At 42.7% G+C, this 144,179-nt stretch overlaps 6 protein-coding genes across 8 annotated transcripts; 2 read left to right on the top strand and 4 right to left on the bottom strand.

The window, feature by feature from the left end:
- Positions 1-2,706: 2,706 nt before the first annotated feature.
- Positions 2,707-3,066, top strand: rprml (reprimo-like; the record flags this gene model as incomplete). The annotated part of the gene is made up of 1 exon (XM_083977067.1): positions 2,707-3,066. The coding sequence occupies one exon, from the start codon at positions 2,707-2,709 to the stop codon at positions 3,064-3,066; it is 360 nt and encodes a 119-aa protein (XP_083833193.1).
- A 33,206-nt stretch (positions 3,067-36,272) lies between these two features.
- Positions 36,273-37,909, bottom strand: tcap (titin-cap (telethonin)). Its single transcript, XM_083977536.1, has 2 exons — positions 37,619-37,909; positions 36,273-37,090 (listed from the first exon to the last, which is right to left on the bottom strand). Exons 1-2 carry the CDS (start codon positions 37,765-37,767, stop codon positions 36,700-36,702), a joined length of 540 nt encoding a protein of 179 aa, XP_083833662.1. The 5' UTR covers positions 37,768-37,909; the 3' UTR covers positions 36,273-36,699.
- A 7,237-nt stretch (positions 37,910-45,146) lies between these two features.
- On the bottom strand, positions 45,147-50,991 carry LOC310990086 (melanoregulin). The gene is made up of 6 exons (XM_083977322.1): positions 50,807-50,991; positions 50,380-50,707; positions 49,452-49,614; positions 48,829-48,919; positions 47,822-47,985; positions 45,147-45,774 (listed from the first exon to the last, which is right to left on the bottom strand). The coding sequence occupies exons 2-6, from the start codon at positions 50,463-50,465 to the stop codon at positions 45,553-45,555; spliced, it is 726 nt and encodes a 241-aa protein (XP_083833448.1). The 5' UTR covers positions 50,466-50,707; positions 50,807-50,991; the 3' UTR covers positions 45,147-45,552.
- Positions 50,992-53,471: 2,480 nt separating this feature from the next.
- stard3 (StAR related lipid transfer domain containing 3) lies at positions 53,472-69,100 on the bottom strand. 3 transcript variants are annotated; one of them, XM_083977600.1, is made up of 16 exons: positions 69,002-69,018; positions 68,818-68,918; positions 66,669-66,912; positions 66,508-66,585; positions 65,337-65,414; positions 65,156-65,209; positions 64,749-64,866; positions 64,552-64,653; positions 63,611-63,666; positions 62,800-62,892; positions 61,425-61,487; positions 56,287-56,382; positions 55,429-55,508; positions 55,177-55,281; positions 54,961-55,054; positions 53,472-53,607 (listed from the first exon to the last, which is right to left on the bottom strand). In XM_083977600.1, the coding sequence occupies exons 3-16, from the start codon at positions 66,879-66,881 to the stop codon at positions 53,482-53,484; spliced, it is 1,356 nt and encodes a 451-aa protein (XP_083833726.1). In that variant the 5' UTR covers positions 66,882-66,912; positions 68,818-68,918; positions 69,002-69,018; the 3' UTR covers positions 53,472-53,481. The 3 variants fall into 3 exon arrangements, with proteins under 3 accessions (XP_083833726.1, XP_083833724.1, XP_083833725.1); XM_083977598.1 differs by lacking the exon at positions 68,818-68,918 and having other exon boundaries at positions 69,002-69,100; XM_083977599.1 differs by lacking the exon at positions 68,818-68,918 and having other exon boundaries at positions 66,669-66,966; positions 69,002-69,084.
- A 4,886-nt stretch (positions 69,101-73,986) lies between these two features.
- Positions 73,987-101,952, bottom strand: ppp1r1b (protein phosphatase 1, regulatory (inhibitor) subunit 1B). Its single transcript, XM_083977535.1, has 5 exons — positions 101,438-101,952; positions 81,479-81,562; positions 80,158-80,233; positions 77,675-77,806; positions 73,987-74,593 (listed from the first exon to the last, which is right to left on the bottom strand). Exons 1-5 carry the CDS (start codon positions 101,558-101,560, stop codon positions 74,397-74,399), a joined length of 612 nt encoding a protein of 203 aa, XP_083833661.1. The 5' UTR covers positions 101,561-101,952; the 3' UTR covers positions 73,987-74,396.
- A 21,513-nt stretch (positions 101,953-123,465) lies between these two features.
- LOC310989978 (neurogenic differentiation factor 2-like) lies at positions 123,466-124,629 on the top strand (the record flags this gene model as incomplete). Its single annotated transcript, XM_083977182.1, has 1 exon — positions 123,466-124,629. The coding sequence occupies one exon, from the start codon at positions 123,466-123,468 to the stop codon at positions 124,627-124,629; it is 1,164 nt and encodes a 387-aa protein (XP_083833308.1).
- Between the last annotated feature and the right edge of the window lie 19,550 nt (positions 124,630-144,179).

Below are 144,179 nucleotides of genomic sequence, written 5' to 3'. Positions count from 1 at the left end.
TGTGAAATAGATCCAACTTTAGAAAATAACTTCATCTGAGTGCTGTTTTTTTTTGTTGTCTTTTTACATGGGCGGAAGTCAACTTGATATTTAGAAATAATTGCGTGATAAAATGACTGCAGTTATTTCCAGTAACAAGCGGTGGAGCAGGAGTTAATTATGACTGGTTCCTGCAGCCTGTCAGTGAAACACAGACGTCACGTCACAGTCTGAACACGGAGGTGTTGTTATTGAATGACTAAAATCTGAAACTTTCTCCACTGTTTTTTCTTTTAAACTGTGAAGTTTATTGTCAGAGGTAGAAGAGACGTTTCAGATTTGATCTTTGAACTCTGGGACAGGACAGAGCCTTAGTTATGTTAGATGCATTCACACTTCTCCGTTCTGAAAATACATCTTTTAAAGATTATAAAATAGATTATTCATATTTACATTATGATTTAAATTGGATGGATTGGTGGATTATAATTTATTTATGATCTGCTGATATTAAATAAATATGTTTAATACTGTGTTAAAGCATTGTTGCGTGATAAAACAACCCATATCAACCCGTAAAGCAGCTGTTTTACATGCAGTAATAAAATAAAATATCCCCAGGGAAAAGTTCATTTCGAATAGAAGAACCTTTTTTCTGTCTACAGCAGATCTTTTCAATTATTCATTTTACCAAGTTTTATGTATCATGAACACATGATATCACTTGTAAATCAGTTGAATATGGTGCTGATCGTTACCAGGGGACAGGATGGCGGCTTCGTTGAGGCATCGCTCCAATGAACAATGTGTCAAGGCAGCCTCAACGTTGTGTATATATATGAAGCTATAGTGATAGAAATGTGTGTTAGAGGCTGTAGTAGCAAAAAATAATCTCTATTTGAACCAAAAACACAGTTATTTCAAAGATAAACATGATTATAATGAAGAAATGGCGGAAAATCCACTGCTGAGGTCAATGACATCTAAAGGTCACAGAGGTCAGATACCAAATGTTTCCATATCTATAATAAAAAACCTTCATGTTTGTCGAATGTATGTTGAAACTTTCATGTTGTACTCATAAAAAGCTCTGTTTATTTGCACCTTTCTGCTTCACAGCCTCATTTATAGAGCAGAGAAAAAATAAACGTGTTGGACGCTGTGAAACTTGAGTTTCCAGCTCATTCATCAAATGTTGATATTTGCACTTTGATATTTGCAGAATGTTGTTTTATTTTTTTTTTATAGTTACAGTTCAGGTTGAGGTTTCATCTGCGCCTCGGTGAGCTGCAGTCCCACAACATTTACACACAGCAACAGCTGAAAGGCAAACTGATATAAATTGAATAACACACAGTCCAATAAAAGCAGGGGCTGTCTGCTGGTGATGCTCGGGTGAGGAGGCGGAGAGGGGGGAGAGGGGGAGAGGAGGGGGTGGGGGGGACGGGGGGGTTCATTTCAGCTGCTGCCTATATAGGGGAAGGAAACAGCAGGTGCAGCGAAGGCAGCGCAGCCAATACTTCTGATAAATATTTGCCGAGGTTCAATCACAGTTTTATTAATTCATGTCTCCGGCTCTAAGTTATAGCATCTCTCCAGGCTCCGGAGTCACGGTGACAGTTTCCGCAGCAACCGTCTCCAAACTCTATAAATAAGAACCTCTCAAAGTTTTTTCTTTTTTCTTTTTCTAATTGTTTCTCTGTGCAGTTATAACAATCTGCTCCTGCATATTATCGACTCTCAGTGGAGCTGATGTTTTTTTTTTTTCCAGCTTTTAAATGATTCTCGACACTTTCATGAGAAGCCTTTAAAGTTAATGTAAGTCCTGATCAATAGTGGAGGTAGTGGGGGGGTTATTGATGGGAATAAATGAGAGCTAAGTCGGTTTTTAGAGGAGCACACACTCAAAATATCCATGTTTATGAGTCATTTAGCCTCAGTCCTTAATAATAATCCTGAATAAACAGAGAGGCAGCAGGAGGGGAAGCATGCAGCACTTGTTGGAAACGCTCTCACTTGTTGAAGCGTTTTCAGGAAACATCTTGTTTCCCGGTGGAAAAGAAACAATAGGGAGGGAGGAAATAGTTTCACTTACACAAAGAAATGAAAACAGGAGGTAAAATGTGAATAATAAAGCTCTGATTTATTCTCTCCATTCATGTCCCTCCCTCTCTTTCTCCCTCTCCCTATCTCTTCCTCCCCCTCTCTCTCTTTTTGTACATCTGAGGAGCAGCACTTTATCTATTCTGTGGCCACCTGACTGGCTCCCCTGGTGATGAGTGGTGGTGTGGTCCACGGGGAGCTCATCATCACTTTAAAACGCACCAGAGACTTGGCACAAAAGAAGCGCTCGCAGGCTGAAGCGGGGAGGACTGTCTCTTATTACACCGGAGGGAAACACGTTTTGCACCTTGCGCGCAGCAGCAGCAGCAGCCGGAGCGCGGACTCAGCGAGTGTCAGACAGACAGAGAGAGAGTCGGGATTTTTTATTTGTTTTATTTTGTGAAACTTTAACTTTTGCAGCCTGAACCTCCGAGCCCAGTGATGTGGACGCCGCCGTTACGCACCGGAGCTGCGCTGAACCCGCTGACAGCAGCTGGACTCTAACAGCCTCTTCATATTATTCCTTTTTTCTATTGATGAACTGTCACATGACGCAAAGTTTCACAGGGAGTCAGTGGTGAGACTTGCACCGATCAACCCTATAACCAACCACCAGGAAACATTATGAACGTCTCCTTCCTCGAGGGCGCGCTCTTCAACGGGAGCCAGACCCTCGCCGGGACCCTGGCCGCCTACACCACCACCACCGGCGGCAACGGCACCACCGACGGCAGCGTGGTGACCGGTGACGGCGGCGGCGGCGGCGACGGGGGGTCCCTGGTGCTGCTGCAAGACGAGCGCAAACTGTTCGTGATGCGCGTGGTGCAAATCGCGGTGCTGTGCGTGCTCTCGCTCACCGTGGTGTTCGGCATCTTTTTCCTCGGCTGCAACCTGATGATCAAGTCGGAGAGCATGATCAACTTCCTGGTGAAGGACCGCAGACCCTCCAAAGACGTGGAGACGGTCATGATCGGACTCAGCTAGAACAAGTGGGTATATATGTTGGGGAAGGGGAAGCAGGGACAGTGGAGAACTGGAGCGATGATCGAGGACCTGGTGCGCGTCTCCAAACCTGAATCTGCATGTGCTTCAAGAAGAGACGCAGTGAGGAGAGATACTGTATGCAAAAACTTCTCATTTCCTTCCCACAACGAGGAAACAGGAAACTGAAACTGAACCGGCGACCAAATGTTTGTGCGTAAAAGTGTGTGCGTAAAAGCAGCAGTTGTTTACACGTGGGCCGATCTGTTGAGTCCATATGAGTGAAGTCAGTATTGCCAACTTGAACAAATTAAGTGACGGAAATGTTTACAAGTTGTTACCTCATTTTGTGTAGTTTTTTGTTTCTTTCTTTCTTCTCTTTCTCTCTTTTTGTAAATTTGATTGAAAATGATGATTGTTTGGATGTTTTGAACCTGTCTAAATAAGCGCATGATGCCAGTGTAGCTGCTCTGTGGACTTGATGGATATGTGGATATTCTCTATTCAGAAAAAAAAAGTATTTTTCTCGGTATCGTTTGGTATAAACACTCTGAATCTACTGAAAATTTGCACGTCACAGCTTTATGGGGTGGTCCTGGTCCTGGTCCAGGTCCTGGTCCTAATCCTGGTCCTGGTCCTATAGTTTGGCATGCTCGCTAAATATATATAGTATAAATTGATCTGTAAAGTGAATTTTTGGAGCCGTTTTTTGCACTTTTGAACCCACTTGATGCTGCATGAATTATTTTGTACCGAGAAAAACTTTGAAGCTGAAACTTGCAGCATGCAATTAAAACTCTGAAACGAAGTCATTTCTCTCTGTCATCTGTTAATTAAGATTTTAATTATCATTTCAACACAAAATCCTTTTTTTTCCTGACAAATTGTGTTTGAGGAAAATCGTGTGCAAAGATATTTTTCTTCTTTATTGTGCTTAAGTCATTCATTTCACAACTTCATTATTATCTTAAACTACTCCAATGTTTCTCTGTTTGTGATGAAAGAAATAAGCTATAAGTGAATCCATTAATTCACTTATAGAAATGAGAAATAAAAGCAGAGAGCTCATATCAGTTTAGTTGGTAAAAGCCGCCTGCATGGCGTTTATTGCAGCTTTATATAGAGAGGCGACGATGAGGCTTCAGGCTCAGTTATCCATCTTGAGGACAACAGGCCGAGCTCATATTGGCTCACAGCATTTAATCTGATCTCTCTGAGGAGTGGCCGGCCGCAATCAAGACGCATTCAAGCTCACCCCCTCCCCTCCCTACATCCCCCCTCCCATGCAGCACCAGCTCAGACTGCAGCTGATGAGTTTAAAGAGCAGAGAGAAGAATCCAGAGAAGTCCATGTTCTTCTTCTCTTTGTTCCACTGGGACGTGTGTGTGTGTGTGAGAAGCCGGTGAAGGATCTCACACAAAGACGACATACAGAGGAACTCACTGTGCCTTATGTCATTACTCTTCCTCTCTGCAGATGATGACACACCTATTTTCCCTTCTCCAGAATAATAACTTTGATAATTCTATTTGAGACAGACACAAAAAAAACCCCTCAGAGTTTCATTTGAGGTGTCAGATTTTAGCTCTCCATCTCTACAGTGCGTCTCTCTTCACATTTCTTCTTATACTTCTATCTGCCCCCCCCCACCCCACCCCACCCCCATCAGCCCTCGTCCTCTTCCTCCATCTCACTTATGGGCCCCACTCAGAAGCAACCGATGTTCTCATTATTATTTCAGTACTTGTTAGGAGAGATGGGTGGTTAGCAGTGGCGTGCACAGACGTTTTGAAGGGCAGGGGCGAAAAGGAAAAAAAGGGGCACCTAATAGCGCGTCCTCGCCACTGAAGAGGGCACTTTAGCACGCGTTTTGGCTTCCCTGAAGGCACTTTAACACGTGTTTTAGCTCCCAAGAGGCCACTTTAGCACATGTTTTGGCTCCTAGATGTGGCTCCTAGAGGGCACTTTCAGGGCTGCCAAGGTTCAGAAAATGACAAGAGTGAGACCGTAGCGACATGGTGCGTTTGGCCGGCGACCACAGGTCGGCGCCGAAATTTTTTTGGCCTTTTTTAACATCGATTTGGCCTGTTTTAACACGTGTTTTGGCCCCGAAGAGGGCACTTTAGCACACGTTTTGGCTCCTAGAGAGCACTTTAACACGTGTTTTGGCCCCCAAGAGGGCACTTTAGCACACGTTTGGGCTCCTAGAGAGCACTTTAACACGTGTTTTGGCTCCCAAGAGGGCACTTTAGCACACGTTTTGGTTCCTAGATGTGGCTCCTAGAGGGCACTTTCAGGGCTGCCAAGTTTCAGAAAATGACAAGAGTGAGACTGTAGCGACATGGTGCGTTTGAAAAAAATTTGGCCTTTTAAACGTTGATTTGGCCTGTTTTATAATATCAATACCTTAAGACTAAAAAACATCGATGTGGCCTGTTTTAACACGTGTTTTGGCTCCCAAGAGGGCACTTTAGCACACTTTTTGGCTTCCAAGGGCACTTTAACATGTGTTTTGGCTTCCAAGAGGGCACTTTAACATGTGTTTTGGCTCCTAGAGGGCACTTTAACATGTGTTTTGGCTCCTAGAGGGCACTTTAGCACACATTTTGGCTACCATGAGGGCACTTTAGCACACGTTTTGGCTCCTAGAGGGCACTTAAGCACGCGTTTTAAATCCCAAGAGGGCACTTAAGCACGCGTTTCAGCTCCTAGAGGGCACTTTAGCACGCATTGTGGTTCCTAGAGGGCTCTTTAGCACACGTTTTGGCTCCTAGAGGGCACTTTAGCACACGTTTTGGATCCTAGAGGGCACTTTAGCACACGTTTTGGCTTCTAGAGGGCTCTTTAGCACACGTTTTGGATCCTAGAGGGCACTTTAGCACACGTTTTGGATCCAAGAGGGCACTTAAGCACGCGTTTTGGCTCCCAAGAGGGCACTTAAGCACGCGTTTCAGCTCCTAGAGGGCACTTTAGCACGCATTGTGGCTCCTAGAGGGCTCTTTAGCACACGTTTTGGCTCCTAGAGGGCACTTTAGCACACGTTTTGGATCCTAGAGGGCACTTTAGCACACGTTTTGGCTTCTAGAGGGCTCTTTAGCACACGTTTTGGATCCTAGAGGGCACTTTAACGCGCGTTTTGGCTCCCAGGGGGCACTTTAGCACGCGTTTTTCAACAATTGGGACACGAGGGGGGGCGACCGCCCCCCCTGCCCCCCCCCTGTGCACGCCACTGGTGGTTAGATGAATCCTTACAAACACAGCCATGCATTCACACATGTGGCCATTCACCCTGCACACATAGGACACCAGGATGATCAACAACAAGACCAGCGAAGTCTGACATCAACCAAAAGCATCTCAGAAAAACACCATGAATTAATAAAGCTCGTTGGATAAATAGACTTTAACAGCTCAAAACTACTCCACAGTAGAACACACACAAACCACTGTAGATTTAAAACATAAAGGTGTTTGCATTAAAGCCCAAAGGTAGATGTTTGTGTTAAAGCTCCATACAGTATAAAGGTAGATGTTTGTGTTAAAGCTCCATACAGTATAAAGGTAGATGTTTGTGTTAAAGCTCCATACAGTATAAAGGTAGATGTTTGTGTTAAAGCTCCATACAGTATAAAGGTAGATGTCCATGTGTAGTGTGATTATAAAGCAGCTCTAGGTTCTATATTAATACTGTGAAAGTATCAAAGCCTCAGTCCACAGAGAAATGCACACAGCCTGTATTCAGAAACTGAGCCTTAAAACCAGCCGTCAGGACTTCCTGTCACTTTGTGATGTCACAACAACAAAGCCCCGCCCCCTCACCACCTGGACAACACCATCCAACAAATTGCAGGATTTGGTTTCTCTGAGTGTTTTATTCTGAAATCGGCTCTATATATTATATATATTTTTTTTAGCAGATAATTCAGAAAAACAGTCAGCCAATCAGAAGAGAGACTCAGAGCCTCCTCTCGTCTGATTGGCTGAGAGATGGAAAACTGGGCTGGTTCTCAAAATCACAGATATATCCTTCTGTGGAAAGTTGTAAAATGTGGGACTTTTAAACACCTTGTCATGGTAACCCCAATAAAACACATCACTACTAATTACTAACTATAATAAATAACACAAACGTGTAAATGATAATTCCTCACAGAGGTCAGTATTAAAAGCTATTTTTGAAGAGAGAAAAATGTGGTGAGGTGTTTAAATAAATAGTCGATCTATGACGTTTCACTGTCATATAAACAGTAGCTGACGTACAGACAGAGGAGGTCTAATGAACACAATTATTCTGGTGGAAATTGTTCTTTCCGCTATTAAAAATAATTCATTATTCTTTGTTAAAAAAAAAAAAAGTCTTTCTTTTTTTCCAAAGCCTGTGATGTCGTCCTTTGGGAAACAAACAAATGAACCAAATGGTTCTGGTGTTGTCTCCAGGCACCAGTGAACGCCTAATATGAAAGCTATTGTTAGAGAGATGCTATAGTCAAATGTTCGCCTCTTAAAACTTGTTGCACCGATTTAAAATGTCAGCTTAAAAAGACAAAGTGCGAAGCAGGTCATGCAAGGTGGGGGGAGGTTGAACGGTTTGAAGGGTCTGAGACTGTGGGAAAAACATTTCTTTATTAAAACCGTGCAGATCTTTTGTCTGATTCCTGTCCAGATTTATGCACTAGAGATCTGCGTTGTTTTGCTGTTATTATGTTCTGACGTTAGACTGGTTCCAAACATAGCCACACACATTTTTCTTTTTTTTTTTTTTTTACATTTCATTTCATTTTTTTTCTTCCCTGGTGGATGTTTTTCTAATTAGAGCTTTGAAGGCAGCGATGTCAGAATATAAGAATGGAAATGTCATCTTAGTGAGCCAGAGCGAGAAAGATAGCAACACACACACACACACACACACACACACACACACACACACACACACACACACACAAAAAATAACAACAAAATGTGGGAAAAGAAACTGAATCACAGAAACAGAAATCTACTACAACAGGATCTGAAGTCGCCCAGTTTGATCCCAGTGATGGATTTTAAACTTATCATAAATTGGACAATGAAATTTAATAATCTTTGGATTTGGTTTTAGAGAAGAACTATGCAGGATTTTTACCTGAACTATGCTACATTTTTACCTTAATTAAACAGCTCCAGAGTCCTAGTTCTGGTTAATCAATGACTTGTAACTAATTCAAGGGAGAATGGAGGCTCTCTGCCTTCCACCTAGCGTCTCTTGGCTGAAAACCAACCTTGTAAGATCAGAGCCTCCGACCCGGTGTCCCAGCTCTTGTAAAATATACATTATATATATTGAAAAATATGTCTATGACAAATAAAACTACATAAATATACACATTGTATGATAAATAACGTTATCCACCGCTCCATGGATTGATTTCTCACCGGCTTTGTTAACAAATGCACATTGCCGAGAGGAGGGTTAGCAGAACAGTGGAAAAGCAACCTCTCTGTCTCCACCTGTCTGAACTCACAACACGACAGGGATACAAAAAAAGTGATGGACCTGGCTAAAGCCTAATGCTAAGCTAACAGTACATATTTATATCAATATCATGTGATATTGACATCATAATAAACCAAACAAACTCACCTCATTTTTAATTTCTTAAAAAAAAAAGTACCTCACAATTCACTGAACTATAGGCTAAGCGCTCCATCCTGGTTCGTCAGTTTGTGTCCCCCGAAATACTAACCCGAGCTCTACAACTCTGTAAAATGAGATTACCTGTATAAAAAATAATTACAAACCCAAAAATGTCTACGATTAACAACCACTAAAAAGAGATGGGATGTGTCACTCACTTGTAGATAGCATTGATCAGATAGCATGGATCAGCTGTCAGGGACCAGTCACATTTATCTGAAGTAACTAGCTGAGCTATAGTCACTGTTGCATCAGTGTTTGTGCTGCATCCAAGGTGCAAACTGTTTATACACTATGTTTGGCCATTGGACGAGTGATATATGAGCATGAAGCTAAGCTATGTGTAATCAGTCTTTATGCCTGTGCCCAGCTTCCTTCTTCTTCCCATCACCGTCAGCACCAGAGTCTTGTCTCCACAGGGTTTCCTCTACATTTTCACATATAATGTCACTCATCACCATGAAGTCTAATCATTAAAGACTCTTATCTCTCTATTCCTCTCTTGATTTGCACATAAATGTATTAATTAATCAAGAATAAAGTGAATTTTCTATTCAGTATATGCACAACCAGTAAGTCACATGTATGGAAACTAGGTGTATAATCAGAAATTAGAGAAACTATTTTACGTGAACTGAATTTAGGACAGAAACTGAAGGCTGCATGGAGTGAAACACTGAAATGCAAAAACCATCACACATCTAATTTACTTCATACTGCACTAAACAACTATTATTAGCACTGGCACTGACTGTTACAGCTGAACATTGAGCGCTTGTGCAAACTCACAGCACATGAAGTCCCTGTTTCTGTAGCTACGAGACGACTCAAACCAAAAAAAAAAACACACACACACGACTACAGTAGCTGTCCTCCTGACTCGTGGCTCGGTGCCACTTATTATTAAACCACTCATCATCTTTCCTGGAGTCATAAGCTTATAAAGTTGTCGTTATATATTTCTCACTTTGCACGCTTACAAGTCGCCCACGCCTGCTGAGCATATGCCAAGCAGTCACAACGCGGAGCATCGTCCATGTGTCCACAATCTGCTGTGGATGCGACGCCGCTGACTGAATGATCCGCAGCGACCACGTGTTTCTCGGGAGACGGAGGATGCGAGCCACGATGAGTTCAAGTGCTTGACAGGGAGAGACGTTTGTGTGATGAGAGAGAGAGAGACTGAAGTGTGGTTAATTATAATAATAAGTGCATGAAGAGGATATTAATAGACGACACCACGTTAACATGTTAACCCTTCACCCCAATCAGCGTGTGTGTGTGTGTTACCGTATACGTCTGAGTGTCACGAGGCGTCACCGCTGACCTTTTTACAACGGAGACCTCGCAGAAAATAATGAACACACAGCGCTGCCCCTGAAATCATGACAGAAATAATGGTGATTAAACCAACAGGGGTGTTCAGGGAAGTCAGTGACGCGATCGAGGCTTCGAGCGACAAACACCTGATGGCCTACGTCACTGTTTTCACCGGGGAAACTTTGACACCAAACGGGGTTGTGTCTGTTTGTCTGCGTGAAGCATTTGTTGTTTCTCTCAGTGTTTTATTATTTTTTTTGAATAGAGGGCAACACACACAGACAGATCTGTTTCGTGGCCTTTACTCTGTCCCATTCAATCTGCTTCTAATGGGGTGTGTTGTATTCAAAGGAGGCGGCAATAACAATGTGAGCAGTGGAGCTGAAGAATGGAGCCGCTATCGCACATCTCACATCTCACACAGGTGAGTGGATGTAGGCCTTAGAAAGTGACACCAGAGACAGTATACTGTAGAAACAAGACAGCTCATTTTGGTCTGTTTCCTGTATCTGTGTGACATGGTCTGTGTCACCAAATTCTTTCACTCTGTAGTCACCAAAATAAATATTGGAGCCATTTGTCACAGATTTTCTGAACAGTCTGAGATTAAAATGACATCAGGCCTCACATTAGAAAATGAACTTTATTCGTGAGCTGCAAAAACTCTCATGATGTCCAGACCAACTAGATCAGTTACTACTCGGCACCTAAGCACTTCCGCACTATAATCTGGCATATTTACATGTTCTCATGTCCATTAATGTGCACTGTCCCATTCAAAAAAACATATAAATAAAAATTGGTCTATAACTGGACGACTAAAGTAGCCTACATGTGAACGGACTTCTCCAGATGCGACTAAAACAGCCAGATAATGAGATTTGAAACCGATTTTCTTCTGCATGTTTATGCCTTAATCTGACTGAAACTGGACAATGTGCGCATGCTTCACAACAGTAGAAATGGCACAAAATGCAGCGTAGAGGCCGGCCTGAACCTGGCCAAGAGATGTACCTGGCCTGATGCATCAGCGCCTATTCAGTGCATTTTACAATAAACAACACACAGTACAACCAGCAAGAAGATGTGTTTTATAAAAATAAAAGGAAGTCTGAGTCATTTGTATATATTTTCAGCCTGAACCCGTCTCCGACCAGCGCGTCAGGTTGGGTTGGTTGGTGAGAACTCTAATCCAGTTGTTTACTAGGTGACGGAATAGGTCAACCAGAAAGGAGGCAATATTAACCCACTGAAACGATGCATATCGCCACCTAGTGTTGAGGAGGCGGACATGTTTCCATCAACTATTCGGTTTTCCGCATTGCGTATAAATTGGGACAAGGACTGAATTCAGATGAGACGCCTCAAATTTGAGCTCTGAGCACATCATCGACTTAGCCGTGCGTAACACATTTAAGTGTGATATCCTGTAATGTTTACCTGCAGTATCACACCTCACCACCAGAGGTGTAGCCGACAGAGTGTTGTGTGTATGTTTAGGCTCAGAAGAAGAAGAAGAGGTCTGTAAGATGAATTAATGACACATTAAAGAGTTAATAAGACTCACAGCAGTAGGTTTTCATCTATTTTTGTGGAACTGAAGACACGACAGAAAATCTAGCCTGACTTATTCTATCCAGACCCGTTAACTGTATTACTGGGCCAGAGCCTGATTAACACTTATTCATAGATGTCTGTTATTATTAAAGTCGTCTGAATGGCAGAAATCTGTTCAGATGAGATCATAATGTATCAGCCTGTGGAATAAATTTATGAAATTTCATCAGACTAAAGGCTCAGACGGCTCTCCGTTGGTTTGGGTTTCACTGCTGCAGAAGTTATAAACCATGATTTTAAAATTTAAACTGAAAGTGAATCTTGTATTTCTTTGCTATATAACAGTTACTGTTGTTTTCATTCATATATATTAAGTTAACTGTATGGAAGCGAACATGACCATGCCCCCACTTAGCAGACATGAAGTGTAAACTATTTCATACCAGTGACGCACTGCCTTAAGTGCACTATCATCTGTATAGAGGATCTTCGGTGGCATGAGTTGGAAAATATTTAAAAATGACACATTTCTTCACATTTAGCTTTAATTGCACTTGACCTCAGCCTCTTTAAGTTGTTTCACTTCTGTTTCTCATACATCGCACAGCTCTTGTCCTAAAGCTGTTCTGTAACTGTTTCTAGAATTGTTTTAAGATGGCCCAGGCCCATTAAAACAAAACAAAAAGATACATGCACAAATGCACAAACACACACACACACACACACACACACACACACACACACACACACTGAGACTCAGACAGAGAAGCACACACACCTTTTCTCCCCATCATCACCGCAGGCAAATTGTGCCACATCCAATTCAGCGGGGAGCCAATAGTCTCTGCATTGAAACTCATGAAATTTTAAATAAATCTATTATGTGCAGGGAAATGAACAACAAACGACAAAATTGCCTCGTTCCTTCCATTTACCCACAGAGACACAGAGAAGATGAAAAGCCGGCGATTACGCACGTACATACAATCACACACACAGACACACACACACACACACACATATAAACAGAGACACTTAACTCAATTAACACGTTTTCGAAGCATCCACAAAATGATACACCTACATCATTTCACACTCACAAATGTGTCTCTATGCTGCACATATTCTCAGCGTGAACACGAGCGGCCGGGTGCCAATTGGGACCGCTGGTGGTTTCATAACAATCGCTGTGGCGCCGTGGGCCACAACCCCGCGGCGTTCTGCTGCTTTTTGGGTGATGTGATGATGTGTCACTGTGCTTTTTTTTTTTTTTCTTCTTCTTTTTTACCTTCCTGCTGCTGCCTGGTCCTGCAGCTCACCTGTCTGTCAGTGTGTCAGCGTGTCCTGAGCTCACCTGCTGCTTTTTGTCTGTCTGAACTCAACTCACACAGACACGCGTATTTTCCAAACCAACAATGGATGAAATTAAAGTCGGAGCCGAGCGGAAGATGTGGGATTTAAAGAGGAGAAAAGAACTGGGCATTGAAAACAGGAAACGACAAAAGAATTTAATTACCCTCCTTTCAATCAGCTTCTTAGCAAATGTGGACACTTTTATTTGTGTGTTTTTGAAAAAACACAATAATCTGGGGGGTTGGAGGATGAATCCAGACCGCAGTGCATTTTTTTGGACAGACACATTTCAATGGATAGGGAGTAACATTATACCATGTTGAAAATAGGTAAAAAAAACATTAAAATTCATTAAGCAGCTTCACATTAGATTAAAGCACAGATCCTCCTGTGACCAGACCAACCAGAGAAAAGCAGCATCTATACAAACCTAACAATATAATAATACAGTCCAAGTCGGTCATATAGGCTACACATAGAAAACCCTCCTTTCAATCCGCTTCTTAGCAAATGTGGACACTTTTATTTGTGTAATAAATAGAAAGAAAACCACAAAATGTGGCAAAATACAGCACACTAAGATCTATACAAACCCAACAATATAATATAATACAGTCCAAGTCAGTCATATACACATAGAAAATACCATCAGTCATGACATCAAAAGTACAGGGAATCAATTCAGGTTACAACAATGAGGATGACATCTCAAGCAGAGAGAGATTTTTATTTGTGTGTTTTTGAAAAGGATGGAGGATGAATCCAGACCCCAGTGCTTTTTTTTCTGAGTTATTTCAAACCATATGCAAATGAGAGCTGAGTATCACATGTTGAGCTCTCACGTGTTGCTATGACGGTGTCTCTGTAGTAGTAGTGTGATGTTTAGCAGCACAGGTGCCTGCCCCCCCCGCCACTTAAAAAAAAAAAAAAGCCGTGTTCACACCGTGCGTCACCGTTTACCCAGAGTGACATGCTCTTTCCCTCTCGTTGAGGAAATCATAAACTATCCCCCAAATGAAATTACCTCCCAAAGAGCCTCCAAACCTGAAGGAAAAGTTTTCAGATGCAGCACGATAATGTTGAGGCTCATTGTCTGGCTGCGCGGGGCCTTCGGCAGCGAGCGCGGAATCTAATTCTGCTGAGGGATGGAGAGTCATATGTCGCATTAAACCATCATTCATCTCCTTCTGCTGTATCTAACGCGAGGATCACGTCTGGGTCAGCTCTGCGCCGGGCCACGAGCTGCTCGCCTCGCCTCGGCTCAGCTTGGCTCGGCTCGGTTTGGCCTGACTCTGGGGGATCGGATCAAAACCAGGCTGATTAAGTCGGCACTCAGAGAGACACAGAGAGAGACAGAGAGAGAGACGGAGGGGGAGCTGAGACACGGTGACACCGGCCTGGCTGCTTCAGATGGAGCCGGTCGCCGTGGGACTAATCAAGCCCACGATTAAAAAAACAAAGAAGGAAAACGTCCATCGGAGTGGGAGTTGGTTTTTCTTTCAGAGGAAAATGGCATTAATATGCTTTTCTCTAATGGCCGTGTCCTCTCTCTGGGGGTATTAGGGGGTATAAAGAGGTGGGGGGGGGTGTCTCAGCCCATTGATTTCCACTGAAAATCCCTCGTATTGACTGTAAACTGGTGCACGGTTCTGCAGCATCATTACACACCCACCTCCCAACACCCTCCACCTCCACTTACATTTAAATGGCAAATGCGAGATAATTGGTGTCTGTGGCCAACTAGTCTATTATGTATTAATAAACTCAGAGCACGCGTAGAGACGTGTTAATTGGTGCGAGATGGTTGGAAGCACTTTTCAAAGCCTGCCCACAGCCGGGGGAGGAGGAGGTGGTAGCGGCGGTGGCGGTGGCGGGGAGTTTCTGTCAGTCAGTCAGCCCTCGATCCTCAGGGAGGAAAGAGAGACGAGAGGGAAAGAGATTCAAAACCTCATCTCACATTGATTGTCTGGCTGACTATCGGCTTCTCCCCTACACACAAAAAGAGAGACTCACTCGATCGTGTCGTCTTTCAGAAATCGTCTTTACGCTGCCGATGCCGATCATGACGAAGTTGCGAAACTTCCCTGAAGGCATCAAGGTGCCACAGGCGGAGATGAAACCGTCCTGTAGAGAGACGAGCTCACGAGTCATTTGCGCAGCAGCTGATTATGACTCATAATAACATTTTGTTGCCAGGCGACATCTAGTGGTTGTAGTGATTATGACAGGAGCAGAGAGAAAAGTAAAGACCAATTGTGACGGTTCATTCCTACTTCCTTTTTCTTCCACATGTCCTTTGCATCGGGATGGACGTTAAACAATGTGTCCACTAGAGGGCGCCACTCTGGATCAGCTTGTCTCACACGGACTTTCACAAAAATACAGTTCCCGTCCAGTTGTTCTGTACCAGTTGTCCATCCCTGTGAGACAAGGTAACATCAGACATGTGTTTATAACTTCTGACCAACTCGTACAATATTTACTCAGGAAGTTTTGAGCCACCCGCATTCTTCTTCGTCGTGTTTTGCAGTTTTTCACGCTACAACGTTTTTTCTGCTACGTTTGGTTCGTATCCGTAATCCAACATGGTAGAAAAAGAAAAAAAAAGTCCATGTAATGGAGGTGGTTGTGGTGGATCATGGACGGTTCAGTCGGACACAGTGGGATTTGATTCCCACGTTAAAGGGATGCTTCACCCAAAATTGATAATTCACCAATCATCTGCTCACCGTCATGCCAAGGAAGGGTTTGGAGAACTTTCAGAGTCATCAAAACGCTTTAGGAGTTCCAGGGGGGGTCCGGCTGGCAACAGGTTTTCATATAATGGCGGCAGATAGAGTTGTTGAATCATCCAAAACACACACTATGAAACATCCAGATACCTCCATACTGCTCGTCTGTACTGACCCAAGTGTCCTGAAGCCGCCACATGGAAAAGTTGTTCAGAAAAAACTTTTTTGATCTCTGTTTTTATCCTTGTTGTAGTAGTAGCTCCTAGTGGCTCTGCTGTTTGTGTGCATGCACGAGATGTTCTTCCGTGTTTACATCATACATCCAATGGTTTACCACAACGAACGAACAGGCGATTCAAAAGTGAACTCTATCCACCGCCATTATATGAAAATCCGTTTCCAGCCGGACCCCCCTTGGAACTCCAAAAGTGTTTTGATGACTCAGAAAGTTCTCCAAACCCTTCCTTGGCATGACGGTGAGTAGACGATTGGTGAATTTTCGATTTTGGGTGAAGTATCCCTTTAAACTGGCCTTGTGTAAACTAAAATCAAGATCTTTGTCCAACCCTGACCAAGTAGTTTTCTACTAAAACCCAATGAAGAGCTTTTATAGTATCTAAACCGAATTAGATTTAAGCATCTAAACCTAATCAAGTAGTTTTACTGCCTAAACCCAATGAAGCCATGATTATTACGATCGGTAGCTACACCACCGGTACAATCACTGTGTCTATAAAGGTAATTGAGATGATGAGGCCCATTTGTGGTCATGTATTTCATGTAAGAGGGATGTTTGGGTTGGATGACTTGTTGTAACCATGACAACTGAGGTCCGGTGTAAAGATACTCGTTCCTATCTTTTTTTCTTTTTTTTTTTACTAATCACCTGCTGCTGAGGATCAATCACAGACAGAAACTGTGAGATGTTGTCGCTTGTTTCCCAAAAACTTTGAGTCTGTGTTGTTGTTGTTGTTGACCGGCATCTTCACATCGTCATGGCGACAGAGAGACGACAACAAACAAACAAACAAAAAAACCCACCAGATCTCTCTCTTTCTTGACCTTATCTACACAAACCTCAGTTCGCCATGCACATGCACATGCACATGCACATGCACACATATCTGCACATGGCTGTGAACACACACACACACACACACACAGACTGGTACCACCACATAAGGGCTGCAGGGCGGTGTTGCCATAGGAACGGGGAAAAGGTAATGGCCATGTTCTTGAGCTCATGCTGCAGGGGAGGCGGGGTGAGGGGGCAAGAGAGGGGTGTGTGTGATGTGATGTGATGGGGAGGAGGGGGAAGGAGGGGAGGGGGGCGTGAAAGTGAGTCAGACTTATGAACTAATGACAAGAGCTTTAACTTCAAATTCACCGTCTTACCGATGGCGGCAACCGTTCCTCCTCCTCCGAGCAGCAGCAGCAGCAGCAGCAGTGGTAGCGGTGGTAACGGTGGCAGCAGCAGCAGTGTGTTAATAGGATCAGATTTACAGAAATGCAAAGAGTTCTCTCTGTAACGGTGATGTCATGCTGTTTGCTTTTAATGCATCCTGGCTAACGTGGTTAACGCTCTGAGCTCGGGCGCTGAGAGAAGCGGCGGGCGTCTCCATGCATGCACAGCGTCCCATCAGCACCCCTGGGGTATGAATAAATGATCCCTAATGCAATGAGCTAACCCTTTAACCAGCACTGATCACCACCACCACTCCTCTCTCTGTGTGTGTGTGTGTGTGTGTGTGTGTGTGATTAAATATTACTGAGAAGTGCAGATAATTTAATCATACCTCAGCAGCTCGGTCCCTATAGAGAGCTATTTAAGTGTCAGGAAGCTCCAGGGTCACATTCATATTTGACATACTACGTATATATATCACTTGTGCATATGTGCATCCTGAAAATGTTCTAATAATAACATCCTGTATAACTGACAGGAAGTTCCTATCACAACCTCTGGTGACCTTGCTGCACTTCATGTATGAAATTTGATGATTCAATATATCATTATTACAAGAACATAAATAAATACCAAACTGGTAAGGGTAACGTTTGTAAAAAAAAAAAAAAATCAAACTGTTCTGTGAAAGTTTTCTTGACTTGTCATCCTAACTTTTGACAGGACGGCACGGTGGCGAAGTGGTCCGCTAATAGGTCCTAGATTCGATCCCCGGGGGAAAGCTGCTGTCAATTTCCCCATTAAAGGTCCAGTGTGTAAAATTTGTCACAGTTTGACCTGATAAAAACCAATTGACTTGGACTCATGGATGAACTCTTGAGGTCAAAGGTCAAAAGGTCAGTGTGGCCTCTTTTTTTTTAATGTGACGCCTTCAGGGACTTGTTTTTAAACTCCTGCAAAAAACATTCACTCTGACTCAAAGACGAACCAATTTGGATTTTGGTGGCAAAAGGTCAAAAGTCAACGATCAGAGTGACTTCATGTTCTTGTGAACGTAATTTGGTGCTCAGAGGTCAAAGGTCAAGCCAACAGCGACTTCATAAAACACATTTGACACAACTCATACACTAAGACAAATGAAGATATGGCAACCCTTTAATTTAAAGGACACTAATTACGTAGTAATGTCAAGAAATAGCCTAGAAATAACAGTCAATGTCACAGTAATGTCATGTTTTTCATAAAGGGAAAAGATTACACATGCTTTTCATGCTTTGAAAAGATTTTGGTCCACCAAGTCCTTGCAATTGTCACTTACAATCAATTATTTCTGGGCTATTTCTACGCAATCAAGTTATTTCTCTACTATTTTTCTCGACATTACTATGAAATCAGCCGTTATTTCTAGGCTATTTCTAGACATTATGACACAATTACTTGTTATTTCTTGGCTATTTCTTTACATTATCATGTAATTAACAGCCTGAGCCTGAAGGGTTACCAAAGATACATATCACACAAATGTCCAATAACAGAATGAAATGATGAAGCTATGGCATCTTCTGTACGAAAGGTTGAAGGTCAACTTTTGCAGCTACATCCATACACCAAAACACTCAAACCGATCTGCACAACCAATCAGATCAATAAGATAAATCAATAGCTCATCAAATATCAACAACTAAAACTCATATTTGGACCAAAAACATCTCATTAAATCATTCAAACTTTATTTATAAAGCTCCTTTCTCACAAGTTAAAATGGTTCCTTTTCTAGGTTTTCAAGACTAATGCGAAGCAAATGCAATAAAATATGAATAGTTGAAATAATAAAAAGTTATCAATAAGTAAAAGGATTGATAATAAAAAAAAACACTAAAATAAAGATGATGATGATGATAAAAGATCAAAAGTTAAAGAGAAATAAAAAACATTAAGAGAATCATAAAAATGTGAGAAACAGCAATAAAAAGATAAAAGATAAAAGGATGGATATAGAAAAAGACATAAAAGTCAGATTTCATACTTCAACATTTCCACCTCCTCTCATCTGAAACTCACTCTGAGTCACGATTCAATGATTCAATCAAACCTGAAGAATCTTTTTCTGTCTCATCTTTATCTAAAGAAGCTTCGTTATGACTCTGACGGATTCAGGCATGATTGGCATGTTATCGACATGTAATTTTCAAAATACGAGAACATTCATGCCACTTACTAACAGCTCTGTTTCAAAGTAAAGTCCCTCATAGAGATGTATAGTGCAGTCAAAGAGTTAAATATTTCTCTTTTAAATGTGGTGCAGTAAAAAAGAAGAAAAGAAAACTCAAGTTTCACAATAGTACTTCCTGTTTGTCCATCGTTCCCTGCAGAGAGAGGGTGCAAGCAGCAGAACTAGAACACAATGTGTTTTATTTTTATCATTAATAATATTAATACATTATAGTCTGTGAAGTGCAGCTGGTGGAGGCTGAACTACAGCCTGCAGTTTCTTTTTGTTTCTGTTAAAAGTAGCTACATATGTACTGTATTTGTGTGTGTGTGTATGTGTGTGTGTGTGTGTGTGTGTGTGTGTTTGTAGAGGAGCTGATGTGAGGTGCGTGGGCGGCGCTGGACGACACAATGAGAATTATCTTCTCACCACTTTGCCAATTAAACATAGTTTATTAGTTTCTTTATCTCGCACAGAGCTGGTCATCATCACCTGCTGCTGCGGTTGCCCCCCCCCCCCCCCCCTCCCCCCTCTACCTACTTCTTCTCGTCCTCCTCCTCCTCCTTCTCCTTTTCTTCTTCTTCGTCTTCTTCTTTCACCACTTGATGCTTTCCTTTGTGTCACGTTGCCCACACAACGACAGAGGGGGGCTTTTAAAAATAGAGGCGATCCACCCAGATTACAGCGTTTTAATTACAGAGCTAGAGATGCAGTGGGGGTGTAGAGGCCCCTTCCACTGACAGGGAGAGAGAGGGAGGGGGAGAGGGAGAGGGGGGGGCAGAGTGGTACAGTGAATGTAAACTGTGTGTGCTAATTAGTGTCATCTGCCATAGTGAAGCTCTCAGGCTGCAGCCGTCTATTATACAGTATGAGCATCCGGAGCACACACACACACACACACACACATACACATGCACACACACAGACACACCTGTGGCCGCATCACACACACTCATGTAATATTAATGCTCACAAATCACCTGTGGGGAGACTGGAGGCTGTTTAAAACGACGACACTGTATCACAAAACTGCAGCGATGACACTTGTGTTTTCTGTTTTTTAACCTAAATCAACCATTTTTTTTACAGTCTATGAAATCAACATGTTTCTATTATTTAACGCAGATTTTGAGGTGTGAAGCAACATTTTTTATAACTTTTATAATACGGACATTATAAAACAGTATATAAAATGTACATTTTTAAAGTGATAGCTCAACATTTTGGCAAATTGGCCCATTGCCATAATCCCTATAGTTTTAGCAGTAGGTTCGTTACCTTTAATTGTCGGTGCAAGCTATTTTTAGAACGGCGGAGCAGAGCGGCAAGCTGCTCAGAGCTACACTACGGAGGCTCATGGGATTTCTTGGTTTCCCTCATCAAACTCATCAAATACACAATCCAACAACTCCAAAAACGCTCTGGTGGACAAGTTGTGACCTGCACATTCACCACGCTATGAGATAATAACACTATGTTACCAGACAGAGTTGTTTTAGAGGTAAATTCATGCAAAACCACTGATGCGTGTTGCGGGGTCAGGGGTCTCTGTATTTACCTCTAAAACAACTCTGTCTGGTAACGTTCTGTTATTATCTCATAGTGTGGTGAATGTGCAGGTCACAACTTGTCCATCAGAGCGTTTTGGAGTTGTTGGATTGTGTATTTGATGAGTTTGATGAGGAAAACCAAGAAATCTCATGAGCCTCCGTAGCGTAGCTCTGAGCAGCTCATGGCTCTGCTCCACCTAAAAACAGCTTGCACCGACAATTAAAGGTAACAAACCTACTGCTATGACTATAGGGATTATGGCAATGGGCCAATTTGCCAGAATGTTGAACTATCCCTTTAACAGTGCAAGATGTTCTACGTAACATAACTGTTCACATTTTACTTTAGGACAAATTCACAGTGTTTTATTGTGATTATATGAATGAATGAATGACACATTTACTGACAAACTAGACAGTCCTTCCTGTTGGTATTACCTGCCACACACGTGTGGCACATAAATAAACAATTTAAGATTACTTTCAGTACTCATCTGTATATCCAGACTGTCCTCCTTCACCAAACGACCACAGTTGTCGTGTGGCATGCACACGAATTACGACTCATTGTTACGTTTATCCGACAGCCAGCGACCTCTAGTGGCAACGGCAGCCCACAATCCACGCCTTCGGTCTAGGTTGATTCCACGTTTCGTTTTACGGCCGTTAATATGTCACTTTATCAAGTTTTGAAAACATTTCATGCGCAAAAGTAACAACGTAGATCCCATATATGTGGTCAATTTGTCCAAATATAGCCTATTTAAAAATTTGTTTCCGACGTTGCTATACAATTTGCAAGCTAGCGATGGTCCGAAGTAAAGTAATTTCCGGTTTTTTACAAAATAAAAGCTCAGCGACAGTGACAATGTGACAATGCTTTTGTTTTGAAGACAGGATATGAAAACCTCTACTTCTAGCTAACTTTACCATCATTTAACCTTTGACCTTAATGACCAATGAAATTACGATGCACGGGCGAGTTCTTGGCATATCGCTGAACGTCGTGGCTCTGGTAGGTCACTCACTCTGTGTATGATTTTATTTGTTTATTATCTTCCTTTTTAACAAATAGCCACGTTTATCGGCAATTAATATGTACCCTACTTAATTCAGTTTACACTTAGGTACGCTTTAGTTAGTCACCCATGCTTCTGAAAGTATGCGATTTTACCTGAAAGGTGCGGCTGTTTACAAACAGTTCAGCTACAGTAAGTTAGCTTATTAGCTCTAGGACAACATGGCACTCTGCATCTGAAACCTAATTCTATTCTTATACTGCAGAGACTTTCATAATTGGTTATGCTAGTTTCAGAAGCAGGCTAACAAATAACGACACACAAATGATCAGGGACCATACTGTAAACACTAGCCTAGTGATATACATTCTTGGTAGTTTTGATTAGTGTAGCCTATTGTCAGAGATATAATAAGAAGACACAGCTAATTCCTTTTGAACTTTATCATAACTTACTTGTTATGTAAATACATATTTATTTTAGTTGTAACAAGAAAATGATTTAATCCCAGGTCCTTTTGGTCTGTTTGTTTGCTTGCAGGTCTTTGAACGTCATTCCAACATCACCATCATTGCTTGCAGCGTTTTTAAAACCAACTGTTCTTTTAAGAACTAATATCTCATTCCTTTACCTTTCTACCACTTATTTCTTCTTACTTTTTCCTTTGTCTATCGTTGTTTCACTTTATCCCTCTCTGTCTTTACTTTGACTTCCTTCCTTCCTTCCTTCCTTCCTTCCGTACTCCCTCCCTCCCTCTCTCTCCCACCCTCTCTCCCTCCCTCCCTCTCTCTCTCCCTCCCTCTCTCTCTCCCACCCTCCCTCTCTCTCCCCCACCTTCACTTGTCATGGAGGCATTGAAAGAGGCATTGGAGGAGGGGAAAGCCTTGGCGGACGAGTTAGAAGCAATTGCCCCAACAGTAAAGTTTTCCTACATTGTTTCTCTTTTATTATAAGAGTCACATGTGTGTTGCTGTGTTTCAATTCAAATACTTCCTTAATCAAAGTAAGTTTTTTTTTTTTTCTTTTTTTGAGTCTGCAGTGCATCTCAATTTTCAAGTAGGTCAAAATGCTGTGTACTTTAAGAACCCAGATGATGTACTCAAAATGTATTTGATTTGAGACACAGCATGTGTGTGTGCGCATGTAGGTTAGGGCTGAACATGTGAGAGTGCATGGGGGTGTGTGCCACAATAAAGGCAAATTTATTAACACAGTTTTTTAAACTTTTAGCCCCCAAAGAAAAGGAGGCGTAAGAAGGGTGAAGGCTCCAATTTTACTTGGAGGAGGTGGGACCAAGATGGTAAAATAATACCACAACGTGTGAGGCAGAATCGATCTCGATCGGGTGAGTAAAGTAACATAGTAATGCTATTATGCACAGTTTTTAATGCTCTTACATTGCACATTACATTTTGTGTTTACAGTTCAACCTTCCAGCTCTCGGGAGGTCCCAAGAGTTGAGGAACTTGAAATTCCTCAAGAGGTCCCAAATCTTGGTATGCATATTGAATTATGACATCTTACAACATTACTCTTTTAGTTTTAAAAATGTAAAATGTAGTCATCGGAATATTGTATTACTACTGTACTGTAGTGCCCATACGTCTGATGGGGCGTATGAGTTGGAGGACTTGTTGGTATATCACTTTTCGTCTCATTGCCCCGGCCTTTTCAAGAAATAAAGAAAATGCAAATATATTCAACTGAAAAAGATGTTTTTGCTTCTCAGCATCGTCCAACCACACAAAGTCGTTATGTGGATCTACCTTACTAAACAGTTTTTGTCTTATAACGTCATAGAAAGGACATTTCTATATTTATTTTACGTGTGCTCATGACTCATAGTCATCTTTAAAGTGATTACAAGTGTAGCCTATTTAAAGGTAGTGAAGACCAACCACAGCAGCGTAACCATGTGGAACCACTGTGACATCAGCGCTCATCAAGAGATTATACACTAATTATAATTGCTGCTTCGTTACTCATAAACATATACAAGACACAACAACAAAATTAAATCTATTTATGTACATATATGCTGTAAACACAGTGTTTATAATAGATAATAAAAGACATGGTGGTAATCTAAAATCTATTTATATGTTTTATTCCTGGGCTGTTGATGAATGCGCTCACCTGCAGCATATGAACATATTGATCATAGATAGATAGAGTAGATAGATAGATAGATAGATAGATAGATAGATAGATAGATAGATAGATAGATAGATAGATAGATAGATTGATTCTGCTGAATGAAAAAAAAAACACTTAATCTCAGCTGCACAATACGCTAAGAGATGCCACAGTGAGTTTACAGACTCATCAATAATACTCTGTCAGCTGATTGGACTACACATTTAAAATACATTTAGATAAATAGTTCGATTGGCCTCTGCTCCATTTTCTACCATTCTTTAAAAAACAAAACAAAAAAACCCTACTTTTGCATCACTGAACAACACTCCAAGAGTCTGTTCCAATATTTATTGTTTGGAGAGGACAATACAATAGACAATGGTTTGTAAGAATGCTTCATGAGGTATTTTTACTCAGAGGTGTAGAGGCTTTTCACCTCTTTCTACTTATTTTTATTTATTTTATTCACATTTTCTAAGGGGTTAGTACTGCACTGAGGACATTTGGAAAGTTATAATAGTTGTTTATTGTTAAACTGTAAAATGTTAAACATCCAATAGGCTTTTATTAATCCCTAATATCGGCATTGACCCAGAAATCCTAAAGTTTCCTAAAGCCTAAATGGCTAAAGTTAGGTTTAAGATTTGGGTCTAAATGTTTACCTTTGTCATGGTTACAATAACAACAGTGTAGTTTGACTTTGATTGGTCTTATGTATAAACAACAAGCAACATCATGGGAATCAAACCTGCGATCGGCCTGTTATCACCGTATTGACCCGCCCATCCACCACAACCTCTGTGTCACTTTGAAACTCCTCTTACACTATTACATCACCACTAGACGACCACTAGATGTCGCCTAGCAACAAAACCAAAAACAACCACATGTGCCGGACGCTTCGTTTGTTCTCAATGAAACCTGCTGCGCGTTAATCTGTAGAAACGTCTCATCACCACAACAACCGTACTTTTTAATTAGCTGTTGACTCATATGTGTGTGAATAAATAAAGTCTTACCTCACCTCGGACTATTAATAAAACAAAAGAAACACCGACTCCAGTTCTCCGGTGGTTTTAAATAAAATGAAACTGCACACATGCCTTTTTACTGTGACATTTAAGAATTCCTTTTTTTCCCCCGTTTTTTTTTTTTTTGTTTGATCTGTGTCATAAAAAACTAATTAGATCCAGTGTGTGAGTCACCGTAGGAACAGAGAAGCATAAAAAAAAAGATCTTAAAGTAGGTGGATACTTTTTATAGGCAAAGAGTTATAAGTTTGAGTTCTTTGAGTTAGAAAAATGAGCTTAAATGCAGCAGCAGCTCGTGTGTGTGTGTGTGTGTTTTGGCACCTTGGCAACTTGTTATACTGAGCCTCTGCACTTCAGCCAACAGGTTACAGTCACACACACACTCAGGATCTTGTAAATAACATCAGCCTGGAGCTCCCAGATGTTTATCAGCACTTTGAGCCGAGTGTTTTCCAGACAGTTCCTGCGTGTGACGTACAGTATGTTGGCGTTTTATCTCAGCAACAATTAACCTGCTGCTCTTCTGTGTGGCCGAGCTTAAAATCATAACAGGATCATTCCCAGTATTAGCATTAGAGTGATGGTTTTAATATCACTGCTGCTCCTCCTCCTCCTCCTCCTCCTCCTTCCTGTGGAGACGATCATCTTCTTCACCTTATGCATTTTATTCTCAGCTCCTTTTGCGCCTCCAGGCACGGAGCCTCATTACAGCCCACATCTCCTCTCCCCCGGCTCCTCAGCAGCTCCTCTCCTCCACCGTCCAGCAGCAGCAGCAGCAGCTCCAGCTCCCTGCAGCTCCCATCATGCCTCCCGGCTCGGCTCCCTCCATTAGGCCGGCGGGCGGTCACGTCAAGGAGGATGTGGCAGGCAGAACTGTCACCGCGCGCAAACTAAAGCCTCAACACTGCTGCTCCTGCCTTGCCTGTCTGTCACATTACCACTCACATATATTATTTATGGTCCTCAGCCCTGGACGAGTGCATAAAATGTTTGTGTGTGTGTTGTGTGTGAGAGAGTTTGTGTTCAATTCTGCTGTGACAGGGTTTTTTTAGTCAGACTGTGTTTGTGTTTACTGCCTCTGAAGGTGTCACTCAATTACTGAGTGTCAGCGACGGTGAGTTCAGACGTTAAACTGATTTGAAAGAAGAGCTTCTTTTTGACTATTTACTGCAAAATGTTCCTGTGCAAATGGATTTTGAAGGAAATAGATGTGATGTTTGTTCAAGTTCAGCAACTGCACCATGACTCCTTTGGCTTCTTTGGTTTTGCATGTAAAATAAGTTGAATGAAGTGACTACATTTTTAGGATAGGGATAGCTCAACATTGTGGCATTTTTGCAAGCTATTTTTAGAACGGCGTAGCGTAGCTCTGAGCAGCTTGTGGCTCTGCTCCGCCGTTCTAAAAACAGCTTGCACCGACAATTAAAGGTAACGAACCTACTGCTATGACTATAGGGATTATGGCAATGGGCCAATTTGCCAAAAATGTTGAACTATCCCTTTAAATATAAATATACTAAGTTCGACGGCATCTCAGTTTTGGTCATGTGTTTGGTTTTATTGTAAAACATTTTTATACCCTGGTTCATTCTAGTTCAAAATTAGCTGAAATAGCTTATTAAGAAAAAAGTGAGTTGTGATTTCTTAAAATCAGATTATTTTTCTAAAGTAAAACATGTTTGACAAGAGTTATTTTCTTTTTAAGAGTTATGCCCTTGATACAAGGCTTTTCTTTTTCTTTTTTCTTTTTTCTTTTTTTTTTTTACAGTGTAGCTGGGGTGCCACATCTGGCTCAGTACATGTCAAGTTTCTACAGTTCTATGATTGTCAGATGCTGAATCCACATCTGGACAGATGCTGGAGCCATTATCTGGCCCAGATGTGGAGCTACAGTACAGTAGATGGGCTTGGACACAGGAATATGTTTGACCAGAAGATTCATTTTGTTAGTTAGGAATACTTTTTTTTGATGATCTCACACCCGACTGGTTTTAAATCCCATCAGATCTGCGACCACAGAAGATTTAAATCAGTCCTGGTTCACTCACATTTCTCTTGGGTGTTAAAAAAATACACAGATCCGTGGAGTCTCGGTTAGCGGAGATGGGACACACTGTTACAAAAATGTCCTGACAGCTGCTCAACCTTTAACATTAATTGACTGTCAATATAACCAGTGGGTGACACCAGCTGCCACCCGGACACACACACACACACACATACACACGCATGTGAATTTGTTTGTCTCATTTTCTTTAATTTGTGTTGTTCAGGTTCAGGGTTTATTGATGTGGAGCTGTCCTTCTGAACCTGTGCTGAGGATAATTTAAGATTTTTTGCCTTTAAAATGTGGATAGAAGAATAAAAAGTTGACAATCCTGACAGGTCGACTTCACCAGGGATGATGGGTAAAATAAATGAATGTCATATTTTAAGACATGTCGTCCCATCAGGTCCGAGCTAATCCAACCCAACCAGAACGAGTCGCATGTTCTTTACATGAATAGTTCACGGCCTCCAAGACTAATTGACATCATCAATATAATATTTATGAGCTCCTTTTCAAGACGGTGAAATAGCACAAAGTTTTGTCAAGTTGCTGAGTGTTGCATCACTGAGCCGCCAACTTAACTACTTCCCGCGGAGATATCATCAGTCATATTTGTCAGGGAAATGTTTAATAATTCATGCACCTACATGAAGGAAGCTTGTAAATGACAGATGAATTAGAGACGTTTGAATAAACTTTCTCAAGCCTTTGTCAGAAAACATATTAAAAACTGCTCAGTGAGTTGTTGCACAGATCAAGACAACAAACTGAAATGATGGACTGCTCACCTCCAGATGCCCAGAGGGAAGAGGACGGAGCAGCGGCCGCCTCCTGCTGTTGCTGCTGCTGCTGCTGCTGCTCACACAGATAAGACAGCGAATGAAGTGTGTGTGTTTGATATTCTCACCCAGACCTCTTAGCTCGGATACGCCCGGGGCCTCCGCTGGGTGGGAAGGTCAGAGGTCAGTTCTGTTAACCTTCGTCCTGTGTCATCTTTCTGCTGCCATCTATGGTGTTAGGGTCAGTTTTGACCCGTGTTTTAAATCAGCTGTAAAATACACTAAAACATTTTTATTTAATCCAATTTGTTTCTCTTCTCTTGGTTAGGCTTCCTTATCCATGAAAATATTAGTTTTAATATTTTTGGGTGTCGGCCCCTGGGCCTTTTTTGTCAGTATACACCTAGGCTTCAATTGAACCTTCCTCTTGCTTTCTGCTACCATCTCTTGTGTTTTGACCCAAGCCTTAAATCAACTGTAAAACACACTAAAAACTATTATTTATCATCATATTTGTTTCTCATCTCTTGGTTACGTTGTTAGGCTTCCTTATCCATGAAAAGGTTGGTTGTTCTTATCGTTATAACCGGGTCAAAATTGACCCTAACACCACAAATGTCATAATTTTAAACCAGAGCATTTTAGAAATTTGTGGAATTTTTTTTTTTTTTGTTTAAATAGAGGTTCCTGACAAAGCCAATAAGCCTTGATGTCTCCTCCTTGAACCGCCACCTTACCGTGGTGGAGGGGTTTGAGCACCCGAATGATCCTAGGAGCTATGTTGTCCGGGGCTTAATGCCCCTGGTAGGGTCTCCCAAGGCAAACAGGTCCTAGGTGACGAGTCAGACTAAGAGCGGTTCCAAGCCCCTATGAAAAAGAAAACATCAAGGAAGTGTACGTCGCCCGGACTGGCGTTACCGGGGCCCCACCCTGGAGCCAGGCCTGGGGTCGGGGCTCGCAGGCGAGCGTCTGGTGGCCGGGTCTTGGCCCACGGGACCCGGCCGGGCGCAGCCCGAAGGAGCGACGTGGGCCCGCCTTTCCGTAGGCTCACCACCCGCGGGAGGGTTCAGAAGGGGACGGTGCCGTGTGATTTGGGTGGCAGCCGTGGGCGGGGGCCCCGGCGACCCAATCCCCGGACAACGACTCTGGCTTTAGGGACATGGAATGTCACCTCGCTGGGGGGGAAAGAGCCTGAGCTCGTGCGGGAGGCTGAGAGGTATCGGCTAGAGATAGTCGGGCTCACCTCCACGCACAGCCTGGGCTCTGGAACCCAACTCCTTGAGAGAGGTTGGACTCTCTTCCACTCTGGAGTTGCCCATGGTGAGAGGCGGCGAGCTGGTGTGGGCTTGCTCATAGCTCCCCAGCTCAGCCGCCATGTGTTGGAGTTCTCCCCACTTAACGAGAGGGTCGCTTCCCTGCGCCTTCGGGTCGGGGATAGGTCTCTCACTGTCGTTTCGGCCTACGGGCCGAACGGCAGTGCAGAGTACCCGGCCTTCCTGGAGGCCCTGGGAGGGGTGCTGGAAAGTGCCCCAACTGGGGACTCCATCGTTCTGTTGGGGGACTTCAACGCTCACGTGGGCAGCGACAGTGTTACCTGGAGAGGTGTGATTGGGAGGAACGGCCTCCCTGATCTGAACCCGAGTGGTGTTTTGTTATTGGACTTCTGTGCTAGCCACAGTCTGTCCATAACGAACACCATGTTCGAGCATAAGGGTGTCCATCAGTGCACGTGGCACCAGGACACCCTAGGACGGAGGTCAATGATCGACTTTGTAGTCGTGTCATCTGACCTCCGGCCGTATGTCTTGGACACTCGGGTGAAGAGAGGGGCTGAGCTGTCAACTGATCACCACCTGGTGGTGAGTTGGATCCGCTGGCAGGGGAGGAAGCTGGTCAGACCTGGAAGACCCAAGCGTATCGTGAGGGTCTGCTGGGAACGTCTGGCAGAATCCCCTGTCAGGGAGGTCTTCAACTCCCACCTCCGGGAGAGCTTTGACCGGATTCCGAGGGAGGCCGGAGACATTGAGTCTGAATGGACCATGTTCTCCACTTCCATTGTTGACGCGGCCGTCCGGAGCTGTGGCCGTAAGGTCTCCGGTGCCTGTCGCGGTGGCAATCCCCGAACCCGGTGGTGGAGCCCGGAAGTACGGGATGCCGTCAAGCTGAAGAAGGAGTCCTACCGAGCCTGGCTAGCTCGGGGGACCCCCGAGGCAGCTGACGGGTACCGGCAGGCCAAGCGGACAGCAGCTCGGGCGGTCACGGAAGCAAAAACTCGGGTCTGGGAAAAGTTCGGGGAGGCCATGGAGGAGGACTACCGGTCAGCCTCGAGGAAATTCTGGCAAACCATCCGGCGCCTCAGGAGGGGGAAGCAGTGCTCCGCCAACACTGTTTACAGTGGAGGAGGGGAGCTGTTGACCTCGACTGGGGATATCGTCGGGCGGTGGAAGGAATACTTCGAGGATCTCCTCAATCCCACTGACACGCCTTCCGTCGAGGAAACAGAGTCTGAGGACTCAGAGGTTGATTCATTCATCACCCAAGCTGAAGTCACTGAGGTAGTCCGGAAGCTCCTCAGTGGCAAGTCACCGGGGGTGGATGAAATCCGCCCTGAGTACCTCAAGTCTCTGGATGTTGCGGGGCTGTCGTGGCTGACACGCCTCTGCAGCATCGCGTGGCAGTCGGGGACAGTGCCTCTGGACTGGCAGACCGGGGTGGTGGTCCCTCTCTTCAAAAAGGGGGACCGGAGGGTGTGTCCCAACTACCGGGGGATCACACTCCTCAGCCTCCCGGGGAAAGTCTATTCCAGGGCGCTGGAGAGGAGAATTCGGCCGATAGTCGAACCTCGGATCCAAGAGGAACAATGCGGTTTTCGTCCTGGCCGTGGAACGCTGGACCAGCTCTACACCCTCCGCAGGGTGCTCGAGGGCGCATGGGAGTTTGCCCAACCAGTCCACATGTGTTTTGTGGACTTGGAGAAGGCTTTCGACCGTGTCCCACGTGGCATCCTGTGGGAGGTGCTCCGAGAGTATGGGGTCGGAGGCCCTCTGCTGAGGGCTGTACAGTCCCTGTATGACCGGAGCAGGAGCTTGGTTCGCATTGCCGGCAGTAAGTCAGACCTGTTCCCGGTGCGTGTTGGACTCCGGCAGGGCTGCCCTTTGTCACCGGTTCTGTTCATTATTTTTATGGACAGAATTTCTAGGTGCAGCCAAGGGCCGGAGGGGGTACGGTTCGGGAGCCACTTGATTTCATCCCTGCTTTTTGCAGATGATGTGGTCTTGTTGGCTCCCTCGAGCCAGGACCTTCAGCATGCACTGGGGCGGTTTGCAGCCGAGTGTGAAGCAGCTGGGATGAGAATCAGCACCTCTAAGTCCGAGGCCATGGTTCTCGACCAGAAAAAGGTGGCTTGCACCCTCCAGGCCGGGGGAGAGTTCCTGCCTCAGGTGGAGGAGTTTAAGTATCTTGGGGTCTTGTTCACGAGTGATGGGAGAATGGAGCGCGAGATCGACAGGCGGATCGGTGCGGCGGCCGCAGTAATGCGGTCTTTGTATCGGTCCGTCGTGGTGAAGAAGGAGCTGAGCCGAAAGGCAAAGCTCTCAATTTACCGGTCGATCTACGTTCCCACCCTCACCTATGGTCATGAACTCTGGGTCATGACCGAAAGAACGGGGTCCCGGATACAAGCGGCCGAAATGAGTTTCCTCCGCAGGGTGGCGGGGCGCTCCCTTAGAGATAGGGTGAGGAGCTCTGTCACCCGGGAGGAGCTCGGAGTAGAGCCGCTGCTCCTCCACATCGAGAGGAGTCAGCTGAGGTGGCTCGGGCACCTGTATAGGATGCCCCCTGGACGCCTCCCTCGTGAGGTGTTCCGGGCATGTCCCACCGGGAGGAGGCCCCGAGGAAGACCCAGGACACGCTGGAGTGACTACGTCACTCGGCTGGCCTGGGAACGCCTTGGGGTCCCCCCGGAAGAGCTGGAGGAAGTGTCCGGGGAGAGGGAAGTCTGGGCATCCCTGCTCCGACTGCTGCCCCCGCGACCCGATTCCGGATAAGCGGCGGACAATGGATGGATGGATGGATGGCTATAAACAAATTTATGTGCTACTTTTATGCATTTAAAACCTGAAACCGGGTCTGTGGTGACCCGAACACAAGAGGAAGGTTAATGCAATCAAGTCAACTTTGATTAAAATGAGTTTGGATGTTTGAATAGAAGACGAGTTATTATTAGATATAAGAAAAGATCATTTAATTGAGTCAATGTTACACGGAACATTTCATTCTTTTACTGCCAGATTTTATTAGAGGGGCTCAAATCTCAGCTGGTGGGAACATTTTTTAATAATTTCACAGACCGACCGAGAATCCTCTGAGTGTTAAAAGACTAAAACTTCACAGGTGAAACCTTTCATCTTGATCTTGGAGCTGAACTGTGTCAGGCTGTCAGAGATCTGGTTATAATTCAGGACAATGAGTCCGATGCCACCACCACTATTACCAGTCTGCTCCGTACCTGGCCTGTCCTTCATGCCCCCCCCCCTGCTGCTGCTGCTGCTTCTCCACCTTCACTCAGAAACAGGTGATCAGAGCTCCAGCGTCTCTGTTACATCAGACATGAGGACTCATTACAGCTGCTGCAGAGAGAGACTCAACTGTCAGAGAGGAGATAGAAAGTCAAAAGGTTTATTCAGGAGGCCGTTTGTTTGTTATTGAATCATCACCTGGTGGTGGCAGGTGGAGACAGACAGTGCAGTTTATAAATGTAGCCCTGCCCACTTCAGGCCTTTCTGGTTTTATCAGCTTCTGCTAAATGCTAACAGCTAACAATTCGTCTATCAAAGACCTGTTATGTCAAGTGGAAGGTGAAGCACAATGACGTGCAGGTATATGAGGTGAGCCAGCTTCTGACTTTCACAGTCTTGAGTGTCATTACGCCACATTCAAATGCTCCACGTTAGTTAAACATTTTGAACTGCTCAGTGAACACAATGGAGGTGAATGGTACAGGTCCCCTGTCCCTCATCAAACTCATCAAATACACAATCCGACAACTGGCAAACCATGTAACATTACCAGACCAGACCATTACCTTGTTTCAGAGGCAAATGCAGCCAGAAGTAGACACGGCTGCTGGGCGGAATGATTTCAAAAACGTAAGTAGTTCAGAGTATTTGTTTCGTGTGTCGTAATGTTACATAATTATACATGATTATTTCATAGCGTGGTGAATGTGCAGGTCACAACTTGTCCACCAGAGCGTTTTGGAGTTGTTGGATTGTGTATTTGATGAGTTTGATGAGGGAAACCAAGAAATCCCATTAGCCTCCGTAGCGTAGCTCTGAGCAGCTCACGGCTCTGCTCCGCCATTCTAAAAATAGCTTGCAAAAACTATATAAACAGACAAATATAGAAACTTCCAATCACCTCTAAAACAGCTCGAGCAGATACATGTTTTTTTTTCTCCTCTCAATCATTATATTTTGCTGCTTTCATCTATAAAAATGAAGTAGGCTTATTTTTTGTGCATTAACCATGCTGTTTCTTAATATACTGCATGTAAAACACAAAGTTATCAAATAATTAATTAATCTTAGTTAAAGGGATGTTTCATGTTTCTAGTCTCCTCTGCATCAGTTTATGAGTTTACATTTGGTGATTTTACAGTCTTTATATTAAATATTTTACATTTCCTCTGCACAAAAGAGAAGAGCTCTTCAAAACCTATAAGACTCAGACGTATTGCCTATGGATCTGCAACCATTTACTGTATATACTGTAGATGACACACAAGACAATAAATTGTGTTTTAGAAGTTAAGTTAAAAAAAAAAATTGCTCATTCATACCTGGAAGAATACAAAGCATCCAGACACTGATGAATATTTTTGGATGCTCTGCTCTGTGCCCCCTCTCCTCCCTCCTCCCTCCTCCCCCTCCGTCCAGCCCCGCTGTGACTGTGGGAGTCGACGTCACTCCTGCAGGTGAAGCCAACCGCACGTCAGCGCTCAGCCAACAGCCAATTAACACGGAGCAGACCCTGTGATGTCAAAGGGGGTCTCTGAAGTGGGGTGACAGGATAGAAGGTGACGATGGGACGCATCAGACCGATCATTATGGAAAGGGTACTGCTAATCATTATGGTGCTGTTAATTGTGAAAGGCTGCAGAGATAAGTTCATCCTGATGATGAGAGACAGAGACAGAAGCAGAAACGTGTCTCTAATGGGCTCCAACAGGCAGGAAATCAAACTCTTTATTTATTAATTTATTAATCTGACCTTAAATGTCATTATTTCACACATCTAAATCTATCATTTTCTTGCTTGTTACAGTTAAATGTTTTTTAAGTACGTTTTTAACAGACAGAGGCCTTCACATACCTTCACTCTGCTCCACATACATTACCCAAATGATCCAGTAGGGAGCAGCAACAGATGTTAATTGTTACAGTAAATGCACCACAGGGCTGTATTGATTGACGAGCTGTATTGACAGGGACTCTGCATGCTATAGTGCTGACGTATAGGCAACAAGTGGGACGCCACGTAAGATCTATTTTAGTGTCACTCTGTTTGACCTTGTCTTTAAATACACTGTGATGAAGAGCACTTCTCTGCAAGTGATGACAATCAAAAGCATGAAAATGTTGAAAAGTGCATGAAAATATGGGATTAAATTGAATTTTTTTTTAAATATCTGACTTGGGGGAAATATTTCAGGCCTTTGAGTGTTTTTCCTGATTGGTTCAAACTCAACTAAAGGTGAAGGCGTTGAGTTAATGTACAGTTTGTGACCCAGTTCCTGAGCTTTGTGCATGAACTTGTGCACCGTAGCACATGGGTAGACAAATGTGAAAACAACAGTGTTGCAGCTGACGCAGCTGAGGCTTAGGAAAGAATTTCAATGTCAATTTATTAGATCTCAATTCCTGCATTCCCCTGGCGTCCACTGAAAATAGTTTTCGGGGGGGTTTTGGAGGTTCAACTGGAGTTTTAAAGCCGTGATTGGTGACGGCGACAGAGCAGGAGGGGGTCGGGGGCGGTGGTGGTGGTGTGTGAGGGAGGGAGGGAGGGAGGGTAATTTTAAAGATAGGCAGTGGAGGCAGCACACCCATATCTCTGATAAAACACTGGGATTAAAGGCTCAAATGAGAAGAACGTGCCAATACGGCTGTCTCCTGGGCGACGCCATTGTTTACCCAGCTATTAATATCAAACCACCACATGCTGCCTATCACAGGGGGGAGAGAGGGGGGGGGATACAAGATCCAAGAGAGGTACAGCAGGTCAGAGGAGGGTTAAAACAACACAAATATTATCCCAGAGAGGAATGAGTCTTCATGAGAGCAGAGCGGCTAATGGCAACAGGAATAATTGATAAGTTAGACTGAGTAAATTGTAGATTTAGAGAGTGAGCGAGGGAGGAAGGGAGGGTGGTGGGGAGGGGGTTGAGGGGTGCAGGAGGGGTGATGCAGTACATCCATTACAGCTCTGCGCACCAACACAGTGGGGAACAGTGCGTTCCGTGTCGAGAACAAACACGGAGGTGGGTCATGAAAGATAAATGAGGGACGTAAAGTGGTGATGTGTGATGCGTTCAGGGGCCGAGGACACTGTGAGAGTATGTAGGTAACCAGATTATGGGGAGACAGATACCCTGCTATTTATATCAGAGTTTTGTCAACACCTTATCTTATAAAAATGCATCATTTTCCACTAATATATATATTTATTCTCATTCATTCTTATCTCTTAAAATCGTGTATATGTGGTTAGAATCAGAGACATTTTGATTTATGTCATTTTTCATGTTGTGATGTTTTGTTCATGTTTTCCGTTACTAATTTCTCCCAGTTTTCTTGAACATTTCACTGTAAGTTTTTATAAGTTTCTTCTCTTCAGCATCAAATGAAATCAAAGTGAGTGACCAACAAGTGATGAGCAACGTAGCTTTTATTTGTAAAAATAATAAATATCTAGCAGAAATATTTCAACATCATGTCACACGTTTTTAAAATTCGTTAACACCACAAGTTTTTTTTTTTGTCTTTTTTCCTCCTGTTTGTTCTTTCCTCTGCCATACACATGTTTATCAAGGTAGATCAGTGAATAATAAACAGAACAGGTCATTTGTTTTTCCTAAGTCCTCTTCTCAATCACGTATGTACAGTCAGCCGCCGCCAGAGCATACCGTCCTCTCCACACAGATCAGAGGCTGTCGGGGGCTTCCTGGGGCCTGGATGCTGACCAAGGCATGTTGCCCCCCCCTGAAGCCCTCACCCCTCCCCTTCTCTGACTCCCCCTCCCTCCCTCCTCCTCTTTACAGTCTGCTACCTGCCTCGGTCTTTGCTGCGTCATTTCCAATCTGTGACTTTCTGCAGTCAGTCAGACGACCGCTTTTTCTTTTTTTTTTTTAAATCTTATGAGGATATTTGCACATTTGCAATACACAAAATAAAGTGCATGCTGCATTGGTGGAGGTGCACCGGTGCTGCCATGCACACAGTTGCTACCACTAAGGAGATGAGTGGATGTGATGTGAGTCTGCAGCCGGGTGGAGATTAGCTCTTACCACACATCACCACCGACTCTCCATCACAATGCGAATGCCCTCAGAAACCACCACCTCTAATACCACTGACCACCAAATGCCAAGCGTGACATTTACCTGGAGCTGTGATCGCCAAGAAACACAGATCGTGACTAGAAATCTACAATATGTAGGATTTATAAATCTATATACATCTTCTTGTCATGCTCTGCTCAATCTCCATCTGTCAGCCTTCTCGTCTCTCCCTAACATCCACTTTTCCTTTCGGGTCTTTCACCCTCTCTGGACCTCCTGGGACATGGAGCGGCCCAGGACTTTGGGAGCTTTGGCGAACTCCATGAGCGTGGGCTTGACCGGGGGCAGATCTCTGGTGATGTCGTCCACGCTCCTCTTGCTGGGGCAGGCGCCGTCGGGGTTGGGGTAGGGCAGCAGGTCGTCCTCGGTGTGCGCGGCTCCACGTCCCAGCCGGACGCCCAGCTCGGCCGGGGTGAAGATGGGCAAGGGGAGGGTGTTTCTCTTGGGCAGCAGCTGGTGCTCCCTCACCCCTCTCTCCACCGTGCCCACCCGGAAGACGCCGGAGGGGCAGGTCTGCACCAGAGAACGGGCCCGCCACTGTCGGGACAGAGTCTCCCTGCGAGAGTCGTCGTTCATGTTCATGGTTTGTCTGCAGGACAAAGAGCGGGTGAAGTTAGAAACACTGCAAAAAACTCAAAATCTAAACTAAGAATATTTGTCTTATTTCTAGTCAAAATGTCACTTCTAGTCAAAACAAATCAAATTATACTCAAAATAAGACTTGTCACATAAAAAGTAGCTTGTTTTTAGACACTTTTTACTTCTTTCAAGCATATTTTCACTTGAAATAAGTAGAAAAATCTGATAGTGGAGCAAGTTTTTCTTTCTTATTACAAGCACAAAAAACCTACTTTCACTCACTGGCAGATTTTTCTACTTATTTCAAGTGAAAATTTGTTTGAAACAAGTGAAAATGATCTAAAAACAAGTTAATTTAAGTGGAAAGAGATTAGTTTTGACTAAATATTATACATTTTGACAAGAAATAAGACAATTAATCTTGGAAAGATAACCTGCAATACAAGAACAGGTCAACCAAGAACCTGCAAAGTAAAGTCAGGAAACCAAAGTTGCACAGTAAAGTTAAAGGACCTCTGATTGGTCCATGAGCTCTCACCTGTCCTGAGGTCGAGTCTTGAGGCCGATACTGTGCCAGTCGGCGCTGTAGCTCTCCCTCTGAGCCCTGTTCTCCTCTCGGACGCTGCAGGCCAGATCGGCTCGCACCACCTCGCCGTTACACTTCTCTAGGACGGTACAGAATGGCATCTTGTCTGCTGCTGCTGCTAGTGCTGCTGGGCCAAGGCCTTTAAGATCTTGTCTCAGATTGGATTGTTTTCCCAAAAAAGGTTGGTATCTCAATCGGTCGATCGGTTTGGTTTGGTTGGGTCTGAGATGTTCCAGTGATGCTTCAGCTGCTCTATCACCTGGCTCTCCGTCCGCTGTGTGCAGTCTGTGTCTGGGCTCGGCTCTGTCCACGTCTTTTATAGACCCTCTGTTGCTATTTCTGATCCATGTTGTCACTCTACAATCAGTGTGCTCTGACATCCGACACCGAAGTGTTCCAAGTCTCATTCCCGGAGAGCTCGGATCGACGGGCCCACTCCGAGGAGGGGCTTAGGGGGGTAATTGGGCTGAAAATCCTCTGATTCTCAAACTGTACTGCACCGTCACCTCCAGTAATCGCTCTGCCCGGCACTTTCCACTTCAGCTGCGATCACAGTTGTCTTGGAAGGGGGACAGTGTGTCCGCATGGAGATTATACAAAGTACAGGGCCGTGAAAAAGCATTTGCCCCCTTTTGTCACACTTGTTTACAATCATTCAACAAATTTGGATATTAGACAAAAATAACCCAAGTGAATGTAAAATGCAGTTTTTAAATGGTGATTTAAGTTTTTTTGGGGGGGAAAGCTATCCAAACCTACCTGGCCCTATGTGAAAAAGTAATTACCTCATGAACTAACTGTGATAAACCTAAGTTTTTGGAAAGTTGACATCAATTTAACCATCCACACCCAGGCCTGATCACTGCCAGACCTGTTGAATGAAGAAACCACTTCAATAGAACCTGTTTGAATGAAGTGAAGTTGGCTGAGAGATCTCAAAAACCAAAACGTCATGCCACTATCTAAGGCAAGGCAAGGCAATTTTATTTGTATAGCCCGTTTTTACAAAACAGTTTGTCTCAAAGGGCTTCACATGGCATCGTAACAACATCCTCTGTCCTTAGACCCTCACATCCACTGAGGAAAAACTCCATAAAACCCTTTTAACAGGGAAAAATCGGAGAAACCTCAGGGTGAGCAACAGAGGAGGGATCCCTCACCCAGGACGGACAGACGTGCAATAGATGTTGTTACAGACAAGAAAACAGTTTACAACAGAGAATGTGGGAAACAAGGAAATGTTAACAACAGCTGAAGGAGGAAGCTTCTGGTACAGTAGGCAAGGGAGGCAGGGAGCGCAGGCCGGTTTAACGGGAGGGGAAAAATTCAAAAAAGTAAAGTAAAGTATGCCTTTAAAGTCACACTTTACTTTACTTAACCTTTTTTTTTTAACCTTATGAGGATATTCTGAGGATAAAAGATGAAAAAACAAACAAAATCATTGACACCTATCAGTCAGGAAAGTGTCACAAAGCCATTTCTTAAGCTTTGGGACTCCAGCGAACCACAGTGAGAGCCTTTAAAATGAAATGATCATTTAAAAACTGCATTTCATATTTACTTGGGATATCTTTGTCTAATATCCACATTTGTTTGATGATCTTAAACATTTAAGTGTGACAAATATGAAATCCGGAAGGGGGCAAATCCTCTTTCACAGCACTGTTACTGTATGTGGACATGCAGTCCAACAACACACACAACAGGTTCAGTCAGTGGTCAGGAATCTTAATAAGGTTTTGGTCTTGATGTACATGAAGCAGCAGGTGGCAGCTCAGCTCACTAATGTGGAAAGTTATCAGTGATGCAGCCGCTTCAGGCCTGAGAACAACAACATCCGTCACGTGGAGCGACAAGGTGAGAAGTCAGAGAACTTTGTGGAGCGGCTGCATCAGACTTTTGAATTTTTATTTTATTTTATTATTCATAACACGGGATCTGATATGAGGAGTTTATACGACAGCTGCGCCTCGTCACAACATCCAGACCCCTCATTAGATGCCATTACAGTTCACTGCTGCTGCTGCTGCTGCTGCTGCCTCACAGTAGCGGGGGAGAGAGCTGCATCCCTGGTGATTCATTACCGCAGTGACAGAGCACCACGCAATCCGTAATCAGCTCAGGTTACAGCCTCAAGTACACACACACACACACACACACACACACACACACACAAGTACACAAACATGCAGCCTTGACAGTTGCCTGTTGGTGTGATGTTACTACCGGTCCCTGTCTCTGACTCATTCATCCACATCAGGCGCTGGTTTCATCCGATATCTTGTATCAGATGTATCGGAATCACATCCACAGTGACAAGAAGCAGATCGCTCACACACCGTCTTTAAATGTCTTCTGCATTAGTGGCACGTGGAGTAATGACTTAATTATGCAACCTGCCAGATCTGCACCAAATTATGACATCGTGGTTCCATAATATCCGTCGATTTATTATATTATTGTTCATTTTGGCCTTACAGAAATGTTATATATAGGTAGGTACAACATGTAGGTTACTGTTTGTCCTGTTTGAAATAAAGTTATGATGTTGACCCATCAGGGGATGTGTTATTATCATATACATCATATTGGCAGATGAAGATATGTGTTTGTTTACAACCTATATAATATGACCAAAGTAAAATTAATACATTTATCAAAATATCTACATTGTTTATTCCTGTATTCGCTGTGCTTGCTTTGTTTTTTTCATCTGTGTATTATGGCTGTGAAGCACATTGAGTTGCCTCTGGCAGGAAATGTGCTATATGAATAAAAATGTCTTCTTCTTAATTTTAATAGACACATTTCTAAATTCTAAATATCAATATGCTTTCAATATTGACACAATATATTTTGTATGGAAAAACTATGTGTAACATGTCTATGTCGTTATAAAAACAACATACATGTTTTTTAATTCATTTCTCATTATTTCTATCCTAATTGGAAACTACTAGCATATATTGACAGACTATGATTGATATATATTTATGTATATATTATAAGCAAACATATAGGATGATACATACTTTTTTTTGCAATTCCTAAAAGGTTTCATACATCATTTTTTACATACATGTTTATTTTTATGTAGCCTTGTAGATGTATTTCATCTTTAATATATGTGCATAATATTACATCTGCATAAGGGGCAGCAGGAGTTGTAGGCTAATTGTCGACATTTAGATTACCAGACATTTACATCTGCATGCAATTACATTTACAAATCGTTTAATAACAGTTACATTGTCCATTAAATGGTAAATTAAAGTGTTCCCTCTCACTAATTACTCCTGTCCCAAACACATTGTGCAACAGTTTAAGTGCTGTTGTCCTTTTTGCTTGTCAGGTGCGACAATATTTTAATTTCCTCGTTGACATTTCTCAGCAGAGTGGCGCCGCATGTGCAAAAAATATTGCTCAGTATCAGTAGAGAAAGAGAGATAGATAAGAGAGCTGGTTCCCCGTTAGGCATCCCTGGGGTCGTGCGTTCAGTCGTGTTATGATGCCACCATGGCAACCATGAGGTGCCAGTTCAGAAACCTAATAAGTCACTATGCAAGGTCCCACACCATTGAGATCATATCTTTTTAGATTCAACTTGACACTGCAGCAATCAGCTCTTTAACCATGTGCACAGGCCCACGCTTTAATCTGGGTTTGTGATTGTTTGCTTACTCACCTGCCACAGCTGTGAGAGGAGATCAGCTGGCTCTTAGCTGGTTTATTGGGAAGGCGGGGTGACTCATGCTATGTTAAAGGGATAGCTCAACATTTTGGCGAATTGGCCCATTGCCATAATCGCTATAATCATAGCAGTAGGTTTGTTAGCTTTAATTGTCGGTGCAAGCTATTTTTAGAACGGCGGAGCAGAGCCGCGAGCTGCTCAGAGCTACGCTACGGAGGCTCATGGGATTTCTTGGTTTCCCTCATCAAACTCATCAAATACACAATCCAACAACTCCAAAACGCTCTGGTGGACAAGTTGTGACCTGCACATTCACCACGCTATGAGATAATAACACAACGTTACAGACAGAGTTGTTTTTGAAGTAAATTCATGCAAAACAGCTGATGCGCATTCCCGTCGGGGGCAGTTTTTCATCAAGCAGTCTCTGAATTTACCTCTAAAACAACTCTGTCTGGTAACGTTCTGTTATTATCTCATAGCGTGGTGAATGTGCAGGTCACAACTTGTCCACCAGAGCGTTTTGGAGTTGTTGGATTGTGTATTTGATGACGGGGGCAGGACTAGATAAGCTTTTGCTTCTCCCGCTTTCCCTTTCGGCCATGTGTATTGTATTATTTGAACTAAGATAATGTGTGATGATGATGATCTAATTTGCCCGAAATAAACAAACAAATAAATAAATAAAGTTTGATGAGGGAAACCAAGAAATCCCATGAGCCTCCGTAGTGTAGCTCTGAGCAACTCCGCCATTCTAAAAATAGCTTGCCACGACAATTAAAGGTAACAAACCTACTGCTATGACTATAGGGATTATAGCAATGGGACAATTTGCCAAAAATGTTGAACTATCCCTTTAATGAAGCCAGAGATGTGGAGGGTTGATCATCAACCCCTGTGTGTTCTCCTCATCCCTCCACCAGCACCAGACCCGACCCCGTCCGGGAAGAACTTTGTGTTGCATAACAACACGGCTGCAGCTGCCGGGAAGTGACATTTAAATGAGCTGTCACCGAGAAAGAGACGTGGAGTGGGAGGGAGAAGGAGAGAGAAGGAGGAGAAGGGCGATGGCAGGATAAAGCCCAGGCCTGTCAGGAGATGGTAAATAAAGCAAAATATTGTGAGTGCAAGTTGGCTGCAAGTTCAACTTTTCGTCTTTCTTTTTTTTGTGACAGTTGAGTGAATCTGGGAGGACAGAGGAGCCTCCCACACAGGTCGACCTGACACAAAGTGCTTGCTTAGCACCAAGAAGAACCTGAAGGAAAGCTATAACTTTCTGTTGAATCATGTGTGGACACAAAATGTTCTGTTTGACTTGACACTGATGAAAAAAAAAAGTGCTGGGTTGTCTCTGTAGTCAAAGCTTGTTCATAATCTGTTTATTCATTTTCCCACTTGGTCGCTGTCAAACTGTATTGTGTGGGCAGCATTTTATGGAGGTAATATTCAAACTACTGTCTATTAGGTGGACTATGTCACATTGGTTTCTAAATTTAACTATTTTTAAGTGAATTTCCTGTTGGGTAGCCTATAATTAAATTAACAGGTACATTTGGCCTGTAGCTATAGATTGTGATAAAGAGGAACTACGCAGGACTTTTCCCTTAATTATGCTAAGTTTTTACCTTAATGAACCAGCTTCAGAGTAATTGTGATGGTTAAATCAATGACTTGTAACTAGTTCCAGGGAGAATGGAGGTTCTCTGCTTTCCACCTAGCGTCTCTTGGCTGAAAACCATAACCTTGTAAAACCAGAGCCTCCGACCCGGCGTCCCAGCTCTCGTCTTCCCCATAACCCGTAATCTCTTGTTTATGACAGATAAGACTACACAAATATACACATTGTAACATCGCGTATGATATATAAAGTTATCCACCGCTCCATGGATTGCTTTCTCGCTGACTTCATTGAAAAAAAGAAATGCACATGGAGGGTTAGCAAAACAGAGGAAAAGAAACCAGGCTTGCATAGTTCCCCTTTAAAAAAAACTGCAGTTGATGTTTTTTGTTGTTTCCCTTTAAGGAAAAAATGTGACAAAAGCATTAACTACTAGCTTTGGTTTTGTTTAAATCTACTGGTAACATCAATAAAACTACAATTAGCATTAATGTAGCTACAGAATGCCACCTAAATTAAGCAAAAATAAGGCCAATATTAGCTGTTAAAAGTTGTTATATGTGTGGACATTACATTATTATCTACACTTTCTTTTAAACAAGGTTTGCCATGTAGCTAAAAATGCAACATGAATCATTGAAAGGGTTAGTTAGCATTGGCTGCTAATTATCTTAAATATGGACATTACAAGGTTACAGTTGGATGCTAACTGTACAGTCAGCCTCTAACATAATCATAATATTAACTTTAACTTCACTTATTTAGAACAAGACTAGATTTAGAAGGTTTGTATTCATGAATACAAATTTACCTTCTAAATCTTGTTCAAAATAATTAGTAGGCCTAAATGTCTCTGCAGAGACTAATTTTGCATGGAAGATAATGAAATGTCATTAAAACATCTACATTTAACATGTCCTGTGTGTGATTAGACTATAATATATTAAAAGTGTACAACAGTAGGCCACTGCTCTGTAATACAAACCACTGTTGTTGTTATTATTACTAAATATAAAAGTATCAAGGCAGCAAGACAGAAAATAATCCACCATGAGTAATACAGTCGTATGTCACTCAGCAGGCCGGGTCAAATGCACAAACCAATACCCCGGATTAAAATGTTAAAACACAGCAGTGCATGTTTTGCCCAATAGTTTCCCAGTGGTGCAGTTATTTTTTTTTTTTAAACCCAGCAGCTTTTCAGTGTAGTGTTTCATGCTTTGCCCCACCGAGCGGTTGCACTGGCATTGTGTCTGCACGCCAGAGAGCGCCAACAGGCTGGTGCCGTGCTCGAACATGTGCCTCGCCACGCCAGAGTGTCTGTCTCTGTTACATAACAACAACAAAATAACAACACAACCACCACCACCACCAGCTCCTCCTCCCATCCAACTGACCACCAGCTGAACATCATCATCATCATCATCACCTCTTGAAACCCACAGCGTCTGCTCTCGGCCCCGGCGGGACGGTCAGATGCTGGACGTCCTGCACCGGGACAGGATTTATGTCACGTCTGTGGATCAGATTGTGATCCAGCCACGGGTAGGGGTAGGACACAGGACACAGGACACAGGCGGCCGGCCACGTGAGGGCACGGGACCAGAATGAAGAAGACACTTAATGTCTTGTACTTTGCAGGAATGTTGCTCTGCTGTTACAGTTTCCGTGGATCAGCTGCTGCTGCTGCTGTGTCCACTCGACCGTCTTGTCTTCAAGTTTATTTTAAGACGCTCATTCTTCTGTTATTCTGTGTAATTGTGGCGCCTCATGTCACTTTCAGCTGTAAAAGAAAACATCATACCAACTTGTGACACTGTAACACACACACACACAGACACACATGAGGCTTCAGGGCTGCAACTTTATTGAAAACCGTGAACTGTGCACCATGACACATACACAAACTTGCCACGAGTTTAGAAATCCTTTCACATTTTCAGTATAATCGCTGGAGGGGAAACAAAAACACACCCTCACACATCATCTGAAAGTCACACACACAATCATTTGAAAAGTTCAACATTCAGCACTTTACTACACAAGTTTCTCCATCTGCTGTTTTTCCACCAAAAAAAAAAAAAAAAAGATGTTGAAGCCAAACGCTGCAGACTTGAATTAGTTAAGGAGTCCTACTAATACTGGGCTATTTTTGTCTGGGTAGTTACTAATCATGTGATTGGATGAAATGAGTGCTGATAATCATAGGACAAAATATAAAGAGGGTCTGCTCAAAGGAACATCGCTACCCTGGAGGTTCACAACAGCTGAACAACAAACAGGCTAGGAACTTGATAAAACAAGAAACAAAAAACAAAAAAAACAAAAAATACAGACACACACCTTTGAAATATTCACCTGAAAATCTGCTAAACCCTTTTAGATTTTGACCAGAGGACACAGATTAAGACTCAAGCTGTGCAGTTTGGGGAGAAAAGGAGAATTTCTTCATCTTTAAAACTTCTACTACTTGAAGAGAGGAGCTACGCAATTCACATCCACGTCTCAAAGGGTTGATGACTACTGCCCCCTGCCTTGTGTCTATCATCATTACAGCCTCCACCTGCACAGACCTTGTTAGGATCTGTCACTGAAGTTTCCGTTGTCTCGGTCGCTGTCTTCCTCCTCCTCCTCCTCCTCCTCGCCTCCTCCGTTCACGGCCTCCATCCTGGCCAGCAGCAGCGGCAGGTTGATGTTCAGGCCCCCCGGCTCCTCATCGTCAGAGTCATCTCTGGGCGGGTAGAAGCGCCTCGCCTTCGCTAGGAAATCTTCAGCTATGTCTAGATACAGGAGACGATCCTGAGAAGAGATGAAGAGGGGAATTGTATTGTGATTATTGTCAGAATATCGGTGGTAAAGGGCCAGAGTTCACTCCTGCGCTTGTAAAAGCAGAAAAAACAGCAGAGTTTCCATGATGCAGTCCACCTAAACCAAACCGTTTGCCTTCTAGATGAAGTTAGATGAAGTTAATCCAGTTATTAAGGAGTTAAAATTGCAAAAATCAAAAACCAAAACAGCTCTGAGCAGCAGAAATCTATCTTCTTGATCCTCACGACCCTTCACAGTGGCCAAACCCCCTGTTTGAGAAACACCACAAAAACCTATTGTATAATAAACCCACATATAAACTATAATGAAACATATAATACTGCAGCAGCCAAAGGAACATTTCAACCACAGAACCACAACTTACGTACAATATTTATGTACTTTAAGTGGACAATTGTACTTGTAATTGAATATTTACACAGTTTTCATGAGTTCAGTGGGTTTGGACCTGCTGTGCCGCCTCTGAAGACGAGTTCATGCCCCCTAATGTCATAGTTAAGACAAGGGCGCTGTTGTGATCCAAGCATTGGGATAAATGAATGAGTTATTGTCAGACAGATTTGTAGCGGAACAGCTTTGTAAACTTGTTAGGACAGATTTGGTCTCCAGTCTGAGGACAGAAGCTCCTTCTGCAGCTGCAGCCGGCAGCGCTGAGGCCTTTGACTGGGTGATGTTAGCATGTTTAGCACGAACGGTTCCCAACCTGTGGGTCGGGGTCCCACTGGTGGGATGTGAAACTACTGCAAGAGGGGCCGACAAATCATTTGCAACACTGCGTTATAGTGGTTAAACGGTTAATTATACATTTTTAAAAAAAAAACGCCGCTAAGCAATTTTTTTATGTTTAAAGGTCCAGTGTGTAAAATAGAGGGAAAACCGTGATATCTAGCGTTCAGATACTAGGCTGCAGCTCTCTGGTTGGCTGGATTTTCCGTTCAGGCTGCCGTACAAACATGGCGGCGCAAGATGGCGACACTCTCTAAAGCAAGACCCTTGTTATATGTTTGTATAAAAGAATAATTATAAGGCTAAGAAAACCCACTTTTTTTATTTTATAGCAATTATACACTTATACAAATATATTCATGGGGAGTATATTCAGATTTAGCCAATAAACCTTAAACCAATTATTACGCACTGGACCTTTAAATTGAAACTATCTTTTAAAACCTTTTAAAGGGATATTTCAACATTTTGGCAAATTGGCCCTTTGCCATAATTCCTATAGTCATAGCAGTAGGTTTGTTACCTTTAATTGTCGGTGCAAGCTGTTTTTAGAACGGCGGAGCAGAGCCGTGAGCTGCTCAGAGCTACGCTACGGAGGCTCATGGGATTTCTTGGTTTCCCTCATCAAACTCATCAAATACACAATCCAACAACTCCAAAACACTCTGGTGGACAAGTTGTGACCTGCACATTCACCACGCATTTTGGAGTTGTTGGATTGTGTATTTGATGAGTTTGATGAGGGAAACCAAGAAATCCCATGAGCCTCCGTAGCGTAGCTCTGAGCAGCTCGCGGCTCTGCTCCGCCGTTCTAAAAACAGCTTGCACCGAAAATTAAAGGTAACAAACCTACTGCTATGACTATAGGGATTATGGCAATGGGCCAATTTGCCAAAATGTTGAACTATCCCTTTAAGTGTTGAAAAAGGCCTTGATGTGATAAACCAAAGACAGGAACATGCTGCTGCTGCTGCTGTATCACCGGACCACATCGTACACTTGTTTTCTGTCTCAGTCGGATTTCCCATAAAGTAAAAATAACAGGAGAAAAACAATCAGTGGCTTGTTGTCATGAAAATAAAACTTGCTCTGTTGAAGGCAACGTTGAGAGGCCTTTTCTTTTCAACATTTAAAAAGAAGCCCACGAGGTGGAAAAGGTCGAGCACCACTGGAGCGATATTTCTCAGGGGTGTTTTTCTAACCCTGAGCTCCAGGTCAGTGTAAAGATTGAAGGTCAGAGTGTGTGTGTGTGTGTGTGTGTGTGTGTGTGTGTGTGTGTGTGCGCTCTCACCAGGATGAAGAGGTATCTCTCCGGTGGAGGCTCTCTGGTGCAGAAGACGGACGTCTCGGTGTGGAGCGTGTTGAGGAGGGCACGTGCTGCCGGTGCGTTACGCATGCGGTCATGTGAGGCGCCGGCGGACACCGTCAGCAGCGAGTCGGCCTCCGCCATGAAACCTGAGAGGAGGAGGAAGAGGAAGAGGAGGAAAAAACAAAACAAAAACCTCTCCATCATCCATCTCATCTGCTAAAAACAGGGATCCTACACATTTGAAATTTCAAAATTCCATACTTTTTCCAGACCCTAGTAATTTCCACACTTCTCGGTTAAAAAAATTGAAACAATTTGTGACATTTAAGTGATTAGATCTGTATCATGTAAATAAATTATGCAATTAATCATTAGTTTTGATTATTCTGAATTTGATTGCCATTATGTCACCAAATAATTTCCAGGAGATTGTAGTTAATAGCGCATATACAAAATAATAAACCCAGATAACTTCACATAAGACTAAACCCCGATGAGTGTTAAGATAAATATATTTCCATACTACGACGGGGGGTTAGAGCCACATCGAGAAATGAAAAAAAAAAAACACACAAACTTCGAGAATAAAGTCATAAATTTACGAGAATAAAGTCGTAAATTACGAGAATTTACTAGAATAAGTCGTACATTTCCTACAAGAAAAAAGTCATAACATTACGAGAATAAAGTCGAAAATTACGAGAATAAAGTTGTACATTTACGAGAATAAAGTCGTACATTTCATACGAGAAAAAAAGTCATAACATTACGAGAATAAAGTCGTAAATTTATCGAATTCGAAGTTTGTGATTTTTTTATTTGTCAATGTGGCCCTAATACTCCGTCATACCATGCAATAGTTTACATTTTCCATACTTTTCCAGACCTGGAAATGTGTAAAATCAAAATCTATAGCCCACTTTTCCATACTTCCCATACTTGTGTAGGAACCCTGGGTAAAACACCTCACCTCACGTGTCCAGCCTTACCCAGGTTCTCCAGGATCGTCTTCCACTTGTCCCTGACCTCTCGGCGCGTGTCTCTCATGGCCTCGATGTCCACACTGAGACGCCGGTATCCCTAAAGAAGAAAAGCACAACACTTTCACTCTCCTCCAGCTTCTTCTTGTCTCCTTCTTCTATTTCTTCTCTTCCTGTTGACTCATAACTGCTCTAAATAACTGATAATAATCATTTCTGCACCACCTGGAGCTCTGGTTCGTTACTGGTTTCTGTTTTTAAACCCTTTAGATTAAAGCAGAAGTAAGCGATCCGGTCGTTTTGGCTAACTTCTTGTCAGCCGATGGAGTTAGCAGTCCCCGCCCTCGTCCCTACATCACTACATTCACGCGCATCCCTTGGCTGCACACACAGAGAGGACCGCCCCTTTATGCCGTTCTCTCTCCTCATTGGATAAAGGTTGTAGGATACAAGGAAAGTTTTCTCCTCGGCTTACAGCAGAGCAGAGTGACTGACAGACCCGTGTTTCAGACCAAACGCTCTATGTAAGTGATTGCTGTCGGAAGATATAACTATTTAAGACTTATGTTAACACAAATATTCCGCTTACTTCTGCTTTAATATAACTGAGTGACATGTGTGTATTAACGCACCGTGGAGCCCATGCGGGTCTTGGTCCGGGCCTGCAGCAGCGTGTACAGGGTCCGGTCGTCATCCCTCTCCGAGTGGCTGGGGTCTCCTGGCGTGCTCCACAGGTTGGTCTCCTCGTCACGACGCTTCTGGACTTCACGGTTGAAATACTCCAGTGGATCTTGACTGTATGTCCAGGCCAACACACACACACACACACACACACACACACACACACACACACACACACACACACACACACACACACACACACACACACACACACACACACACACACACACACACACACACACACACACACACACACACACACACACACACACACACACACACACACACACACACACACAACTACACATTAAAACAACTACACAACTACACAAAACATATGGTGAGGCCTCATTTTATCATTACGGCCCACGCCTATGGAACAGACCGCCTGAAGACCTGAGGAGAGCAGAGAATCTGGAAATTTTTAAAAGCAAACTGAAGACCTACCTTTTTAGGCTTGCTTTTAACTGATTCTTTTTATTTTTATCGTTATAAAACATTTAATTGTATTTATTTATTATTATCTTTTTTTATTCTATTTGAATTCATCCATTTTTATTCTATTTTATCCTACTACAACTGTCTATTTTACTTCATTTTATCCAGTGTCTTTCTCATCTTCTCATTTTATCTATTTTACTTCATTTTAGATAGCGTTTCCTCGATGTCTCTACAATCCAATGTTCTAAAATTATTGTGTGAATGCGTATGTGTATGTGAATGTATGTGTGTCTCCGTCCCAATATGTGTTCCTTTATGTTCCTTGTTTTTTATCATGTGAAGCACTTTGAGCTTCACATGATACATGGGCATGAAAAGTGCTATACAAATAAAGCCTGATTGATTGATTGATTAATGAGGAAGTGAAAACTCTCTTACGGTACTAATGGCTGCTTCTCGTCGTCGTCGTCGGTGTCGGCAGTGGCGCAGCAGCAGCAGCAGAACTTCCTGAAGGCCGCACCCATCGGTACAGGACGGAGTCACCGTGCAGCAGCAGGTGTGCACAGTTACCAGGTAAATCCAGAGGGAAGTGGAGCTTCACTTTGAGGCAGTAGTGAGGTGCTGAGTCTGAGTCTGGCCTGGTGTGTGTCTGTGTGTGTGTGTTGTGTGTCTGTGTACATGCACTTGGCTGGTTCGCCTTAGATCCACAATGCCTTTGTCCCTGAAGAAATGCAGCTCTGAAGAGAAAGCGGACCTTGTTCACAGCCTGGATTTAAAGAAGAAAAGAAGAGGTTAAGACAACATTCATGTGGTTGCAAGTCTAAACTTCAGGAATTAACACAAAATCAATCCATCCACACTCTACCTAATCCTCAGCTTCCCATTTTCCGGGAGCCCCGCCGCGGCTCCTTGTCCAGTAGAGCTCTGTCCTCAGGATCATCACCCTGTCTGGGTGGAGAGACGCTCAGGCTTGTGGCAGCCCCAAGGACTGGTGCCTCTCATCAGCCTCACATGAAGGACAATGAGGGCAGTGAAGACGCTCGCTGCTCTCATCCACTCGACGAAAAAAAAAAAAGAGACATATTCACACACCCACCGCCTCAGAAGACAGTCACAGCACAATCATGTGAGCCGCTCCATCTCTCCTCCTTAGCATTGTGTTTTGCCCCGAGGACAACACACACACATCTCCACATCTCCCAACAACTGGCTCTAATTACCCTCTTGTGTCCAATCCACCATGGCTGTATTGATTCAAGGATTATTTAATTTCATAGATTGTGGTTTTTTTGGGGGGTTCATTTGTGGAAAAAGCGGTCAGATAAAAGTTTTATTTCATCGTTTCATCATGAACAGTTACCACGGCTTTGAGTCTGTGGTTTATTTCTCATCATCGTTTGGGAAAAAGCTGATTTTTCCCCCCCCTGTGACGCTCTGTTACGGTAACGTCCACGACGTGGAGTTTAACTCGAACCTCCAGGAGTCGGTTTAAACTCTGCAGGAGTTCAGTTACGGTCATTTGTGACGGTGAGTCACACATGAGACATAGGCTCAAGTCACACGGTGCCATTGTGTATGACATCAACCCCCCTAACACACACACACACACACACACACCCACCACTGCATCCCCCTCAGGATCCAATGGAAATTATGTGAGCTATGACTCAGCATCATATCATCAAAAAAAAATCCCATTATTATAAAAATTTATCCTCTGTTGTCAGAATTAAAGTAAAAAAAAACTAATAATGTACAGGATGTATCATATATTTTTATTAGACATTAAGACACTGGTTAAGAGTTGATAAAAACCGTTGGTCAGTCAGGATGATTTTTAAATAAACAAGTTTGATGGTGAATTTATAGACAAAATACATTCAAAAACTACAATGAAAGGGAAAAAAAAACTTAGTTTGTGTGTGTAAATAATCTCTTCTGTTGTTGAAGCATCGACTGAACGAAAAGTAAAATAAAAACAAAGCAAAAAAAAAAAAAAAAAAAAGGCTGATGTGTCATGTTATGTGATGTTACTGTGATTTTAAAAAAGGCACCAAATTGTTGATATTGTTCATTTGACATTCCTTCTGTACAGTAAAGATGCTAAAATAATAATAAAAAAGAATCCTTACAAAGTGCCTGGTTAAATCTCAGTGAGTTTGTGTTGTGGATTATTTAATAAATGCCTCAAAGCTGCAGCAGTGTTCAACACTGAGGTGCAGATTCGGAGACAAAACTGAAACCTAAAAAAGCTGAACATGATAGAATTAGATGAGTCAAACACATAATATGATGCTTCATATGTCAGAAATGATAGAAAACCTTCATTCAGTGCCAAGTCTCAAGCCTGAGGGGAAACACTACCAACATCCCATCAGTACAGTCATTACGTTTTTTTTTTTAGTACCACAAGGCCACTTGAGGTTATTGGCATAAATGATTAGTTCAATAAGTGCACAGCTTCCTAATTTATGAGCAGTTTCATCATCTTTAGTTTTTCTTTTTTTAAACCAAAGCTTGTCAATGCATTTGCAAAACGAAGCGACACTAACTCCTGATTTGACGCCTTGGTTTGACCTCCGGCCTGGTTTCAAAGTGCTTACAAAAGCAGTGTTGTAATAATGATAATAATAAAAAAAACCTCAGTAATAGATGCTAATTAATAACATGAGCTGCTTTTCTGCACCCTGACACATGGGATGAGGTCAAACTATGAGACGTTCACTAGGTGGATCAGTGGTGTCTCCCTCTAGTGGCACTTTTTTTTGACAGTGAGTGACTTTTTTTTCTCCCCATCAATCACAGTGAGATTCAGGAAAATAAAAGTGAAAAAACAGCTTTTTAACCCATTTAAAATACATGCTTCCTGCAGATTTTGGCTGTGAAGTGTGGGTTTGTTTAAGGACAGGTGCACCAGAGAAACATTATCGAAGCCAATGCAGTGAAAAGACGACAAGATAAAAAGAAACAAGAAGCAGCAAATCAATAGCGAACAACGTGTGCAGTAAGATAAGGCTGAGGCCGCCATTGCATCAGTTCTTTTGTAACAATAAGGAAGGAAGGATGGACGACACCATCTTCCATCTTTTCATCCGAGTCTTTTTTTGTTGTCGTTTTGTTTGGGTGAAGTCCACCCTGCCACAAGAACCAGGAAACTCATTGCACAGTGAAGGACATGGTGAGATAATTACAGGTCCACCTCCAAGGAAATATGTTTGCGATCACACTTAAAAAAAAAAACTTAGTTGAAATTTAAGAATAAAGAGGAACATCGTCTTCGATCAGCACATTAATCCTCTTCTCATCATGTGCTCATGAAAGATGTGGTCATATGACTCACGTATCCAACGTTTAGAAGTTCATTCTTCTCGGTTTCCAGAGCTCATCCCTTCAGCTCCGACGCATCACGAGGGAACGGCTACGTCCATTATCGGTGTTTGATGTATACATGTATAAAAAACAAACACACAAACGAACAGTAGTGATACCTCCGACCAGCTGTGGCACAGTTTGACGTCTCCGTTCGTCTCTTTGTTTTTTTTAGGCGAGAAGGTGGTGGGAGCGCTGAGACGGCCGCAGGTCGGAGATACGTTGGCGCAAGTGGGACATGAATTCAAACATGGTGGCGGCCAAACTCTGGTGGATGAGGTAGCGAGGCAGGCGGCCCTAAGGAGACACAAGGAGTCAGTGTTAATCTCCATACGGTACAAAGGTAGATGTTTGTATTAAAGCTCCATACAGTATAAAGGTAGATGTTTGTGTTAAAGCTCCATACAGTATAAATGTAGATGTTTTAAAGCTCCATACGGTATAAAGGTAGATGTTTGTGTTAAAGCTCCATACAGTATAAAGGTAGATGTTTGTGTTAAAGCTCCATACAGTATAAAGGTAGATGTTTGTGTTAAAGCTCCATACAGTATAAAGGTAGATGTTTGTGTTAAAGCTCCATACAGTATAAAGGTAGATGTTTGTGTTAAAGCTCCATACAGTATAAAGGTAGATGTTTGTGTTAAAGCTCCATACAGTATAAAGGTAGATGTTTGTATTAAAGCTCCATACGGTATAAAGGTAGATGTTTGTGTTAAAGCTCCATACAGTATAAAGGTAGATGTTTGTGTTAAAGCTCCATACAGTATAAAGGTAGATGTTTGTTTTAAAGCTCCATACAGTATAAAGGTAGATGTTTGTGTTAAAGCTCCATACAGTATAAAGGTAGATGTTTGTATTAAAGCTCCATACGGTATAAAGGTAGATGTTTGTGTTAAAGCTCCATACAGTATAAAGGTAGATGTTTGTGTTAAAGCTCCATACAGTATAAAGGTAGATGTCCATGTGTAGTGTGATTATAAAGCAGCTCTAGGTTCTATATTAATACTGTGAAAGTATCAAAGCCTCAGTCCACAGAGAAATGCACACAACCTGTATTCAGAAACTGAGCCTTAAAACCAGCCGTCAGGACTTCCTGTCAGTTTGTGATGTCACAATGAAGCAGTCACACCAAGCCCCGCCCCCTGAGCTGGACCTACCACCATCCAACACTTTGCAGGATTTGGTTTCTCTGAGTGTTTTATCTGTAATCTGCTCTATTTTTATTGGATTACTCAGAAAACAGTCAGCCAATCAGAAGAGAGGCTCGGAGCCTCCTCTCTTCTGATTGGCTGACACCGACCTGTTGTTACTGGAGCTCCAGAGAGAAGATGAGAGATGGACTTTAGTTCTTATGCATCAAGACTCTAATATTACAATTTTTTTTTCTCATTTTATTTCTTTATCTCATTGTTTTCTGTGATTCATACACTTATTTTGTTAATTATACATTTCTGTTACTAGATTCTAGTATAATTAATAGATAATAGATGGAGCCATCATTATTCTATCCTTATTCCATTTTTGTGCTTCCTGACACTATTTTCTAAATACAGACAATTCACATTTGGCCACTTTTAATAAAAAGAAACTTCCCCTTTACATTGTAATAAATTCACATTAATTGCAGTGTGTGTGGGTGTGTGTTTTCACCTTCAAGTCTGTGTTGAGGATCCAGATGAAGGTGCAGACGGACGGGTTGCTGCTGGATTTGAGGACCACGAACCCTCCTGGACCGTTCTCCCCCCTGAGGTTTAAAAAAGAAAAGAAAGAAAAGAAAAGAAAAGAAAAGAAAAGAAATGAAACTGACACGTCTGAACTTTTATTTAAAGAAATCGACTTCATCTGGAGCTGGAGGCCTGTTCTGACCTGACGTAGCGACCGCTCGGAGGTTTGGCGTCGTGCTCCGTTGCCATGCCAGCAGACAGATAGCAGTCTCGTTTGCGCTCCACCCGTCGAACATTAACGAAGTCCCTGAAGGAAACAAAGCGAGACAATCGATGGGACACCGGAGGAGGAGGAGGAGAAGGAGGAGGAAGTCAGGAAGAGAAAAGATGACAGATAGGGAAAAAAAAAGAAAGAAAGAAACAAGCTCCACATATTGAAGTCTCGCTGTTCTACCTCGCAGACACGACTCCCCCCGCTGCTCCGGCAGAGACGTCATATGACACCAGGGTGTTGTCGTCGACTCTCTGCAGGATCTGAGGAGGCAGGAGACACAGGAGTTAACACTTCGGCACGGCATCGAAACATGTTAAAGGGATAGTTCACCCAAAATTCAAATTTCAATTTCAATCTCATTATTATTATTATTATTGAGAATTTTTTCAGAGTCCTCCGTGCCTTCTCTGAGTTACGGGGGGGGGGGGGGGGGGGGGGGGGGGGGGGGGGGTCCACGCAGCAGTATTTGTCCATATAATGGTTGTGAATGGTGCTCACTTTTCTTCATCCAAAAAGACACACCAAAAAACATCCAAGTACCTCCATACTGCTCGTCTATAATGTCCCTCTTGTATTGAAGCCCCGACATGAGAAATTGTTCTGCCGGTCAGTGCAAATCACGCGAGATTTGCACTGACACAGGAAGAGCAGTGAACTGAGACACTGGGAGCTTCCGCTACAAACAAGCTTGAAATATAGACTTATTTAATTTTTTTCGGAACAATTTCTCTTGTCGGGGCTTCAATACAAGAGGGACATTACAGACGAGCAGTATGGAGGCATTTGGATGTTTTTTGGTGTGTCTTTTTGTTACGAAGACAGTTGGTATCCATTTGCAACCGTTATATGGACATGCACTGCTACGCCGAGACCCCTTGTAACTCAGAGAAGGCACGGAGGACTCTGAAAATTCTCACAGCTCTCATTTGACATGAGGGCGAGTAGATAATGAGTGAAATTTGAATTTTGGGTGAACTATCCCTTTAACGAAATAACAAACACAAAAGACAAAGAAGAAAAAGAAGACGAAGACGGCACCTGGCAGGCAGAGATGGTTTTGTTCCACTGCACCATCTTCTCTGGCTGCAGGATGACTTCCTGATACACCAGCTCAGCAGGACACTGCATAAAGGCCTGAACACAACAACACAATGAGCCAGTTTTTCCAACAAGTGTGTGAGTCTTTGGCATCGTTTCAGAATCAGAGAAAGGCAACAACATGAAGTCTGAGCTATTTTCTCCACTGCCGCTCTTGTTTTCTAGTCTTTTCTCTTTTTTTCTCCCCCCGCTCACATGTTGTCCGGAGGCAGAGGTCAGCGCTGCAGAGTTCAACAAACTAATTTTAGCCTGTAAGAGCCGTTTCAAACGCCACTCTCGAGGTTGTGTGTTTACGATCATTGTCCTGGTGGAGGGGGGGGAAAAAAACAACAACAACCTGATCTTGTCATGTTTTCTCATGAAGGCGTCTTCTGTTCAGAGACAAACTGGACTCCTGGAGAAGTTGTTGTGTGGTGAAGGACGGTCATTCACACCGAGGGTTATACAAACTACAAACCAGTCAGTGGTTCATAAGATCAATGACCAGGTCAATTATTAACCAACTATTTACATTGTGCACTTGTACATACAGTGATTTAGACATGTACTGATACTGATGAGCTTATTAATCCTGAGTTAAACAGTTATAGCTTCATAAATTAAATCCTAATTAGTATCAATTCATATAAATGGAGGAATGCTTTATAAATTATGAATTAAGCATTTAGTTGTTAACACAGTGATACCAACAAAGTTTATTTGCTAACACTTTATAAGTACACACCATTAAGCATTAAATACTGAATTCATCATATATAACACATGAATACTCATTAGTATGTAGTTTATAAACACATTTAAAAATAACCACTAACTGTATTTATAAACTACATATTAATGAGTATTCATGCATTTTAATGAAGAATTCAGTATTTATTAATGCTTAATAGTGTGTACTTATTATAAAGTGTTACCATTTACTCTCTTGTTTTATTTCAATATATAATATTGCATTTTATTGCCTTTTATGTTACTTACAGGGATGCAAACGGGTCAGGACCAAAAAAGAGAGGAATTGTCTGGCGGGCGGGCGGGCGGGCGGCGGGGGGGGGGGGGGGGGGCCTCACCATTAACAATATCACAGAAAAGTCAATTTCCAGTAGTTCAACCCCAACCAAGTATTGAGTGCATATAGATGGACAGTTTTCAGAAGGCCAACATTTCTAGATTAAAAATGCTTTAAAAAAAATAAAAACCATTGCAATATTTCAATTTTGGAGATACTGATTTTTAGGTCTTCACTGAATGTTAGTCATATACTATTAAAATAAACAGAAGAAATAAAGACATGGGATTTAACATCCCATTCAGTGTGTAATGGACATATAGGCCTATATAATGTGTTAGTTTCACTTTAATTGAACACATTCTACATCGCGGAGGCGACGTCTCTCCTTCACCCCTGAAACGGGGCAGAGCTCCGTGGGAGACACCTGCCTGACACAGCAACGGACATGCACGGGGGGAAAACGGCGGCGCCGTCGCACCGAATGCACGCGGATACGCGCCGCTTTGGGTAACGAGCGCGCACGTCGCGTCTACATTGGAGGTGAATAGGAAGGCTGTTACCAGTGTAATCAGAGACAACCATGAATGAGTTGTCGCACACACTGAGGTGAGCAGCAGCAGAGCGGCCGCACCGTGACCGCGGTCCGCTCCAGCTGCCTGGTGTCTCCATTACGCACCACGCGTCTTTTCAGTCACTTGTCCAAGTTCTCCTTCACTGTTTTTTTTCGAGACAACACTCATTCTCTCTCTCTCTTTTACCGGCGGTGTCAGCTGATGTGCACATCTGCAGCAACCCAAACAAATGCACATGTTACTGTTGACTGGCTCTATTCCAGCCACGTCATTGGTTCGGCGCGGTGGAAATCTCATTATCATTGGTTATTTGTATTGTCTGCCAAAACATGGATGAATGAAACCTGTCGACCACGTCTCATATTTCTATCGAGGAAAAGTTATTTCACAATTTATAGACACAACACCGACAAGCACTGAGAGCCGCATGTTGCAGTGACGTTATATAGGCTATAAAAAAAATAATCCGCAAATAATAAGCCGACGAAAAGGTGCAATTTGCCACTTAACTTCTTGTCGATGTATTATTTGCGGGGGCTTTCGGGGGATCTGGTGACGGTGGAGGATCTGGGACTGATTGACTGTGGACCACCACCAGTCTGATCAGGTCCATCACAGCACAGCAGCTGCAGCACTGCCCCGCTGTCACATGACGCATATCAGCGCATCTGTTTACATTAAACCGACATCAGGAGAATAATGAGAATTAGCCTATGATTTAAAAAATATATATTTGTTTCGAATTTTGGCCCCTGGATCATGATTTTTTTGGGCGCATTCTTGGTAAAAAAAAAATCCTCTAAAAAAAAAGACAGTTGGGATGCATAATGTGTCTCATAACAGTATACTGTGCGTCACGTTATCGTCCCCCCCCCCTCTGTACTGAGCTGGCCGGTACTGGGTAGGCTATAGCGTCCTGCTGATCACCGCGCTGAGGCACCGGCCGGTCTGAGCTGCGTTCATGTGCCGACTTTAAAACTCTCCAGTCAGTGACCTGGTGGCGGCTGTTTTGGTCGTCAGCATTTTATCCACGCAGCGACCGTCCACGGCTTAGTGGTGTTTTATTCTAGGGGTCGGTGGTGGCTGTGAGACAGCAGCGGCTCCACGGTGAGAGGGGGGGGGGGGGGCAGCTTCTGCTCACCTGACTCTGTGCAGCTTCTTCATTAAATCCAAACAAACAGTCCGACACAGCGACGCGCTGCTCCTGTTTGACTCTAAAGTCTCTGTAGCTCATCAGCCCGGAACTCGCCGTCATGGATCAGAAGCGACGGCGGCGTTTGGCCTCAGTGTCTCGGACTTCCAGAGCAGCTACAGCAGCGTTGTGACCTCAACCATGGTTGGTGAGAGCAGAAATGTTGTTGTAGGCCTGTGCATATTCTCATTTGTCCAGGTCATAGTATTTCAAAGGAGGTTAAATCGAAAGCAACTGGACTTATACTGAGTCTCCACACCAGTTAGTTGGTCCAGTCCCAGCCTGGTCAGATGCTACATGAACTGATGAAGCCTCATGGATGAGAGGTGAAACGTCTTCCTAGACAAATAACTAAGTCCAGTTGAACCTCCTTTGAAAAAAAAAAAAAAAAAGTTGTTGGCGGGCTCGTGAATTTTTTTTGAAACGAGTGAAAACGAGCGATAAATCGCATTTCTCGCGTATCTCGCGTTTGGTTGCGCGTAAAAGCTCGCGCGAAAAAAAAGCGTTCCTCGTGTTTGTGTGGGAAGCCCCTGTGGGTCTTCCCACCAAACACGATGAAATAGACGAAGACGCGAGGGTCCCGTCGCCATAAAAGAATCGCGTGTATTGCGTCGCAAAAAAAAAAGTCGCGTATACCGCGTCTCGCGCCTAATCGCGTCTCGCGCCTAATCGCGTCTTTGCGTCACGGCCTTTTACACCGCGGACGTAACGAATAAACGGTGACGGTGTGAACGAACAACATAGAACAGGACCAGACGTGCGTTGTTTCCTCTTTTCGCCTACAGCTCCACTCTCCCTTACTTACACTAACTACTGTTATTGTTGAGGCCAGAGAATTGTGGGATTTGTAGTTTTGGACCAATCGCAGGTTGTGCTCTTTCTTTTTTGTGATTTTCCCGGTTCACACATGTCTTTTTTCTTTAGGGGCAAATGCGAGTGAAATGCTCGCCCATGGTGGGCATAAGAAAATTTAAGACCTGTCTAAAATTATTTAAGACTTGAACACAATAATTCAACAAATTTAAGACATTTAAGGCCTAAAAGTGTGTAATGGACATAGCCTATATAATGTGTTAGTTTCACTTTAATTGAACACATTCTACATCGCGGAGGCGACGTCTCTCCTTCACCTCTGAAACGGGGCAGAGCTCCGTGGGAGACACCTGCCTGACACAGTAATGTACGTACCGACTGCACGCGGATACGCGCCGCTTTGGGTAACGAGCGCGCACGTCGCGCGTCAACATTGGAGGTCGGCAGTTACCAGTGTAATCAGAAACCATGAATGAGTTCGCCTCAGTTTCACGTGATTGTCACTGTCAGCCTGTTAGAAAAACATTTTACTGACCCCAGCTGAGACGCTGAGACGCTGAGACACCCCCCCCCCCCCCCCCCCCCCCCCCTCAAAACAAAATCTCTTCGGATCTGAATGATTCACACAAGTCACCTAATTGGTCATGAAAAAAGCGAGTTTCGCTTTTCGGCGCGCTGTTTGCATCCCTGTACTTAATTATTCATGTTCTTTTTACTTCCATTATGTTATTATAGCTTTTAAAAACAGATTTTTATTCAATCTCATCTTCAGCCTTCTTACCTTTTTTTTTACTTTATGAGTCATCTGTAAAGCTCATTAAACTGCACTACACATATAAAGTTTGATTGACTGGTTAATGTAAGGACAGTGACTCTAAATGTCACATTAGTCACATTCACGCAGAAACAGAACATGAGACGAGCTGCGTCTAATCACACAGAGAAAGTTTCCTGGTTGTTTTAGAAAGAAAGAAGGAGGAAGACGAGACTGAAACAGTCTGTAGGTCAGACCGATCAATAACGTTATCAGCACCAACGCCATTCACACACAGCAGATGATGTGTATCTGGGGGATGGATAAAAAAAAAAAACCCTTGAGGTTGCTCTTGTTTATCAATCACAGTAGAAAAAAGAAAAGAAAAGAAACCTCCTCAGGTTACAACAACGACATCAAACATCAGTTACGGAGCATCGTCCGTTAACGAGACTTCACACGTGTTGAATGAACTCTTTGTAACTCGACTCCAGCTCGTCTGAAGCTGCTGCTGCTGTGCGACGGCACCAGGAAGCGACTTTAACGTCTGATTTAACACACATTAGTCCTGATTACTTTGCCCTTTTAGACGCTGTTGTTGCTCTGCAGCGGCGCACACACACACACACACACACCTACCTCAAAGTGAACTTCATTAACTTACAGCAGAGTCCTCACATACAACCTGCTCTTTGACTTGTACGTTAAATAACAGTTCCACTATGAATACTGCTGTACCTTGAGAAGGAAGGTCTTTCCATGGAAGGGGATCTCCAGGGTGTAGACAGAGTCGCCCATTTCCTGACACAAGACAACACAACACACTGTCAGCATCATGATGCTTTCGCTTTTTCACTTCAAGGAAAAACTCATATTAAAAGGGATAGTTCAACATTTTGGCAAATTGGCCCATTGCCATAATCCCTATAGTCTTAGAGTAGGTTCGTTACCTGCCCCTGAAGGCAACACGCATCAGTGGTTTTGCATGAATTTACCTCGAAAACAACTCTGTCTGGTAACGTTGTGTTATTATCTCATAGCGTGGTGAATGTGCAGGTCACAACTTGTCCACCAGAGCGTTGTGGAGTTGTTGGATTGTGTATTTGATGAGTTTGTTGAGAGAAACCAAGAAATCCCATTAGCCTCCGTAGCGTAGCTCTGAGCAGCTCACGGCTCTGCTCCGCCGTTCTAAAAACAGCTTGCACCGACAAATAAAGTTAACGAACCTACTGCTATGACTATAGGGATTATGGCAATTTGCCAAAATGTTGAACTATCCTTTTAAAAGACCTCATATCCTCAAAAAACCAAAACCGAAACCAAAGTCAGATTTTCATATAAACAGGTGTAGAGTCGATGTGCTTCAAGACAGACTGGAGTGAATAATGTGGTACAGTGAGATGGTTAATGAGGTTTCAGTGGGTGTTGTGGGGATGCTCTAATCAATTTTTTTGTTGCTGCCAAATCCAATATTGATCAGCCAAGAGTAAGATCATGTTTTTTCTTTTGTTGGTGTTTTGTCACAGCAGCTGCAGGAGGTCCGAGCTGCAGAGACCTCCAACAGTCGCCAGTGAAGCCTAATAAAAAAAAGAACCACAAAAATTTGCCTGAACTCAATCAACATTTTTTTCCCTACTTTGGTCAAGAGAGCAGCACAAACAGCTTCTAAAGACGGTTTTGGAGGAATCTACATTTTTTAAATTCAAGAAATTCATTAAACAGTTAAACAATTAAACAGTGAGGGAAAAACAACTTGAGGGTTATCTTGTAGTCTGCTGCTCTTTACGCTATTTCTCTCTCATTCATAGTATTTTGTGCAACTGATCAACTTCAGACTTGTGTGTGTGAGACTGACGATGACAGCTGGAGTGTGTGTGTGTGTGTGTGTGTGTCTGGTGTAAATGCATGAAGGGATCAGAATGTGATTGGACCGGAGTCAGATGTTATAGATGCAGAGACCAGTGGATCAGATGTCTCTGCCTCGATACACATCACATGTTATTAATGGGCTCAAACTGAACCGGTGAAACGTCCTTGAACCTTCATCCCAGACCAACCTGGGCTTCTTTTTCTTTTTCTTTTCTCTTTTGGATGAGACAAATCTTGCACTTACATTGTTTTTCTCAAACTTCCAGTTGTCCTCCTGGGCCAAGATCTGCTCCACCACAGACATGGCCTCCCGCCCCTGTCTGACAAACTCCTTCTCCTGCAGCGAGAGAAAAGAGCAATATAAGAATCATCAATAACACTGGATACCTTGAGCATACAAATCATTATTCTTAAAAAAAAGGCACATACTCTGAAGTTCACCTTCTGATCTGGTTAAACACAAGACTGCAGAGATCTTGTACATAGCAAGATATAATCTACTACAGGGCGATGTACAATCTATGTTCATGGAAAGGTAGGGTGGGTGTTATTTAATTTTAAGATAATTAACATCAGAACAACTCTAAACATAAGTGCATAACAGTCTGTGGGGTGAAACTGTGGAAGGGTCTGGAGAAAAATTAAAAAAAAAAAAAATGTGGATGAGGATTAAGTAAATTGGAGCGTGGAATGTTATTTTGACTGTGTACGGATAAATAGTTATAAAACTAAGAGAGACTCTGTAGACTTTGTTTGCATTTGGTTTATTCTGTTTGCCTGTAAATATGCAACGATGGAGTGATGAATAAAGGGTGGGAATTGAAAAGCTCGGCTTCCTCATGCTCCTTTTTCGAGCATAAGTTGTTTATTGATTTGAATACTGGTTTAGTTTGTACTTCGGAACCCTATAACACATGCTATTTATTTTATACGTCTTTTCTTTTTTTTTTAATATGTTCGAAAAGAAGATTATTTTTTTAAAAAGCAGGTTAAGAAGAGCCGGTCTAACAGCTCAGTGTAAAAAAAAAAAAGACTTTTGAAGGTGAAGCAGCTACCTGAGCTGTGACGGCTCTGCGCCCGAGACCCTCCTCATCCAGATCCTCCTCAGAACCTGCAGACACAGGTTTAGAGTCACAGCTCAGTTTATACAGACACGTGACACAATTAGGACACCCTGTGAAAGTCTGTGTGTTTTTGGACACATTTGGAAATAAATACGTCCTCAGCGCAAAGTAGAGAGGAGAGAGAAAGTGGATTATAGGTCTGTTTGTAAAAGGGGCTTCTCTGACAGTCATGTATTTCCCCCAGAAACGTCTCTTATTGCACGGTGGAGCGTCAATTTATTTTATTTTATTTTCCAAAATTGCCCTGATATCCAGCAAATCACAGAGCAACTCTCCAATCACCATTACACAATTTGATCACTAATCATCCCAGGTCTAGTCTCAACCCCCTCAAAGTCTTGTTCCAGACTACAACACTACACTAATGGGAGGTGTGCAAGGAAGAAACCTTTGCAAGAAACCTGAAGGCCAGACTGAGGTTTGCCAGAGAGAACGTAGACGAAGACCAGGACTTCTGGTTCAATGTTCTTTGGACAGATGAGTCTAAAACTGACCTGCCTCAGCCTGAGGCAGCTGGCTCTCACTGGTAGTCTCTGTCGAGGAGAGTTGAGGGTTCAGGCTCAGCCTTCAGATGTATCCTGTGATTTTTGCTATTTTATGATAATAATCAGAATGTGTGATTGGAGACGCTAAAGAGTTTTCTGTGATTTTTGCTATTTTAATGATATTATGATTAGAGGAAGTATTTTGCTTAGTGTAACCTGTGAAAATGTATTAAGAGACATGATGAACTGATGGAATAGTTGCTGTAATTATTTGGACACCAGAACAAAAGGACGTGTTTGGACTGAACCAAACAGGGTGTCACATGACTGGAGAGTTCAAATGAGAAAATAGATTAAAAAGAATAAAACCCTATAGTCAGACTTTACCTGCGAGCGATTCAGGTGGAGAGTAGAACTGTCCGTCTGAGACGGCGCGGGGGTAAATCATGGGGGCGCGTTCACAGGCTGCGTTCACCATCGCTACGTAGGCTGAAGGGAAAAGAGGGAAAAGTGTTTAAAAAAACCCAAAGTAAGACAGAGAGAGAAACTGATTCCTGTGGAGTTGTCTGTCGTCTTCCTCTCACCTCTCTCATCCTCCGCCTCCTGCGTGAGCACCTTGAAGTCCAGGAACCAGGTCTCCAGCCAGGCCACCACGAAGGAGGTGATGGGCAGCACATACCAGAAGGCATTCTTGGACAGGAGCTGCGTGAGAAACAAACACATGTTTTTAAAATTGACGATCACTGTTTTTTTTTGCTGAATGACTCATAATAAACTCAACTAATAAACGAGGGAGGGAAAATCCACATTGCGCCATCTTTGACTCTCTGTGGCATAAAACAGTAAAACCATCAAACCTTTTTTATCACGGGGCAAGTACATTACTGACATTAAAGAAGAAGTGAAAAAGCTGAAGTGGTTGTAACAACGTCTGCCTGCACCACAAATAAAACTCACACATTCACACACAAGTGTTAAAAGTGTCACTCACATCTGATAGGATAACCTTGACGACGAGGAAGACAGTGGTCACCAGAGTGGTTATCTGTGGAGGAGAGAAGAAGATTTGAGTTTCTGCTATTGTGCAGGTCTGGTAATGAAAATATGAGATTTTTTTTTGCAGTATTTCGTCATCAGTGTGTGTTTGTAAGTGTGTGTGTGAGGTCACTTACCGCTATAACCCACCAATGCTTTAACCTAAAAGCAGCATAACCCACTTGTAGACACAGGAAACGAAACAGGGCGAGGAGCTGAGATAAGGAGGAAGAAGCAGGAGAAAAAAAAACAGGAGTTCGGAGTTTTTATGTCGTCACATGATCCAAACGTATTGACTTTGCAAAAAAAAAATCCCTCTTGTGTCAATAAATGCAGACATGTGACCATTACTATGATTTTCATAGATTATTTTCAAGCAGCATACACTAAAAGAATGTTGTCTCTTGCAAGTAATATCTCATCTGATCCCTCTCATGTGTTATTCGAGGAATATCAGCTTCTGCCATCAAACAGAAGGTTTAGAGGCGGGACTAGATAAGCTTTTGCTTCTCCCGCTTTCCCTTTCGGCCATGTGTATTGTATTACTCGAACTAAGATGAAGTGTGATGATGATGATTTAAATTGACATGCCCGAAATAAACAAATTGATTGATTGATTGATTGATCCACAAGCTCGACTGAACAGGCTGAGGAACTCTTTTGTCCCTCAGTCTGTCAAACTGTTAAATCAGAGTTTGGTCTCTAAGTAGTTAGTTAGTTAGTTAGTTTAAGTTTATTTCGGACATGTTAAAAGAAATAAAACATAATACAGAAATGGACAGACATAACATATAAAAACTTTGCAAAAACAACATATGAACAACAACACCAAAAAAAAAAAATATATATATATATATATATATATATAATAAAAAAAGTAAAAGAAAATAATTGAAAATAAAGGTAATTTGATTTTTTTTTTTTTAGTAGACCCTTGGGTTCATGTACCGACTGAGCACTGGGTGTTGCACCAAAGACACATTGTAATGTTGGATTTATGTTGTGAATGGAGTTAGGAGGTAGTTTGTGATTTTCTTTCAATGTGACGTTTGAGGGTAACATTTATGCTTTCTGTAAATGTATGCTTTTGGTATTTTGTTATTATTTGTGTGAAACTTTGGACGATATGGGACGCGAGACAAATTTCAGAGTGATCTGACAATAAAGTGTAATCTTATCTTATCTTATGAATCAGGCAGGATGAAACTGAGTGAAACTGAATGTGGTAAGGAGGACGCATGAACAATAATGTCATTATTCTTACACTAAAACACAACACAACAAGACTTGGACGCGAACCCCACTTACAAAGACATCAAAGAAGGAAGTCCTGAACTTGTATCGGATGACTTCGTTTTCCAAACTTTCCCAGATCGTGCTGGAAATCTGCAGGAGAGAACAGACAACAGAGTCAAACTGAGTCTAAACTAAAATAAAAACGCACAAACACACAAAATGCACACACTCACGTTCAGCTCAATGATCCACAGCAGCGAGATGAAGAGCAGGTCGAAGGTCACGAAGAGACAGAAGGTGCGGCGGACGTCGGAGATGACCCGGCGCTCCGCAGGCGGGACGAACAGGTACGGGGAGGGGAGGGACAGCGACGTGGAGTAGGACGCGTTCAAGGAGGCGATGGCGGGGAGGCTGCCCGCGAGCTCCCCATAGTCTCCACCCGGCATTCCTGCAGTGAGACAGGAAAACTCCCCCCCGCTGCAACGAGGGAGGTGGAGACGGTCGGTTATATTTAGTAACACTGTCTCTTCTCTGTGGAGAATACAAGAAAAAAAAGAAAAGAAAAGCAAAATGCTCATAACATTAATTAATTAATTTATTTATTTAACAGGGACAATGCACGTTAATAACATCTGCTCTTTTCTCTTTTTAAAGGAAAGGAGAAAGGAAAAAGCCCAACGTAAATGTACCGGAGTTAGCAAATAGCTGATTTTCACCCACTGTCCTCTGGCAGTTTACATAGAAAAAATGTCAATACAATTACACAAGACACAGGTAAACAAGACATACATAACAAACACAAAGACAAAGAGGAAGAATAAAGTGCTATAGTGGCAATGCTTTACACTGTAAAGTACATTAAGTGCAGTAAATCTGATAAAATTCAAATTGAGTGCAATCTTGACTGCTTTTCAGGCAGTTCTTTAAATGTGTTTTGAAAGTGGTGTATGTATGGCATTCACGTATTGTTAGTGGTGAACGGTCCAAATGTGCCTTTGACTGACTAAAAGTGGTGCGTCTTAATGGTATTGCACAATCCGCTCTTGTGGTAGCCCTCGTAGAGCGGTTAAAGTTAACATTAAAGTTGTTAAAGGTTAATTAGAGGAGTTTTAATTGGAAAAACAAAAAGCAGGGTGGAGCCATCTGAAGCTAAAGCATCAGTCCTGTCCTATGACATCATCATTAAGTGATAACAATCACATGACGACACGCATGTATGACTCAAGTTTGCAGCTATGTTGATAAACTCACAGTGAAACTCACACTGGTCTGTTCAAGTTCAAGTTTCCACAGCAGCAAACACATTAACATCCTTCACTTCTCTCTCTCTCTGCTCAGTCTCATGACTTCCACACCACAGGCCTTTTCATCAGCTCCAACAACATCCACAAGTACATGTGATCTATTTGTTATAATTCAGATGGTGATAGTCTATAGTAAAAAAAAAAAAATGTGTGTGTGTGGTTAAAAACAACAACAATCAGTCATCTGCGTTAATATATTTCACATATTAAGCCTGTAAATTGTCATAATGAACTAGTCTTTTATGTGTTTTTGTTAATCCAGATATTCTACACTTTTATTTATTTGCTCGTATCCTCTTATTTTGTGTTTTATAATAATCTCACAATGTTTTCTCCCTGTGAATCCCTTTGATAAAGATTTGTTGTTTTTGAATACTATCATAAAATAAATTGGGACGGTATATATACACATATATAAACACACAAACCAATATCTCTCCTAACTACACATAGATTATTGTGTATCATCTGTGTTAATAAAGTGAGTATTAGAAATACATATTAGTTTTGCCAAGTGTGTGGACATGTGGCCTGTGAGAATCAGGTTTGAATCTCAGTAATATTGAACTTTAAGTACATTTTAGTGGTGAGTGAGTTATTGCAGGATTCTTGCACAATAACATCAGACCCTTGGCAGACAAGCAAAAACAACAGCAACTTCTGACTATTGACTCACAACCAGACAACCACAGAGTTTCACTTGTAGTATCTTGAAAACTATTCACAGACAAACAACTTATTGGTGTCAGCAGGCATTGCGAGTCACCCTGGGTTTCGTAAACTACATTCATTTCAGGGTTTAAAGTTCATTTCAATTAGTTTCAGACCATCACATCCTGTCATTTCTGCTCATAAACAACAATGTGGAGGTTTTCTCTCAGCTAGCAGGCTAACTAACTTAGCGGCATTGACAAGACACACAAAACACAGTGACAGTATAATAATAAACAGCAGAGCCGCTGCTGCTGCTTCACTGTTTGTGGTGGTTAACACGAAGTAACCAAACACAAATGACACATAAGGCGCAGACGGAGAACTATTAGTGAGCTAGCACAGTTAGCTTCGCCGGCTAACTTACCTTCGTCTCTGTGCAAGTTAGTTTCACTGGCTAACCGTTAACACCGTGAGAAAATGAGGCACAAGCGTCATGTTTCAGGTGGACAGTCACGAGAAGTTACGCTTAACAAAGCAAGGAAACATAATTAAATTATGACACACACACAAAAAAAAACAACAACCCAAAATTAAAGCATGTAACTCACTTGATTTATCGCAACATCATCCGACAGCCAGGAAGTCTTCCGGTTCGGACCGATCAAAGAAGATGCGACGGCGGCGAGATGAGTCCCTGCTGCTCTTCAGCACGGCGAGAACCATCACGTGACCGGTGGCCGCGGCCCCCAGCGGCCACAGCGTGGAACTACACCCAGGTCCCATTTAAAAAAAAAGAGGGAAAGGAAACTTTTATACAAAGAGTTTGTGATAATATATATGAGCACGAAAACAAACTGTCCGCGTAAATGTAAATTCACAGGTATAAAACCAAGCGGTATAAAAGTTCAAAATGTCTTTATTGTCAACATACCACGGAAAGAATAGGATAAAGCCTACAAACGAAATATAAGTGCAAAAGGGAATGAATCTAACAGTAAAACACAGTGGCACCCACACACACATCCACTCAGTAGCCACACATCCCACACACAAGATTATGTAAAAAAAAAAGAAAGAAAAGAAATAAAAGTAAAGACATACATAGTGCATCGACTACTGTAGCAGTATAGCCTAAATAAATTCTATTCTATTCTATTCTATTCTATATTATATTATATTACAGGCCTATTATATTAACAACATTACATCCTTCTAAAAAACGAAAAGCAATTGAGCAATTTGTTGTTTATTATAGGCTATTGAACCATATACGTTCCAGTTTTGTTAATATAACCTACTGTCTTTTTACAGTGTATGTTGATTAATGAAAAGAAAAGTTGTATTGTAATTTGTAAAACATGTCAGACTACTGACAATCAATAGTTTTAAAAATTATCTCTAGGTGGACACCGCCCCCTGGTGTCCAGAGTTTGTAACATTCAAAATAAAAGCATTGATTCGTAATTAGTAATTAGTGAATAAAGGATATAGCCTTATTGTTTTATTTTTTACATAGATTAAACAAAGGTGAGTTGTTAGTTACAACATTTCAAAAATATTTTTCCTGCTCTGTTGTTATGTTTTTAGCTATTCAATATTCAATGAAGTAGCAAATGAATGAATGAATTAGATGTTTGGCTCCTGTTATGTGGTGTTGATTAATAGTTTTTAATTAGATCATGATCATCAATTAGATCATCGTTACATCATGATGCATTTGAACAAATCTCTGCCAAAATCAGTGTTGGGAACGTTACTTTTAAAAAGTAATTAGTTATAGTTACTAATTACTTCTCCCAAAAAGTAACTGAGTTAGTAACTCCACTACTTCACTATAATAGTAACTAGTTACCAGGGAAAGTAACTATTGCGTTACTTTTTCTTTCTTTTTTTTAAGTTTAAATATGTCGAAGAATTTGGATTTTTTTTCTCTCATTTTTAAATTGTATTTTATTGTTTTCATATATTTCACTGATCGCAATTATGGAATGCGAGTGTGTGTTTTATTGAAAGCGAGGCTGGTGTGCCTATGAAAATAGGTTACAGTGGGTTTTTTAAGTGCTGTGGCTACAAGCAAATCTCATATTGTCTCTGTACAAAGACAACAAAGACCTTTTTAAATGTGAAAACAGCGGAGACCTATTCAAGATTTGCGTTTAATAACAGGCGAAACATCGAAATTAATTTATTCATGGCCACATTAAGTGAAATTATTAACTTTACCGATTATCCATCTGATTATCTGTCCTGCTGCGAGCGCACAACAGGGTATCTGCGGATCCTTAAAAAGTCTTAAATTCATGTATCTAAAATTAAGGCCTTAAAAAGTATTAAATTTATTAGAAAATTCTAAGATGGTCTTAAATATATAATACACAGCATCATAAAATATGTATGCACTTAAACTTTTATATGAAATAACAGGGTATGCGCGCGGGGTCTTAAAAAGTCTAAAATGTGAAAATCTAAATTTTAGGTCTTAAAATGTCTTAAATTTGTTGAATTATTGTGTTCAAGTCTTAATAATTTTAGACAGGTCTTACATTTTCTTATGCCCACCATGGGCGAGCATTTCACTCGCATTTGCCCCTAAAAAAAAAAAACATGTGTGAACCTGAAAAATCACAAAAAGAAAGAGCACACGATTGGTCAAAAACTACAAATCCCACAATTATCTGGCCTCAACAATAACAGTAGTTAGTGTAAGTAAGGGAGAGTGGAGCTGTCGGTGAAAAGAGGAAACAACGCCACGTCTGGTCCTGTTCTATGTTGTTCGTTCACACCGTCACCGTTTATTCGTTACGTCCGCGGTGTAAAAGGCCGTGACGCAAAGACGCGATTAGGCGCGAGACGCGATTAGGCGCGAGACGCGGTATACGCGACTTTTTTTTTTTTGCGACGCTACACGCGATTCTTTTATGGCGACGGGACCTTCGCGTCTTCGTCCTTTTCATCGTGTTTGGTGGGAAGACCCGCAAGGGGCTTCCCACCAAACACGAGGAACGCTTTTTATTCGCTCGAGTTTATACGCGCGACCAAACGCGAGATACGCGAGAAATGCGATTTATCGCTCGTTTTGACTTTGTGTAATTTCGCGTCTTCACGAGCCCGCCCATTTTCACTACAACAACAACATTTCTGCTCTCACCAACCATGGTTGAGGTCACAACGCTGCTGTAGCTGCTCTGGAAGAGTTCCAGCTGATGAGCTACAGAGACTTTAGAGTCAAAGATTTTTGGATTTAATGAAGAAGCTGCACAGAGTCAGGTGAGCAGAAGCTCAGGACAAACACTTCGCTCCGGGACATAATGTAGCTACACCTCACATGTTCTTGTCTTTTACCTCAGGGAGATTAAAGTAGTGTCTGTTTCCACTTTCCCTCCGGTCTCGGCAGCTTCCCTCTGCTAGTCTGTGTGTGTGAGGCTAAACTGCGTGCGTGTGTGGTTTGTGTACAAACTGAACACTGCCTCTGATTGGCTTAGCATGAAACCTTACTCTGCCTCAACCAATCATCATCACTTATGCGGTTGTCTCGTCCCTCCCTCCTCCCCCCTCCCCTCACCAAAGGAGAGGAGGAAAAAACAACAACAGTTTAGCAGCTTCTGTGTCTGAGATGAGCCAAGTCGGAGGACAACGGCTTCAAAGTAGTTTGTAACGCGCCTCATTTAATTGTCGGTAACGGTAACGGCGTTGTAACGGTGGAAATAGTAATTAGTTAGATTACTCGTTACTGAAAAAGATAACGCCGTTAGTAACGCCGTTTATTTTAACGCCGTTATTCCCATCACTGGCCAAAATGCACCATGTGTCAACTTTTCTAAATAACATGAAATTTCACTTGTGGCTTGTAACAACATAAATGATGATGAACAGATTAGCTCTCTCTCTCTTAAACACACACACACAGAGACAGACAGAAAACACACAATAAAGCACGGATCAGGTTGAAGGAGAAAAAGGAAAATCTGTTTATTTTGATATCATATTGTTGCTCACTTTAAAACAACCACATCACATAGGAGAGAAACAAGAGAATGGAAAATAAAAGAGAGGAATTTAAAATAAAAGAACAGAATAAGCAGTTAAGAGTTCATACAATGTCTTCCCATGGTTGCTTTCTTCTGACCTGGGAGGAGGAGGAGGAGGAGGAGGAGGGGGAGGAGAGGAAGGGGTGAGGAGGAGGAGGTGTTTCACCCAGTCATCCAGCAGTTTGGACAGGTCAGAAGTCAGAGGTTAAAAAACAAACCAACAAAAAAAGTTTCATACAGTTTTTTTTCTTCTTTTATATACAAACATGAAGATTAATTCATCCTGTGGCACAGCTGGAAAACGTCATATAATCAGAGCCTGTTTGAGTTTGTGTTTTTGTTTTTTTACAACTGGAAGTTAAATTATAGATGCTGAGTATAAACATTATTTCTCTTCAACTGAGTGAATATGTGGTAAAAAGAGAGCGCAGAGCCTGGTTTTAATGATGCTACACTCAGGCCTGTATGTGTGTATTTGTGTCAGTATAGAAACAGGACGAAGCTGAGCCGTCACTCACACACCAACGTCAGATTATAGAAAAATAGCTCTGACACACAAATCATGAGCGGACGATTAAAAAGACGACGATAGAAAAGTGTTAACATACAAAAGGAAACCTGCAATAATAATAATAATCCCATATGAGTCAACACTATTGGAAAAAAAAGAAGATTTCAAATTATATATAGGCTATTTTTTTTATTCTAGTTTTTTTTTTTTTCTGTTTTTGTTTTTTTTATATATATTTTTCTAACGGTGTCAGTTCACAATGAGTCGACGCGCGAGGCCTGGAGGAGGACGGGGCGGGGACGTGTGTTTCAAAACAAATCAGAGGTAGCTTTAAATTTATTTATTTCTAAAAGTATAATGCTCAAAAATAAAAAGTATGGTATGAAATAACAAACACACACTTGCTCATAAGTCTATCACAATTATAGACAAACGTTTTGGTGCTTATTATTATCATTAGGTCAGAAATAAAGTGGTACTCCAGCACAGATCTCTTTAATGCTTTTTAATATACAAGAACAAGAGTGAATTTATTATTATTTTAGTTAAATATATTTATTTTTTAATGATCACTGTTGGAATCAGTTGTAAATTAATTAGTCATAATGCATGAAGTGATTGAACAGAGGTCTGATTGAACAGTAAACAGTGAAGATAGATGACACAGAGAAAAGATGAGATTTAAAAACAGTACAGGTGGATTTTCATGTTACACAAAGAGCTTAAAATTAAATGAATGAAAATGTATTTGATAACTCTAAAAGACTTCAGATCATAAATAGCATCAAAAAAGTAAGTAGGATTTATAATTTCATTTAAAAACATCCAGGTGTTATAATTCAAAAAGTAGTTTTTGGCTGGAGTCTCACTTTAACTCTTGTCGTTCCTACTTCCTACCACTAGATGGCAGTATAGATATATAGATATATATACGCACATTGATTCAAAACGGGCTGAAACAGTGAATTTGTGGGCACGTGCACCACTATTCATCAAATAGACCTTCAAAGTGCTTATGAAACGGTCCAATCAGAGCCGTCAGCTGCTGTGGAGGTTGTTTTACTTCTTTAAAGGAACATTTCACTCTATTCTGCAGAAGCAATGATTGGACAGAGAGAGCGAGAAAGAGAGGGGGGACACGTCGACCTCGGCCCCCCCTCCTCGACTAAACAAAGGGACATTGGGGCCTGAACTTAGTGGCGTCAGTGGTCTGCTCTGTCTGTCTGTGGACCTGTCCTCACCTGCTCGTTAGCTCTGACTCTCTCCCTCTGTCTTCTCCTTCATCCACCTTCGACCTTGTAGAGGTGAAGCACGACACAAAGCTTTATCTGTCTTCCAATCACAGACTCTTTCCACTTTCTTCTTGTTTTTCTCCATATTTTAACCATTTGACGACAACTACCTACACACCCTCACTCTTCTCCCAATCCTCCCTCCCTCTCTCTCTTTCTCTCACACTCTCTTTCAGTTGCTCCCTCGGTTGCTCTCCTCTGTCGTTGCCTTGGCTTTGTCTTCCTCCTCCTCCTTCTCGTTCTTCTTCTTCTCCTCGTCCTCCTCCTCCTCCTCCTCTTCCTCCTGTGCCCACTGGATCTGTTTGCTCGTCTTTCTCACGCTGGACAACTTGTCCGACTGCTCGGTGGACGCCGCCGTCTCGTGGTGATCTGAGGGAGGTAGAAGGTGAAGGTCAGAGGTCAGAGGAGGGCAGCAGCCATTTTGGATTTTTAGTATCAATCAACTATTGACTGAAGTGAACTACCAGTATTGACAGGAAGTGGTCGATTAAACTTATCTGTCTCTCCATTAAACATTGATCCATAAACCTTTGAAGGATAAAAATGTCAAATAAGTTTATAAAATGTGTTTTCTCACTCTTCTGGGATAATTAACTGAATATCAGTGTGTTAAGGACAAAAAACAAAACAAAAAACAGACAAAAGACATTGAACACGTCATGGGAAACTGTGTTGTATATTTTTGGCTATTTGCAGAGTCCAGACCATTAATCTGTAACTTTTTATAACACAGAGTATAAGAATGTAACAATGCTTAAAGGGACAACGAGGAGTTTCTATTTGGTTATAAAAAAGTCTCACGTTAATGTGGATGAATCTCCGCTACCCACACTTGTTAATGGGCCCATTTTCGATAAATATATCGTTTTGTCTCTATCGTTATTTTGTTATTATTAGTGGTGGCGGAAGTGCTGGTCGAGCCGACCAGCGTTTCCTTCGTTGCGAATCATGAGAATAACGCAGCCGCATCGCCGTTTATGGTCGGAACTACGGTGGTATGTGAACCTCTTTGAACCTCTGACTTTAATTATTGATGAATGAAAACATGAGTCCGTCTTGCGCCCGGTCAAAGAAATGTACGGTGCGCGCGGAGGCTCATAAATGTAGTGTGAAAACGCTTCGCTTTTCCAAAACTCCTCGTTGTCCCTTTAATAGTGTGAAGTAATTATAAATAATAATAAGCTGATTATTAGATGATGAAAATAACTATGAGCTGCAGCCTTGTGTGTCGGGTTAGGGTTCAGGTTTAGGTTTCTTGGAATAACTTGTTTAACTAATGTTATAAACAAAACGTATAGATTTATGATTTTTCAGAAATTAAAATGATTTATTCTTATTCTTGATAAGTTGCATTTAGTTTCCATCAGTTCAACTAAATGAGGACGTGTGAGTTTCCTATCCGGTGGCAGTGTTAATACATACATAGTGTTTCCACACATGGATTTAATATAGATCCTGTGATCTGGGCCAACTGAGCAATACATCTGAATGAGATGCTGCTGCTGTGATATGGTGTCGATTTTAAAAAAAAAACTACAAACCTGCAGCATCAAACATAATAAGAAAGAAAATGTTGCAAGTGATCAAACATGCAGAGATATTATATCTACAGCCCTGACAGGAGGTTTGAAGGGTTAAACTCCTGAGCAGGATCAGAGTCCAGCTCTGCACAGGCAGCAGCTCTGTGTGTGTGTGTGTGTGTGTGTGTGTGTGTGTGTGTGTGTGTGTGTGTGTGTGTGTGTGTGTGTGTGTGTGTGTGTGTGTGTGTGTGTGTGTGTGTGTGTGTGTGTGTGTGTGTGTGTGTGTGTGTGTGTTATTAACCCTGTGTGACCTCTGACCTCTGCTCCAGCTGCTGCAGCAGTCAGAGCAGTGTGGTATGAAGCCTCCTCCGCTCTCACACTGATCTGACTCTGAGCTCACAGAGTTTCACCTGCAGCTGCTGCAACTCAGACTACACACCACTCTGAGATCAGACATGGTTCCTGCTGGTTTTTAAAAATATATTTTAGACTTTGTCAACACTTGTGCTGCCAAACAAAGTTTTGTTCTTTCTGTCTGTGTCACTTTTGTTTTCTCATCTGGTCACATGTTTGTTTGTTTGTTTTTCCATCATTTTAGAAGAAGAAGCAGACAAACTAGTGGTGTGTAAGGTGGCACAGAGAGCTCAACGCATGCAAATAAACATTAGGCTTTTAAAGGGAGTTGAATGTTTTTGGCAAAACTGCCCATTGCCATAACCCCTATAGTCATAGCAGTAGGTTCGTTACCTTTAATTGTCGGTGCAAGCTATTTTTAGAACTGCGGAGCAGAGCCACGAGCTGCTCAGAGCTACACTACGGAGGCTAATGGGATTTCTTGGTTTCCCTCATCAAACTCATCAAATACACAATCCAACAACTCCAAAAAGCTCTGGCGGACAAGTTGTGACCTGCACATTCACCACGCTATGAGATAATAACAGAACGTTACCAGACAGAGTTGTTTTAGAGGTAAATTCATGCAAAACCGCTGATCCGCGTTGCCTTCAGGGACAGTTTTTCATCAAGCAGACTCTGAATTTCCCTCTAAACCAACTCTGTCTGGTAACGTTCTGTTATTATCTCATAGCGTGGTGAATGTGCAGGTCACAACTTGTCCACCAGAGCGTTTTGGAGTTGTTGGATGCCAGGCTGAACTACCTGTAGTTTTACAAGCTACGCTTGCAAAGTAGTTTCCCCAACACTGCTAATGCAGTATGTAGTAGGAAGTACGTTAGTAGGCGGTTTCAAACACAGCTAAACACTCTGCAGAGGCAAAGTCAGTCCTGCAGCAACAACAAGGGTGGGACAGTAAAAAGTGATGGACTTACTGTTTGATGCCCAATTGTGAAATTTTAGGTTAAAAAAAGATGTTTTGGCCTCTATTGACACTGGTTTGTTTATTTGCATGTGTTTTTTTCTCTAAGTTGCAGTGTGTTATGGCCTCTCTGGGCCACCGTAGGTGTCAGTGTTTGAATCCTGCTGTCACAGTCAGATGAGAACCACTGAGTGAAGTGTAATAAAACTGTGTTTACGTCAGCCCTGACTGATCATATTAAGGCCTAGAGTTTGTTGTTTATAACTTTATGAACATCTGAAAGTTTTTCCGCAGCTGCTCTCAGAAAAAACACAACGTCAAAGTCTCAGACTTCAGGGAATCATGTGCAGACACATCAGGGATAAATATGTGAGGGAAAAAAGGGGCAAAAACTCAACCACTCACACAACCCTGCAGGAAAAACACACCTTTAGATATTTCTATTTCTATAGAGAATGTAACATCTGGATTTACAGGTAAAAACGAATCTGATTAATCAGCTGTGAGGTCACATCATCTGTATCTCTGAGTGTGTTTTTCCTGTAGAGCATCAAAACAGAGTCGTCCTCGCTGCCTCGTCGTCCCCCGGCTTCTCTCCTCCTCTCCTTCTCTCACCAGCAGCAGCTTTGGTGGGAGACGTGTCCTCCCCCTGCCAGCCGTCCTCCTCCTCCTCCCCTTCACAAGGGTCTTCCAAAGGAGGGTAGACGCCTAGGTTCTGCATATGTGCCTCAGCCATCTTCTGCACAGCTACACACACACACACACAAACACACACAGGTACAAACACACACACACAGACACACACAGGGAGAGACGACACAAGGATACAAGGGTAGATTTTGAGGGATTGGTTGTTTTGGTTTTACCTCCACGCTTCAACACTGTCAGTTTCTATCAAGTCTCACAGGTGGTTGGCGAGACACTACAGGTTCATGCACTGATCAATTTCAACTGAGATTTTGGGCAATTTTTCTTCCTTAACATGTATTCTTTCAGAAAAGTCAAAAGAAATGGTAGAAAATCCACATTAAGGTTTTTATTTTTGCTTCATTTTGTCTCTTTCATCAGTAGATTTCTCCTAAATTCACCAAAAGGTAACATGCTACTGTGACATACTGTGTTGTCCTTGTTCGTCTGAGCCATGTCATGTCAGGTATCATTGTAAAGCTCTCTATCTCCTGAACAATTATGTCGGCTCCAAAAAATTGTCATCTCCTCCGTATCCACAACCAATTGTAAAAGTACGATTTACATGAACAATCTATGGAATTTTACAGTACAAGCCTTTAAAGGCCGTTTTCTCAAAATTAGTTTTTCCTCAGACTCTGAGTTAGAAATCTCCACTTCAGCAGCTCCTATAAACACCAAACCTTCCAGTTTTATTCCTGTCTATATTCTGAAGGTTTTTACAGAGGGGATTGTTGATATATCATTCACAGCCTGATTTATACAACATTTTATTCCTAAAAAGGGCAAAGGGCGAAATTAGATTTTTTTTTAGGGCTGGTGTCAGTATTTTCTCATTTACAGAGTGATAAAAAGAGATATCCAAAATCACCTCTGTACAAACTTCTGACTCTAATATGTCAACAAAATAAAACCAGAATTTTGAAAGTAGCTTTATCCATTGGTCAGATTTCGGTTCTGTAAATGTATGCAAATTAGCGCATATTTCATCAGATATTGCCTCATTTACATATTTAAACATAACATTTGACAAAACTTGTAATACAAAAAATATTTGTCTTAGTGTAAGTGATAACCTTGGGAAGTTTCATGGTGATATCTGTTATTTAAAATGTTTTACCCTATTCACCTGTAGTGTCTCCCCTTAAAAACCCGGCCAGGCGGCAGGAGCCAATCAGACACAAGCAGACAGACAGACAGATCCCACACTCATGATTTCATTTATTTATTTATATTGTGTTTTATTATTTTATTTTTTACAGTGCAGCTCTGGCTGTTGTTTTCTCTCTGTCCCCTCCATCACCCTGTTCTTCCATCTGTTTGTTTCTACCCTCCACTTTCCTCCACTGCTGACTCACTCTCCACCTCCACTCCCCCTCCTCTCACTTCCTGCCCTCCTGAGTCACCTTGGCCTCTTTCACACCCTCAGATGCACCGTGCACCACTCACACACTCACACACACACACACACACACACACACACACGCTCTCTCTCTATCTAAAGGTAGGTTATGTAATTTAGAAATTATTGCGAGATAGCAGCTCGTCCTCTCTTCCTCTCTCTGATGAAGGGCAGATTCCTGCTGCAGGACCGAGGACTTCCTGTCTCATTATATCATCGCTACGCATGCGTCACACACGCCACACACACACACACACACACACACACACACACACACACACACACACACACACACACACACACACACACACACACACACACACACACACACACACACACACACACACCACACACACACCCAGAATGAAAAGAACCTCTGCAGAGAAGCATTTGAGAAATTTGAACAACATGCAGCAAGAAAGCAGCCACATGTACTGTAGGCGTGTTGTTTGTGTTCATGCCTGTTTTTCTTTTTTGTCTTATGTGTCAGTGTTCATGCCTATGTGTGTGTGTGTGTGTCTGTGTGTGTGTGTGCCACAGCTGTATACACAACAGACTGTAATCCTGGATGATCCAGACTTTTCCTAGACTCACACTCAGTGTCTCACAGCTGTCACACTATAATCTCTCTCTCTTTCTCCCTTTCTCCCTCTGTGCTGCTGCACACAAACACACAACTGCTGCACGATAACACCACAGATACGTCTACGTGTGTGTGTGTGTGTGTGTGTGTTGGTGTCACACATGCACATGCACAGAGCAGAGAAGAAAAGGCTTTTAAATGCAGATCTATACCCATCTGTCGCATGCATTGTGTGTTTTTTTCTTTATGTGCCACCGTGAAGCACGAGAAGCGAAGAGGAAATCGACGGCAGCGAAGCCCGGTAAAAACAGAAAAGGACTAAAACACAAGGATGAATCACAACACACACACACACACAAATACACACAAACACATACACACAGAGCGAGGGCGACCACCTGCAGCGCCAGCGCCGCTTCTACCGACCTTTAAGTGATGGAGGCTGATACACGTTTGGATTTACACGCTTTGGTTTGAGCACGCCGTTCTCTCCCACGACCCACTGCAAACACAAAGACACAACACACAGCGTCACCTTCAAATTCTCCATAAAGACAAAAAGTCCATGCTCAGTGTGTCGTACTTTTTTTTTCTAAATAAATCTGACTTTTAAACTTTTAAACTCTAAATTCTGGGAATAAAAAAATAAATAAATTCACACGTGGCCTTAATCCTCCTCTGTGCATATTGGACTGTGATTGCCTCCCCAAAACTAAATGTAATGTTACAAAATCATCGTTTCATTGCACAAAAAAAAAAAAAAAATCCCCAGAGTCCAGAGATGTTGATATTTCTCACTATGACCCCGAACTATGATGAAATGAAACAGCCCTAAAAACAAAAAAGGAGATCACTGGATGCTCATGAATATTATTATCTATTCAGATTCCTGTTAGAGCTGCAGCAGCTTCTCTTCCTGGTGTCCAACTTAATATACATGAAATGCAACATATATAACATGTGAAAATGTACAAAATATACAAAAAAAATGGCATATTATGCATGTAAAAAGAGCATCAATATGTAAGTTGCAGGTTCTCATAGACAAACTGGTAAATTCTTCCACATTGTGTTGGTAGAGCATCAGTCTGGATTTCTTCTTAATTTAACTGTAGAAGCCATCAGATACTGTGACAATGTTGGTTTCTCACATTATTTACAACTGAGTTCAGACGTGTTTGTTTACAGATGTTTCCTAAAGAAATCCAGTCACCTCATCTGTCGTCTTGTCTGAAACTACAAAATTGTGAAAACGCTGCACAGAAATTAATATATTATATCATTTAAACATCCAGTGAAGTGAAACACAGACACAAACACAGATTTACAGACATTGAATGCATGATGTGACACATTAAAAGCACATTGAAAAAAACAATGAAATGCATGAATGAATGCACTTTATGACACAAAGTAGAGACGTGTTCAAACTCAAGATGGCTGCACAGTCTGCAGTGGAAGTGTCTCTGCATCTGCAACTTCCTCAGTGAGTAGCTAAGGACTTACTGTCAGACTTTTGATTATAAAGAATTGAAATTAAAAAAAGTCATTGAGTTTGAACATTGGAGGATCCGGATCAGGTTCAGACACATCAGAGGATGGATGAGGAAGATCAGCACGTCACAAGACACAAAAATGGCGGTTCGTTGGTTGGTGAATTGTGGGTAAAATCCAGGAAGAGGAGGAGGAGGAGGAGGAGGCTGCACTGACACCTAGAGTAAGAAAATTGTTCCGACTTCACCTTTACCTGATGAGTGGACTGATCGTCCTCAGGAGACGTCTGGTCGGCGACTCTGAACAGTGTGGCGGGCGTGGGCCTCCTGCGCCGGATCTACACACACACACACACACAGAGAGAGAGAGAGATGCAGCCGTAAATGCAGATGAATAATTAAAGCAGTCGACTCTGTATTATTAATAATGGCTCAGCACAAAAGCAAAGTCTCAATCAAATGGAAAGTGTTGACAGGTCATGCTGGTGAAAGGCATGCTGGGTGGGTGCTCGCTGGCTTCATGATGGGTCAATAGCCACGAGCGAGTTTCAGCGCTCACTGGTGGTGAGTGTGTGTGTGTGTGTGTGTGTGGTGGGAGTGAGGGGGGAGTGGGAGGGGGGGTCAGAGTGAAGGTCGCGGTCAGTGGAGCAGAGGAGGAGTGAGGCGTTACGTGAGCTGCTGGTCTCAGAGCCGAGGTAACCGATGTCTGACGCCTTAAACCGTTTGATATCAGATTGATTTGGAATGAATGACCTCCCTCACATGACACAGGAAGTCACACACACACACACACACACACACACACACACACACACACACACACACACACACACACACTGGGCCGTGCACACTCTGACCCAAACAGAGCGACCATGGAAACAGGATTTGCACAGCAAAAACTCAAAATCTTACCAAGAATATTTGTCTTATTTCTAGTCAAAACTGTAATTTCTAGTCAAAACGTCTCATTATACTTAAAATAAGACTCATCACATTAAAAAGTAGCTTGTTTTTAGACACTTTTTACTTCTTTCAAGCATATTTTCACTTGAAAGTTTTTCTTCCTTATTACGAGCACAAAAAACTTGCTTTCACTGGCATATTTTTCTACTTATTTCAAGTGAAAGTTTGTTTGAACAAATGAAAATGGTCTAAAAACAAGTTCATTTTTAGGTGATGATTCTTATTTTAAGTGAAAAGAGTTTAGTTTTGACTAGAAATGAGACATTTTGACAAGAAATAAGACAAATATTCTTGGAAAGATTTTGAGTTTTTGCAGTGTGAGACCAAAAAACAAAACAAAAAAGGCCGGCTGTGGCTGCATTCAGGCCTCAGACTCGACCAGTCTCTCTCCAGCTGCTGCAGCAGCAGGTCGCTGGGGGCTGTCGGGCCCCACCGAGCAGAACCAGGGTCCCGACAGACTCCAGGTCTGCAGCACGCGCAGTCAGTCGGGGACACAGTGAAGTCTCTGTCTCCGGCGGGAACAAGCGGCCGGCTGTGCCCACGCAGACCTCAGTCAGGACCGGTGTGGTGGACGGCTGCTGTGAGGACAGAGCTTCGTTACCGAGTCACGTGACTGATGTTTTAAGATTTTAACTTAAAGCAGCGGAAAGTACAAGATTTGAAACACATTGTTGTTTTGTTCCACATTTAACCAATAAACCTGATGAAACGGCTTAGATACACAACTGAACTGAACTGAACAACGGTCACTGATGAAGTTTTGTCATCTTACTGTAAACAAAGTAAACAATAAAACTAAATGAATCTTTCTTCATCTCTAAAGCATCAACAACAGACCACAGATCAGATCTTGGTCTTCGTCTCATCTTTATCTAACAAAGCTTTGTTAGGAAAACCCACAGGTTCAGACCTGACTAACAGTGGAGGAGTGTTTCTGAATGCAGGGTTTGTTCAAATTCAGCAGATTTTCAAAATAAAAGTCCATTTATTCACATGCCAGAATGCAGTGGAGTTATAAAATGATGAGTTAAAGCAACACTATGTCGTTTTTCGACCTTAAAATAATGTTTCTAAACTCATTGATGTGGTAGAAAAAACTGTTAATATGATGAATCGTGCCGCCGCTGCAGCCTGAGTGGGATCGCGCCAGCTGCAACTGCACTTTGTAACTTCCCTGATCGGGTAGGAACACAGCGCCACCGTGGTCCTCTAGAGCTCCGAAACCCTCTTTGCATGGCACCAGCATCGGCTCCATCAACAATCCAGCAACCGATTCATATTATAACAGTTTTTCAACCAGTTAAATACGTTTAGAAACAATATTTTATGGCTGAGAAACTACGTAGTGTTGCTTTAATGAAACAAGTAAAGCACAGAACTCCAGTAGAAGTTCTCTGTACTTCTGTCAGTTGATTAATCATCTCCATATTGATTGATGGATTACTGTACTTAAACAGATAGTGGTGCAAGAGTGGGTTCAAATTTCCGCTCACGCTCAAGTGTAATGCAAACTTTCCACCGGCTATATACTTCACATGCAAACAGGAAGTGATCGTTTGATGCTTAAAAAGATTAGTTTTTTTGAGGGCTGGAGACTCACTTTAGTCTGTTTAGGTTTAGCAGCACTGCAGCTGTTAAATGAAGACATGTGCCAAAAGAAGATGCTCATTAATAATGAAAAATTGCACCTATTTGATTTTTTAAACAATGTGTATAATTGTGAGAGAGAATTCCCCCGGTGCATTGCTCTGAATGAAACCAATGATAAAAGTAAAACAACCTCCACACAGAGGAAATGTTGAGTGAGGAGTGTTTTTGTATAAATTATAGTTTCTCTAAATGTTATTGCAGCCGTCAGCTCCAGTCATGGTGCTGAGGAGAGTGTGAGGCCTTCACTGGCAGTCAGAGCTCAGAGCTTTACTGTGATGGATTAAAAGTCTGACAGCTTGGGTGGAAAATAAATAAAAGTAGAAATAAATAAAGAGCTGAGCAGGTGAGTGGCTCATCCTCAGACTGAATGAACGTGTCCTTTGAGGAGGAAACTCAACCTTGAACCTCGGTGCCGCGTGCAGCGTGTACTGTGCGTCACTGGACGTACAGAGCGCGTGTTGCCAAAGCACAGAAGCTGGCGGGGCCGCGGTGTGGGAATCAAACACGACAACACGGAGTAATCGACCGTGGACCTGACCCGTATTTATAGCTACGTCAGAACAGAAGACACGACGAGCGTTAATCTGCTCGTGCCATCCTGGAGCTGCTGTCTGTCACACCATCAATCTGTCCCATGATCCTCTGCTGCACCGCGCGCTCCCGTTTCCTCCCACATCCATCATATAATGTACATTCATTTCCATATGACCGATGTGCATGTGTTGAATTTGGCCAACATGACATAATATGATCATAGGCCTAAAAAATAAAAGCATGTAGGAGCCAGCCCATGTAAATCTGTATGTTACATGATGTCACATATACTTTATATAGTGACCTCAAAGCTCCTGTCCATACACAGTGGGTTCTTTAAGTCTGAGACCACCAGTAATAACCATTTCAATCATATTTATACTTTTTAAAACATAGTGACAGAGTGACGTCTATAAACAGAATGACAGTATGATGATAACAAAAAAGTAGAAAGGTCGCGCACATCCAATTAAAAAGGTGCTGGCCTCAAACATAAATGTAAATAAAGAAAAAAGAAAAGAGGAGACCGCACACTTAAGCTCCCTTTATGTGCTTTTATTTAGCACATCCAACAAAATCAGCAACGTTTCGAGCGTACTGCTCTTCTTCAGACTGAAGCAGGTATGATGATAAAACACAAAAACTTAAAGCTATACTGTATATAGGCATATATACACCAGAACTGCTGAAATATTAAAAAGTGAAAGCATAAAGAATTATAGGATATAGAAAAACTTTGCAGTTTAAACAAACTTGCATGAATTAATTAAGCTTTACATATCAAGATGATCAATGATGCGATAATGTTGTTGTTATAGAAGGCAACATGACATATGTTTCATATTATTCTCTCCTCCCATCACCAAATATCATCTTTTCTGACACATCCATATACACCTCACCTCAATTGCCCCCCCCCCCCCCCCCCCCTCTCTCCTCTGACCCCCCCACCTCCACCTCCACCTCTACCCTCCGTCTCCTTTATCTCTCTCCCCCGGTACGGTGTGGAGGCCTGGGGCTCTGTGCTGCTGTGAGTCCTGCTGCTGCCTCTGCCTGCCTGACACCTGCTCCCAGACACACACACACACACACCAGATGTTGCCATAGTCGAGTGTTATATTTAAGCTTTTAAACTAGGGGGGGGAGAAATCCACTGGATGGTTGTAAAGTTACGGTGAGATGTCAAAAGGTCAACAGGTGAGTGGAGGAGAATATTATGGCTTTTCTGTTTAAAGCAGAAGTAAGCGGAATGTTTGTGTTAATATAAGACTTAAATAGTTATATCTTCCGACAGCAATCACCGCTGTAAGCCGAGGAGAAAACTTTCCTTGTATCCTACAACCTTTATCCAATGAGGAGAGAGAACGGCAAAAAGGGGCGGTCCTCTCTGTGTGTGCAGCCAAGGGGACAGTTGCATAGACTGAGGACGATGCGCGTGCATGTGGTGACGTAGGGACGAGGGCGGGGACTGCTAACTCCATCCGCTGACAGGAAGTTAGCCAAAACCACCGGATCGCCTACTTCTGCTTTAAATTATAACAACGTCAACAGAATATTAATTAATCAGAAGCAAACCTCTAAATTTTACATATTCCACATCATCCTAACATTAATTTCTTTAAGATGTGAACCGTTAGATCAGTGTGGTAACTTCCCTTTAAAGAACACTTTATTTTTTTTACACCTGCTTAGAAAATGCCACTTCTAGTTTCTTCTGAAAAATGATAAACAGTTGCCACACCTCTGTTTTCATCTTGTTTCTTCTTCCTCTTTCTCAGTAGTTGTTGGTTTATAGTTGTTGTTTTTTTTTCAGGCTGAACTCACGTCAGCTTTGGGCAGGGCCGTTGTATAGGGGAGAAAGGTGATGATAATTATACTAATACTCATAGTAATGCTGCATTGGCATCAAAACAAAGTAGGCTAAATAAAAATGATTATACAAACGCAGTCTAAGAAAAAAAACTGTAAAAGTTAGGGGGTAGGGGCCCACTTTAGTATTCTTTAAGGGGGCCCAGAATTCCTAGCAACGGCCCTGGCTTTGGGTCACTGCTCTGTTTTCCTCCATGCCTGGATGAATCCACAGGTTCTGATGCTTTTAAACTAAAGAGAAACATCTCGCAGCGAAGTGACTGTGACGTCCCGGACTATAACTTTTATCTGATAGGAAATTAAGAAACAAAAGCAAAAGTTTAATTGTCTGAATTTCTCGTTTCATCCCCTCTTTTACAGTAAAATGAGGCGTCTTTGCAGGCAGAGAGGCTCAGAGGAGCTGAGTCTAGGTTCATTTAACGAGACGAGATAAAAATAGAGAAAGTGAAACAACTGGAAGGTAAAAGGACGGTGAGATAATTAAGGTCACTGAGAGGAGGCATCACCTGTTTACCTGAGTGTGTGTGTGTGCATGTGTAGGTGTGTGTGATCTAGGTTATCATCCCTGTGGTTTTATGAAATGCCAACACTTGACCTCCTAAAACAGAGCAGCTCTCAGATCAGCTGTAAAAAAACAGGTCGTAAACATGTTGAAATATTAAAATCATGTAGTCGGTATTAACAGACACACACTCATATGTCTCATGCATGAACAGGAAGTGAGGTCGTGGGTGCTGCCGTGCTGACGTGCCTCTTCCTGCATGACATGACATCGCCGATTGCCAGATGATACAAACAAACACGCTTCGTGACTCTAGTAATTTTCCAGCCTTTAAAACCTTCGCCACTCTGCACCAGTTACATAATATTGTATGCGACTTCCTCATTTACGCCACAACAACGCTGGGGCCACAGCATGAGAGATTATTGCTGCTATGCTTTATCCACATCCCCTCTCCCTCCCTCCTCCTCTGCTGGCAGCCATAGTTTCTACACTCAGATCAGTGGACTGTGCCCTCTGGGGCTGCTGAGGCTGAGGTGGCCTTTCAGCGGCTCCACAGGTGAACGCCATGCAGGAACCAACACACACAAACTATCATTACCCCCCTTTGAGAAGCAGCAGCACCTCATTAGTTCTCACACAGAGATTAAGTCACAGTGAAAAACAGTAGGGTCGTGCATTATAGATGTGCATGTGACAGGAGATATGGAGCTATAATAGATCTGCGTCAGGTCATCAACGACCATCACGTGGTTATTATTATTTCCTGCACTGTCGATGATTTGATGACGATTTCTGTCAACTTCCGTAAATCCATTTCAAATTGTGTTTGTTGCAGAGGAGGATTAAGGCCACATGGGAATAAAACTCACAACAAGTCACATATTATTTAACCTGGAAAAATGTCTCTTCTCTCAGTTTTTAAAACTGAATCAACTGAAAGAAGTAAAAAAGTGTCTAAAACAAGTTACTTTTTAATGTGATGAGTCTTATTTTAAGTATAATGAGATTTTGTTTTGACTAGAAATGACATTTTGACTAGAAATGAGACAAATATTCTTGATAAGATATTTGGGTTTTTGCAGTGTGTCACTGGCAGTAACATATTTTAAGTAATCAATACACTAATTATCAACAAATACATGATGAAACGTGTCTGCTATCATGACTGGATGCATGTAACCAGTGCATGAAGAATATTACGCACCACCCAAACAGCTGTTTTCTCACAAAACAAATTAAAAAAAGACAAATGTATGAGGTGCAACAAGGCAGGAAGTGATGCAAACAGAGGAGGAGAAGATAAAACAATAAAGAAGTAAGAATCATCACGATCGCGTGCATCATTAATGTTTAGTTACAAATTAAAAACCTCCCCCAGGGACTGGTGTCGTCTTCCTGTAAAACAATTTCAAATGTTTGATGACTCATCCTGCACTGGAGGGCTGTTTCATAATTTTGCATCTAATTATAAATCTTATTTGTAATTTCTACATCCCCCCCCAAACTATAAATCCTGCAAGACCTCATGATACCTCTACATGTTGGAAGCTGCTAGTCTGTGAGTCTGTGACCGACTATAACCTTTCAGCTCTGAGCTCAAAGATGTAAAGTCTCACATGCACATTGACGTAGATTCAACGCTGCTACTGTAGAAACAGTAATCAACATCTACAACACCTCCCCTCCCCAACTTCCTGTTTGTAGCAGCAACACCTAATCCTGCAGAAGTGAACTGAACGACTCTCAGGACGCATTTACAGTCAAATTAAAGGCAGCATTCAGATGATTAAAATTCTGGCTCCTTCCTGATAAACCTGAGATTAAAAATCCTGAATCCTGACTTTCATTCATTCATCACACTTGTGACTTTTTGAGGATTAGAGCCACGCGTGAAAACAAGTATACGTTTGTCTGAATTGAGAGTTTTTAATCTCAGCCACGTGGGATTTGTTTAACACAGAATTTAAAGAGTTTAAAGTCAGACTAATAATAATAATAATGATTTTAAAAAATCACATGTATGACCCTAATCCTCTTCCGTAGCTGAGAACATGCAAACAGTTTGTGTGTTTCTGTGACTGTCGGGTCTAATTGGAGGCAACAGACGGTGATATGAGACTCCAGTAGCTCAGTCTGCGCCGGGCGACTGGGTTCATGAGTCATTGGTAAATGTTGACTTTGCACACACGTGTATGTATAAGCGTATGTGTGTATAAGCGTGTGTGTGTGTGTGTGTGTGTACAGGTATGTGTGTGTTCTGGCTCAGCGCGGCCTTACGCAGCAGCCTGGTGGGTGCAGATCTGAGCTGATATGGGTCTGTTCCCTGGAGGCCGTCCTCTAGGCTGCTGCTGCTGCTGCTGCCGCGGCCGGGCCTATAAAAAGCAGCGGCAGTAGGACAGAGTAAACTAGATCGGAGGAGTCTCCTGGGGTGGGGGGGGTGGTGTGGGTGGGTGGGGGCTCTGTGGGATGAGACAGAAAGACTCTGAAGCGCTAACCACCCTGCACCAGCGCGAACAGCCGAGCATCTCAGAGGGAGTCAGGTGTGAGTCAGGTGTCTTCCCTCCCCGTCGCAGTCAGCTCTGCTGCAAAAACTCAAAATCTTACCAAGAACATTTGTCTTATTTCTAGTTAAAGCAGAAGTAAGCGGAATGTTTGTGTTAATATAAGTCTTAAATAGTTATATCTTCCGACAACAATCACTTATATAGAGTGTTTGGTCTGAAACACAGGTCAGTCACTCTGCTCTGCTGTAAGCCGAGGAGAAAACTTTCCTTGTATCCTACAACTTTTATCCAATGAGGAGAGAGAACGGCATAAAGGGGCGGTCCTCTCTGTGTGCAGCCAAGGGATGTGCGTGAATGTGGTGACGTAGGGACGAGGACCAATAGATCCATGACGAGGGCGGGGACTGCTACACGAGGTCAGAAGCAGCTAATAATTCATGTATAACTCCAGGAAAGATGGTTGACAGTTAGTGACACTTAATAAAACAACAAAGGTAAAAGGTGTTACAACCATCCCCACCCCTGTCAATCACTGTTTGACCAGCTGTACCAGCATGGTGGTATGAAATAAACATCAATGAAATTACTCATATTTTACCTAGGAACCTGCTCTTTCATCTTATACAAGTTACCTAATTCAAACTTCAACGGTATTGATACTAGTCAAAATTTAGACTTGGTCCAAAATATTAGTTTCTGGCCTAAAAAAATGTTTTTTTGACCTACACAATTCTTCACACAGCCATGCAAATTCACATGCAATGTGAAAAATGGAGTGGGTACACATGATATTGATCACATAATGTTATGTCTTATTGGTGAAAGTGATGCTGTTACAACCATCCCCGGTCTCCCTAAGTGAAAACTGTCTAAAAACAAGTTAAAGAGATTAGTTTTGACTAAAATTGAGACATTTTGACAAGAAATAAGACAAAGATTTTTGGAAAGATTTTGAGTTTTTGCAGTGTGGTACAGCAGAACCACAGCCTATCGGGCCATGTGTGTTTGTGTGTGTGTGTGTGTGTGTGTTTGTGTGTGTGTGTGTGTGTGTGTGTGTGTGTGTGTGTGTGTGTGTGTGTGTGTGTGTGTGTGTTGGCATCACTTGGGTCCAAATACTGCTCTCACCCACCCCCCACCCCTCTCTCTCATCACGGCCCTGCTGTAACCCGGCTCAGCCCAGATATGGATTTGCACAAGATTGATTTGCAGTTGTTGTGGCATCTGCCCACCGGCACAGAGACAAACACATATGTGTGTGTGTGTTTGTGTGTATGTGTGTGTGTACAGAGAGAGAACATACAGTACAACAGTGCACAGAGGGGAACACACATAAACCAAGGAGCAACTTTTTTTCTTTCTTTTTTTTACAGCCAGAAAGATGAATGCAACGATCCAAATATGAAGCTGAATATGAATCCAAGAAACGTGTTTGCTGCTTCCTGCTGAACGCTGACGTCCTTTTGATTGTCATTTATTTCCTTTTGCACAATAAACACATTCAGCTTTTTGTCCTCTCTTTCTTCCTGTTGGGACTGAGCTGAATCTATCAGGCCATAAACACCCCCCCCCCCCCTCCTCTGTCTGTGTCTCTGCTGCAGCTTTATTCCCCGTCTCTGCTGCTGTTGTCGTGATCTTTAAATGTGTTTTCTCTTTTTATCTGAGCCCTGTGCCCCCACCACCCACACCCACTCACCTCCCCTTCCTCCCTCCTCCTCCTCCTCCTCCTCCCTGTGAGCCTTTTAAAATGAAGTGGCAGAGCCCCGGGCGGTGCTCTAAGTGCAATCTAGCAATGAATTCAATAACACAATAAGGTGAAAAAGGATCCCTCTTACAGTGTGAGCTGAGTGTTTTTGTTCCAGTGCGAACAGCAGTAGATGTTTAGTGGGAGTGGGTTCAGGTGTAAAACATTAATATTGTGTCACATCTCTGTGATTTAGTGCACATTTAACTGTTTCACACATGTTTAGACGAAATGCAATTTCAGCTAATAAAGATTTTAAGTGCATACACTGTAAAAACTCAAAATCGTTCCAAGAATATTTGTCTTATTTCTTGTCAAAATGTCTCATTTCTAGTCAAAACTAAACTCTTTCCACTTTAAATAAGAATCATCACCTAAAAATAACTTGTTTTTAGATAATTTTCACTTGTTTCAAAATAATTTTCACTTGAAATAAGTAGAAAAATCTGCCAGTGAAAGCAGGTTTTTTGTGCTTGAAATAAGGAGGAGAAATTTGCTCCACTATCAGATTTTTCCACTTATTTTTTGTTTGTCTCAAAGGGCTTTACATGGCATCGTAGCAACATCCTCTGTCCTTAGACCCTCACATCGACTGAGGAAAAACTCCATGGAAACCCTTTTAACAGGGAAAAATCGGAGGAAAAAAGTGCATACTTTATTGCTTTATTGCTTTATTGCATACTGTAGATCTAAGTGTGCGGAGATCTCTTTCTTCAGACTAGAAATAAGACAAATATTCTTGGTAAGATATTTGAGTTTTTGCAGTGTAATTTCAAAATAAAAGGCAGATAGAAGGTAACACGCCAGATGTTGTTTTTTTTCTTCCTGAGTATATTTACTCTGCAATGTGAGGAATGTATGTTTAGTGTTTTTGCCCAAAGACGCCGACACACACAGTCGACCATTGTCCGCATCATGAAACCTAATTACCGGTCCGACGTGTTTCATCCAGGCAAAATGTTTCCATAAGCACGACAAATCAACAGCCAGAGGCCGGTGATCAGCTCCATCGTCGTCATGTGACACAAACGGCTCCGTCACAGACACATCCAGGCCATCCGCGCTCTGCTGCCGGGTAGTAACACCCCGGCGTCCAGATGTTTTAGGGTCAAGGACGATAAGCTCCATAGATTTACATTGAGCGACACCGCTGGATTCCCACAAGTCTGAGTGAGCTGCTGCATCCTCGCTGACCTCAGACCACCTCACCTCACCCCACCACTGGCTAACTGGATAAACAGATGGCAGGAGAAAGCATCTGGAGGGGCTTCTCCGGTGACCCCCCGAATAGGAAATGTAATTATGCTGCTGCTGCTGCACCCATCGGCAAGAATGATATCATCATACTCAGACTCCCAGACGACCCCTCCTTTGTTTCACGCTGCTGCCCCCCCACCCCCCCACCACCCACCCAACACCACCACCACCTCTCTTCCCCTGCAACAGCATTTATATAATTAGCTGCTGGTAGCTGCTGTTGTTCCAGAGAAATAAACAGTTTACCATCACAACACAGCTCAGACAATGAGTGACAGGACGCCACCTGCCAGGCCAAAGTGTGTGTGTGTTGGGGGGGGGGGGGGGGGGGTGTATCAGTCATTAAAAGCCTTATTCGTAGAGACGTCGGCACGGCGACCGGCCCTGCATGCACACAAACACTGCAAACACACACACACACACACACATACAGTATAGTAAACTCTGGCCCCTTTCTCTTCTTTCTTTGCTCGTGCACTTGTGCAGTTCACAGGTGTCACATTGTGCCGCTGACAAAAGGCCGCGGCTCCAGAGGTCAACGAGCTTCAGGTACAAATAAACAAACAGACAGAAGTGCAGAGTGGAGCCGCGGTGACGCGTTTCACTACGTCATCCACTAGAGAAAAGGCTCCTGTTGACGGTTGCTGTGCAGGTTATACGGCTCGGTGCCGGGACGCAAAAGGAATTTATAAAACTCATCTGTGGATGATGCAGCTTCATTGTAAAAAAAAAAAAAAAAAAAAAGGTTTACAGGAATATTTCAACATTGCCATAATCCCTATAGTTTTACAAGTAGGTTCATTACCTTTAATTGTCGGTGCAAGCTGTTTTTAGAACGGCGGGGCAGAGACGTGAGCTTTGCACGGTGCGCGGTATTTTCGCCTTTCTCTCATTAAACTCATCCAGAATCCAACAACTCCAAAACGCTCTGGTGGACAAGTTGTGACCTGCACATTCACCACGCTATGAAATAATCATGTAATATTACTACAGTAGATAGAGTTGTTTCTGAGGCAAATGTGTAGCCGGAACTACTTTCCCCACACGGCTGCTGGGCAGAGGGATTTCAAAAGCGCAAGTAGTTCAGAGTGTATGCTTCATGTGTCATAATGTTACATAATTATAAGTTATTACTGTATCTCATAGCGTGGTGAATGTGCAGGTCACAACTTGTCCACCAGAGCGTTTTGGAGTTGTTGGATTGTGTATTTGATGAGTTTGATGAGGGAAACATGGAAATACTGTGCAGCTCACGTCTCTGCCCCGCCGATCTAAGAACAGCTTGCACTGACAATTAAAGGTAACGAACCTATACTCCTAAACACTATAGGGATTATGGCAATAGGTGAATTTGCCAAAATGTTGAAATATCCTTTTAACGTCACTCTGTGGTTTGTGTTTTTACATCAACGTGTCGACGTAACCTTATTTCTGCTCTGAGTCATTTCCTCTGAAACGTATTGAACATGACCTGCTGTGCCCCTTCCTCCTCCTCCTCCTCCTCCCTCTCTCACTGTGCAGCTCATTAAGTTCAAGTCTCAACAACAAAGCAGAGATTAAAACAGACACAGCAGCAGCAACATAATGCAGCAGCAGCAGCAGCAGCAGAATCTTCTACGGGGATCGAGAACAATCCCATTTGTTTTGATTTGGACCTCAGAGTCTCGTCTGGAGCGTCTCGAGTGTCTTGTTTCCAGCTCTTCGGGATGAAGAGCTGCAGGTATAGACACTGACTCATCTCTGCACCATCATCACAGACATGAACGGTTGCACATTAGGAGGATGTTTCTCCTCGTGGCCTTTAATCAGACCCGACTCGGTTTGATTAACAATAATCTCCTGAAGTGACACCTCATGCAACTCACAAAAGAGGATTTGTTGACAGTGACGGTGAAACAGCTGAGGGTGGATGGGTCGGTGCAGGTCGCCCAGCTCTGCAGCTACTTACGTATATGTTCACCTGAGCTGCAGGTGTGTGTGTGTGTGTGTGCAGTGTGTACAGTGTCATCATCATCAGACGACACATCTCTCACTATTTGTGGTTTGTTTTTTGAGCTGTTTACACATCACACACATCCACGCGCGCAGACAGAGGAGATGACAGATTGTTCAGTTCAGGTGCAGTTTTTCAAAATAAAACACACATTTTTTACTAAATTAAATGAGACGTCTTCTTCTGCACAGCTCCAGTCCAAAAACAGCCAGGACATGAAAGGAAACTCTGTGTGAAGCTGCTGAAGGACCGACACACGTCTCTTCAGCCTGGACCAGTCCGGCGAAAACAGGGAGGAACAGACACATACGTAAAAAACTAAACCTGCAGAAGACAGAGACCCATTGATTGTGTCCAAGCTGCAGCAGCAACCTGTGCTTTCCAAAGAGCAATTCATCTTTCTTAAATTATTCTTCCTCAATTCATTTTCTTTTTTTTCCTTCTTCCTGAAACATCAACAAACTGTTCTGGACTTTGAAAAGGGAACAAAACTCAGAAGAAGCCGACAGACAGTTCGCGTCATTGGAATAAACTGAGTCACTGAGACACTTTTAGGACGGTTGGTGACATTTCTGACCGGGAAAGATCACTGCGCCCTCTCGCCCAGTCCCAGCATGCACTGCTCTGCTTTGCTTTGCTTTGCTTTGTGGCGTCCAACAAGATGTCCTCTCTCTGGGAGTGCATGTTGACAGTCCCCCAGACTGTCAGTGTTTACCCACAAACACGACGACGCACCAAAGGTCGCTGTTTGATGTTTAACCCACAGACGCAGACTGGACCGGGACGGATGAAGGAGAGGGAAAGGGAGGGAGGAGGAGGAGGGGGGAAGAGGGGGCTGAGATCATACCCCTCATGTCAGCTTTAACAGAGATTAATGAGGAGGTGTTTGACATTGGAGGGAGTCGGTCCAATGACCTTTAAAGGGATACAGCAACATTTTTTTTCCATGTCTTGCCTCACTCCCGAGTCCATGACCAGCAGATAGACACCATCCTTTCGACTGTGCGTGCAGTAACAAGGGAGATAGAGCCGTATCGCCCGTAATTAGCTTAGCTCAAACGCTGGAAGTGTATAGGAAGTGTTAGCCTGCCTCCACCTACAGTAAAGTAATCAGAGACACTCTTCAGCACCTCTAAACGGGCCGATCTTTGTCTCAGAGCTGACAAAACTCTCCGGTAAGGCATCTTGACCGGTCAAATGCCGGTAACGGGACGAGATCGGTCAAAACAGAGGGTTCAAGCAAAGGCGGTTTATTTTGGTTCAAGCTAGCTACATCGGGGGTAGGTTAGCTTCCTATTTCAAAGTAAAAGCACAAATTCTATCGTCATGGTTTTCTGTGAAATGTCGATAAAGTGATATATTTACAGAGTTTAGAGCTAAAATGAAATCAGTTTCTGACTGCTGATTTCGGCTTGGGTAGGAGGCAGGCTAACACTACCCATACACTTCCAGCGTTTGAGCTAAGCTAATTAGCGGTGCGCCAGCTCTGCCCGTATCTCCCTTGTTACTGCACGCACAGTTGAAAGGATGGCGTCTATCTTGCTGGTCATGGACTCGGGAGTGAGGCAAGATACGAAAAAAAAATGTTGCCGTATCCCTTTAACATCCTCTGATATTCTCTCTTTTGGTTTTGTTTTTTACTGAGCTTCCTGTCGCTTCACAGAAACACACACATGCACACACACACGTCAGGTCAGTCTGGTGAAAACCAACAGGGAATCAGTGACCCTAATCTCCGTCCATTATGCACATTATACCCGACGTCACATGCAAAAGGATGCAGGATCGGTGTGTGTGTGTGTGTGTGTGTGCACCGAGGGGGTGGGGAGGGACAGTAAACACAACAACCATGTGCTTCCTCTGCGTTGTTGCTGACAATGACAACACGGCTCCTGCTCCTGACCTCTGGATATGAAGATTACTCCACAATGATTATCTTTAAAAAGAAAAAAGATAAAAGAAAAAGTCCCTTTATCCTCAGGAAGGATTTTCAATAAGATGACACACATCAGAGACCCCAAGGAGGAGGAGGAGGAGGAGGAGGAGGAAATGAAATGATGACAAATCAGTTGTTGGAGTTTGAAAAGTTCCAGCCAAGGTTTTTTTTTAGGTGCTGAGAGAGAGAAAACCACTAATCGGAAAAAAAAAAGGGGGCTTAGAGTGTGATGTAATAGAGCAGAGAGGCCCAAAAAGTCTGAAGAGTGAGAGTGAGAGAAGTTTGTTTGTTTGTTCAGAAATCAAAATCAAGTGACCTTCAAGTTCAGCCTCAACGATTCAGGGAACTCGCTGAGATCAACGGCTTATTGTTTATTTATATACCAGCCAGGAGAGAGAGAGAAATGTGATTTCTGTCTTCAAAGGGCTGAACAAGACCAAATATAAATGTGCAAACTCACAGTCGGACGTCATCTGGAAAATTAGAAACTGGGGCGTATATTTATAGCCCATATACAAATGTAGGCCTACAGTATGTTTGTTTATACTGTAGAAATACTGTATGTGACAAAAATAAAGATCCATGTCAATATATGTTAGGATCAGAGGTTGGTTAATGCATTAATGCAACATTTATGCTGTTTTAATAAACTTGTATGTTAAGAAATCATATGAAAAATCATAATTTTGACATTTTTCTATCTATATACATGTAAGTGCATAAACAACTTGTTAGATTGGATTTATCCTGATTTCATATATTTGAGGTTATAATTAGTATAGCCTATTAGTTAATAATAACTGCTCTCTTCTTATTGGCTGAGACGTGCGTAACGTGATGTGTGCGGACTTTGGTTTAATATGGAGACGAGGAAGGCACACTAGTTTTTGACCGTGCTCATGATTATTGCCTTATTTTGGATTGTTGCACAGTCCATTAGTGTGTGTTTAAAAAGTATAGAGACACGGAGCCACACTAACACAACTTTTCCTACTTGTTTTTGTGCATATTATAAACTCTGTATCTTCATATATCTAGAGGATGTGTAATAATCAAGGTGATATCTCCAGATTTAGGGACATTTATGTCGTATATTAACATTTCTGCACTGAAAACCCACTACAGGAGGAAATCAGTGTTGTTATTATTCATTCTGTCGACATATGAATAAGAATAAAACTCCTCAGAATAAACACACAGCCACCGTCCAACAGGAACATCTGACACCTCTGAAGGACACACACCTATAGTTGCTGTTTCTGCTCCTACAGGCTGTGTGTGTGGGAGGTGTGTATGTGTATGTGTGTATATGTGTGTGTGTGGAAAAGTCTCGCACATTAACACAAAGAGCATCTGCACACAACAGACCTGCAAACAGCACCAACGTAAACAATAAACAGCCCCGCGAAGTCAGACAGAGACCGTCCATTAAAGTCGACCTTTCAGATGCCAACAGTGATGGGAGGAGGAGGAGGAGGAGGAGGAGGAAGGGGGGGTGTACAGCTCATCTCCATAGTAACAAGGCCCTGGCAGTTCAGTCGATAGTGTTTTTTTTTTTCCATTATTGAGTTTGGTTTGGTTGTGGGGCGTTTAAATGCCATCGGAAACAACAGTGACTGTACAGGAGTTATAGTTCTAGTTGTGTAAGAATGGGAGAATCGTTAGCAGCTCGTTAGCGGGGACGGACGTGTGTGTGTGGGCGTCAGTAAGTTAATTGCTGTGGGACAATGACGAGGGGAATGAAATGAGAGTCTTGAACCATCCACCAACCCACACACACACACACACACACACACACACACACACACACACACACACACACACACACACACACACACACACACACACACACACACACACACACGTACGTACGTCTCTGGAGGTTAGTTAGATGCTATCTGCCTTTTAAACACACATAAACACATCCTCTCCTGAACGCCCATTCAGTTTCCCACACTCCCCCTGCAGTGTATTTGTTCCCAGCATTCAGCCACTTGAACACACTCACACACACTCACTCACACACACACAACTGAGCGTCATCAACTACCAACCTGAGGCTTCATATGTTTTATGTTACTGAGGCAGAGTGTTATATAAGATAGTCCCTAATGTGGCCAATAAACAAATATATTCTCATTACATGGGTCTATGTTGTATAAACACTGCCCGTCCAAAAAAAAGTCACCACTTGGATTTAACTAAGCTAATAGGTAAGAGCCTCCCATTGGATAATTACTGCATAGATGATTATGTTTCAGCTCGCAACAACTTATTAAACCCTAAGTGATGCAGTCTCATTTCTTAGAAGAGACATCCTGTGGTCGTGCAAAGATGTTAATCTGTTTCAGAAGAGTGAAATTATTGGCATTCATCAAGCAAATAAAACATCTAAGGAGATTTCTGAGACTAAAATTGGGTTAAGAACTGTCCAACACATTATTAAAAACTGGAAGCACAGCGGGGAACCATCATCTTCAAGGAAGAAATGTGGTTGGAGAAAAATCTTGAATGATCGTGATTGGCAATCGCTTAAACGTTTGGTGAAATCAGAGATTGATTGTTGTGAGATTACGAAGCTTATCGAAACGATGCCACAGCGAATGTGTGCCATATTTAAAGATAAAGGCGGTTCCAATGAAATATTAGAGTGTGTGACTTTTTTTTTTGTACGGGCAGTGTATATACATGAAATACAAGTTCATAACATATGCTTAAAACATCCAAATGTTTACTTTAGGGCTGTCTACTCATTAAATAGTTAATCATATTTAAATTGCACATTTTTTATTTATTTATTCAAAATGCACCTTAAAGGGAACCCTCTCAAGTGTTTAATAATGCAAAAATATGCTAATTTATGCAAATGTAAGTCGATTACACAGCATAAGGAAAAAATTATATATATATATATATATATATATAGGTTTAGCTTCACAATGCAGCTAATTTATTTTTCCACAAACTGATGCAAACTACTGGTCGGGTCAAAGGTCAACATAACAGAAAGTGTGTTAATTGGACGTGTGGCGTTAAATAGGAATTTGCATAAAAGGTTTATTATTACGTTAACTTGATAGTTTTAAAAACTGAAAGTGGTCTCAGACTTTTGGACTCTACTGTATATAGTATATATTTATATAATAGGCAGGTAGACATACAGCATAAGCAAACATACATAGATTTGCATGGGCTCAGGCCTCTACGTATGTCAATACACAGGGTTCATATATGTAACTTCGGTAAATGTACATATATTGAATTTGCATGTGTCCTGGAGCAGAGCCGGCCCACAGAGCCTAAATATAGCCCATCAGTGTGTGTGTGTGTGTGTGTGTGTGTGTGCAGCCATAAGGTGACTGAGCAGCAACAAGGTCCTCCCCAAAACCAACAGGAAGTGAGAGGAGCTTTTTTTTTTTTTTTTTAAGAAGAGGGGGCAGCTCACATATGGTAGATTGATATCCTGTAGTTTCTTGGAAGAGACGATAGGGATCAGAGCGCATGAAAGATAGAGAGAAGAAGAAGAGGGGGAGGAGGAGGAGAAGAGTGAGTGAAGGGTTGTGAAGCGTTGCAAAACATTTCACATTTAGCAAGTCGTTATGTCATTTAGTCGTTTAGCTACTTAAACCTTCGTCACATCGGCCATAAAACTTCTGTCCTCACAGGTCAGAAATCTGCTCATAAAACAACAAAAACAGCTCAAAATCTGCTGCTTTACCTCCACTTTCACTGTTTATGTTGGGTTTTTATGGTCAATACAGCACATTAAGCTGATATTTAAAGGGATAGTTCAACATTTTGGCAAATCGGCCCATTGCCGTAATTGCTATAGTCATAGCAGTAGGTTCGTTACCTTTATTTGTCGGTGCAAGCTGTTTTTAGAACGGCAGAGCAGAGCCGTGAGCTGCTCAGAGCTACGCTAACTCATCAAATACACAATCCAACAACTCCAAAACGCTCTGGATTTACCTCTAAAACAACTCTGTCTGGTAACGTTCTGTTATTATCTCATAGCGTGGTGAATGTGCAGCTCACAACTTGTCCACCAGAGCGTTTTGGAGTTGTTGGATTGTGCCAATATGCCAAAAATGTTGAACTATCCCTTTTTTAAGTTAAAAAGACACATTTTGAATGATTTGGACTTAAGTTACAATCACATGAACAGGTCTCAGGATAACAAGAGGCTATGCATTCAATGAAAATGTGCAAAAAGTGTGTTATTTTCAAGCAATTAGGTGAAAGAAAACCAGGTCTCTGATATAAAAAAAAAAATGGGTCAAATTTGGACCCGAGGACGAGAGAAGCCTTGGATAAGAGAAAGTCTCATCAGTTTCACTCCACATGAATCTACAAAGAAAACTTGACGCTGCAGAGCTCCGGTCTTGTGAAACAGGGACGTTCACTGAGGGAGCCGACCCCGACACAGGTGAGCCCACCTGGTGAAGCTCACGTTGTGTGTGTGTGTGTGTGTCTGTGTGTGTCTGTGTGTGTGTGCATTAACTCTCTTTTTGCTCTCCTGCTCCACCTCTCCTCTCACTCCTCTCTCGCTCTCAGGAGGGATGAGCCATTGGCCTGGATCTACCTCGGCACCAAACGCTTCCTAGATTTGGCCCAGTTTCCCCCCCTGTTCTATAATAAGAGCCGCTCGCATCAGAGCCAACAAAAAAAAGAAAAATCAAGTAAAAAAAAAAAGAGAAAGAAAGAGTCATCTGACGCTTCATTGGAGGATTTTTCTTTTTTTTTTTTTTACAAACAAAAGATCAGATGACAGGAGCCACTCACATGGACAGAGTGAGAGTGACAGTCGGACACAAAGTACTAATCATTAACAGCGACTTTGTTGTTTGTTGTTTCCACACACAACACAACACAACACAACACGGTGACACACTCATCTCAATGTCACGCCGTTAAACGGGTCAAAGATGAGACAGCAGCGAGGCTCTAATCTCATGAGGAAACAGAGGGGGGGAAATGTCATCATAATAATTTCTCAACCGTGTGGCAGATGGAGCCAAAACACAGAGAGAAAAAAAAGAAAAAGAAAGAAAGAAAACTCCAGCAGCTCTGTGTAAGAGGAAGGTTGTCAGAGGTGAAACAAAGCAGAGATGTTGCAAAGTAAAGGAAAAAGTGGAAAGGAATCAAACCTGTGCGTGGTCAGTACTGTAAGAGCTTCAGCTGTCAAACACTTCAATCACACAGAGATACAGTAAAAGCTTTAAAAAAAACACACACAAAAAAAAACGTGCTGCTTTGCTCACCATCTCCACTTGCCGGGGGTCCAGGTTGGTGGGCGCCGAGGACGGCACGGCGAAGTGGATCTTCTTCCTCTCCTTGTGCTCGTCCTCCTCCACCTCCACCTCGGCCGACATGGACGGGTCCATGACCTCTGGATCCTTGGTGGGGTGAGGTGAAGGGGTGAGGTGAAAGGGTGAAAGGGTGAGGTGAAGGGTGGAAGGGTGAGGAGATCACAGTCACTTCTTCTACACCACCTTTCCCCCCTGGAGGAACCTCGGTATAAGTCCCAACACCTGAGAGCTGCTCTGCTCCTTCTGGTCCTCACTCCTTCTTCTCCTTCTCCTTCTTCTTAGAAAAACATCAAAGTGATCTCTCTCTCTGTCTCTCTTTCTCTTTCTCTCTTCCTTCTCCACCACCTGTCCTCTCTGTGTTGCTATTATTCTCCTTCACCTCCTCTTTCTCTTTCTCTCTTTCCTCCCTCCCCTCACAACCTGTGCACCAGCAGGAGTTGAATGAGGCTCGTCCGTCCTCTACTCTAGATCTGAGCTGTGAGGGAGAGAGAGAAGTGGGAGGGACCGAGTGACAGAAGAAGGAGGAGGGGAGGAGAGAGGAGGGGAGGGGAGGGGCCAAAGGGGCAAAGAGGATGTGGTGGTGGTGTAGTGGTGTGGTGGTGTAGTGGTGGTGGCTGTGTTTTTCTGTCTATCTAAGCTGAGGTTGATTTGTAATCAGAAAGAAAAAAAATAATAATCTCATCACATCAGCTGAGCCTCTTTTGGCCTCTATTTGTGAATGAGAGATTTATACTGGGAGAGAGAGAGAGATGGAGGGGAGGGGGGAGGAGGGATCAACTATAGAGGGAGGGGGAGGGGGGGTGAACAGGGGGCCAAACCACACGGTGCTATTATGACATCACCAGATTTATTTATTTATTCATTCATTCACTCATTAGGCTCAGTCGGTGTTAAATACGCGACGCAGCGCCACAGTTATAACAGCTTCATCAATAACACAGACAAATCCCATTAATGTGGATTTAACCTGCAAACGACTGGAGTATAAAGCTACCTGAGGGGAGGGGGGAGGAGGGGGGATGGATATGAGGGTGCAAACAGGTTGGGAGTGAGAGGAAATGGGAGGTAAAGGTGTTTAAAATGAAACAGAGGCAGCAGGAGGAGGAGGAGGAGGAGGAGGAGGAGGAGGAGGAGGAGGAGGAGGGGAGAGGGGGTTGATGGGCAGCAGCAGCTCCACTGCTCTACTTTCAGAAGGCCTTTGCTGTTATTTCACTCACATGGCAGAGGGATTTGGACAGTGGAGAGCTGTGGATTTATTTGGCCTCGGGGCAGAGTTGAGCTTTGGCATGGGGGCTACAGAGAAGGAGATATGTGCATGCAGGCAGCAGAGGAGGAGGAGGAGGAGGAGAGAGAAGAGGAGGAGGAGGAAGAGGAGCATATACAGGTGGCTGCAGGGGCTGGGTGGGCAGAGGAGGAGGAGGAGGAAGGGGGAGGAAGGGGTCGAGGTCGTCCGTGTCTCTGCGGGAGAGAAAGAAAGAGTCCAGAAAGACATGAAACAGCCAAGTGAGTGTTCATCCCGCCAGTCAGCAGCATCGTGTTATTTATTCACTGTTTCCATGCGGGGGTGGGCAGCACATTTGATTTTTTAAAAAGGGTTTGTCTGGACTACAAAGACACCTCTGTCCAGAGCAAAGCAAATAGGAGCCGAGTAGAGCACCTCCTCCTCTTCCTCTTCCTCCTCCTCCTCCTCCTCCTCAGGCCTGCAGGTGGCAGCTCATTACTGCATCTCCTCCTCCTGGTATGAAGACAGGAGCTGTGTGAGAGGTCGCCGCTTATCGGCTTCAGAACAAACACAGACGAAGCAGAGCAGCGTGAGTCTGAGAGTTTCTGCAGAAAAAAAAAACCCAAAAGGCTTTTTTTTTTTTTTTTTCAGTCACTTGCTGCCATTTGATTTTGATCCAGAGCTGGTTGCGTAACTTTCTAATGTGTTGGGGGGGGGTGAAGGGTTGGTGGGAATTGTGCAATATTTCATGAGGAATGTGTAATAGGCTCTGTTTAAGAGAAAGGCTCAACACGAGCTGCACAATTCAAGGAATCATTAAATGAAACCAGACACTGCAGGTCAAATGATAGGATGATATATGATGATTAAACAGAGGAAGGTGTTTTATTGTGAAGGGAAATGCAACCAGGGAACACAAAGCTGTTATTTATGAATCATGATGCAGGTAAACACAGGTGGACCGTTGTTATCCAGGTAAAACTAGACTCAACCTGACCTCTGAGTTAATGTGTGGTGAACTGGTGTTTGTTTTGTGAGCTCTCTGAACAAACACACTCTAAAAATGAAAACTTAAAGTTGTTGGCCTTACCATATTTTTTCAGCTAACTAAACAAAAAACATTGAGTTGTGTTGTAAACTAATGAACATTATTTATTTCAACTATCTTTTTCAAGTTTTTTGGCTAAAGTTGGTCTAACTTAATAACTTGAGTTAGCAAACCTCAAAACTGTGCATTTGAGGTCAGGACAAGTTCTAGAAGTTGAGACAACAAGAACTGGGGTTTCCAATGCATATCTGCAGGGGTTCCATCACAATGACACTGCTGCCATGTGCTGCCGACATCTCTTACACTTCTTACTCTCAAGGTGAGTATTTTGCTCAATATGGTACTAAAAGTCAGGGTTCACGTGTGCAGATTATACATTATTATATATTTATTGTCCCCCTCACGGCTAAAGAGAGTTGTAGATATTAATTGTTTACCAGTTAGCTTAGTTAGCTCTGTTAGCTCTGTTAGCTCCGTTAGTGTGGCTACAGTCGAACTGGAGCTCATTTATTAAACACAATGAGCAGTGCTACAAATAACTGGTATACTGCTTACGTGTGCCTCTGATGTTAAAGTTTAATGTTACTTTAGAGACTCATTTTTACAATTGGGAGTTAAACATGAATATATGAAATTAATTGTTGTTAATTATCTTGGTGGACTGACAGGAGGAGATTGAGGTGCAGCCCATGGTCACAGAAATCCAGGGCAGATGGCCTGCCCTGTGTCTTAATGAACAGGTAAGAAAATGTGTGTGAAAAAGTTGCTAACTATTTGATATCACAGAACTATTGCTTGCCTTATACAATGAGTAATTCAGCACCTTGAAAATAAAGGCATTCAGAAACTGACTACTTAAGAGAAAATCTATGTGAATTGGTTCGGTTGGATTAATGTGCGCTGTTTTTTGTTTCTTTCAGATTTGCAGCAAGTTCTAATGTGTAGCCAAGGAACTGTTGGGGACATTTAGCCGTGCCAGGAAAAGGGACAAGACAGGGAGAGACTCTTGGCTGTTCTTGATGAACAGGTGAATTCATGTAATAAATATCATGTATTTTTGATTATGGTTCAGGGTTACCTGAGCAAGCCCTTAAAGGGATAGTTCACCCAAAATTGAAATTTCTCTCCTCGTGTCGACTAAGGGCTGGGAGAAGTTTCAGAGTCCTCATAATTCTCTATGCCATATTGCTTTAGAGTATAGAAAAGATGTATAGAACTACAGATGTATGACATGAATCACAATGTAAGGGGGGGCTGAACTTGATAAGCTTTGCTTCTTTCAGCCCCTTCTCAAACTTGCACAGTATCATTGTTGTTTTGTTTCTTGTTACATACAGTAGATTGTTTGTCTTTTGATGTGCTTGTTTGAGACAAATCAAAATCAAATCAAAATCAAATCAAAAAAGATGAAATATCCACACCTTGAATTGTAGCTCCCAAAAAACTGTATTAATCACCAATGTCCCATATATTTTTGCCTTCCACCTACAGTAGCGTAACCCAGCTTAATGGCTGAGAGCCTCCATTCTCCCTGGAACAAGTTATAAGTAATTTATTTAACCAGCGCTATTACTCCAAAGCCATTTAATTTAAGGTTGAATATGGAGTTTTACCAGAATACCACAATCTATTGATCATGGTAGGCAACAATAACAGAAGAATATTTCCTGCAGTCCGTTGCCAGACCGTTGCTAAGTGTAACACACTGTTGCTTGGGACGCCGCTCTGACCAGAGTAGCACAGAGAAGAACTATTTAGGATATTTACCTGATGTTTCATTTTTACCGCCACTGAACAGCTTCAGACTATTGTGATGTTACACAATTGACTTGTAGCTTGTTACAGGGATGAATAGCAATTAGAATCACAGGCAAAAAATACTGTATAGTACAGTAACTGTACACTACAGGTTTACTCAGGCTGAGACACAAATTTAAAATTATTACACGCTGACATATGTGTGTAGTTATCTTAACAGTGTTTATATTGAATTTGGCTGTATTTCTGCTTTTAACAGGACACCGATCCAGAAGACAGACAAACAAAAGGGGTCCAAATGGGAGTGCTCACCGTGTTCGTCGATGATGGTGCACCGGCCTCGCTTCAAACTGTTAACAGCATTGCTGTGGTGTTGCTGTAGTGCTTTTTGACTGTGTTGTGGTTTGGACTCTTTTAACAAGTTTGGCCACTGCATCTTTTTGTTTGTGTGCAGTGTACAGTACTTGCACTATTGGTAGATAGAGATTTAATCATATTTGCTGGAATATTGCATTAAATGTTTAAATAAAGATGTTTTACTTAACTAGTATTATTTGTATTTGTATTATTTGTTGTTTTAGTTGCCACAACTTGAGAGTATTTATAAGTACAACTAGAATTTTTGAGTTTTGATGCATTTGAAAGGTAACTTATCTGAAACAAAAATAATAAGTTGAGACTACTAAATTTTAAGCGTTTAAAAAACTCAAAATTTGAAGTTATCTTTAAGTTAATTTACAAGTTATCTCAACAAAAGATAATTTGTTGGCTGAACTTTATGTAGTTTTATTCAAAACTTGAGAGTTTTAGTTGGACTCAAAACGCAAAAATCTATTGCAGCCAGTTACCTAGAATTTTTGAGTTTTCACAGCCCTTTATTTTTTACGGTGCAGGTGATGTATTACATGTCCGCATCACGAGCCGATGTCACTGTCAGGTAGATAGAGCAAAGTTTGAGACATTTTTTAAAGGGCCAGTCTGCAGGATTTAGCTGCATCTAGTGGTGAAGCTGCGTATTCCTGCTTATTCAGGGGAAACTACGGTGGCCCAGAGAGCTCAGTGCACTCACTGCAAGTAAAGAAAACACATGCAAAAACTTCTGTTGTGTTGTGAGTGTTTGCAGCAATTATAAGTTTCAGCTCATCAAAAATAATAGTTGTTTCTGCTCCACTGACATATGCTGATCTGTTTATAATCATAATTTGGACAATTAAGTTTTTTGTTGTATTATATCCAACTGTGTTTGTCTAATTAAAATCAAAGAGAGTTTTGGTCCATGAACCTTGGGGAAAGAATCCGTGAAGACGATCGAGCCAAAGATAAAACTGGAACGAACATTTAAAAAAATAAATAAATCATCAAACACAGGCTGAACAAGCAAGTGCAAGTCTGGCACGGTAAACATAAACCGGATGATCAGCTGTGAGACATCTAATCTCCAAAAATAATCACAATTCTCTGGCAAAAATCAAGCCCAAGTTTGAGGATCAAGGGAGGAAAGTTATGGGATATAAAAGGATGAAATGAGCGTGGGGAATTTGAAAGGACACATTGACCTTCGTCTTGGTGTCCACTTGAATAGATTCACGTGCTTCAGTGTTTATTAAAAATATTATGTTTCAAATAGTGCAGGCTACATCGGTTCAAGGTGAAGGTTCAGAGTTGGAGCTATTACTTTACATGATTTAAAGGGATAGTTCAACATTTTGGCAAATTGGCCCATTGCCATAATCCCTATAGTCATAGCAGTAGGTTCGTTACCTTTAAGTGCAAGCTGTTTTTAGAACGGCGGAGCAGAGCGGCGAGCTGCTCAGAGCTACACTATGGAGACTAATGGGATTTCTTGGTTTCCCTCATCAAACTCATCAAATACACAATCCAACAACTCAAAAACGCTCTGGTGGACAAGTTGTGACCTGCACATTCACCACGCTACGAGATAATAACAGAACGTTACCTGACAGAGTTGTTTTAGAGGTAAACTCATGCAAAACCACTGATGCACGTTGCCTTCAGGGACAGTTTTTCAGCAAGCAGTCTCTGAATTTACCTCTAAAACAACTCTGTCTGGTAACGTTCTGTTATTATCTCACAGCGTGGTGAATGTGCAGACTTCAGGGCAGGTAAATCTGAATAAATGATACTAAAAGATCAGATAATGGTTAAATAATATGATTTATTTTTATATTGATGCATACTTACAGGTTGAGAGTCTGCAGAGTGAACTTCATTGGTGCAAAGTTGCAAAATCCAACCAATCAGTGTCTGTGCTGCTGTGTCGTGGTGTTTTTTTCCGCTCCCGTCACACCTGTGTTTCCTGTAGCGGCCTCCATGCTCTCTGAGGGTTAAAGAGTACAATGTTTGAAACTGTGTAAAGGAAGCTGTGATTTAAAAAAAAAAAAAAAAGATGCGCTCCTCCAGCCGCCGGCCTCTTTGTTGTTCATACAAAGTAGATTTCTCAGGGAAATTGGGAACACGGTGTTTCTCTGGCACTGACACAAACCTAAAAATGGCCTCAGTTTAAGTAGTTGCGTGCGGCGCTGGTGTCGGCCTGCAGGCAGCGAGTGTCCAGCTTGAAGGTGGGCGGCACAGTAGGTCAAGGAAGTGAAGACTGGACCCCCCCCCCCCCCAACATGGCAGCATGCAAATGAGAAGCAGCTTTACTGAGGAACTCACTCTGTTGTGTGCTGTGACTTTTATCTTTAAGCACAATAAACTGAATAACCAACTATAGGGGAGAGAGAAAACTCTGTAGTTCATATAATTAGTTGTGATAGTCTTTATCACTCATATAGTCATTCATTAATTCAACCTTATACAGAATACAGAGACCTCCCTGACACTGTAAAAGATAAGATAAGATAAAATAAGATAAGATAAGATAAGAAGACAAGATCCGTGTTGATATTGAACATAAAAGTGTGAAGAAATAGAATAACCAATAAAAACCTTCACAATAATTACAATAAGGTTGTGCAGAAGTGTGATGTAATGAAACTTGTATTTGTTGTTCTTAAAAGGTCCAAAGTGGTGATGAAGTAAAGTAAAGTAAAGTAAAGTAAAGTAAAGTAAAGTAAAGTTAAGTTAAGTTAAGTTAAGTTAAGTTAAGTTAAGTTAAGTTAAGTTAAGTTAAGTTAAGTTAAGTTAAGTTAAGTTAAGTTAGGCTAAGTTAGGTTTAGTCAAATTTGGTAAAGTAAAGTTAAGGTAACACTTTATAATAAGTAGCCTACACACTATTAAGCATTAGTTAAGCTTTAAAATCATTTATAATATGAATACTCATTAGTATGTAGTTTATTAACACAATTACAAACTTTTACTCATTATTGATAAGCACTAACTGTATTTATAAACTACATAGTAATGAGTATTCATGTGTTACAAATGAAGAATTCAGTATTTATTCATGCTTAACTAATGCTTAGTAGTGTGTATTTATTACAAAGTGTTACCAAGTTAAGTTAAATTAGATTTAGGCTAAATTAAGTTTAGTCAAATTTGGTAAAGTAAAGTAAAGTACTGTAGTTTACAAATAAGAAATCTCATTTTATCCAGGTTTGCTGCACATTAAATAACTTCTATAGTAACAGAATCACGCTGCAGCTACAGGTCACAGACCCTCTGGCTGGATTAGAGCAGCAGAGAGTCAGATTTAGGACACCAGTAGATCAGATTGTTGTAAATTCAGACAACACGGTCTGTTCTGGGTCCTGGGGGAGGAGGTCTGTTCTGCCCCCGTCTGCTCCATCAGAGCAGTCGGATTAAACTGTATAATGTGTAGACGGTGGTAAAACACACTCCTCCTCCTGCACCTGTGTGGATCAGCTGAGTGACACACTGTCAGGTGAGCTCACACATCTACCAACACACACACACACGTCACAGTGTGTCAAATCCTCACGCCCCGTAACAAAATTGTTGACACACTGTCTGACAAAGTCTGATTAGAAACCTGAACGGCCACTCGTCACTGTGTGGAACTCATTCATGCGTAAATGGATTATCCCTCCACTCCTAACGTCCTGTGTCGTGCTTCCTCCTGATGATGATGATGATGATGATGCTGGTGCTGGTGCCACTTTAACTCACTGCTTCATATCTGATCTGGTATTTGCACATTTGTTATGTAACAGCCCCCCTACAGTGTGTTTGTGGATTTGAATACCCATGGGGGGAGGAGTGTGTGTGTATGTGTTTGTACCTCTACTAATTAAAGGGATAGTTCAACATTTTGGCAAATTGGTCCATTGCCATAATCGCTATAGTCATAGCAGTAGGTTCGTTACCTTTAATTGTCAGTGCAAAGCTGTTTTTAGAATGGCGGAGCAGAGCCGCAAGCTGCTCAGAGCTACGCTACGGAGGTTAATGGGATTTCTTGGTTTCCCTCATCAAACTCATCAAATACACAATCCAACAACTCCAAAACGCTCTGGTGGACAAGTTGTGACCTGCACATTCACCACGCTATGAGATAATAACAATGAACCAATGAAGTTCACTCTGCACACTCTCAACCTGTAAGTATGCATCAATTTCAATCTATTAATATTAAAAATAAATCATATTATTTAACCATTATCTGATCTTTTAGTATCATTTATTCAGATTTACCTGCCCTGTAGTCTGCACATTCACCACGCTATGAGATAATAACAGAACGTTACCAGACAGAGTTGTTTTAGAGGAAAATACAGAGATTATTTGCTGAAAAACTGCCCCTGAGGACAACACACATCAGCGGTTTTGCATGACTTTACCTCTAAAACAACTTAACAACTTAAAAGGTAACGAACCTACCACTATGACTATAGGGATTATGGCAATGGGTCAATTTGCCATTGCCAAAATGTTGAACTATCCCTTTAAGCCTGGTGTGTCCCTTGAGGCTGCTGTATGTGTGTGTGTGTGTGTGTGTGTGTGTGTGTGTTTGTGTGTGCTGATATTGGTTGAGCTCATCTATACGTACAGACCCACATGACATGTGTGTGTGTGTGATACGTCTAATTTTAGCTGTTTAGACGTTTCGTCATGACATCACGGCGTTTGGCAGAAGCAGAGGGAAAAAAAAAACTTCCTGAAGATGGATCATCACACACTTCCAGCACCGGAGAGAGAACCGAGCACCGAGCACCAGGCTGGATAATAACTCCAGCAGCAAGTTGGGGACATGCTGTACAAAATGTTCACCACACTGGAGGTTCTCCAAAGTACAAAACAAAACAGATTGAAGGGGGGAAAGTGTGTAACTCTATCTCCTCCAACATGAGGCGTCTTCTTGACAAAGCCGTCCCTGTCAGGACGACCACAGACCTCCTGCAGACAAAGTCCCCGCTCTGTCCTCTGAACCAGGTCTGGCTAGCTGCAAAAAAAGAAAAAAAAAGGACTGGAACAAACTCTACCTCAACACACATCATCATCATCATCACTGTGCAGTAATGAGCCGCACTAAACACCTACAAAACTAACTTCCAACCTATTGCAAAAAAGGGCCATAAGGATAGTAAATCATGCAGGATACAACCACCACACCAATAATCTGTTTATCAAATGGAGAGTATTGAAATTTGCTGACTTTAGTAAAAATTAAAACTGCACAGATAATATACAAACTAAAGCCAAGAATAATTTACTCCCTAATAATATTCAAAAAATGTTCAAGGAAACAGAGGGGAGATATGAGCTGAGAGGGAAACTTAACAACCAAGAATAAGCATCTGTGGCGGGAGTAAAACTGTGGAATAGTTTGACAGAGGATCTCAAACAATGCAAAAACATAACACAGTTTAGAAATAGATTAAAACAGGATTGATTAATTGGGTGTTGATTGCAACTGTAATGCTGTTAAATTATTTATTTATTTTATTTTTTGGCTTCATTTGTTAATTATTGGATACTTGTTGTTTCTTTCTATGACTCTGAAACCATGAAGAGCTCTAATGGATTTACTGAAATAAATGAATTAAAGGGTATAGGCATTTATGAGCTAGATAGCTTCAGCCTGCCAACACCTTTTCGACCTATTTATGAACTAGTTGAACTAATGATGGTATTATGGAAGGTTGACTGATTGTGATTGATGCTAAACAATTTGTGTAAAAGATCGAATAAACTACTACTACTAAACCCTCACTGGAGACGAGCATCAGTGCAACAGGTGAAATGTCCCTTTAATCAGATCACAGAGAGGCTTTGTCCTGTCACAGCTACATCTACCTGCACCTCCATTCAGTTCTATAACAACATACCATCACACAACAGCGCTCACATGAACAGCTATAGACTGATACACCTGGGAACTGGCAGGTTCATCATCCTCAGTGTGTCTGTGTGTGTTGCATTGTGTGGTGATGACAGATGTGTGTGCACCACCTGCTGGTCCGTGGGTGTAACTACAGTTTATAATGTGATATTTGATGGGTTAGTTTGATCTCTTCTCGTCCAATTAGAAGTAAAAGATGCAGAAAATGTACAAGTTGCTCAAAGAATCTATTGATCCTGAGCTTCTTGTCTCTGATGTTGCTGCTTTGGCAGCTCCTGTCTTGTCTGCGTGGACTTTTAACAAATAAATTAGCGAGGACACAAGCTGTAAAAATGTGTTTTTTGCTTTCACTGTCGATTAAAGCTGCTAAACTCGTAGTTTTTGTTATGACGGTGACAATAAAGTCTCTAAGTCTATGCACCTCGAAGCTTTTTACTCCTGCTCTGTTGTAGTAGGTGTGCGTGTTTGGCTTCAAACCCTTGTTGTGTGACTAGAGGTCGGTTTCTGCAGCCAACAGGTCGTCTGTGCTGCATCTCCACACACACACACACACACACATGAGACAAAGAGCCCTGAGCTGAGGCAGGTGAAGAGAACAGAGAGAGGAGATTTACTCCACAGCTGCAGCGTTGTTGTTGTAGCATCAGGCTCCGAGCAGCCAGGATCCTCCTGGAATGTGTTTCTCTTTCATCCCGGAAAAATAAGAGAAAGAACAAAGAGAGAAGAGACGTCAGAGAAGAGACAGAGAGGGCAACAGGAGGTTTAAAGACTTTAAAAGAAAAGGGTTTCAAGAAAATGAAATGTACTTGGTGGTGCTGGTTCATGCTCAGTCCATTTCCAGTCAGAGGAGATTGGCATGAAGAAATCCAATCCAATCGCACGTGTTCAAAACATGAAAGTTTACCAAAGTGCTGCACAGTGACGTGCAGGAAATAGAGCACAAAATGGTTTAGAAAACACATAATAAGAATTTAAAATAATAAAAAAGTAAACTAAAAAATTAAGTTAATAAGAGCCAGAAAAGGATAAAGAGATTAAAAAAACTATAAAAATGGAATGGAAAGACAGAGGTCACACAACTTTCACACTGAGTTAAAAGCCAAAGAATAAAAATAAGTTTTAAGGGTGCATGGGGGACTCTTTTTTTTTATCCAGTGTGAATATTTACAACTTATAGGTTTCAGTCTGTCAGATCAAACCGTTACAGATGTGAAACCCCATGTAGCTCATTTTAAAACCGTGCACTGTTTCCTGTTTTCAGCACAAACTCCACTGTCAGTCAGAGAAAAGATAAATAAAGTTCAATACAAGCACCTCAGTTGTAAAAACTTTCACTGTATAGTACCTCAGAAATATGTAAGAACGGAGACTATTTAAAAGTCTGTGCCCTTTTATCCTCAAATTATGAATCATGTAAATAATAAGAAATATAAAGAATCTATCGAGGTGTACGAAAGCGTATTGCATTCACTTGAATAAAAAAAAAAGTAATTTATTTTTTGGTGTTTTTCGAGGTAATTTTTTTCCCTGTTTTTCTGACTAATCTTTTTTCCTGTTTTTCTGACTATTTTTTTCCCCCTGTATTTTTCCCCTGTTTTTTTAAATATTTTTTTCTGTTTTCCATGCTATTTTTTTCCCTGTATGCAAATTAGCACATATTTCATCAGATATTGCCTCATTTACATATTTAAACATAAAATTAGACAAAACTTGTAATACAAAACATATTGGTCTTAATGTAAGTGATAAACATGGAAAGTCTCATGGTGATATGTGTTAGTTACTGTAAACCACCTGCAGACACTTCCTGAGGTGTTACAGGATGAGTGATGAGTGAGTCTCCAGTAGATGGCAGCCTTTAGTCACATTTAGACACATGAGAGAAAACAGACTCGCCTCGTCCCACGCTGCCTGGTGCTGCTGCTGAAGTGAGAGAGCTTCACTTCACTAATGGAGATGAAATGAAGACTGAGCTGCTCATTTAGGGATGAAAGCTAAATTTAAAAGCTGTCACTGCTGAGGGACGTCGACGACTATAGATGGATAAATCAGCGTCAAAACAACTGTTACAGGCCCGAGGCTTCTGCAGGAGGAGGAGGAGGATGGAGACACATGATGAGGACCAGGAGACTGAGACCAGAGAAGTGAAAGGAGATCAGTGGGAAGGTAAGAGAGAGAGAGAGAGGGAGGGATGGAGAGAAGAAGAGATGGATGTGTGAGGAGTAAAGTAGGGTGGGGTGCTTCTGCTGCTGCTGCTGCTGGTGGAGATGTAGCAGGTGGAAGACATGGTGGAGGCAGAGACAGAAGAGGACGTGGCAGTGGGGCAGTGATTTAATTAGCACCCTCTACCCCCTCCAGCCCTTCACTCATAGCATCAATAATGCATGCCCCCTTGTTTCCACTGCCATAATTAATCCTCTCTTACTATAATTAAAAGCCAAAAATCCCACAAGATGGTTCAGCTTGGCCAGGCACGGGTTGGGTTGGCACGGGAACTGATGAAAAAACTCAGGAGCTCCACACACACACACACACAGAGAGACACACACAGATCCACAGACAGACAAACCCACAGACATGTTGACAGAGATCAATAGTCAACTCCAACACAAGCAGAGTGAATGAGGCGTGAAGTCGGAGAGTGTGATGTGATGAGATGAATGAAGGTGACAGACTGATGACAACAAGACCATGCAGCTCCTCTCCTCTCTCTCTGTCTCTCCTCCTTCTCCTCCTCTTTCGCCGCCGTGTTTGTGAATGGAGAAGAAGGAGGAAGTGAGGAAGGAGAGCGAGCCAAACGCAAATCTATACCGACCCCCAGGAAGGAGGAGGACGACACACACACACACACACACACACATACTCACACAGGCCTCCTGCTCCCCAGATGAGGTTTTGTCTCCGCTGCAGTCGAGCCAGAGAGGAGAGAGAGGAGAGGAGAGGAGAGGGAGGAGAGGAGAGGAGAGGGAGGAGAGGTGGAGCTTTCTGATGCTGCAATTAGGACCACACTGTCTGGGCGAGCAAACAAGAATGAATATTTCAGTCCGGAGATCTCCGTGGGCACCTATCGTGATGGTGGAGGGGAGGGGGAGGGGGAGGGGGGGGGGGGGCTGGCACACCTACAGACACACACACACACACACACACACACACACATAGAGACACACAGATACACAGCTCACCACGGCTGCCAGGATTATTCACCTCCCAATCACAGATGCCACAATTATCACATCAGTATCACTGCGTAAACGATGCCAACTGTTATGCTCATTGAACTATTGTACAAGGTTTACAACAATATCACTATAAATATGCATCAAGCCTCACGGTTGCCGTGGTTCCTCCTCCAGGAAAAATCTGGTTTTTCAGCAGCGAGATGCGAGGTTTGGACCGGAGCCAGGAGACGACAGAGGTCACGTCTTCTATACAATCTGATTATTTCCTCCTCTTCGTCTTCTCCTTCTTCTTCTTTAATCTAGACCATCTAGTCTGTTCTGAGGTTGTGAGTTTATCAAAATCATATTTGTGCATATTGACATTTTCAAATCCCTCAAAAACACACCCAATTGGATAATCAAAATCATGTATAGACAATAAAGACAATAGGAACAAAAACCTACCTGCCTAAAGGGACATGATAACCACAAAGGAAAATGGACAGAAAGATAAAATTAAAATAAAACAAAATAAGATCAAATAAAATAAAAAGGATCAGATTAATAATTCAGAATGGGTCTCCTCATTGTAATAACATACCCATGGCAGGACTCCACTTTTTATCATCTTTGTAAATAAAAGTTTGGATCACATTTTTCTTTTATTGCGTCTGCAGGCAGGGGGTTGTGGATGGTGGATGGAGAGGGGGGGGGGGGGGGGGGGGCTTCAAGGAAAAAAGGTTGGGAACCACACTGCCCTACAAAGGCAAAGTGCAGTATCTGTAAAAATGCCAAACTGAGAAACAGCTTTTTGTGTTTTTCATTGTCAGGTATTATGAATAACTACCAAGTCTATAAATGATTAGATAAAGGTGGACGACTGAATTAAATGTATTTTGTAGTTTGTCTTTCTGACCAATTTTGACCGTTTTATGGCAGATACTGCACTTTGCCTTGGTTTCACGGTGCTTTTTTGGATGGACAGCAAAATAAAAAGCCCAATAACTCTGGAAATTCTAGCAGCACCAATATCAAATTCTACCAGATTGAAGAGAATATGCCACACGTTTGATTGGTCAATAAAAAATTGGAAAAAATGCAGATACTGCACTTTGCCTGCACTGTTCTAGACTCCTCTCCTCTTCAGGCTCTTCAGCATTTTTCAGAAGCTCCAGGGTGCTCACCCTCCTCCTCGTCCTCCTCCTCCTCCTCCTCCTCCTCCTCCTCCTCCTCCTCCTCCTCAGGACGGGTACAGTAGGAGCACTCCCTCTGGTGTGTGGGGTTCATTGTGGATGCTAGCTCGGTGCAGCCCCCTCCCTCACCCCCCCCCCCCCCCCCCCCCCCTGCCCCCCGCCCGTCCTCGGCCCCCATCTCCACTTGATTTATCGCTCTAAAATACCACTGCACTAATTAGTCAAGTAATTAATTAATAGGCATTTGCATTTGTGCATATGCAATTAGGGGGCTGGAGAGAGGAGAGTGCAGATGGGGTCCGGGAGTCTGGTGGGGTGGGAGAGGGGGGTGGGTGGGTCTGTTTGTGCATGTGTGTGTGTGTGAGAGAGAGTGTGTGCTGTATTTCATATTTGTGCCAGCAGAAGTTTGCACTTCTTCCAGAAAGACAAGTGAAGTGCAGGTCGTCACCTCACATGTCTGACAGCGAGACAGAGAGAGAAGGAAGGAGGAGAGAAGGAGGAAGAGAGGGAGGGAGGATGACAAAGGTGTGGAGGTGTGGCTTGATGACTTTGAGAGGCGATTGGGTGTCATTTGACCAGAAGAAAAAAATAAAGGAATGATGGGAGATATTTAAAAATCTTAAAGGGGACGAGCTTTCTTTTTTTTCTTTTTTTTTTTTGCATTTTTTGCATTTTTAATGAGGTGCATTTAGCCCCATGAAGAGGCAGCAGCGACAGCAGGTGGCCGACGCTTAGCGCTAATCCGCAGACAAACAGGAAGCAAAGTCGTTGTGAAATATCATAATTCCAAACAAGCTCTTCTTCTGCGTTTCAATATCACATCAAAGCCCCCCACCCCCCTTGCCCCCCCCTGCTGCCCCCCACTCTGATTGGAGCTGCTCCTGCCCTGGTGCTGCTGGGCTGGCTAAAAGCTAAAGCTAAAGCCAAAGCCGCGCTGTTGACATTTAGCATTTATTTTGGCAAGGTGACCTGAAGGTTGTTTGGGACTTGTTGAGAAGCTGCAGTGCCCCCCCCTCCCCTCCCCTCCCCTCCCCTCCCCCCTACCCCACTCTCTCTGTCCCTGGTCGGTGCAGCTGAGGTAGGATAGGGCACCGACTTGGCTGCTGGAGAGGTTTGATGCCCCTCTACTACTGTCCCTCACACACACACACACACACACACACAGGGAGAGAGACACACACATAAACACACACAAACAAACACACTCCATGGTTTGGGGTGTTGCCAGGTTACCAGCCCCTCGTCGTCCCAGAAGGGATGAGACACATTAGTGAATGTGCAGCATCACGGCGGCGGCTCCTCGGCCACAGCTGCCACACTGCTGCTGCTGCTGACCCCCGGGAGGACGAGTCGACCCCGCATGCATGACCCCCCACTCCCACTCCCACTCCCACTGTCACCATCACACTATCACCCCCCCACTCTGCAGAGGAGGAGAAGGAGGTGATCCTAGGCTAGGCCCAAGGACATGATGAGCCTCCATCAGCTCCTCTCCTCTCCTTTCCTTTCCTCTCCTCTTCTCTCCTCTCCTCTTCTCCTCATCTTGTGTCCTCTTCTCCTCCTCCTCTCCTCTCCTCACCTCTTCTAGACTCTCCTCTCTTCTCCTCATCTTGTGTCCTCTTCTCCTCCTCCTTTCTCCTTCTCCTCATCTCTTGTCCTCCTCCTCTCCACTCCTCTCCTCTCTTCTTCTCCTCATCTCTTGTCCTCTCCTCTCCTCTCCTCCTCTTCCTCCTCCTCATCTCCTCTCTTCCTCTCATCTTCTCCTCATCTCTTGTCCTCTCCTCCTCCTCCTCTCCTCTCTTCTTCTCCTCATCTCTTGTCCTCTTCATCCTCCTCCTCTCCTCTCTTCTTCTCCTCATCTCTTGTCCTCCTCCTCTCCACTCCTCTCCTCTCTTCCTCTCCTCATCTCTTGTCCTCTCCTCTCCTCCTCTTCATCCTCCTCCTCTCCTCTCTTCCTCTCATCTTCTCCTCATCTCTTGTCCTCTCCTCCTCCTCCTCTCCTCTCTTCTTCTCCTCTCTTCTTCTCCTCATCTCTTGTCCTCTTCATCCTCCTCCTCTCCTCTCTTCTTCTCCTCATCTCTTGTCCTCCTCCTCTCCACTCCTCTCCTCTCTTCCTCTCCTCATCTCTTGTCCTCTCCTCTCCTCCTCTTCATCCTCCTCCTCTCCTCTCTTCCTCTCATCTTCTCCTCATCTCTTGTCCTCTCCTCCTCCTCCTCTCCTCTCTTCTCCTCTCTTCTCCTGTCCTCTCCTCTCCTCCTCATCTCTTGTCCTCTCCTCTCCTCTCTTCTTCTCCTCATCTCTTGTCCTCTTCTCTCCTCTCCTCTCCTCCTCGCTTCTTCTCCTCATCTCCCTCTCCTCTCCTCTTCTTTTCTCTCCTCTTCTATCCTCTCCTGTTCTCTCCTCTCCTCTCCTCTCCTCTCCTCTCCTCTCCTCCTCTCTCCTCTCCTCTCCCCTCGGCCCCGGACCGACCGACCGACGCCTCCCGTTGCCAAGTTGGACCGGTCGGTCATGGAGCTCATTTCTCCCACATTAACTCCACTAATGTCGGCTAAATAGAGAGATCTCTGAGTCTGGACGGTCACAATGCAGAGGAGGGGGGGGCACACCGAGGAGGAGGAGGAGGAGGAGGAGGAGGAGGTCACTGGTGGGGAGGGATTCTTCCATGATGCAGCAGCAGCTCGTCGTCTCCTCCTGAACGTTGGACGCCTCTGCCAGCTCGTCGTACCCACACACACACACACACACACACACACACAGCCCTTCCTCATTTCTCATCCATCCCTAGTGGGTCTGCACACCTGGGTCCCTCTCACTGTCTCTCTCTCTCTCTCTCTCTCTCTCTCTCTCTCTCTCTCTCTCTCTCTCTCCCCTGCAGCGTCGTTCACTCGGAGACACCAGCAGCTCTGACAGATCCCAGCGACCAGGAAACACTTGATCTTCACACTGTAGACCACGTTGTACCAGTCAAAACACACACACAGATAGGCCTGTATTATATTATATGCTTCTATTATACGGGGTGTAGATATGGAGGTGTGGGGGGGGGGGGGGGGGGGGGGGGGGGTTCATCACCACCATCCGGTCACCATCGGTCAGTTCTGTGGCCACGATTGAGTCACAGCAACAAATCACGGTGCGTTTGTGTTGTTGTTCCTCTGAATACATGGAAGCATAATTTGATCCAATTAGGTAAATAAATAAACAATATGCCTTCTGTTCCACAGCCTTAATGCACTTATAATGCATCCCCACCCCCACTTCTCCTACTACACCCCCCCCCCCTCCCCCCCCTCCTCTCCTCCTGCCACTGCTCCTGAACCAGAGATGTGGTGGAAAAACCAAAACCAAACGGATCAGATCAGAAGAGTTCATTCATGTAATGTGATTCATGATCTTCTTACAGTGAGAACTTGTCAGCGAGTCTCTGACAGCAGATAATCAGCTGATAATTGATTGATTGATTAATTGATTGATTAAATGATTGATTGATTGGTTGCTCCTGTGTTTTTATAGAGAGGAGGAGCAGGAGGAGGAGGAGGAGCAGGAGGTCACAGTGGATCAGTGTGTTGTCACCTTAATGCTCATAAAACTACAGGATGTTACAGCTGAGACACTTGATGTTTGACCCTGAGCTGGAAACACACACACACACACACACACTGCATACTGTGTATTTATATGTATTTTTGTGTGTATATTTACACCTGTGCTCCTGCAGCTCCGTGTTAAATCCTATTAACCACTGCCTGCTGAGTTTGGCGGGTGAATGAGACTTTAAATATAAAGACATAATAATAATATATAAATATAAGATAATATAATTTGATTTCTTTCTCTTTTTTTCCTTGAAGCAGCCTCGCGGGTCAACAATGATGAGTTTTGTTGTTCCACCATTTTATTTTTTTCTCCCTCTCTCTCTCTCTCTTCTGTTTTTCCTCCTTTTTTTCTGGCTGTGTGAGCGCTAGCGCGGTGACAGATGGCGGAGCCCTCCTCCTCCTCCTCCTCCACTACCACCACCTCCTCCTCTTCTACCTCCTCCTCCTCTTCTCTCTCTCTCTCTCTCCCTCTCTCTGTGTCTCTCTCCCCCGGGAGGCCAGATCTCTCTGAATGCGGGCGCATGTCAATCACCGGCCTCTCCTCATGTGATGGCTCTTGCCGGTGACGTGCCAGCCATATGGGCGCGCGCGCTGGCATCGCAGCCTTAGCTGGTATGTAACCCCCGTCCCCAGTAGCTCTCCATCTCACTCACTCTCTCTCTCTCACACACACACACACACTCACACATACACACACACACACATGCATACATGCTCACTCACTTTACTCCCTCACGCATCCACACACACGCAGCGTCAGTCGCGCCAAGAAAGACGCACGTTCGCTCTCAGCGCTCAGGCTTATTCGAGTGCGCGCGGAGGGAGGAGGCAGCCACCAACCGACGGACCCGGACCCCAGACCCGCGGACTCGGACCTGCAACCCCGCAACCCTGCAACCCCGCACCTCCAACCACGCACTCAGCTGATCACGCGCGTCGCTCGCCCCGGTCGGTCCGTTATTAAGATGGTCTGAAACGCGGGATTTTTCTTTTTTTTCTTCTTCCTCCTCTTCCTCTTCCTCTCTCTCTCTTTCACTCTCTCTCTCTCTTCCCTGCGACCCCCTGTGAAGAGCTCGAGCTGAGGTGAGTTGGAACAGAAACAACAACACTTATTTAAAAAAAGAAAAAACAGAAAAAAGATGAGGATGATGATGAAGAGCGGCTCCAAAATGGAGGAGAGAAAGAAAGAAATTATCCAATTAATGGTTCTTCTGCTACTTTAATAATAATATGGCGCTGTGCTGGATTAATAATGCACTTTTATTTATGCATCTTTTTTTTCTTTTTTTTTTATCGTGTATCGGCTCTATAAGACACGTTCACTCACTGGCGTCGGTCCATGTGGATGTGAATCTATAGAGTCTCCATCTCCATCCATATGTCAGTGACTTGGATCCACAGCGTCTGTTCTGCTCTTGGCACCTTTAAAATAACATGTTTGTCAGTTTATGGGATTTCTATACGGCCGAGCTGTGGACAAATAGACCCCCTCCCTCCCTCCCTCTCCCTCTCTCTCCTCCTGTGTGAGTGTGTGTCCTTCAACTTTTGACATCCAATCCCACCTGGAATATAAAAGCTAAGATCATGCAGGCAACCAAAAGAGAGGTTGGAGTCGCCCGTTCCTCCATCATCATCATCATCAGCAGCAGCAGCAGCAGCAGCAGGCGGCGGCGGCGGCAGCGTGAGGCTGTAAATAGATCATATCGGACACTAATTTGATTTAGAGATTCCTGCGTCTGGATGTTGGAGCAGAGAAACAAAAGACAGAGAATGTGGAGGATGAGATGCGTTTTTACGTTGTGCGTGTAGGTGTGTAAATGTGTCTGTCTCGGTTTTATAAGGAGGAGATTTATTTATTGATGTTTTTGTCGATGATTTGCATGTTTGCAAAGGAAAAGGGTGGGACAGCGGCTCTTCTCTTCTCTGTCTGTCCACTATAACGCGACTTTGTGGGTTTTTTATATTTAACGAGAGCTAAAGGGAGACAAGCGATTTCCATCTGTTAAAAGAAAAAAAACAAGGTGCTTTGAAATCATGCACTCGTGCATACGGAATTACGTGTGAAATCTATTTCGTGTAGGCAGCACGCTCTGTTAATTAAACGTTGTTGTGTTGAGTTTTTTTTTTTTTTCTAATTGAGCAAACCTCCCGAGCCTGAGATTTCAAAACTAGATTTTGCCCCTGGCACACCCCCCCGAGATAATTAGCCAACCATCACAGGCTCCTTTACCTCCAGCTCAGTCTGCTGCTGCTGATGCACTCACACACTCACACTTAACACACACACACACACACACTTACACTTACACACACACACACAGCCGTGCGCGCATGAGGAAACATGTTGTGGAGGGAAGTGAGAGGAGGCTGAGTGGAGCTGTCAGAGACCTCATCACCTGCACCGCCTCGGATTTTAATCCACTGCGTTTACTGGTCAAGTGGTAGGCTGATCCATTGATTTATTCTTTTATTTTATTTTTATTTTTTTACTTTTTCTTTCCTTTATTCATTTATTCTATCCTATTTTATTTTATTTTTACCAGATGCTTATTGGTTAAGCTGTTGACAGTTCCACTTTGGTTCGTTAAAGCTGAACAAAAGCTGATTTTGTTGCAATTTTTAAAAAACATTTCCACCTATAAATTATTATCTTTATCATTATTTTATAATTTTTTATCGAAGTTTGAGGTGTGCATCTCGCAGGCCACCGTAGCTTTCTTTCATTTTTATTTATTTACTTATTTTCTTTGCGTCCATGAGCCTTAATTTAATCATCAGCTGTGACTTTAAACGCAGCTTTAGCTTCATCAATTAAACTCAATCCTCTGAGCGGAGAGGTGGCGGTGCGCGGTGTGGATGAATAGTGCTGGAATGCAGCCAGGAGTGTGTGTGTGTATATATATATATATATGGGCGTCAGGAGGAGTGAGAGTGGGGGGGGCTTCCCTCCCTCCCTCCCTCCCTCCCCCATGGGACCTGTAATGTGGCCCCTGCCGCTGGGACCCGCTGCGAGAGGACGCGACAGGGCAACACGGATGACAGCAGGGAATTAAATGGGAACCCGTCTGGCTGTGGGATGATTTCTCTCTTTTTCCATTTAAAAAAATATATATTTTTAATTATTATTATTTTCCCCAAGTTCAAACCTTTTTGTCCTTTGGAGCAGAAATAATGACTCCGATTTATTTCGTGACAAAAAGGACAAATTGAGGTTGATCGACCTGACTCGCTCGTTGTAACCTTCCTGTATATACTGTATATATATAGCCTGTGAATATTCTCATTTGTCCATCTCAAGCAAATTTAAATCGAAAGCAACTGGACTTGGTTATTTGTCTAGGATATATAGGCCTATAGTTTGTCTGTATATATATATAGTTTCTCTTCCTGTGCACCTACAACCTGGAACACTCTGCAAAACCATTTGAAACTTATCTCACTTTTATCAATAGGACAATTAATTTAAAACCATAACTAACATCTTATTTTACCTCTAACTGCTCCTGCTTTTACACACACATATATGTTTCAATTTATCCTTTAACCACCTTTAACTTCCGGTATGTTTCAAATGTCTTGTCTTCTAATCTGTCCTTATATGTTTCGTGTTTCACCTAGGCTATATTGTAAATGAGGCTACTCCTCAATATATCTCAGAGTTTAAATAAAGGTTATAATGAAATTAAATGAGTGTTTTCTGAGGCCTCATTCTCCTTTCCTCCTCTCTCTCTCCATCCAGAGCCACCATGTTGACGCGGCTGTTCAGTGACCCCTCGCTGCTCCCCGACGTGCAGAAATACTCGGGCTGGGCCGAGGACAGCGACGGCGACGAGCCCAACAAGCTGAAGGACGAGGATGATAGAGACGCGCGTGACGACGATTTGCTGCTGGACGACGACGACGACGACGACCTGCGAGGCGGCAGCCGGACGCACTCGGAGCACGCGGGGGAAGACGACGAGGACGACGACGTGGACGGAGAGGACGGGGACGACGGAGGGGAGGACACGGGGGGAGGAGGGGACAGACCCAAGAAACGAGGCCCCAAGAAGCGTAAAATGACGCAGGCGCGGATCGAGCGCTCCAGGATGCGACGCGTCAAGGCCAACGCGCGGGAGCGGACGCGCATGCACGACCTGAACTCGGCGCTCGACAACCTGCGCAAAGTGGTGCCGTGCTACTCCAAGACGCAGAAACTCTCCAAGATCGAGACGCTGCGTTTGGCCAAGAACTACATCTGGGCGCTGTCGGAGATCCTGCGCTCCGGGAAGCGGCCGGACCTGGTGGCCTACGTGCAGACCCTCTGCAAGGGGCTGTCGCAGCCCACCACCAACCTGGTGGCCGGCTGCCTGCAGCTCAACTCCCGCAACTTCCTCACGGAGCAGCAGTGCCACCAGGGCGGGGAGGGGGGCGGCGTGGTGGTGGGGGGCAGGTACGCGTCCGGCTCCTTCTCCATGCACTCCTACCCGTACCAGTGCGCGCGCCTGTCCACGAGCCCCCACTGCCACCAGCCGGGCTCGAACTCGCACTCACACTCCTCGCATCCGCTGAGCCGGACGCACCCCGGCTACTGCTACGACTCTATGTACGGGGGGGGCGGCGGCGGGGGGGGCTCCCCGGAGTACAACAGCCCCGAGTACGAGGGCGCGCTCAGCCCGCCGCCGCCGCTCTGCGTCAACGGAAACTTTTCCCTGAAGCACCAAGGCGACTCTATGCATTACCCCGGCCTGCCCGGCTCCCGGGGGGGCGGGGGGGCCGCGGGGGGGGCCCACGGCCTCGTGTTCGGCTCCTCGGGGGGGGCCCGGAGCGGCATTCACTCTGAAAACGTCCTGCCTTACCACCACGACATGCACTTACACCACGAGCGGGCCCCGGTGTACGATGAACTCAACGCGTTTTTTCACAATTAAAAAAAATTAAAGGGATAGTTCACCCAAAATTGAGATTTCATTATCTACTCACCCTCATGTCGACTAAGGGCTGGGAGAAGTTTCAGAGTCCTCCGTGGCTTCTCTGAGTTACAGGGGGTCTCGGCGTAGCAGTGCATGTCCATGTAACGGTTGCAAATGGATACCAACTGTCTTCGTAACAAAAAGACACAACAAAAAACATCCAAATACCTCCATGCTGCTCGTATGTAATGTCCGTCTTGTATTGAAGCCCCGAAATGCGTAACTGTCCCGAAAATTTTTTTATAAGTCTATTTTTCAATCTTGTTTTGTAGCGGAAGCTTCTCGAAGCTCCTCTTCCCTGTTCGTCATATTTGGACAATTTCGCATTTCGGGGCTTCAATACAAGACAGACATTACATACGAGCACTATGGAGGTATTTGGATGTTTTTTGGTGTGTCTTTTTGGATGAAGAAAAGTGAGCTCCGTTGGCAACCGTCATATGGACATGCAGTGCTGCACAGAGACCCCCTGTAACTCAGAGAAGCCACGGAGGACTCTGAAACTTCTCCCAGCCCTTAGTCGACATGAGGGTGAGTAAGATAATGAGTGCAATTTCAATTTTGGGTGAACTATCCCTTTAAGACGGAGGAGAAGAAGCGAAGCCCAACAATCAAGCATCGATCCGCGGCCTCTGGTCCGCTGGTCCACTGGAGAAAATGTTCATTCGGTGTTTTTTGTTTTATTTATTAATTTATTTATGATAATTTATTTTACTGAAGTCGCTCTAGTCAGGGATGTAGTGGAGGGAAAATCCACCTGAACCCACTTCTCTTTTATTCTGCGCAATAGAACTGATCCAGTTCATTTAGCCTAAAGGCTGGTTGATATCAGAGGGAAATTTGATGATGAGAATAATAATAATAGAACAAACAAAAATCATCATATCGAGAACCCGGAAGTTCAAATTCTATGATGTTTTTGAAAATGTGGTTTGTGTTTGTGTCGGTGCTTGTTTGCATTTTGATGACATGACAGGAAGTGTCAGAGTTCACCCACTTATTTATAGGCTATTATGTCCCACGAGCTACATCACTGGCTACAGCTCCACACACACACATTTACACACACATACACACATCAACACACACACATCCTGTGAGGTTGGTGGTGATTTTTTTGTTTTCTTTATTTCTGAAAAGAGAAAGACAGTCAGAGAGAGCGATGTGCTGCTTAGTTGGGTTCCTAGTTTTAGAAGAATCCAGTTCTCCAGCTATAATCAATCGATCAAATCGATCAAAAAACCCAATCAATCGTTTCGCATCTATGCAAAACCCCAACGAGACCACAGAGGCAGCAGCGAGGCCCAGGGAGAAACACTGTACGTTTCATCAGCACACACACTCAACACACACACACTTGCACATTTGAATCAACACCTTATGAACCTGACCTGGGCCAAAACGTTTTCAAGTTGTTCCAAGAAAAAAAAAAGAAATCAAACATTTTATTTCTTATTTTGTTTTGTTTTTTTATTCTAATTTATTCTCATGAACTTTTTTTCTTCTTCTTCTTGAGCCATTGAAATGTATTTTTTATTTAAAAATGAATTTTAATTCAATATTTAAATTTGATTTGCTGTTGACTAAGTTATTATTATTATTATTATTATCATTATTATTATTATTATTGCACGTATTTATTGTGTTGTTTTTTGTAATTAATGTTAATAGTCCATGAAAATGAAGGGATCCCATGTGTTGCTGATATTTATTTATTTATTCTTATTTTTATTTTTTTTCATAAAATTCAAGTCTTTCAACTTTGTATTCAACCAACTGTGTGGTAAAATAAAAATGATAATAAATGAGACTGTGCTACTTGATTTTTTTTTTTCCTCTCCCACCTTCACTTCTATCGATCCGTATTGGCTGCTGTATTACAGTAAAGAGTGTTTCCGGTTCACACTCGGTGGGATATCAATAATAAGTCTTATTCATGGATTTAGTGAAGTACAGTAGTATATAAATGGATTTGATGGAGGAGCTGCAGCTTTTCTCTCAAGTATCAGTCTGTGCTGTTATTTATTGGCTGATTATTGGTCTGAGCCTCGGGGCCTTCATCTCCTAAAGTGGGACAGGAGGGAGGGAGGGAGAGGCCTGCTGCCAACCCAACTCAACTCGCCTCCTTTTCTTTCTTTCTTTCTTTTTTTTCTTTCTTTCTTTCTCTTCTTTGCTTGGCAGAAAACTCAAAGTTACAAAACAAGTCTTTAAAACATGTATGGGAGGGTTTTTAATTGCAGACCTGACAGATTTGGTGTAAACACTCCTGCAGCAGGGTGAGGAGGATGAGGAGGAGGAGGAAGACGAGGAGTGTGTGTGTGCATGTGTGCATGTGTGCGTGTGTGTGTGCGTGTGTGCGTGTGGGCCTGTGCGTGTGTGTGTGGACGCTGAGCTCAACCGGTCCAGATCCCAGGCTGAGGCGACACCCAGCTCGGTGCCAGGCGCTGCTCTCCGGGTCAGCGGGGTTAATAACGGAGGTCTGCTCCGTATTTTCCGACATTAGGAGTCGGTTTCAGCACCGTGGAGAGCTCCGTCCGCAGCTGCTGCTCCTGGATCAGCCCACTAACTACACTGCACTGCACGTATACAGGCTGCTGGTGCTGGTGCTGGTACTGGTACTGCACAATGTGATTCCAATGCAACACGTTTATATCACAATAGAAAAGCAGTTAACTACTTACACACTGTTTCTGCAGGTTTGTTCAGACCAGGTTCGTCGCAGCAGGAAAATAACAGAGTCTGAAAAATAAAGCAAAGCAACAAAACACACAAATAATGTTTTATTAACATTGATAGAAATTTATTAGATGTCTAATAATTATTAAATTAGCAGTTTAAACCAACTTGTTGAAAATGAAACTCACCTTATTCAGTGTAAATTAACACAATAAAGATCCACGGTGGAAACAAACACGGGTTTTTGTTTAGATGTAAAATAAATAAAATAAAAATGTTGTTTTTATATCTTTGGTTTCCATCCGTCCATGATGCATTAAACATCAGACATGAATTATGAAGTCCACCCCCCACATACACAAACACACACACTTCACAATTTCCCCTTCTGTAACTTTAAACACAGAGACACACACATTTCATATTTATACATTTTAAAAATGGATTTAGCCTATGTTGCATCATAAATATTGATCTCTTTAAATCAAATCAATCTGTGTGTAGTGAATCTATTGTCAATATCACACACGCACACACAACCAGAACCTTTCTACTCAATATTGAAATATCAAATATGATTAAATAAAAAATGCTAAACACACACACACACACACACACACACACACACACACACACACACACACACACACACACACACACACACACACACACACACACACACACACACACACACACACACACACACACACACACACACACACACACACACACACACACACACACACACACGGTGGAAGGGGCAGCCGTTGCCACCCCGGCTGCTTTGGAGCGCTGCCCCGGGACCCATATGTTCCCCAAAATGTCCTGGTTGCTCTCTGCTGCTGCTGCTGCTGCTGCTGCTGCACGGACACACAAACACACAGACACACAGACACGGACACACAAAAACTGAATGGGAGAGATGGTGACCAATAATAATAACAATAATAATACGAGAAATAGCTTATGTTATAGCATGTTTGATTATTTCCGTTTTATTGGAAATAAACCCATGAGGTTTTGGGCCCTGGTCGGTTTGACTCTGATCTTCAGAGACTGTTAATTAAAAATTTAAAAACACACGAGTGTGATTTTAAAAAATTAAAAAAAAAACACGTGAGGTTCATTCATTTGTTTATTTCTGGAGCAACTGACCAAACGGTGGCCAATAATTTCCTGTCAGTAAATCAATCAATCAACCAGTGATTCCTCCTCTTCGTCCAGCTATTCCCCCAGAAGTGAATCTGTCCACGTTTAATAGCATTTTATTATAGAATGTATAGCTACATTAACGACTTTTCATTTATTAAAAAATGCAAATATCTCCTTGAAGTTAAAGTTAATAACAGATTAATTTTACCCAACAGATCAATAACATTTCTACTGTTGATTATTCTTCAAAAAAATAACAATTAATCACGGAAAATCCAGTTTTTAACTGTGTTTTTGTAACGAAAAATGTGAGTTTTTGTTTTTAAATCTCAGATTAATGTAAAATCAAATAAATATATTTAATGAATTGAAAACTTTATTATAAACTTTATCTGCAATTAAAAAATAAATATATTTTATCTGAAAAGTCAAACACTTGTGGCTGTGTCAGTTTTTCGTTCCGTGTTTTTGCCCAGAAAACAAAGATATAGAAACATTATGATAATATATTATATAAATAATAAAAGGAGAGAGTGAAAAGATGATTTTTTTATTTTTTTATTTTAAACTGTATCATTTTTTATTTTATCTCTCTCTTTCTATTTTTGTGCTGCTTTTATTTGCACATTTCACGGCCCATGCAGCTCTCGGCTTCAGAATAAAAGCACCACTTTCTCCAACATGTTATTCATTCATTTATTTATATATTTATTTATTTATTCCCCGTTTGGCAGGTGCTTCTACCTGCATCCGGTCTGAGCTCCCGCTGTGGGAATCAGACCTGCAGCCGCCACCACCACCACCACCACCGGGGGTTTGAACCATGTGAAGAAACCCCGAGGCCTCTGCTGCTGTTGTGTTGTTGTTGTGTGCTTGTGCTTGTACTCAGGCCTCTGGATTCTTTGTGGCCTCGTCAGCAAAGAGAGAGAGAGAGAAAAGGGGAGGGAGGGAGAAGATAAAGTTGCATGGATTTCCAAAAAAGAAAAAGAAAAAAAAAGAGTCAATGCAACAAAAAAAAGAGGGTGAAAAAAGAAAAAAGAAGTGAAGCCGGGCTGCAGTGGGAGAGGGCATCTATCAAAACACCCCACACTGCACCTCCTCTTCCTCCACCGTCCGGAGAGAGGGAGAGAGGGAGAGAGGGAGAGGCTGGCAGGCTGGCGGAGGAGAGCCGTGCCAAGTCCCTTAATGTTCCCCAGCAGCAGCACCAGGAGCTCCGGAGAGGACAGCCCAGTGTGTGCGCCAGTGTGCCAGTTCACCGGGCCAAAGTGGCACTGCTGGGAGGAGTCGATGTTTCTTTCCTAATTTTTGCAGCATCTGTTCATTATCCAGGACGTTTAAAAACGAGAGCGCTCATCCCGAGTAACCCCTTCATCACACACACACACACATATACACATACACACACACTGATGTAACTACACACACTCACTCACATACACATACACACAGCAGTAAGGCGTTTTTTGTGAAGACTTGGCCTATGAATATGCATATTTCCCCCTGATGTTATGTTGTACATGAGCTCGTGCATTGAAAGAAGGCTGAGCTGCAGCCTCGGAATTAAACTCGTTGGTTGTTAACAGTCCTTAGATGTGGTAACCTTGTAGCATAACACATTCATGACACACATACACAGAAAGAGAGAGAGAGAGAGAGAGAGAGAGAGAGAGAGAGAGAGAGAGAGAGAGAGAGAGAGAGAGAGAGAGAGAGAGAGGGTGCAGGAGTCGAAATCTAAAGAAAAATGTCAGATTTCTAAATAACTTTGATTAGATTTCACAGATTATTGACGCAGTTTGCAGTTTTGAAGCTAAAATAAACTTTTTAATTCTGTTAAATCACGTTATTTGTTTATTGGACAAACTCACTTATATGTCCTGATCCATTTACAGCAGGGTTAAGGTGACGCGCGACGTGACGTTGGACCGACACTCATACACCTGGGCCTGTGTCCGTTGCCTCCATCATTTGGTCTATTGTGTTATTCTGAAAAGTTTCACCGCAACTTTAAGTCATAATGTCACAAAATAGCAGCATTAAATCTGCCTTTCCCAATTATTACAATAGATTTGTCTGATGACTCAGTTGGACTCAGACCTGCAGGTCAGAGCTGAATTAATCTTTAGTAACATTAATGATAAAAAGTCTGTGACCAGATGAGATACAAAAAGAGTTATTGGTCAAATCGTGTTGATATAAAAACAATTGTTATGATTATCACAGATGGGAGATTACAGGTCACATTATCTCACATTAGATTAAAATGAAATGACATCATAAATGATGGTGAAGTGGTCTCAAGTTCAGATGTTCAGATTTACTGATCACGATGTAACAGGACGAATATAAAATGTTCACACAAGTGTCAGTAAAAGTTATAATATGTAACTTATAGAATAAAATGTCAGTGCTGCACCATCGCCATCTTGGCAGCGTCTGACTCCGCCTCCTAACTCCCTCACTAATCCAAATATGGGCAACGGCTTCCACGTGTACCCACCTGTCATTCAAAGAGGCCACGCCCTCAATTCTGCAGATTTATCAAGCTGTAATTACATGTAAATGAGTCAATTAAATAAAACAAAACTAAAAAATGAACTCGTTAAGTTGTGTTAACATGTACATTTTAACATTTTTAATAGGAGTCTATGGACACTGACTCACCTGGGTGACCAGACTCTAGTGGCCGTTAGAGGAACTGCAGCTGGTTTCATGGAGGTCACAGCTTCACACACACTTCAAAAGCCTCTGTCACACACTTCTGTTAATTAAAAAAATATGAACACATAAAGGAATTAAAGCACAAAATGATGATAATTATAATTATGATAATAATGACTTGTAATATGGCAGAGATATCGGAAACATGAATGAACTTGCAGGTTGTTTAATTCACAAAATTCAGGATAAGCTTCTTATCTGAATGTTTTTGAAGATTAAACTTTTAATACTTTGCACTAATTCTGCAAATAAAACTCTTAACTTTGCGTTTGAGCCAGAAAAAACGACAACAACAACAACAAAAACAACAGCAGCAGAAAAACTTCCAGTGACACTGTGTGCTGAGCTCCACTCAGGATGAAAAGTGAGTGAATGGATCTCGCTGTTTAAATTATCATGTTGGTGCCCACTCTTTTTCTCACTCAACTTGGTAGGAAAGAAAAAAAAAATCAAGAGTGTTTGTCCGACATAACAGTCAATAGTGCGATTATCAAAATGTCACAAGTACTATGGTGTGAACTCCAATTAACGTCGAGCTACAATAATAAGTAAATGAGTGTGTGTGCGTGCGTGTGTCTATGTGTGTGTCTGTGTGTGATATGATAATATGGATATAAAATAAAATATGTGAGAATTAAAAGCATTAAAGATTCAATGCAAAGAGGGGAAAAGATAATCTGAGTGTTTGCAATCTGTCAGTGATTAAAAACAAAAGCACGAGGCAGTGGGAATGGACACACACTCACACACACACACAGATCACACATGCATCTGAATAATTTATGTCTATTAAAGAAAAAGAAAGAAGAAGAAGGGGACTTGAACACAACACTTGGTACAATTGTGCCCTTTTTTCTGGCCTGGCGCCAGGGCCGTTGCTAGGAATTCTGGGGCCCCTGAAAAAATACTAAAGTGGGCCCCCTAACCCCCTGACTTTTCCACTTTTTTTTCTTAGACTACGTATGTTTTTTGTTTGTTTTTTTCTGGGGAAATTGAATCGTAGGGTCTAGCTAGTGCGGACTAGTGAGACTTGTTGTGTACAAACTGATGAAGCCTCTTGGATAAGAGGCGAAACGTCTTCCCAGACAAATGCAAGTCCAGTTGCCTACGACTCAATTTGCCCAGAAAAGAACGATGACCTGGATGAATAAGAATATCCATAGACACTTATCATTTTTTATTTAGCCTACTTTGTTTTGATGCTAATGCAGCATTACTATGAGTACTAGTCAGGGTCTTATGCAGAATAATTCAGCCATTCAAAGATTAGAGCTGGGCCCCTAGAATTATCATCACCTTTCTCCCTATAGAGAGCAGAGAGCCAAAGCGGAAGCAGGAAGGTAACGGTCACCATGGGACCTCAACTCGGAAAAAAGTCTCCATGTAAGTGAACGGGAGTCAAGGTTTTATTTCATGATCCGATTGAATTGTGCCATGAGAAAAAAATATGACCTCTACCTGTTTAAAAAATCACGTTTCATCCCGAGAAATCAGCAGTTTATCGTAAAACGGCAACGGAAGAATGTATTTTGTGTTTGTCTGTATGTTGTGTTTTGACGCTCTACGGACTACAGATCTAGTGTCCCACAAAAAATACGTCACCAACTGACACGGGAAAGGGCGCCATGTGGTGTGTGGTACGCGACCTGTAGTCTTTCTGGTTACGGATTCTTCGGAATTTTATTTTACAATAGTTTAAAACAAACTGCTGATTTATCGACATGAAACGTGATAGAGGTCATATTTCTTTCTCATGGCACAATTCAAACGGATCACAAAATAAAACTTTGACTCTCGTTCACTTACATGGAGACTTTTTCCGAGTTGAGGACCCATGGCGCGTGCACCAAAAGTGTTCCACGTGTGCGCAAAAAGGGAAAGTGCCACACGCTTGCTCCTGTGGACTTGACTCTGCCAGACTGCGGTGGTGCCAGTGGCCCCCCCACCCCACCACACCGCACCACACCACACTGGCAGCGCGTGCGTCCACAGGAAATTCCACAACATCTGTTTGTTATCACACAATGGGGCGCGGGATTCTGCTGGAGGTCCTGCCAAGGGAGGAAACCAGGGCTACAGGAGGAGGAGGAGGAGGAGGAGGAAGGGGGGGCATGAGGATGGAGGTTGGAGGGGAAAAGATGGGGGAGTGAGACGGGGGAGGAGGAGAGGAGAGGAGAGGGGGGAGACAGAGGTGGAGATCCGGTTGAGCACCAGGTTAGGTCTGAGGCCTTTGGCGGGCGGCCAGAGGCGTTACCGGGTTTGGGCGGTGCCAGATGTTGACGTGGAAGGGAGGGGGGTGTTTGTTCACTGCAAAAACTCAAAATCTTACCAAGAATATTATTTTGTCTTATTTCTAGTCAAAACAAATCTCATTATCCTTAAAATAAGACTCATCATATTAAAAAGTAGCTTGTTTTTAGACACTTTTTTACGTCTTTCAAGCATATTTTCACTTAAAATAATTTGATAGTGGAGCAAGTTTTCCTTCCTTATAACAAGCGCACAAAAAAAACTTGCTTTCACTGGCAGAATTTACTTATTTCAAGTGAAAATTTGTTTGAAACAAGTGAAAATGATCTAAAAACAAGTAAATTTTTTAGGTGATGAGTCTTATTTTAAGTGGAAAGAGATTAGTTTTGACTAGAAATGAGACATTTTGACAAGAAATAAGACAAATATTCTTGAAAAGATTTTGAGTTTTTGCAGTGCTCATAGACGTTGACAACAGAGTGAGAGCACAGACTCCTCTTGACCTGTCCGACAAACCCTCCCCCCACTCTGTGTTGAGGTATGCTGTGCATGGGAGGTGGAGGAGGGGGGCGGGGCTAGTGGCCTCTGTTTAGGAGGTTAAGTAGGAGCGTGCACGGGGACGACGCAACTGGATCAGCGCTGGAGGAGGAGGAGGAGGAGGTGTGTGTGTGTGTGTGTGTGTGGATGTTTGGAGGGGGGGGGGTCGTTCGTTCGTTGGTTGCTGGTCTGCACAGATGGCGTGTGTGCGTGCGTGTGTGCGTGCGCGTGTGTTATGATAGGGTTGGATGATGCCCTGGTCACATGGGCAGCAGTAATTGGCCTCCATATTGACCAGTTTGCAGTGCTGGGGGGCGGGCGGGCTCCCAGCTGGACCTGTCAGATGGCATCGCATCCACCTCACTGATCACCCCCCGGACGACCTACGCTGCACCTCTCCTCCTCTTTCATCTCCCCTCTCTCCTCTCCTCTCCTCCTCTTCGTCTTCATCATCATCATCCCTTCATCTCGTCACCTTTAATCTCACGTTGCCCTCCTCTTCTGTCCATCACTGTCTCTCCTCCCACCTTCCCACCTCCTCTTCCTCCAGCCTATATGCACTGCAAAAACTCAAAATCTTTCCAAGAATATTTGTCTTATTTCTTGTCAAAATGTATAATTTCTAGTCAAAACTAATCTCTTTCCACTTAAAATAACTTGTTTTTAGATCATTTTCACTTGAAATAAGTAGAAAAATCTGCCAGAGAAAGCAAGTTTTTTGTGCTTGTAATAAGAAAGAAAAACTTATTTTAAGTGAAAATATGCTTGAAAGACGTAAAAAAGTGTCTAAAAACAAGCTACTTTTTAATGTGACAAGTCTCATTTTGAGTAGCTATAATTTGATTTGTTTTGACTAGAAGTGACATTTTGACTAGAAATGAGACAAATATTCTTGGTAAGAGTTTGAGTTTTTGCAGTGTAGCAAACACTCTTCCTTCCTGCATGATGCAACTTCCACATTTGAATAAAACTGACTCTTGAACCTTGAATGTGTTTCCTGGTGATGCAACACTCAGGACCCTACAGACACCACTGCACCATTAACTGCACTTTAATCTGTATCATTGCACTACTGTATATTCATACAGCACATCTGCAAAAAAACATATATTATATTTATAATCCCCATGCACTTTGTATGTATGTTTTTGTTTTTATTATACTGCATATGCACTCTGGTCGGATGCAAATTGCATTTCGTTGCCTTGTTTCAATCAATCAATCAATCAATGACACAAATCATAATCTACACCCAATTCTGTTCTATCTTCTTTTTAATTGTGTTGTTTTTAACCATGCCTTTTTTCAAATATCTGACACATTATCTGCACAAATGGACAATAAAGTTTCTTCTAATTTTGATTCTGATTCTTGATTTTTTTGTTGGTGCTAGAATTTAAAAACTGAATACACCTGAAAAAAATAAAAAATAAATAAAAGACAGATATTATAGATTTAAGTGGCATAACCTTTTTGACATGATTGACCGAAACGTTGCTTAAATAAAACTATAACTGAGAGTGAGACAGTGTGCGGGAGCGTCTTCTGGTTTTAAACTGAGGTCATGAAACGATATTACACATGCAGTTCCGGTCAGATCATGTCAGAGCGTCGACACTGTGATAATAAAAATTCTCATGCAAAGAAAAAAAAAAAACGCTTTCAATTAAAAGAAAACACATATTTTAATCCTGCAACAGGACGATGCTGCAAGGTTTTCTTTGTTTTTTGTTGCAGTGTTATGGTGTAAAACAGACCTCGGTGTCTGTGACTGACTTTTATCGTGGTATCACCCTCCCACCCGGAGCAGTGATGATGGTGTATGTGTGTGTGTGTGTGTGTGTGTGTGTGTGTGTGTGTGTGTGTGTGTGTGTGTGTGTTTTGCTGCGAGATGCCCGACTGCGAGGAGTTAGCGCTATAGAAAGGATTTCATCCCAGACTTGGCAGGGGAGGGTCTCTGGGTACGAGGAGAACAATCGTCTCTCCTCCGGTCCTGTCAGCCAGCAAACACAGAGAGCTGGCACGCGCTCAGTGGGAAAAAAGAGCGGGAGAGACAAGGGTGTGTGTGTATGAGTAAGTGTGTATGTGTATGTGTGTGTGTGTGTGTGTGTGTGTGTGTCTGTCACACACTTGTGCCCATCCCTTCCTCACAGTATACCAAAATGGGTTCTGATGATGCCGCTGGGGATTGTGGGATGACAGGCTGGTTCTGCAAAGTGGATGGGAGGACCTCATGAAAATAGTCTGTAAAGATGACCACAGTGTTAGCCTGCTGTCAGACAGGAGAGGGAGGGAGAGGAGGAGGAGAGGAGGAGAGGAGGAGAGGAAGATAGAGACGGAGAGGAAGAGGCTGGCAGAGCAGTATATTGTCTGCCAGGCTGGCCTCAGTGCCAGGCAGCGCTCACATGGGAATATATGTATACGTGTGTGTGTGTATGTGTGTGTGTGTGTGTGCGTGTTTGTGTTGAATCGACAACTCAGGTGGACGAGTGTTTTGATGCAGCGGCTCCTTCGCTCAAACATGTGAACGCAGGAGTCTGACTGCAGGCTGTGTGCGCCTTTATGCGTGAGCAAGAATGAGGAGGAGGAGGAGGAGGGTGAAGTGTGTTTATGTGTTTGTGTGTGTGTGTGTGTGTGTGGATGTGAGGGAGGAGGAGGAGTGGAGGTGGTGGTGGTGGTGGTGGTGGTGGTGTGCACGTTTAAATTCTGTGACATCTGTTCATTACAACTAGAGTGTGTTTATTTTTATACAGCCAGCCACAAGCAGAGAGCTCGACTGGCACCGCTGGTTAATGTACCAACCGGCTACCACGACGACGACGACGACGACGATGGAGGAGCAAATGAAATATTAACCGGCAGACAGACAGAAAGAAAGAAAGAACAGAGTGAAGAGGAGGAGGAGGACAAAGGGAGAGGAAGGAGGAGGGAAAATATGATAAGATAATATGTGACAAAAATGTGCACACACAGTGTTTTCACTCACGCACACAAAGTCCTCGTTTCTGATCCAATTAGAGAGAGAGGAGAGGAGCAGTGGAAACAGGAAACAGGCCTCCATCATGGATCCATCTTGTTGTTGTTGTTGCTCAGATCGTCTCAGACTGACGGTGAGTTCACTGGACTCAGACCAGCTTTGACCTCTGAGTCGTTCAGCCGACACATCTGCAGCAGCTGTGTGATGCTCTCGTGTTAATACAGACCAGAATCTCTGAGGAACGTTTCCCAGCTTCCTGTTGAATCAGTGACACAAAGAATTCATGTGAGAGGAGAAATCAAACACATACACACACACACGTCTTCCTCTTCCTGCTTTAGAGGAACGTTTGTGTTACATAGACATGAAAATAACTTACCATTTCAATACATGTCTAAATACACATATGGTACATGAAGATATATCTATACTACGGTGGCCCTGAGGGCTCAATACACTGCAAATAAATAAAGCAAACACATGCAAAGACACAAACGTGCTGCAAATTCACAGCACAAACTACGTGTTTCAAGGGGACACACAAAAGAGACGGACCTGGCTAAAGACTAAAGCTAAGCTATAGTTCGTATTAGCAATAATATCTATCTATATCTATGAATCTATCTGATCATATGTATTATAACTGTCAATAAAGAAAACAAGAAAAATACTGATACTGACCTCACATCAGTTATTCTACCAAATTGATTCTTTTGTGGAAATCTTCTCAGAGAAAGTTTGGTTCTTTGCAAAGTTGCTATGAAGGTGAATATTATACAAAGGGTGACATGACGTAGGTCGAGTGGCGACTTACTTGGTCTAATGTTGTTTGTCCATGTGGTGGTTGCCGTACCGAGTGCTCCAAGATGGCCGACCAGCTCCAGCAAAGATGGTTTAGAAACAAGACGCCCAACGACGAGCCAGTTTCTCAGTGACTCCGCCCCCTTTAGGAGACCAGCAGACCATGACTCCGCCCCCTTTAGGAGACCAGCAGCAGCAGCAGGTCTTGAGTCTATTGACTCCGATGGGAGAAGTGAACGTGAGCTCAGATTATGGTCGATTCTTTCGCTCCATAGTCACTGAAGTAAATATTGGACTCATTTTTCACAAGAAAACTAATGCTAATGCTAACTAATTTTCATCATCTTAAATATAACTGTTACACCGCATCCTGACATAGCAAGCGAGCAAACCGGCAACAAAATCTCACGCAAAAGTGTCCTGATATGCAGCGTGACGATTTTATCGGGAGTATATTCTATTGGTTCAGAATCCAAACCAATCAAATTATCGAGGGACGTAAACAAACTTCTGGAACTATTTTTAGATTCCTGACATTTCCTGGTTGCCGTTTTTGACATCTTGGAGTATTTTTTCATATTTTATTTCAATGCAATTCTCTCATATTCTACTCTCTCTGCTAATAGGAAGCAGCGTGTACTTTTCAACCAATAAGTGTTAAGGGGCGGGACACGGCCGCAAAATGTCGTCCAGACAGAGACAGAGCGAGAGAGTTTTTCAGGGTTGGGCGTCATCACTGGACAGACATTTTAAACCTTTGTCTAACGCTTGTCTGCTGTCATGTCTTAGTTTGAATCACTTCTATCTGCTAACAAAGAGCTATATATTAAAAAATTCAGTACAATCGGGGTCGATTGTTGTCCGTACATTTTTAAATACTGGGTCAATGATCCGTGCTTTCCCATCATAGCGGCCGGGGAGAATGGTTTGTTTTGTGTGACATGTTTATGGGCGTTCCCTTGGTTGCCGACTCAATCTATACCACTTTATATCATTGGCGCAGCTTGTTATGGGCCATCTTGGTAGTACAGTAGTAGAGGATATTTGGCTCGAGTGCAAGTAGCCAATGCACGGTGCTCAACTACAGCAGACTGGGCCGTGACAGGGAGCTCTGCATGTCGCATGTAGCATCAACGGTCCAGCGCCGAGTGTTTTCAGTTCAGCTGAGGACGCAGCTCTGGACCAACACGTCTCTAATCGTCCTAACAACCAGACCTCTGCATCAACAAGCCCCCACCCCACTGCACCCACCAAGCCCCCCCTCATACTCCCACCCCCACTCCAACTGCCCACAGCCCCGGCCCCACTCCCACGCTCCCCTGGGACGTCCTGCTCTGGAATGCCGCTCATGGGGAAGAATCTCGCTGCAGGCGCTCAAGATGTCACATGTTTCTCTGAGAGATGGAGAGAGAAACAGAGAGAGGGAGAGAGAGGTGTGGCAGGTATAGTGTAGTGCTTTTACAAGGCTGTGACAGGTTGTGTGTGTGTCTACATCTGTGTGTTTGTGTGTGTTTGTGTGTGTGTGTGAGTGACAGATTCCCAGATTAAAGGTTTAGAGGGTTCAGATTAACAGGCTCGGGACACAGCGGCCGCGGCTCTGAGGGGAATTAGGATGCATTAACGTCTCCTTTGCACCAGCACATTAGCCATTCATTACCGTGTGGTTGCACAATCAGCTGCACCACCACCACCGCCACACAAGGCCGCCCCTCGTTTCCCCTCCGTGTTCCCGCTTTCATGACAACAAGAACATGATGGGATGCTTTGTTATTCATCATCTATATTAGCAGGAACGGCAATCAACGTGTCTCTCCTTACCATCCGCAAAACGTCCATAAGGCGAGACACAGGCAAAAACAATCAATTTTGAGATTTTAGGCTATTTTTCTTCCCTAACATGTATTCTTTCAAAAAAAGTCAAAAGAAATGGTAGAAAATACATATTAAGGATTTTATTTTACTTCTCTTTTGTCAGTAGATTTCTCCAAAATTCACAAAAGACTTAGCAGCTACTGTGACAAACTGTGTTGTGCCTGTTGTCTGACCCATGTCATGTCAGGTAGCCTATCATTGTAAAGCCCTGTCTCTCCTAAGCTCCAAAAATGGTCATTTCCTCCGTATCCGTAACCAATCGTAAAAGTATGATTTACATTAACAATCTATGGAATTTTCCAGTACAAGTCTTTAAAGGCCGTTTTCTCAAAATGAGTTCTTCCTCAGACTCTGAGTTAGAAATCTCCACTTCAGCAGCACTTACAGACACCAAACCTTCCAGTTTGATTCCTGTCTATATTCTGAAGGTTTTTACAGAGGGGATTGTTGATATATCATTCAAAGTCTGATTTAGACAACATTTTATTCCTAAAAACATGGCAAAATGTGATTTTTTTTAGGGCTGGTGACAGTATTTTCTCATTTACAGAGTGATAAAAAGAGATATCCAAAATCCCCTCTGTAAAAATATCTGACCCTAATATGTCAATAAAATAAAACAAGAATTTTGAAAGGGGCTTTATCCATTTTTCAGATTTCAGTTCTGGAAATGTATGCAAATTAGCAGATATTTCATTAGATATTGCCTCATTTACATATTTAAACATAAAATTGGACAAAACTTGTAATACAAAAAATATTTGTCTTAATGTAAGTGATAAACTTGGGAAGTTTCATGGTGATATCTGTTAGTTAAAATGTTTACCCTATTCACCTGCAGTGTCTCCCCTCTAACCTAAACTGTGATTCCTCCGACACATCAGAGAATCTTAACTTTTTTTTTTTTTTTTTACAGTGCATGTGAGGAGATAACCCCAAAAAAAAAAGGAAAAATGAATGCAATTGTGTGAGAGCAAACACAGTCAAAGCCACAGCTGGTCTCGACACTGCAGTGAAATCTGTGCACCAACATGTCAGAAATCTGCAGGATCACTCTGTGATGCCAAACACGTGTGACGGTTTCCTGGAGGTTAAAGAGGCCCAAGAAGAAAATATTAGATGAGTTTTTTATTTGGTTTTTTGGTCTTTCTGTCATAGATTTCACGCAGACACGTCACCACAGCCAGAGGGAGAAATAGAAATCTGTGTATGTAATATGGTGGACGACTTGTTTGGGCAAATATTTGTCATTATATACATGGACGCTGGAATGGAGCGAGGCGCCGCTGCCAATTTAGAAAACACAGCAAGCCAAAGAAAAACTGAACGAGCGGCTCGGTGAGAAATCAGACGTGTAAAGACTCACAGCTCTCAACGTCTCTGCTGCTTCTTCTTATGTGGTGCTGATGTGACGTCTCCACTGAAGCTGAGGGGGGATCAATGAGTTGATAGTGGTGAAGTTTCAGCTCATTGTGCATTTTTAATGTCACAGGAAGCTCCTACAAAATAAAAGTTACAGAAACAAGCTATAAACATCTTCCTCAGAGTCACAGAGAGGGAGAAGAAGGTCGAGACAGAAGCTGCACATGACAGACAGAGCTCCGCCGCTCATCATCTGGCTCATATCCTCCCTATGGAGAAGCATGGAGGGGGAGGGTTGGGTTGGGGGGCCATGGACTGGTAGACTGGTGAATGCAGCCAAATACACAGAGAGCATTGAAGAAAACCTGCAACCTGAGACTGAAAGCATGACTCTGACTCACCTTTCAACAGGACAAGACAGAGCTGCAGCCAAGTCTGGGGAGAGATCTGAAGATTCACGATTATTATATCTAAAGATTTTATCCTTTTTTTTCTTTCAGCAAACATTCATTGACACAAATGTATACATTTACGTCTCTAGCGGAAAATTCAAAAAGAAGCAGAAAAGTCAGAAGTAAAACAACAAGAAAACAAAAAGGAAGAGTTAGAGTAAACTTTGTGTAGACTGGATTAAAACATCACTATAGCACAAACAATCTGACACAAAGCCACAAACACAAACTTTAAACTCCACTGCTTTGTCATTAAAGGTTTTCAGAAATGGCCGTTTGTCCTGTTTGTCGCGCCTCCTTCTACGAGTTTCCACGAGTTGCCGCACGAGTTTACCCGAGTAAGGAAAACAAATTTGATTGGTCGTTAACAAGAGGGCGGGATATTCAATGTTTGGGGCGAGACCGAGCTCGGTGTGTGTGTGTTGTCTCAGACGTTTGATTGACGGATGATGGATCCAGTATCAGTGGCTGATGAATCGTGAGCAAGGTGACGCATAATTCGTGCGCCTGCATTATTCAATGCGGAAAAAAACTACTCCACTTTCACCCTAGATTTACTCGAAAATATAATTTTTCACAAAGTTTGGGCTACATCGTCTGATAGATGAGTTATTACACTAATGTTAAGACAGTGGCTTCAAATTAAATTTTCTTCTCTGAATACTTTTAACAGTTTAATGGGGACGTCACCAGGGAAAGGATAGAAAAACAAGGACCGTCCCCATTGGTCGACCTGTCACAGGTGATTCCATTCAATCTTTGAGCTGGAGATAAACATGAGGATAAGTAAAGTAATCGTCAATCATCAGAAGGGTTTTTTGCTGAATAAAGAGTCTGGATACTTTTTTTTTTTTTTTTTGGCAAAAATTGAAATTTTTATGAATTCACAATTGAATCTCCAAGTGTGTAGAAAGTGATTCACCGTGGTGTCTGTCCAGTGACACTGCTGGATGAATAAATAAATAAATTAGTAAATAAACTATTGTTTTAATGTCAACTTTAAAGGTGGTGGTGAAGTGAGAATCATCATCATCATGAGTTGCTGCAGGTTTGAAAGCGACACCTTGTTTGGTTTTTTGGCAGAAGCAACAGGAGCAATTGGACATGGAAAAGCAACCAGCACAATGGTGTGAAACAGAAACCCACCGGCTCATACCACTGCCTCAGTTTATTATTGTGTTGAGGTGTTGTGTGATGCATTTGGCTTCATTAAAGCCGTTGTTGATGTTTTTTAAAAAAGAAAGAAAAAAATTGTTGTGTACAGAACAACACTCGGCTCGGAGCTGCAAAACTTTTCCATGTTTTTTGTGTGCGTTGCCTTCGGGCGCCAGGAGAGATGTGAAGACATGGATTGACACACCATCTCTCCTCCAAAGCCTTCCTCCTCAGCCTCGACAGATTAAGGGATTAGCAGGCAAGGCGAGCACCAAAGCTGGCTAATTCTCACCCAAGCACAGAGAGCCTGGGCTCCGCAGAGCCCCGCGGAGCCCGGGCTCTCCTCAGAGCAGCTGTGTGGTGGTGGAGGTGGAGGAGGAGGAGGGAGGGAGGGAGGGATGGAGGGATGGAGCCGCCTCCCTCAGAGGAGCCGGAGGAGAAGAGATAGAAATCAAAGCATTACTCACACGGCTTTCTCTCTGTGGCACTGATGACTTTTTGTTAATTAGCACAGACCGCTAATAGTTCAAACGCAGCCAAACTTCTGCACAACACAATCTTCAAAAACAAACTTTTTCTCTCCATAATTCTGGCTCTTAATCTCATATATGATGTTTTTATTGGTATTATTTGCATTTTGTGCCGTTAGATCTTCTATAAAGTGAGCGTGATGGGATTTACATTCAGCTGTTAGTGTTTCTGCCCCTGCATGCACCTTCTTTTTTCTTTTTTTTTTTTGCAGTTTTCTGTTTATTTTTAAACATTTTCAAAATATTTTTCCATCCACATCATGAGGATGAGCGTCTTCACTTTTGTGAAGACGCTGACAGCTGAGAGATGACGAGAAAAGATGATAAACAGCAACATCTGAGGTTCATTTAGGTTCTATTCTACTGGATATGATCAGACTGACTCGACCTGATCCAGGCAAATAAGACAAACCAGGACCCGTGGTTTAGGATTAAAGACCAGGATCCATGTTGACTGACGAACACGTCTTCTATATTTAGGTTTAATTACGGCAGAGAGACACAGGAAAGTTCACAAAGTGCCACCGTGCTGCAGTCGACCTGGACAACACATGTAGTAGTTTGTGTTTTTGTGTTTCCTGTACGGTGGCCCTGAGAGCCCAACAAACACTAATATGCTGCAAATTTGCATAACACAAGTGATATGCAAGTGTTCCCGGGGGACAATAGAAAGTGATGCACCTGTCTAACACTTGCCATTCAATGTCCGATTGTGACTTTAGGAGTTTAAAGCATTAAGTATCATTAAATATTGTTCCCTCGGCATTCATGCTGTTAAATGCAGAGCTTTTTTATTCTCATCATTGTTATTTATTCTGCTCTCTCCTTTTTTTTATTGCACCTTACTGGCAATTACCTTCTTGTATTTATGAGCTTTTCTTTATTTCCTATGTCCCATCATGCTACCTCCTTTATGTTGTGTGTGAATGACTGTATGTGCATGGCCACAATGGACTGTAGGAACTGAATTAACAAAGTCTTCTGCATCTTTATCTGTATAACACGTGTGTTCAGCAGCAGGTTCAT

Source organism: Trachurus trachurus (genome assembly GCF_905171665.1).
Source record: "Trachurus trachurus genome assembly, chromosome: 8".
Lineage (NCBI taxonomy): Eukaryota > Metazoa > Chordata > Actinopteri > Carangiformes > Carangidae > Trachurus > Trachurus trachurus.
The sequence above is the reverse complement of the archived record's forward strand: the minus strand, read 5'-3'. Positions and strand labels throughout refer to the sequence as shown.

What these genes read in the sequence shown, in the direction of transcription:
- tcap (XM_083977536.1), bottom strand. Translation starts at nt 37,767, where the DNA reads ATGCCATTCTGTACCGTCCTAGAGAAGTGTAACGGCGAGGTGGTGCGA. An exon ending in AAGACTCGACCTCAGGACAG is followed by an intron (nt 37,091 to 37,618) that starts GTGAGAGCTCAT and finishes TTTGTCCTGCAG; the next exon opens with ACAAACCATGAACATGAACG.
- LOC310990086 (XM_083977322.1), bottom strand. Translation starts at nt 50,465, where the DNA reads ATGGGTGCGGCCTTCAGGAAGTTCTGCTGCTGCTGCTGCGCCACTGCC. An exon ending in GAGAAGCAGCCATTAGTACC is followed by an intron (nt 49,615 to 50,379) that starts GTAAGAGAGTTT and finishes CTGGACATACAG; the next exon opens with TCAAGATCCACTGGAGTATT. An exon ending in AGAGATACCTCTTCATCCTG is followed by an intron (nt 45,775 to 47,821) that starts GTGAGAGCGCAC and finishes ATCTCTTCTCAG; the next exon opens with GATCGTCTCCTGTATCTAGA.
- stard3 (XM_083977598.1), bottom strand. Translation starts at nt 66,881, where the DNA reads ATGCCGGGTGGAGACTATGGGGAGCTCGCGGGCAGCCTCCCCGCCATC. An exon ending in GGAGGCGGAGGATGAGAGAG is followed by an intron (nt 64,654 to 64,748) that starts GTGAGAGGAAGA and finishes TTTTCCCTTCAG; the next exon opens with CCTACGTAGCGATGGTGAAC. An exon ending in AAACCATCTCTGCCTGCCAG is followed by an intron (nt 55,509 to 56,286) that starts GTGCCGTCTTCG and finishes CTGCCTCCTCAG; the next exon opens with ATCCTGCAGAGAGTCGACGA.
- ppp1r1b (XM_083977535.1), bottom strand. Translation starts at nt 101,560, where the DNA reads ATGGACCCGTCCATGTCGGCCGAGGTGGAGGTGGAGGAGGACGAGCAC. An exon ending in ACCCCCGGCAAGTGGAGATG is followed by an intron (nt 81,563 to 101,437) that starts GTGAGCAAAGCA and finishes GTGTGTGTGTAG; the next exon opens with ATCCGGCGCAGGAGGCCCAC. An exon ending in TCCCACCAAAGCTGCTGCTG is followed by an intron (nt 74,594 to 77,674) that starts GTGAGAGAAGGA and finishes TACCTCCCTCAG; the next exon opens with ATCACCACGAGACGGCGGCG.